Here is a 109,604-nt window from a genome sequence, read left to right on the forward strand (position 1 = left end):
TTAACGGCCCTCCGGGTGACACCGTAACTGTCATGTGGCCCCGGGCAAAAATGAGTTTGACACTCCTGCTTTAGACGACTTACGAGTTCTTGTCTATATTTCAGACCTGCCCGGTCGGTCGGTCCGAGCCAGCCAAACGGCGTCGAGAACGGACTTTACCGGTACCACGTCACACGGAGGTGCCCCACTCCTGACATGCAGCCAAACAAAGAAAAAATAAAAATAAAACGGTGTTGAATACCTTTCGGTCCCATAGATGCAGTGACATGTGCTCCATTTTGTTTTTATTTCACCCATCACCACGCTGTGCAAGTGTGTGTGTCTGTTGTGTTTATTTTATATTTTTCCTTCATTTGGCAGCGTGTCTGTGCAGCGTGTGACGTGAAAATTATGTTCTTGACGGCCATTGGCTGACGCAGACGAGGGACGGACTGGGACCACGCGGGTCGGCTGGAAATACCGCCCAGAAGTTATAGACGGAGAGACGATACCCAGCTCTGGTCAAAACTAGTCATGTTAATTAGAAGAATATATGCAGCTAAAACAAGTGGCCTTCAACTTAACAGTTTAATATAACATACTCATTTATGGCATACTCATTTTTTTTCACTTGCATTACTTTTATTATACTTAAATAGTATGGAAACCATTACTTTTACACTTTTACTTGGGTAGAAAGTTTAAGTTGATACTTCAACTTTTACAGAAATCATCTTAAACCCGCGGTCCGCTGATAGTGTAGTGGTACACACGCCTGAGTTGTGTGCGGGCAGCGTGGGATCAATTCCCGCTCAGTGACAGTGTCTATGTGTGCCCTGCGGCTGGCTGGCGACCGGTTCGGGGTGTGGTCTGCCTTCGCCCATTGACGGCTGGGATAGGCTCCAGCAACTCCCCGCGACCCTATATAGGATAAGCGGTTTGGAAGATGACATGACATGACATCTTAAACCCTATTTGTACTTCTCCTTGAGTAATGATGACTCTGAGTACTTTTGACACCTCTGATAAGTGCTAAATGATAAATCAGCTACACAGATATCTTGTGTTTGTGGAATAGGAGTTAATCCTCCCGTTTTATGGCCATCTCAGGGGGCGGCCATTTTGTCACTTCTGTCCACTGAAAATGACATCCCAGTGTCTGAGGTAACAACCAATCATAGCTCACCTGTTTTCCTAAGCTGTGCCGTGATTGGTCGCCCCCAGAGATGAATTAACTCTTAATCCACAAAAGCAATATGTATCACAATGGCTTGTTTCAACTAGTGAGCCTGCATAGAACATATATATTAGTGCTGTCAAACGATTACATTTTTTAAACTAATTAATCGCAAAAGTTTCCATAATTAATCGTGATTAACCGTATTTTTCTTAACTACAATTTTTTACGAAGCTTGGAACCGTTATTTAATTGAGTTAAATCTTGTGGGAATGTGGGAAAAAAAACAAGTATATTTCAAGACTGTTCTAATAGCTTTCTTTGATCATTGAATAAGATTCTTTTCCAGTAAAATACAACATTTGAATGATAAAACAAAGACGTACAACTATTATGGTATTTGAATTTGGCAGTGCAAAGCCTGCAAATTATTTTGGATTCCTCCAATGAGCCGTCAAGCAACTTTTCAAAGTAAAACTACGCAAAAGTCTATCTTTGCGACAGTGACTCTCCTCTAGGTTTGGCTGCATAGTGAACAGAGGTCAGCTGATACAGGAAGTACATAAAACTGAGTTAATTGTGTTAATTTTCTTTAGTGAGTTATGAAATTGAAATTAATTTCCCCTTTAAGTGAAGCTCATAGAAAAGGGTTGGGGTTTTAGTAGCATAGTAAGTAACAAGAATGGGTAATTATTTTGGTTAACTAATAAGTGTGGTGTTTTAGATATCTTTTTAAAGTATGAGTAATATTCCGAGTTACAAGGGGTTGCTAACGCCTTACATTCCTGCTTCTGCCTGGTCTAAGCATTTGTATACACAAATCAGCTCAGCTGTGCTTTCACTATTCCAACCACACTGATAGGAGCAAAGGGGAGGACCTACATAGCCTAACGTGGAGTCTTTTTTTTCCCCCACTGTGTGCATCCCAAATTTGTGTATGGGAGGGGAAAAGGGAGGGCTTTAATGACAGGGGGAGAGGCGAATGGAAAAAAGGAGAGTGGCTAAAGAGAGAGAGAAAACATCGTTGGTTGTAGCTTGACTTAAGGGTTTCTCTGCCTGGTGAGGCATTCACATCCCAGCGCTCATGTGGTAACGTGCAGCTTTCCTTGGCACCACCTCCAAAGTGGCCTGAACACAGGGTTTGACAAAGAGAGAGAGAGAGAGTGCATTTATGCCTGGGACAGAAAAGGATCTCAGCTAGAGAGGCCAAGTAGCAGGTGAGAAACACAAGAAGAACAACCGAAGAAGTCTGACCTATTAATCAAACACTTGAAACTACACTGACATGGCAGCAATGGAAGCCCTGGAGTGCTCAAGCGGCCAGCTAGAGCCACATTCCCTCACCGAGATCTCAGATGACGAAGTCAACGTCCCTGCCTCGGAAGATGAAGATGATGTCCTCGCGACGGCAAAGAAAGAGCTGTCCGCCTTAGAAACAGAAGGCGAAGCCGCCGAAGACAAGGATGAATCAGGCAAGTCGGACCAGCAGGTGAACGGAGTGCTGGTGCTGTCTTTGCTCGACAAGATCATCGGTGCCGTCGACCAGATCCAGCAGACCCAGAGCGGGCTGGAGTCCAGGCAGCAAGAGATGGAGCGCTCAGTGAGCAACATCCAAGGCGAGCTCACCAAGCTGACCAAGAACCACAGCACCACATCCAACAGCGTCAACAAGATGATGGAGAAAGTGCGCAAGGTGAGCGTCAACGTCAAGACTGTGAGAGCCAACTTGGAGAAGCAAGGAGGGCAAATCAAGAAGCTGGAGACCAACGAGGCCGAGCTGCTGAAGAGACGCAACTTTAAAGTCATGGTCTACCAGGTAGGGGACAGTTGATCTCCATTGTCTCAGTTTTACTGTAAGATTGGTTGGATGGGTGTGGCCATGAACAAAACATGAACTTTGAAACCCTTAATAGTTCATGAAAGTAAAAAACGTGATGCTGGGTAGCTTTACAAATCCAGAGACAAGAAATTGTTTCTTTTGCATGCAAATTGTACGCCTAAATGCTGGTTTTGATAGTGAAGTACTGTACGTGCTCAACTCGTTCTCAACTCTTTTACTCATACTCATACCAGCATTTTTAAACACAGGGAACAGCGCCATAGGACAAGTATTCTTACAAAATAGAGCTAATATAAGCCTAAAGAATGCAGACACAACAATGCAAAGCAACACAGCATTTACAAAACTATTTTGAATATGATGCATACTTCAATTCTGTTAGTACACAACAAAGTTCCCATGGAGTTGCATTTGGTTTTTGATCCCATAATGTTGCTTTACACCTCCCCTGCCCCACCCCTCGTCTACATTGCTTCAGTACTTGGAATCCACTCCAGGTGTCGTCCAGATATTTTTCTTCCATAGCACATGATGGATAGACCTGAAGAATACAAGCCTTCACATGTGAGAATGCTCACTGGTTGTCAAAGTCACACATAATCCGTTTGGGAAGTCAATTCTCTCCCACATTTTCCCCATTTTCAAACAAAAACGGGAAAATACCACAAGTGTGATTGCAGGTTGTGCTTTGGAGTTTGTGTGTGGAGAGAAAAAGGGGAAGGCAAATACAGTACTGTAACTATTTGAAGAGATTTTTTTTTTCCGCTTTGAAGAGAGTTCAGGGGAGCCCTATTTTCTTTTTTTAGCCTGTGAGGCAGCAGTGTGATGTGTAATGGCTTGCAGCTTTTTTGCACAGTGGTGCAAGAACATTCAGAGTTTCCACCCTTGACTCAGACATCATGTCTTGGACCAACCTCTCTCTCTGTTTCTTTCATTCCCCATGCGGCTGCTCAAATGTGAGCTCCGTTTTGGGCAATCCAGACTTACATTTAAATGACATCGATATTTAGCAAATATACTGGAGTCTCTCTTCTTATGTCGGGCACAATAATTAGAGAATGTCAGAATTTCTTCGTAATCACATCAGATCGAGTGAAATGTATACAAAAAAGTTAAGACCGTGGCCGGCTGTCCGTTTATGCTTACAGACAGTTAAGATCGTCGCGTGTGGTTGCCAGCAATGTCATACCTTTTGATTCATTCTCTTCAAAGAACGGACAAGAAAAATCAGGAGAATTCTCTTGTTCAAATTTTTTTGAATAGCTGAACTACCCAAAACTCCAACATATGCCAAACGAGTGAAGTACTGTACGTGCGACAGACAGAGAATGAGAAAATGGCTCAAATGGTGACATGAAGGAACTTCAAAATGTCCTTTCTTCTTTTGACTTTTTTAGTCTTGTAACAAAACTGCCGTTGTTCCCGGAAAACATGATTTTGTAAAACAGATGACTGAGTGTGAAGTCTGGCCAATTTTATGATAATGAGCTCTGACAACGTTTTGCCACAACCAATCGGGCTTGTTATTCCTCTAAAAAAAAAAAAAAACGCTTCTTCAAAGTCACAACTGTAGTGTGTAATGAGGATTGATTGCATACCCGGAAAAACAAAAATGACTGCTTGCGTTGCCGTGGCAACCTGGAGCAGGAGGAGCTTGAACGAGGCCAGCGGCTTTTTACTTGTGGAAGCGGTGCCCAGAATGTGGAAAAGAAAGCCTGTGAAGACAATAAAAGCATTCTCTCTAGTTGAGGTAGCACTTCATACTCTGCCTTTCATACACTTGTCAATTTGTGAGCATGCGGCACTGCAGACCCATGGAAATCATAAAGAAATGGTGATAGGTCTGTTAAAGCATACAGTCTTGAATTTTTTCTGGGTCATGCAGAATAACGCTGGTGTGAATACTTAACCTTTTCAGCTTCTATTCATCCATTTTCTTTAGCGCTAGAAAAGGAAGACACACATTGCCTCTGTCCTTGATGCTCAGTAGAATGGGAAACATAAACCAACAATAATAATAGAAGAAGAACAGAATGTAATGAGCATAAACAGACTCACCTCACAAACAGTATTATCCCTCTACTTGTCACTTCATTCGGCTTGAAGTGAATGGTGAGTACAACACACACACACACACACACACACACACACACACACACACACACACACACATATATATGTATATATATATATATATACAGAGGTCAGCTGCCACAGGAAGTCAATAACATTGAGTTAACTGAGTTAAATTGTTTTTATTGCGTTATAACATTTAATTTAATCTCCATAATTAATGCTTTAACTTTTACAGCCCTATCCAAGCCTTGACCAATCACGTCTGATCTGTTTTCTGAAGCTGGGCCATGATTGGTCATTACCAGAGAACTGAGCAATTGTGATGTCATTTTCAGTTGACAGAAGTGACAAAATGGCCGCCCCCGGAGATGGCTAAAAACAGGTGGATTAAGTCCTATTCCGCAAACGCAGTATTAATCAGAATGCTGTGTTTCAACTAGTGGGCCTGTAGTGAACATATTCTTTAAAAAAATATATGTTTGAGTTGACTTCCGTTTTAACTAAGCAAAGCATTTTCGAAAAAATAAAACTTCATGAAAAACTAACAAACCTGCTTGAAGGTCAACTCAACTTTATTTATATCGCGCTTTAAAACAACCATTGCTGCATACAAAGTGTTGCACACGGAGTAAAAATCAATCATGTACGAGGAGTAAAAATTGATCGTACTAGAACAGTAAAAACAGTAAATTAATAACACAAAACTGATTAAAACTAACTGAATTTATAAAACCAAAAGTCAAAACAAAATAAAATGAAAAAAATAGCTATAATGTAAAATCCCAAACTATTATAACCCTGATGACAACTGAAGCTGTTCTACGTACAGAAAATACCCTACCCTGGCACTCTGCTTCCAATAAAAACACACAGCTACTAAGTGGTGTTTATTGCATGAGACTGCCTGTACAGTCGAGGACACAGCATGAGTGGAGCTTTGTAGTGAAACTCAAATCAACTTTCGTTTATTTATAGAGCACTTCAAAACAACCATTGCTGCATACAAAGTGCTGTATATGGAGTAGAAATCAGTCATACAATAACAAAGACAGTTTGAGTCTCATGCTGAGTCAAAAGTCATAGAATGGAAATATGTTTTAAGATGAGTTTTTAAAATGGACAACATTTAACGGAACTTCACAGCGGCCAACTTTACATTGTCCGCAAATGGAGATGTTCTTGCAGTTCCTTTTAAATATACTTTATGCACGCGTCCATCTCCTGCATGCTCCTTCACCAAGTCCTTCCTCTATGTAGCTTTTTGTAAATTAAGGAAATTGTCCAAATCAAATCCTGCATCTGCACCATATCCATATGCACACACATAAATGTTCATCCATAAAAAAGAAACACTGTCCACTGAGTCGAACAATAACGGACTGCTTTTTAAGGCGAGAGGCAGGAAGAAAGCAAAAACTCAAATTGACCGATTGCTATATAGACAAACACAACAACGGGAACAATTTGTAAAACAAAGACAGGAAGTCAAATCTGCACACAAGATTTACTAATAATAGTAAATCTAATAATTTTTCCATGTGTGTTTCAAAATGTAATAAGTGAACATTTTGCAATGTTTCAAGAGTAAATGGACAGAACAAAGTTATTATTTCCTTTTCTAAACTTTCATTTTGGAGTGGCAGAAGTGTAGAATAAGCAAACGGAGCATGAAATGATGAAAACTGTGTGGCAGGGGTGCCCTAGAGCAGTGTTTTTCAAACTTTTTTGAGTCACGGCACAATTATTACATTGAAAAAATCGCGCGGCACAACACCAGCTGAAATTGTGGGAAAAAAAAATCTTATTTTAACAATGTGTTGTACTGTTGATATATATTAACAAGTGTTATATTGTTTATATAAGCATTTTTTTTAAAATAAACACAAAGAAAAAAGTATTTCATAGTGTTTCATATTGATACTTACTCAGTGTGAAATATGAGCCTGTTTGGATAAACATGCGTCACTAATTCGCTTGTTTCTAAACAAAGACAATTAGCTACCTGCTGCTGCTGCTGCTGCTACCTGCTGGTATGAAAGAGTACTACAAAGTAGTAAAGACAGGATTATGATGCCAGGCGCTAGACTGCACGGGCACACAAATTATATCATTCCCCACGGCACACTTGGTGTGCCGCGGCACACAGTTTGAAAAACACTGATCTAAAACCTAAACTGGAGTTAAATATAAATCATCACCAGCACTCTTTGAAGATACAAGAAGAAAAACATATCAGTACTGTCTGTGAGAATTTTTGAAAAACACTGCCCTAGAGCAGTGATTCTCAACCAGTGTGACGCGGCACATGAAAGTGCCGTGAGAAATCTTCAGGTGTGCCGTGGAAAATTACCCAATGTCAATTATTTTGACAAAAAAATATGTATATATTTTCTAATAACTTTTTGGGAGGTTAACAATCTATGACAACCACGTAACAGGCAAAACAATGAAATGCTCTTCCACTAAATGACTGAAGTTACATAATTTACTTTTTTAAATAGTTTTTGTGAGTCATTTTGCTATGTGGTGTGCTGTGATTTTTTCCCCAATGTTAAAGATGTGCTTTGTCTCAATAAAGGTTGAGAAACATTGCCCTAGAAAAGAAGTGTCCATCTCATTTATAACAAAGGCCACATTGTAGTTTAAGGAGGAAGTCAACCCTAACATATTTGTTTATATATTTTTTTCCAGAATATGTTCTATGCAGGCCCACTAGTTGAGACAAGGCATTCTGATTAAAATTTGTTGAAATGATTTGTTCAAAATGTGTTCAATGTATTGAAATAAAGGGTTTTGGTAACAAGTAAAATGTTGCTATAATGCTATTCAACTCATTCACTGCCATTGACGAATTTATTTGTTTCTATTTCACAGTCCAGCCATTCAATCCCAGGAACTTGTTTGTATTTTTTTCTAATTTTTTCAAACCTTAGTGTAAAAGAGGGTATGAAAATGTCAGGCAGTGAATGAGTTAAATTAAGTGAAGACAAATTTACAAGTGTGGTACAGGTTTTAGTAGCCGCTTTTAGTGGGCCACATAAAATGATGTGATGGCACCTGCGGCATACTTAAAGCGACAGCTACAAAAACCCAGTTAATAGTGGTAAGATGAATACAATTTGGGAATGTTTCAAAAATATCTTTCCATACAAATGATAGAAATAGAAAAAAAATACAATCCATTCAAACAGTCACAATCACAAAACCTACAACACCTTATACTACCAAACCAAACTAAAATGACTCAACCTTTGATGACACGTAATGGAGGCATAGCCAACACGGAAGTGAGGAGAGGGTATTTCTGAAGACAAATCAACTTCATGCATGCTAACATTTCATGTCATCCAGGTGTGAAATTAAATCTAGCACTTCACCATGACAAACAACAATTAACATGATGGTGGCCTCATACAAAAAGGCAATCAAAAATCATAATACACTTGTGGAAGTAATCCTGGAGTTAATCCTTTGCTACCCCCTCAAAGTTTTTTTTCCACAATTGTTGGGTCTTATTTTTGCAGAAAAATTAATGTATTTTGAGAGCACAAATGAACTAGCACCCTTGTCCTGAATTCCTGTTGAATGACGATGTGCCTTGGGGATCAAGCATGCACCTTTGCCCCAAAAATGGCTATGTGCAAGACGGACACTGTCCAATAGAGACTCATAACATCAGATAAGCCGAGTGGACAATAAAGTGCACTGTAAGAATTTGTGACCCGAGATTCCATCTCGCTTCTCGGTGAGGGGTGAAAATGCTCAAGTGTGTTGAGGTCAATGTAAAGGTGCTGAAAGAATTCATCCCCACTGTGAGCTTGGGTGTGTTCTGAGGAGGAGCAAGAGACCATATTTAGACAGCTGATTCATTGCACAGGCAGCCATTGTTCTCTGCATGTGCTAACCTCCTGCCTACTCATCTTCATGTGGAACAATTTTGGTTCCAGCACTGATTCCCCCGTTCCTCCCTCTCAGCACCTCCAGGATAACTCACTCCACATCTTTTCCTCCTCAAGCAGCCACGCCCTAACCCGTCCTACCCACAATCCCACCGTCCTCATTCCAGGTCCTCTCCTCGCATTTAATGACTTGCTTTTTCTAGACTTGTTTTGTTCACTCATATGCTATTCCCTATTCACGCTAAACAGTGCGACATGCTGTAATTCAAGGTCATAATCCTTACATTTTTTTCACATCTCTCCGCTTATCCTGATCAGGGCCTGGATGAGCCCATCCTTGCTGGCTACCCTGGACTGGTTAGTCACAGGGCTATAATGAAAAGGGCATGACGTGGGAATTGAGCACGCGCCAGCTGCGTAAAAATCTGCCATTTTAGAACCAGTGCTTCTGTAAATAACGCTCATTGTCGAATAACAACAATCTCTTTAAATATTGCGTGTCATTCTTTTGGCTCATGACCTTCAAAGGACTGACAGTCCAATATTCACAAACCACAGGTGATATTTAAAAAAAAAAAAAAAAGGGATATTGAAACCCTGTTTAAATACAGATATAGAGCAAGAAGAGGAATAGATAAGACAAAAATATTGTGTAACAGTGTCCAATATACAGCAGAGCTCGGCATTTTACTAAAATTGAGCATCTGTTTTTCGTCAGCCGTCTGCAGCATAGGTACCCTTCCGTCGTCCATCGTTGGCCTTTTTTAGGGGGAGGGGAGGGGTTGACCTGGGAATGGTACCGCTAAAGCCGAGTCCGCTTCTGATTTTAAACGGGCTTCCTTCAGCGATTGCGACTGCAAACTTCAATAGCCTCGATGCAAAAATAGACTTTAAGACGGACTAGAGACGAAAGACAGATTAAATACATGGGCTTCTGACTATGTTTAGTCCGTCTATTTTAAACTTTTTCCCGTCATTCGTCAACCGTCAGAAAAACGGGCGTCCATCATGGGCCGATAGACGGACGAGTCCGTCACATGGATGGAATGCACAGCTCTGGTTTACACTAAACAAATCCCTTTTTTTCCAAAACTAATAAATTTAACATATCATCAGACATTATACATCAATAATCATGCCCAAAGATGCACCTTATAAAATGTTGTTGCTTTCTGTAGGCGTAAAAAGCAGGATTGGCGATGTTTGAGACATTCAATAATGTCTTTCTAATCTCATTAGCAAAAAGCTGGCACTTCCTGCTTTCTCTTCTTTCAAATTTAGTGTTAAACACAGTCGTGTATCGCCACCTAGTGGCCACAAGTGGAATTACATCCAAAAATAAATAACTAAATGACTGGACCAAGAGAACGGTGCTAAAGGGGTATGCACTACTATAGCCTAGCTAGAAATCTGCATTAAGAAGGAAAGTAACCCATTATGCGGTAAGATAAATTGGCAATAAGAGAAACATTCTATTTATCCAATACAGATAAATTGAGAAAAGAGTTAACTGGAAATGTGAAACAATATTTTTCTTCATATCCCTATAGGGGCTCTCAAAAAAGTAACACTTTTTTACCATAGTACCAGCTGGATCTGGTGGGGCACATTGTCCCACTTGCTCCTTACATAAAATCATTAGAAAGCGTTGCAAAAAGTACACAGAGCGTTTTGCTTCATTGGAAAAACACACAGCTCAGGAGTTATAATTCAATATGCATCATGCGCAAACCCCCTCCACTTTCACAGGTCGACCCAGGCCCAAATATGGACATCATCGTCTCAAACGCTCTGGGCTAACTTTACAAGCCAGATTGTGTGAAATGTTCTTTCGACAGAGACCAGTACTTTTTTTTTCCCGCCGGGAGTGTTTGTTCCAAGGTTCGTCAGGTACAAACGTGTGTGACAGCTGGGTGTTGAAGTCAAGTTTGAGGGCAAAATTGAGAACGAGGGTGAGAGGATAAAGAATCAGAGTATGGCGACAACATAAGAGAGAGATGTCTAAAAATAGCGCCTATCACATACTTGTTTGATTGTGAGAAGGAAAGAGCCGTTGGGACTGTGTTCCTGTTTGGTCATGAAGATCTGATGCAGGGCCTTAAGAACTTGTGTTGACATTTACACCACAACAGGATTGTTTATATTAAATGCTTCCTGAGTGCAATGTAGTTGCCTGGACAAAGAAAGTGGAATTGATAAGTTACATGTATAATGCTGACAAAAACATTGATTCATTTTGTTTTAATCACAACCATCTTATCCTACCATTTTCTACACAGCTTGTCCTCATTGAGATAACAACCATTCATTATTATTAGAGTTGGGTCAAATTTGGAATCGCATGCAAGGGTTTGCATTTCCAACTCGATAACTGATCCATACCATTCCACTTTTAAAGTAGAAATCAACCCAAGCGTATTTTTTCAAGAATATGTTCCCAGCAGACCCACAAGTTGAAACAGGGCATTCTGATTAATATTGCGTTTGTGGAATATGAGTTAAGCAGCAAAATCCACCCCTTTTGAGCCATCTCAGGAGGCGACCATTTTGTCACTTCTGTCGACTGAAAATGACATCACAGTCGCTCAGGGCTCGGGTAATGACCAATCATGGCTCAGCTTCAGAAAACAGTTGAGCTGCGGTTGGCCGTTACCTGAGCGCTGAGTAGTTGTGATGTTATTTTCAGTCGACAGAAGAGACAAAATGGCCGCCCCCGGAGATGGCTAAAAACGGGTGGATTAACTCTTATTCCACAAACGCAATAATTATCATAATGCCTTGTGTCAACTAGTGGGCCTGCATAGAACATATTCTTGAAAAAAAAATGAAGTTAACTCTAAGCACCTTTTACCAACCCAACCATAGTGGCACCTAAAAGACTGTAACCTGGCACAGTGGTTGAGTGACAATTCTAATTTTTGTGACAAAATGAATGGAATTGAAAGAAAAGGTCTCCCAAATAATTTGTGACTTTGTCTTGTAAAAACTTGCTACTGACCAACACTGTTACACAACTTACACCATGTCCCGCGTGTGTGACACTCATGTGACGGTAATGCAAGGCAGATCAAAGTCAATTTTGCGCACTATACTATGACAAGCTAATCCTAACCGTGGTGAGAACGTAGAATGAGGTTATCATGTTGGGGTGGGTATCATTCTGTTTGTCAACAGGCTGGACTGTGATTGTCTTGTGTATTGAAACTGTGTCTTACACAAACTGCTTTTTCATCTCTTGACTTTTCCGCACAAGTCAGATGAAGATGACTCATATTCCCAAGATCTGCTTGCTCTAAAACATAATCACATTTTGTGTCCTCATATGATTCCATTGTTCATGTGATTTTAAAAATAAATACTCAAAAATGCCTGCTATTATACTGGACTTAAAAGGACCAAAAAGGTGTTGGGATAAAGTACATTACCATATTGTCCAATTTTTATTTGATTATTAAGAACGAAATAAAGTGTTGTGAGAGCTACAAGACAGACCTTTATAATAATTGTCCCCACTGCTTCTTAATCGAGACTCCCTTTGAAACACTAAAATGTCAGATGACTGTGATCTTGTGAGGACAAACTGGTGTTTGTATTATTGCAAATATTTGAGATAATTTCACAGTCTGACTTAAACTGCTGATTTTGTTTGATATTTTCATGGTTTAAATTGAGTGTATTCCTTCTTTCTTGATTTTAAAACTTGGATCAATGACTGTCTGTGCTTCCTTTTCAAATATTATTCAATATTTGCTCCTCATGAGCTACATTTTCCAAAGCTCTATTGGACATGTGTCTCATCTCATTAGTTTGTGTATGGCGCTCAGTTCTGGTCCAGTTTTATGTTTGGGTGTTGCCACGTTACTGAGTCAGTTTATTTATTTGTTTAAACTTTCCTGGTTGCAAGAGTTTTGGTATGTGTTGTTAATCCTTGCAGGTGCCCATGCAGTGTGTTAGTCATTCCTTCATTTTTGCCAGCCCATTCGTTCATGGCGTCCTCATTTTACCTTTGTTAATTGTGTAATGAACCAGATGAAGGAGCCGTTTCATTTCACTCAAAATAGTAGGACATTGTTATTTTGACAAGAGCAATCAAGTGGCGTTGTTTCAGATTCACTTCAGTGCAAAAGTCATTTCATAAGGATATTAAATAAATGCCTTTGATTTACTGTATATTATTTTATTGGCGTGGTGGTTTTCCACCACAATGGAATAACGCCAATTCCACAGGTACAAGCTAAAAAAATAAATAAATAATTGTCATATTTTTTCAATGTATTTATACAACAAAACAATTGCATTTTGAAGCTTGAAAACAAATATTTAAGACTGGGTCTTGAAGAGTTGCAAAAGGCACTTTATATAGCAGTCTTGCACTGTATGGTCCCATTTCCTCTGCCAATTTACACCCCCTCCCCTACTCGTTTAACTCATTCACTGCCATTGACGTATTTATTTGTATTTACATCGTCCAGCCATTCAATCACAGGATCTTATTTATATTTTTTTTCACATTTTTTCAAACCTTAGGGTAAAAGAGGGTCTGAAAATGTCTGGCGGTGAATGAGGTCAGAATCTCTTTATGGTTATGACATCTGAGGTGTGGACCATGGTCATGCTCTTCCCTCCCAAACTGATGTGGCTTACTACAAGGACTGACACAGACTTATCTTGACTTCAATAAAGTGGTGCTAAAAGATTATAAAGTCTCAATACTGGACTGGTGAAAAATATGCTGCTGCAGGCCCACAGGTTAGGGGGGAGAAAACCGACTGGATGTCACTGAGCTGACTAATTCCCTCTTTTAATTCCTTGCTTCTGTTGGAGACCGAACATTCCTGCTATGTTAAAATGTAGGGTACAAACACAAACAGCAGTTGAGGAAACCACTTTCTTTACCAGCTTTATAAATCTCACCATAAATGCCAAGCTCCTCCATTGTCATTGAAAACATTAACATGAGGTGGCCATGGGAACGGCCACCGTCATGCCACTCCGGGTCCATGTCACTGTTAGTCGAGCGTGGGGAAATGTACACAATATAGGCCAAGTCAGGGCCAGAGGATGGTAGCAGGGCGCTTGTCTCGTCAAAATCAGAATGTTCAAGAATACATATGGAATATGGGCCATTTTTATACGATTTTATCAATAATGGTAAAGAAATAAATTAAATAAATGTTATTGACGATTTAAAATTTTAGGCATTCATAGGAAAGGCAATTGTTATTGACAGAGCAAAAATGGTGGTGGCCCAGAGAAATGCACTGAATTGCATAATGGTAAAGACAAAAGTGCATAAAGAGATAAAACAGCTTCACAAAGGGGAAGTCAGCCAAAGAACTTGCTTTACAATAACATGTTCTCTGCACCTACACTCATCTAAACACGTCATTCTGGTTTATGTTGTGTTTGTGGAATATGAGTCCACCCGTTTTTGTCCATCTTGAGGGGCGGCCATTTTGTCACTTCTGTCGACTGAACATGACATAGCTGTTGCTCAGGGCACAGGCAATCATGGCTCACTTGAGCCATGATTGGTCGTTACCTGAGCCCTGAGCAACTGTGATGATATATATATATATATATATATATATATATATATATATATATATATATATATATATATATATATATATATATATATATATATATATATATATATATATATATATATATATATATAGTGTTACCTGTGGAGATTCATTTAGATTTGAAAACGGATTAGAAAAAATTAACTCAGTTAACTACGTTTTATTTACTTCCAGTAGCAGCTGACCTCTGCTCACTGTGCAGCCAAACTTAGAGGAGAGTCACTGTCACAAAGACGGACTTTTACGTAGTTTTACTTTGAAAATGGATGTATGGAAGTTGCTTGACGGCTCATTGGAAAAATCCAAAATAACTTGCACACTTTGTAAAGCCAAATTCAAATGCCATAGTAGCTGTACGTCTTTGGTGTATCATTCAACAGTTGTATTTTACAGGAAAAGAATCGTTTTCAAGGATGAACGAAAGCTATTAGAGCAGTCTTTGAATCAAAATGTACAGTACTTTAATTTTTTTCCATATTAATTCCAAGATTTTACTCAAGTAAATATCGGTTCCAAGCTTTGTAAAAGATTGCAGTTGAAAAATAAAATGAATCGCAATTAATTATGTCATTTTTTGGCCGATCAGTTAGTTAATTCATTATTACGTACAGGTATAATACATCAATATTTGTTCCTCAAGTTTGTTTGTATACCTTATTGCAAAGTTTTTTTTATGTATCAATGTGAGTGCATTTGCATGTGTGCACAACACATGCATTTGTTTATATTTGTATATCTGTATGTCGGACATGAAAGTACATGATCAAGAAACCAAAGTATGTGGTAAACACAACCTCCAGTGGTAGCTGACAATGGCAAGCTGTGTCTTGCAGAGAAAGCTAAAAGGGGTAAAGAGTGAACACTCCGCAGCTTCCTCACTTAAGCATGTCTGCAACCTTGGAAACAGTTCATGAAATCCTTATTTTGTGTTAGATTCATGGAAGCATAAGAACAAAGTTGCCCTGTTTAAGTCCACATGATAAGTGTACGCAAACGGTGTTGGTCTGAGTCAACACACTGGAGGTCAGAACAATCTTTGAGGCCAATGGCTGTAAAAATACACCACAAGTGGAGAGAAAATTTATCTGTAGCCGTTGGGGTTATCTGGAACTAAAACACACAGAAATATTTGTTATGTTGCCATGGCGGTGATGCTGATCCGTCTCATTCGCACTGATCTAATAGCCGCATTTAGTCTTCTTTTCCTACAAGGTAACCACAGAGGAATTGGAAAACAAATGCAGGTGTGTTGGGGTAAAGAATGAAGGGAATTTGTACAGATGGAAGGAAATGGAAAAAAAGAACAGCAGACAGAAATTTAGAGAAAAAAAACGGTAATAATATAAGGGGGTGGAGTAAGGGGAGGGGAAGAGAGCATGCTACCATGCTCCAGTGCAACACCAGGCCGAGTGACTCATCCCTTGCTCTCCCCCCGCGGGGAGCTGTGGCATGCCATCACTTTATATAGCAATCTTACTCTCTCTGGTCCCATGTCTCTGATTGAAGGGAACTACTGGAAAATAAGGAGAGGAATAGTGAGTTCCCTCCCAAGATTTTTATGCTGCGTGTCACCATCTTTCCCATGGTACTCTCTTGAGAAATGTGGACAAAGCCATGTATGTCCACACACCCTGCAAAGACAATACACAGCGATGTTATCCTGTAATTATACTACATCTACAAAGTCATCCCCAAAAATGCAAAAACGTAGAAAGAATGACAAAAATGTGCGGTCGACAGTATAGCCAGGAAATGGCTCATCGTTGTGTAGTGAGCAAAATAAAATTCCATATGTTCAAAATACAAAGCAAAATGACAACCTTAAAATACAAGTTTGATCCGACTTTAAAGCGGAAGTCAACCCAAACAGATTTTTTTCAAGAATATTTTCCCAGCAGGCCCACAAGTTGAAACATGGCATTCTGGTTAATTTTTGCGTTTGTCGAATATAAGTTAAACAGCAAAATGCATTCGCTTTTAGCAATCTCTGGGGGCGGCCATTTTGTCTTCCGTCGACTGAAAATGACATCACAACTATTCACAACGACCAATCACGGCTGACCTGTTTTCTGAATCTGAGCCGTGATTGGTCATTGTGAGCAGTTGTGATGTCATTTTCAGTCAACAGAAGACAAAATGGCCACCCCCAGAGATTTTCTAAAAACGAGTGGATTAACACTTATTCCACAAACGCAATATTTATCAGAATGCATTGTTTCAACTAATGGGCTTGCATAGAACATATTCTTGAAAAAAAAATGTTTGCATTGACTTCCGCTTTAAGAAACTTTTCATCAAGCCTATAATTCCATGACTACTTGGCAAACTGGATGTCATTGCACATGAGTTCTTTAGTAAAAAAAAAAAAAGAAAAAAAAGAAGAGTTGACTGAATGGTCTGATTTAGTTGGCCAGTATAAAATGGAAATATGGTGTCCCCATTTGCCTCTTGAACCGCATTCAGTTCCCCTTTACATCACCAGTTAAGTCATGACGATTCCGTGTTTTCCTGGTTTTACTGGAAAATCCCTCCTCATGTGTGTGCGTGTGTGTGAGGGAGACTATTTTTTGTGTGTAAGGCGTGTAACGGAATGTGCACTCCTACACTGGACAGAAGTGATGTTGCTCATGCAGGTATACTACACGCACGCACACTCACAAAGACATCTGGCTTTGGCTTAGTAGCAGGGGAGTTTATGGTAGCTGAAGTTTAAACAGGAAAACAGTAACAGAGAGGGGTGTGTTATGGCGGGATTCCTCTACGCAATGCTGATGAGAGGTTGCAGTGTGGGCTCAGGGTAGAAAGCTTCCATAGAGTGCACAAACACACAGTCCCTCACACACAAGTTGTACACAGAAGTCATCAAACAAATGCATGTGAAGACTTTATTTTTTTAAATATATTTTTTAGATTTGTGTCAACTGTATGCAACTTTTTTTTTTTTTTTTTTTTTTTGCCGATCACTTGAAGAATGTAGAGTCGAAAGAGTGCACGACCACATGGCCACATATGGCAGAAGTACAGAACATGCCTGGAAATGATTGTTGCAGCTGAGTTCCTGCACTGATTAAATACCACAATGACTCATTTAGACTCAGTGCCAACATGAAAATATCTATATTGGGACACATAAAATGTGTTTATTCCATGTTGACTGAAAAAGTCAGTAATGCAGTCTCTGACATGAATCTTAATTTAGGGTTATAATAGTTTTTCATGGTAGTTAGTTTTGATTTCTGTCATTTTGGAACCTTCATTTAATTTTGATGGGTTTTTGGAGCGAGTTTAAAAGTTTTGATTTTGTTTTTTCTAAAATGCGTTGTTTTAGTTGAGTTTTTATTAGTTTTAGGGTTCGTTTATACGAGGACACTTGCGGGTAAAAACTCCCAAATATTCTATTCGAAGTGCCTTTTGTTAAGACGGTGACAGCGTTTTTATACATGGCCCAATACTCTGCCCAGATCTGCTGACGTCGTGTACTCGTTTACGTCATGTACATGGGCCAGTACAGTACAATGAATCAGCGTATTTTGTTTGGCAGGACTCCCAGTCAATGCCATTTGGGGTTTGTTGACTTTAGAGTCAAAAATGGCTCATAGAAGCAACTCAACTTGTCAAAATGAAATGTTTATTTTTTGCTAGTAGCTATCATTTTGTTTTTTGACGTAGAAAATCTGTGACGAAGGCAGATTTTATGCATGCGCACGGACATGGCGGAGTGACATCACAGCACCACCTCGCCGCGTGGCATGCATACACAATAGAATTCCACACACTCTTGCGTCACCATATGCACGCATATTTTCTCTGATAAACACTCATCTATACTTGAAATAAAAAGTATACATGAGACGCCACTTTTGTGTCTTCTGTCCGGATCGCCATTATGTAAAAAGCCGTAGTATTAGTTCCTTAATACGGGTTATTACATATCCCGTGTGCAAGATTTTATAAAACCCCACAGTAAGGTCACAGTACTGTGTAATTAAACAAACACTCAACAAAAGATATCCTTTTTTAAAATTATAAGCAGATGAACCACCATCAACAAGTCAAATACATATCAAAATAATTGTAATCAAAACAAAAGACTTCATCAGAATTTGTAGCCTCAATCTGAAAGGCAGTGTTGTGGGGAGTGTTGGATGGATTCTGTCATCACGCAGACACACCGTGAAAGAGAAATGCTGTGTGGTGCTAATCACATCAGCCAGCTGATCTCAGCAACTCACACACAAACTTTGTTGCACACACACTTTCAAACATCTACCGTGGTTGGCCTTTTGGAAGAGCTCGAGTTTTGCTTTACATTAATCATGAAAAACAAACCCAACCGGTTTTACTTTCATAATTTCATTCAGAATCAAGATTATTTCAGAAATATGATTGAGAACATATGGCACACGGCAATATTTTATGGGTGATTTTTGTGTGTAGACCTGTGACACACTTACTGCAATGGAATCGTTTCTTGCCACATATTAATGATAAACGACACCTTGGACAATAGAAATGAGGGAATCGAATTAAAGTTCCACGCCTGTGCAAATACAGGTGCACAATGTACTATCATATAATTAATGTGTTCGCTCCTTATCGGCAGTTATTTACCATGTACAATAGAAATACAACTCGAAATACCAAAAAATGACCACAGCCCACTCAGTCACACACCAGCACATGTACTATATAATTAGGGTCAAAGTTAAAGCGTTATCTATGGAGATTAATTTAAATTTTATAGTGCTTTAAAAAAAAAAATTAACTCACTTACAGTTTTGTTTTTTTAACTTCCTGTGGCATCTGCCCTTTGCTCACTTTGCAGCCAAACTTGGAGGAGAGCAGTTTACCGGCAGGTAAACGAGCTCGTTTGATTAGAAGCACCTGTGGCTAAAGCCAAATTGTGGCAAGGCTTTTACTTTCTGGACCTGAATATCCGGTCGAGTCACTGTCGCAAAGACGGACGGACTTTGACGTAGTCTTACTTGAAAAAATTGCTCGATGGCCCACTGGAGAAATCCCAAATAATTTGTGCACTTTACAAAGCCAAATTCAAATACCATATTAGTTGTACGTTTTTGGTGTATCGTTCAGGAGTTGTATATTATGGGAAAGTAATCGTATTCAATGATCAAAGAAAGCTATTAGAACAGTCTTTGAATCAAAATATAAGTTTATTTTTTCCACATTAATTCCAAGATTTTACTCAAGTCAATATCGGTTCCAAGCTTCGTCAAAAATTGTAGTTGAAAAATACGATTAGCAATTATGGGAAATTTTGCGATTAATTCGTTTGAACACAGCACTAACTATAATATAATAATAATCTGTACATTTATCAATAATTTCAGTCATCTTGTACAATGGATATAAACAAAATGGGACTTAGCTCAGGGCAGTGTGTGTAAAGGCCAGCAAGAAACAAGAGAAGGAAGAGGAATATGTCCATTTAAATGTATTCCACATCTTAATGAGGTTCAATTCAGGGTCTAAATGCCTTGGATAAACTTGACCTTGAAAAAGGAATCCTTGCTTTCCTGACCAGTTGCGTTGAAAGGAAAATGGAAAATATTTGGGTCGCTGAAATTCTTGCATCAGTCATGATGAAAAGTCAGTGGGTTTTCTTCATTGCTTTGAAACACTGTTGTTAGCAACCAATCTCCATAGGGTCAAAATGTGTTTCCACATCAATTTCGGAAATCAAAATCCACATGAAAAGAAATTTCCGTGGTGTCGAAAGCATGCCCAAAAATGCGTGGCGTTGTAGCCTCTAATTGTACAGTAAGTCATATGAGTGATCGTCATTAAATTTCCACTATTTTCGAAGGGAAAAATGCACCAAAATTGTATCAGATTAAATGATCAGAATGTAAGGATTTAAAGTTCCACTTTCTAAAGAAAACAAGGCTACTCCTACATACTCTTGTATGTGATTAAATATGAATCACACAGCTATCTTAAGATACTATTTTATATGCAGAGCTGGAAAAAAAAAAAGACTCAACCTTAAAGGCACGTTTCTCTCCCTTTTCATTCGATACATTCACACCAACATAAGATGTGGTACAATATATTTTGTAACTATAGTAATTTTCCTCAGCTCTGCTAGTTTGAGTGCAAATCATAGAGGGGAATTCTTTCCCGTTTTGCTGGCGCAAAAGAGAACATGCTCTTTCTGCAGCCTTGTCGAGACAATCAAACAAACACACGCTCACACCACCACTGCATACCTCATTTGTCTATTTTCCATGGCTCAGAGTGTGTACCTTCCTGCCTTCGGCACAGCAGCTTCATGGAGAACAATGTCCCATTAAATTAGGAGGTTCAGGAAGTCAACACAACATGGTGAATGCTTGAACTTTCCCACATACTCTGTGCATGCTTCATGATGTATGTGCAGTATGTATCAGCTCTGAAAGCAAATTCATGCAGGTTTGATTCCTTCTCATGCGAACAAACAAGTGAACCTCTGTCAGCTGGCAAAATGAGCTCGCCCTGGCACATAAAGTATGACTCATTTAAAGAGGAAGTCAAGTCACAACACTTTTTTTGCAATGTTTTATATGCCCTAACTAGTCTAAAGACAGCAGTCTGCTTCATATTGCAATTGTGGAATATGAACATATTTTTTTCCAGAATATGTTCTATGCAAGCCCACTAGTCTGAACTTGAAATTCTGATATTGCATTTGTGGAATATGAGAAATCCACCGGTTTTTAGCTAGCTCAGGGGGCGTCCATTTTGTCACTTCAGTCAACTGAAAATGACATCACAGATGGTCAGTGCTCAGATAAGGACCAATCATGGCTCAGCTTCAGAAAACAGGTGAGCCGCGATTGTTCGTTATCTGAGCCCTGAGCAACTTCGATGTCATCTTCAGTCGAAAGAAGTCACAAAATGTCTGCCCCATGAGATAGCTAAAAACAGGTGGATTTTGCTGCTTAACTCATATTCCACAAACACAATATTAATCAGAAAAAAAAATGTTTGTGTTGACTTCCCCTTTAAAGATGAAGTCAATCCAAACATATTTTTCTCCAGAATATGTTCTATGCAAGCCCACTAGTTGAAACAGGGCATTCTGATAAATAATGTGTTTGTGGAATAAGTGTTAATCCACTCATTTTTAGCCATCCCTGGGGGCGGCCATTTTGTCTTCTGTCAAACTGAAAATGACATCACAACTGCTCACAACAGCCAATCACAGGTCAGATTCAGAAAGCATGTCAGCCGTGATTGGTCGTCACGGCTCACCGGATATCTGGTTTTGATCATGTGACGTTCACAAGCTGAGCTCTTAGGCACTGCGATGTCATTTTCAGTTGACAGCAAGTGGCAGTACACGGCCGAATGGATAAAAACAGGTGTATTTTTCATCTTAATTCACAATTGCAATATTAATTTGAATACTGTGCTGAGACTAGTGGGGGTGCATAGAACATGTTATTATGAATGAACATTTTAACTTGACTTTAAGATAATCGGACAGTACAGAGACAAATTGACTAAAGGTAGTGAAAGACATAGCAATATAGCGCATCGCTAATAAATTGAGAGATTTTATGGAAATTAGTACTGGACTTTAATGGTCCGCTTAAAATGACATTTCAGTGAACAATATATTTATATTGTAAGAGAATACTCCCTATTTGTGAGACTAGTTGACTGAGCTTACTTACAGTACAGGTAACAGCACCACATATTGTTTGGCATGCTCTTGGCACCATGGGATTTCCTCTTCATGTGGATTGAGATCTCCAAAATGGATGTGGAAAGACATTTTGACCCTATGGACATTAGTTGCTAACAACATTGGTTCCAGCAATGAATAAGACCCACTGACTTTTCATCAAGACTGTATCACGAATTTCAGTAAGGCAAATATTTTCCATTTTCCTTTCAACACAGCTGGTCAGGAAAGCCAGGATTCCTCTTTCAAGGTCAAGTTTACCCAAGACACTGCAATACAATACCTTCATAAAACCGCCAACAGAAGCCTCAACAGAAAACAATAGAAAGGAGACCCCCTCCACTCTGTGCCCCACCCTCGTTCTCCCTTGCCTCCAACTCCTGGCCTTTGATGCTATCATCTTCCTGCTAAGCAGATTTCCACTTTTCCACCTCTCTGAAGCATCATCCAATTTGTGCTGGGACTTGCTTCATGCGACAGCAGAACAGCATATCTTCCCGTGTCTGTTCTCACTCTGTTGTTTTCCTGTTTTGTTCAACATGCGCAAGTGTTGCCTTTCACGAGAACATCCACCTTCAAGATTGACTATAATGGAAAAAGGAAGTCCACCCACCTCTTAGATGTCTTTTCCATCCCTTCCTTAACAATCTATAGTGCATTGTATTCCAAAGGTGAAGGGTCACACAAGAGGAAAATGCTAGTGGAAAAGTGAGCAAGATGGACGGTTGATTTAATGACCCAAGAAAACGAAGCGATGGCAGAAGGAAAAGAGAAACAAGAGGTGCTCTGAGATTCTTCATCTGCGTGGTCCTTTCTGTGAATTACGATGAAACAGCAAGTGATGATTTTACAGTAGGCAAGCTAAAGACTATGAAAAGCTGTCTTTTCTTATCCAAATAATGTTCAATGGAGAAAGCAAGAAAAACTATCAAAAGAAATTTAATTACCGGTATATTGATTCGTGCCATTACCGGCCATTTTCATGTGACTAGCTTTTGATATAATTCACAAAAAAAGTTGCATAACCACAATCAAGTCAATTTATCTACTCTTACACAAAAAATAGGGCAAAGGAATTAGAAACATACAGTTCAATCTACCAGACTTGTTTATATGTCAATCAAACTGCCTAGAGAGGCTATTTCTATGTAAATCATGGCAAATCTGAAAAAAGACTTGTAGGCACGTTTAGTTTCATGCCACCATGTGTTAGTGCACCTTGCACCATCACCAGCGATCTGTCCGAACATGAATATTGTAAAAAAAAAAAAAAAGAAAGCTAGAGAGAAATGCTGTACTGTATAATTGCAGGCCCTCTTGCTCACCCTTCTTGCAACTTTGCTTGAAACATTTCACAATATGAAACTAATCTTGACGTGGAGGTTGTAATTCATGGCGTTTTTTTCTATTGTTGCATTGTATACAATCTGTGCACTAGTGTGGTACTGCAGCCATCCACAAACGCAATACACAATCATATTTGGCGCAAGCACATAATTTGATCGACACATTCAAAATGTGGTATGCATCTGGAATGGAAAAAAAAATGTAAGGACATTTTTTTAGCACTCTAAATGAGTATATTCTAATGACCTAGGTATGTTATGTCTTTTGTTAGATGTTGCTGTACAGGGCTTGTGAGTGCTTAGATGTCCGAGTTCGATTCACCTTGATTCGAATCGATTATTCAATTAATCCGTTTTAATCAATTTTTGATAGATTTTTGATTAATTGTTTTATCCCTAATTGTTCATAAACATAGTGAAGTGAATCCATTAGCTGTTAAGTCAAAGTCTTTGTTATTATGTTGTGTAAAAAAACTATTGCTTTACCTTTATCCTGGCATGTGTGGACAAGTAACAGGTAATAAGTCACATTATATGTTAATGTGAGCATTTGGGGAATGCTTATAGGTGCAGCTTTACTTTGGAGATGATGCTCTTGCACAACACTTTGGCAAAAGGGATGTTTCCATTGCCTCACGTCTGTCAAGGTTAATGCGCATTTTTCTCTGTAATTTGTCCCTCTGGCATGACTGAGATGAGTAAAACTTGAAGTCTTGTTGCAGTAAGTGAAAGGTTCTGTCAGATGTAATGAAGGACAACATCTCTGTTTGGGCTAGTCTGTAATTCCAGCCCTTTTGCATGACTTTGGTGAGTGATTTATGTGCCTCGCTTCAGTCATCTTGTATTTTCTTGTGATTATTTGAGAGGGAAGAAAACCAAAACAATCAGCCATACATCCATATTACGGCAGTTCAATTACGATTCTTAAAACACAAAGTAGCGGCCAAACCGTAATTATAACCCCCAATGTGAATGTCAGTCAAACCCAAATGTTTTACCGTAGTATTAAATAAACATCTTTTTTTTTTATTTCAAGCTGCACTTACTTTTTATCATGCAACATTACTAGAGTTTAATCTCACAGCGATCAAGTTTAGATGTCGATTCTGTTGCATTCTCCCGACTGTTAGCAATTGCAACGGTTTTGTGAGAATACCAAACCAGCTTCAAACCACAGATGGATTAACACCACAGATTTTCTTTTTGACACACCGTGTCATTTGCAGCGAATGTCACATATTGTCATATTATACAGTATATTAATGACATATTTGTGCCTTTTATCAGCACCACTCAAGTTGTCTTGCTTATCTTCATTACATATCATAAATGCATTATATATACACTCCAGTCTAGTCTAGTCTATGAGTTTATCAGGACCTGACGTGTGTAGATGGTTGATATCATTGCTCATTTTCCTTTAGTTCTACTGCCCCCTAGCTTTAATAAAAGCACGCACGCAGTAAACAAAACTACAGTGTTGCACTCAAAGTCAAAACGAATCTGCAGTATGCAATTACACTTAGGCGGTAAAAGAAAGAAATCCATAAGGTATTTAATTGAACTGTAGATTCTAGTGATGGGACGAGCAACACTGGTGCATCGATCAGCACTGTGCCGAGATCTCAAAAGTGTGAAAACCCGTATTGGTGCGTCTATCGCTTTAACAGAAAAATCATCTGATCAATACAGGAAGTGTGTCGTTTTGCTGTGCCTTGTCAAATTGTGTTTATAAGGAAACAAACTTTATCGATATGTTGTGGGTTTGTTGGATGGAGATTGAACACTTTGGTTAACAAAATCCCATACATAAATTACACGTTATCTCAAAATTTTATTAGATACATTTGTTATATATTACATGCTCATTTGAGCCTTTACACAAACAAGCAGATTTTGAACTCAGCAAACAAATGGAGAAAATACAATATACAAAGATCACATTTTAAGTGCAAAACTAGCAATTGAATAAAGATTTAATATTATTTCACAAACTAATGTTGGGTCAGCAATGCATGCAAGTTTATCCTTTTTTACATAATGCGACCTGCAATGATTTTTGATGTACAGCAGAGGTCAGTGTTGACTGACCAACACAGTATCAATACAGTGTCAACACAGTTCGTGTACTGTGTACAATCCATGAGGTATCATCAACCCATCACTAGTAGATTCAAGAACAATGAGTGGTGACCAGCACTTTAAGAAGGCAACCAAAAAAAAAAAAGTCCTTCACAATAATATGTTGTCACGTGTGACAAGGAGGGGGACCCAAGAGCACTGAGATCATAACTAAGTCCAAACATTTTTATTTAATTTAAAGACAACAAAAACAGTAAACAAGGTACTAGGATATTACTAAACAACAAGTACCAAAACAAACTAAACAAACACTAGGACTTGACAATTGACATCAAACTGACAAGGACTGAAAGAACACAGGGAACTAAATACAGACAAATTGATGAGACAACGAGGAACACCTGGACAAGCCACAAAGGGTTGGCGGGAGCTGATTGGCTAACACCAGGGACTGGGATGACAAGCACAGGTGGACTCAATAATCTAACGAGTCAGACAAACAGACAAAGGAACACAAGGAAAAACATGAAACTTAAGTCAAGAACCAAACTCAACAGACAGACCATGACAATAAGTTATATGCTGAATCACGAATCTCAACTTGATATTCTGACTAATATTGTGTTTGAGGAATATGATATCCACCTGTTTTATCAATTTCAGAGGGCGGCCATTTTGTCCCTTGCTGTTGACTGAAAATGACATCACATTTGCTCAAAGCTCAGGTAACAACTAAGGTGAGCTGTGATTGGTTGCTACCTGAGCCTTGAGCAACTGTGATGTCATTTTCAGTCGACAGCAAGTGACAAAATGGACGCCCTCTGAGAAGAATAAAATGGGTGGATTTTGCTTGTTAACTCATATTCCACAAACACAATTGTAATCAGAATGCCATGATTAAACTAGTGGGGGGATACAACATGTTATTGTAAAGAAAAGTTTTGGGTTGATAAGTGTTATACTTATCCACATTAGATCCTGTGCACTAAATCTCGCACAGTTAATTGAATTCATTCATTCATTCATTCATTATCCATACCGCTTATCCTCACAAGGGTCGCGGGCGTGCTGGAGCCTATCCCAGCTGTTAATTGAATTCATATTGATGTTTTTTTTTTCTCTTCCCCACAGGATGAAGTCAAAGTTCCCTCAAAACTCAATGTTTCTAAGTCCATGCGGGTCTCTGAGTCTGTATCAGGAAGCAGAGGAGGAAGTGTGCTAGAGCTCAAGGAAGCTACGGAGGAGCCTGGAGAGGATGCGGAAGAGGGAGAGAAGGAAAACAAACCTACTATAGACCTTTCCTCGGATGAGGAGGGCGTGGAGATCGAGGATGTCCTTTACGAAACCCGCGCAGAACGTATCAAGCGCAGCAGTCTGCAGCGTGTGCAAACCCTGAAGACCGTCTTCTCCAAGGAGAAGATGGATAAGACGAAGGCAAAGACCAAGGAGAACCTGGAGAGGACCAAGCAGAACTTGGAGAAGACAAAGCAGAAGACAAGAGCAAATCTGGAGAAGACCAAGCAGAAAACCAAAGCGAACATAGAGACTACCAAGCAAAAGGCCAAGGAGAACCTGGAGAAGACCCGACACAACATTGAGAAGAAGATGGGAAAGCTTGGAACACGCATGACTGTCAATCCGGAACGCAAGCAGAAGCTCCAGACATCCCGTGACAAGATGCAGAAAGCCTTCACGCCGGGTCACGTGGTTTACGCCCGCTCCAAGACTGCAGTGTACAAGGTGCCCCCTTTCACCTTCCATGTCAAGAAAGTCCGCGACGGCGCCGTTGAGGTCGTTCAAGGCACCGAGATGGTGGAGGTCTCCCAGAGTGCTGAGCCCTTCAATGAAGTGGACGAAGAGATCGAGGGAGAGGGCGTGGAGGTCGAGATGGAGATGATGAATGGTGAAGGAGATGATGAAGACGAAGAGGAGGAAAGCCATGATGTCCTTGACGATTACGAGGACAAAGACAGAGACAGCGACTAGATAAAGAACAAGGAATTTCCCAAAGTCTCTTACACCAACCTTGAGGTTATTTTGCAAAAACTCGATACAATGTAGGGATTGGACAGATCCATTTTATTTTCCTTCAATTTGATCCAACTGTTCTTAGGTTTTCTTTTGTTCATTCAGGACATCACAACATGCCTCCGTGCCTAGTTAAACCAGGAGAGTTGGCAAATATCAAAAGATTCTGACTAAATTATTTGACAGATAACCCCTATCAGGGTTTGACTATTCTATCACCAATGCCTCTTGGAGCATTATTTTTAGCTGCATGTGGTCAGAATACACAACAGAAAACTCGCTGCCCGTAAACTTCCCTTGAAGCGGAAATCAACCCAAACATATTTTTTTTAAGAATATGTTCCCAACAGGACCACTGGTTGAAACAGGGCATTCTGATTAATATTGCGTTTGTGGAATATGAGTTAAGCAGCAAAATTCACCCGTTTTTAACCATCTGTGGGGGCGGCCATTTTGTCACTTCTGTCGACTGAAAATGACATCACAGTTGCTCATGGATCAGGTAATCCCCAAACACGGCTCAGCTTCAGAAAACAGGTGAGCCGTGATTGGTCTGTGGTTTGTGGAATATGAGTCAAGCAGCAAAATCTAGCCATCTCAGGGGTCGACCATTTTATCACTTCTGTCAACTGAAAATGACATCACAGATGCCCTGAGGGCTCAAATAACAACCAATCATGGCTCAGTTTAAGAAAACAGGTGAGCCGTGATTGGTCGTTACCTGAGCCATGAGCAGTTGTGATGTCATTTTCAGTCGACAGAAGTGATAAAATGGCCGCCCCCAGAGATGGCTGCAAACGGGTGAATTAACTCTTACTTCACAAATGCAATATTTATCAGAATGCCTTGTTTCAACTAGTGGGCTTGCACAGAACATATTCTTGAAAAAAAAATGTTTGGGGTGATTTCCCCTTAACAGGTGGCTTGGGCTAATTCACCTGACACTTTGTTAATGCTTTAACTGGTGTATGTTACTTTTCTTACGTGCTCCTAAATTGTGTATTAGCAGCAAAGTCAAATAGAAAAAAAGTCATCACATCACTCTAAATATAGTTCGGTCAAAGAGGGACCAACCCAACTTGGTGTTATTTATTTAACCCAAAGTTGGGTCAAATGAATAACACACAAAACAAGTCCAATTTTGTACAAAACAAACCCATTTGGGGGGTTTGTTTTATACAAACAAACAAACCCATTTGGGTGTTTGTTTTATACAAAACAACCCAATTCGTGTGTGTGTGTCTATGTGTGTGAGGGTGGGGTCAAATATCCCACAAATGAAAAACCCACATTGTGGGTATTAATTTGACCCAACTTTTGGGTTATTAGTTTAAATAAATAAACCAAAAAGTCTGATCATTTTGGGGTTATTTCTGGCCCAACTGTCTTTGTTTGGTGCTAGATTTATGTCACAATTATGTAAGCCAAATGTTAAATACTGCGTACAAAATCATGTTTTGTGCGTTCGCGTTTCGCGTATCCAAATTGTCCACACTTACGCGCAAAATGTTTTTTCCGCTCGCGACTTCTCTCCGCTACGTGTACAATACGCTGATTCACACTTGCATTACATGCGTGGTAATTATGCCACAATTTTTAACCCATCAGGAGTCGGACAGTAGGGCTTATTTCTGATTTGCTGTTTACTATCCAATCGCATTTTACAGCACTAAGACGTCCGAGAAGCCACAAACACAAACACTCGATACAAGGGTCATTAACGTAATTGTGGCATAAATCTACCACCATATCATTGGAGTGCTTGATTGAAGTAAAGCATTTGTGTAGGCAATGGAGAAGCATTGGGCAGTAAAATAAATACTAATAGAAGTAACCGTGGTCATAATCCTTCTAAAAATGAATGCCTTTATGGCATGTGTTGTCTTGCTTTCCCTTCTCAGTCCCCCATGCTCTAATCTCTTCAAGATTTGCTTACCTTCACATTTAAGAGTTTCTGTTGCAGTGTAGACAATTATGAAGCCTCCAAAGGTGCCACGACAGTATTCTTTAACTCTCAGAATGATGTTTAGTTGTTTACATGATGTACGTGTGTAAATAAACAGAGTGATGTGCAACGCCACAAACAAACATGATGTGGCTAATTGAACGCAAGGTTCAACTCCAAGAGCCCAAAACAAATACAAAATGATCAATACTGGATCTAATGGAACTAACTCAAATTACAGATCCATTGGATTGGGGTTGAAAATACATTTACCAGATAGATACTATTTATGCTGATTCAGAGTAGTAAAGGAAAGTCAGCAAATAATGGATATTTTACCATTAGGTGACAAAAATAATGAGTTTTATATATCGTCGCTGTCCTGTGAAAAACACTTATTTCCAATTTTGGACATTTTTTTAATTTTCACGTTAATGCGATGTCTGTAATGCGGCACACCATTCACGTAAAAATAAGAACATTGAAAAAAAATGGACATAAGTGTTTTTCCCATGACAGCAACGATATTTAACATAACAGCCACACTACAACTAAAGGCTAAATTGAATTCTCTATCTTGTACATAATGTTCCAACATAACCTTTCATATTCCATTTTTAAATCGAATGTACAAAAACTATCCACAGATATTAGCACAGGATTTTTTTCATTACCTGTTGAAAAGCATTATCAATGATGCTTCATGTCGACAGAAATCTGCGATAAATGGCGAAATAATTCGCACGCTCATAAAACTGCTGGGCTCAAACTGACCCAACGCTGGCCCCAAAGGCCAATGAGACAATGCTGGGTTATTTATTCCCATCACATTGGTTTGAAAATTTGACCCAGCACATTGGTTTAAGATTTTGATTCAACAAGGGGTAAAAACTACTCATACTGATGAGTTGAAGCTACTAGGTTACCAGGTTAGCTGTGGTTAAGAATAAAACTACTTTTATTACCATCATTTTCTAAGAAGAAACAGCAGCTTTCCCCTGTCTGACGGCAAACAAGTTCATCAACAGCGCCTCTGGTGTTAGCAGCAATACAGTCCATTCAAAAATCTATTCCACACAAAAAAAACGTAATTATTAACTACCATTCAATCCATTATTAAACCTAATTCCTTCCTTTTTGTTTTCTCAAGATTTAAGACCAGCTAAATTCAATGTCCTAATTTTAGGTTTCACTTACCCATTTCTATGTATCATTTCTAAAATGTCTTTCTCTCTCTGTCACTCTTTTATTTTTTTATAATAATAAACTGAATTGAGGACCAATGCGTTGAACAAGTACCATAACACTGCATAGACTACGTGTAGACTGTTGAGTATGCTTAATTAAGAAACCTGATAGTTAAGAAATTGCAAAAGAAGATGGCGTAACCCTGCAGGCCGCTACTGCCCCCTGATTTTGTTCTGATTTTGTCTGCAGATCATTACAGCCTTCCAAGCATTTCGGTAAAATTGGTTGGTATAAGTACAACAGTGTCCACATTTGTTTGACTAATGTGTATTCTGTTTTTTGATTTGTTCATCACTGCTAATTGTAATTGATAATTGCCTTGCGGGATGGAACTGACTAAGTATTTTAATAATGTATGTTCTGCGATGACTGCATTCCTCTGGCGTGATAAAATAAAAGTCAATTCGCAAGTGATTTCTCCATAGAAGTCAAACATGGGCTAGGGAGGTTGGGATGTGAGCCAAATAGGCTGGTAATACCGTAAACATGTAAAATATATTAAGTGACGAATTCTGCAGTACTTTTATTGTCAAAGCTAATTTCTAGCACAGAAACATGTTTGAATTGTGTTTGTTTTTGTATATAATCACAATGCAGTTCATGAGTAAACATTTTGCATACCAGAGAGCACAATGCACACAGCTGCAGGCACATACCATGCATTTAGAAGTTTCTTGAGCCAAAATTGTCACGCTTGTAATAGAACATGAAATATTCTAGCTTTTTGAATGCACAAATTATCTTAGTGGTTTAATGATAGGCACGTCAAAGTTAATTAACATTGCTGTAATTGATCATATTGTACAATGTTTCATTACTTAACCACTAATGAATTAATAAAAGCTATTTAGTTCAGTGTTGTTTTTGTCTGTGCTTTTTATTTTGTCACACATATTTTATCAGGCCACTGACAATGCTGTTTACTAGCCATGCAAAATTGGATCAATTTTTCAGTTTGTTAGTGTGAATGCTCGTCTATCTCTACATGTGTGTTATTGTGCAAAGCGAAAGTTAATTTGTTAACTTCTGTTGTCTTAAAAGAAGAGAGAAGAAGACGACGACACTAAAGAAGAAGCCCCTGCCGCCAAACAAGAATCAGCAGCAGCAACAAGAGCAGATGTAATGACGCTGACTTTCGCTTTGCATAAAAACAAGGGTTTAAAAATGCATGCATGAATACACCAGGATTTGGCTAAAATGCACCGCAGGATTCTAGTTAAGATAAGACAATTTTAGGATAAAAATTAAAACTTTAAAGTAAGTTATTAGCCAACGTTCCGTCGTAATCGACCGCTGCTGGGCTTGTAGCGGATGTTCCTTTTACAGCCTACAGCTTTGTATTGTACTTTATTTTGCATTTTAAATTTAAATTTGTTGTGTAACAATTTAGAAGGGTGGAAACCATGTCGGGGTTTTCGCAATAGAGGCGTAAACCCCCCCCAAAATAAAAAATAAAAATAAATATAATAAGAAATGTAAAAATAATAGTAAAAAAGTCAACCGCTACTTGGCATATTTTTCAGCTTTCGCGGGTGGTTCTGGTCCCCGTTAGCCGCAATAAACGAGGGATTAACTCTATATATATACAGGAAGTCCTCAATTTACGAACGAGTTCCGTTCCTACACTGGTGATGTAACCTGAATCTCCGCGTATGTCGGATTTCACCGTTAAAGTCGAAATTTCCATCAAAATGCTTGGTATAAAAAAAACAAAAATACACTAAAATAAAAACATAAGATGCTGTACTTAGCATTACTGTTTCGAGGTGGATGAAGAAGAAGGAGAGGAGGGAGAAAAAGGCAAAGATACTGCTGGCGCGCACAGACACGATCGAGACACTGCCCATGCACAACAAGCAAGGAATACTGGTCTTTGTAGTACAGGAAGTGCTTGTATGCGGAAGTGCGTTGGCACGAAACCCGTCATAAATACAGAAGCAGAGGAAAACAAGCTCAGAGACGCAGCACAAAAGCACACTTTTGGAGCGAGGAGGAAACCGGCTGCTTCATTCCCGTGGTGAGTGACATGAATATCAAGTCGAACCGAACCAACCCACCAATCACGGCTGACCTGTTTTCTGAATCGGAGCAGTGATTGGTTGTTGTGAGCATTTGTGATGTCATTTTCAGTTGACAGAAGACAAAATGGCGGCCCCCAAAGATGGTTAAAATGTAGTGGATTAACACTTATTCCACAAACCCAATATTTATCAGAATGCTCTGTTTCAACTAGTGGGCCTGCTGGGAACATATTCTTGAAAAGAATGTGAAGTTAACTTTAAGCACCTTTCACCAACCCACCAATCACGGCTGACCTGTTTTCTGAATCGGAGCCGTGATTGGTCGTTGTGAGCATTTGTGATGTCATTTTCAGTTGACAGAAGACAAAATGGCCGCCCCCAAAGATGGCCAAAATTTAGTGGATTAACACTTATTCCACAAACGCAATATTTATCAGAATGCCCTGTTTCAACTAGTGGGCCTGCTGGGAACATATTCTTGAAAAGAATATGTTTGGGTTGACTTCGACTTTAACTAGAAAAGTTTGTAAGTAGGGACGTGTGTTCCATGTAAATGCCCCAATCCGTTCCAAGCTCCCCAACATTCAGACATAAAGGTTTTTAAAGCATAAAAATGCATCCAAATATGTAAAAAATACGTTACAATTAGATTTTTGCACAATAAATGTGAGTTGTGCATAATGTAATAGAGTAAAGAATAAAAACGATGGTCATTTACCTTTTAATCGCTGTCGTCATCGTTTTTTGCTCTCTTTGGTTCATGTTCTCTCTCGGAAGTGGGGTTTTGCCTGGCGTTTTGTAAAGAATCCTGCGCAGACCAGCTGTGTGGAATTGTCCAGCACATGTTCAACCTGAGCCTGAAGCTGGGCAGGGTCCCCCAGCTATGGAAAACATCCTGCCTGGTCCCGGTGCCAAAGACCCCCCACCCGAAGGAGTTCAACAGCTTCAGACCAGTGGCGCTGACGTCTCACCTGATGAAGACCCTGGAGAGACTGGTCCTTGTCCACCTGCGCCCCCTGGTGAGCTCCTCAATGGACCCACTCCAGTTCCCATATCAGCCTGGCATCAGTGTGGATGATGCCATCATCTACCTCCTCCACACTTCACTCTCCCACCTGGAGAAGGCGGGGAGCACTGTGAGGATCATGTTCTTTGATTTCTCCACTGCTTTCAACACCATCCAGCCCACCCTACTGGGAGACAAGCTGGAGCGGGCGGGGGTGGCCCACCACCTCACCACATGGATCCAGGACTACCTCATAAACCGGCCACAGTATGTGAGGACACAGGACTGTGTGTCTGATGTGCTCCTCTGCAGCACGGGGGCCCCACAGGGAACTGTCTTGGCTCCCCTCCTGTTCACCCTCTACACCTCGGACTTCAACTACAACACCCCTACCTGTCACCTGCAGAAGTTCTCTGACGACTCTGCGATTGTCGGCCTCATCACAGGCGGAGATGATCGGGAGTACAGAGAACTTACTCAGGGTTTTGTGGACTGGTGCCAGCAGAACCGCCTCCTGATCAATGCGGGGAAATCCAAAGAAATGGTGGTGGATTTCGGTAGGCGCCAGCACTCTTCACCTGCACCAGTGAATATCCGGGGAACAGATGTTGAGAGAGTCTCAACTTACAAGTACCTGGGTGTTCATCTGAACAATAAACAACACAGACGCCCTCTATAGGAAGAGTCAGAGCAGACTCTTCCTACTCAGGAGACTGAGGTCTTTTGGGGTTCAGGGGACACTCCTCAGGAACTTTTATGACTCGGTGGTTGCATCGGTCATCTTCCAGGGAGTGGTCACCTGGGCAGGCGGCGTCTCGGCCCGGGACAAGAAGCGGCTGGACAAACTGGTCAGGAGGGCCGGCTCTGTCCTGGGCTGCTCCCTGGACTCTGTGGACTCGGTGGGGGACAGGAGGATGTTGGCCAAGCTGTCATCAATGCTGGGCAACCCGGCCCACCCCCTCCAGGGCACCCTAACAGCACTCCACAGCACCTTCAGTGACATACTGTTACACCCTCGCTGTGCAAAGGAGAGATTCCGCCGTTCCTTCTTGCCTGCTGCTGTCAGACTCTTTAACAAGAACATTGTGTAGTCTCTACAAACTGGCGGACATTAGTGCAATTGTGCAGTCCTGCACCTGAGCTCGTATCGTGCAATACCCAATATTCCCCACTACTGTAATACCGTGCAATACTCAACATTCCCCACTACTGTTAGTCTAGTTTTATTTTTATCCAATGCTGTTCCTTACATTTCACTACAGCACTGCAGCACTGTCACTTACTTAGAGTATTTTTTCCTCTGTACTATGTACAGGCCGAAATGAGTGTTCCTCATACTTTTTATGTAGATGTAGGTTGGTGTGTATATACATGTGTATATACACATGTTACTGCGTATATTTACATAGGTTTGATCCTAAATGTTTGCCGTCAATGTTATACATTAATGGCCACATTATGCCGCCGCCCCTGTGTGACCTATATCTTTGCTGCTGTAACAATGAAAATTTCCCCACTGTGGGATCAATAAAGGCATTCTTATCTTCTTATCTTATCTTATCTTATTTAATAAAGTGGCAACTGTCGATATGGTCGTATTCTTTGGCGAGATCAACCAAACACATCCCTTTTTCATACGTTTCTATTATCTTGCTTTGTTTGTGTGGACAAAAAAAAACAATTTTCTTCTCTTTTTCTTTTCCTCGTTTCTCCATCACTTTCTTGGGGTCCATAGCGAATACTGTAATTCACGTAAAACTATCGGAGGGGCGAATGACGAGGACGCTGCATAGACATACTGTATGTATCACATACATATCTATCTACCTTTCTATCGACACACATAGACACATACGGTAGAGGTCCCTCTTAGCCAATGGGATGCTATGAAAATGCTAGGTAGTAGCCAATGGCAGAGCAGCTATGAGTATGTTGCGTTCAGTAAACTTTGGAGCGGAGAGTAGCAGCCCATACTAGGGCTGCTCGATTATGAAAAAAATATGAATCACAATTATTTTGGTAAATTGAAATCACGATTATTCAAACAACTTTTTTGTTTTGTTTTTAAAGTAATATTTACACATAGTAAACAAAGTTAACGTAATTTGCTACTGATAAATTATACATTTGATATGCTGATTGGGTGAAACTAATTTAAAAATGTTGGCTGTTACATATTAGTCATTTATACAATACTTCTAAATTACAGTAGGCCATATATAAACTGTATTACAATATAACGACTAATAAAATGTTTGTAAATTGCATTTGAAGCAATTTGAAACAAAAATAATTACCAAAATTTGACTTCATATTATAGACTACACAAGAAATTTTACATAAGTCACAGTAATAATGTTTAGCATGGTTTCTATTGTTGTGCTAGTAAAAGTAGTGTATATTTGCATAAGATATGTTATTTAAAATAAATCCCACATGCCGATGGCCAAGTAGAGTCTGTGCCCTAAACATTTGGAAGCCTTGTCCGGCAATACATTTTGTTATCTTTTTGTGTCTCTCTGATGTTGATGGGTAGGTGTTGCTGCGTACAGTGTTTCAACGACTGAGAATTGCGTTGCGAATGACGCCATAATCTGAGTTGGTGTTTTCTTGCTTTGGTGTATCATAACATCATCGTAAACCAAACGATGGTTGAATAGATTCGTCGTGTTGCCGGTGGGTGCAGAGACAACTTGCACTTTATACGTCTTTGCTCGTCGTCTTCCACAGCAAACCCAAAATGTAACCAAATAAGCAATTTCGACTTGCTTTTCTTGTTTACAAGTCGTTCCTGTGGCGGGTCTTGTGCCATTTTTAGGTCTGTTACTCTGTTAAAACGTTGAGTAGGAGCGTGTGCAGTGTGACTTGTGGGGTGCGGGCTGGCTAGCTAGCTAGCTAGCTTGGAGAGGGCGGAGCGGCGGAGTAACTCGTGTGCGCATGCCTCAAAACAACTCAAAATTAGTATTAACAATCGTTTTTTTACGATTATGCCAATTTTGTAATCGCGGAGTTTAATAATCAAAATCGTAATTGAATTTCGATTCATTGCACAGCCCTAGCCCATACTGTATTTTTACCTTTCGTATCCTGAAATTTCTTTCGTAACAAGAGGCAATATTTTCCCGTTGAGGCGTTTAGTAACTTGAAAATTTCGTATGAAGATACGTTCGTAAGTAGGGGTACCACTGTACTGTGTTTTCTTTTTAGAGATCGGGTGCCTCAATTGGGGGGCGGCAGCCCCCTAGGCCCGCCCATGGAGGAGCCTGTTTATATTTACAGTATTTCATGTCTGCTGAGAGTGTTGCCATAAGGCGGGGCTTGTAGCAGAAACTAAAACTCTGGCAGGACCACAACGATTTAAAGATAATTTCTATTATAACATTGAATAATAGCAATCCATAATACAAACTTAAAACATAAATCATTTTTGATGAAGCTAATAGAGAGTTCGTTTGTTTAATTTTGAAAGATAGAAACGGAAGCTGTCCCAAATATTAACACTTGACCCATTGTTCCAGCAACAGCTGGTATCACAGAATGTAGCGCGAACGTCAACAACTGTGACGTTTAAAAGTTGTTTACGTGTGGTACGTCCGCTACTTTTCCATGGCGTTTCTGTGAGTTGTTCTGCAGCCGTTTAAAGGTGAGCTTGATTCACAACCGTACAAATGACATGTGACGGAGGGGAGTTGAAGTTTGAATCGTATGCTGTAACTTGACAACCAAGTTGTCACTGAGCTCGACGATGCTAGCGAAGATGATAGCATACTTTCGCTAGCTAGCACAGTGCATGTCCCACCCAAGTTAAAAAAAGCAAACAAAAGAAACTCAAAATCCCTGTAGTATTAATATAAATACGTATATCAGTTCAACAATATACAGATATCTAATGAAACCTATTCCTTTGTGTCATATGCGTGGCAATCCCTGGGTGTGCATTAACATTCGTTAGCAAGCTAAAACATCCGTTCAACTTAATAGGAAGCAGACCAATAACCAATAAAGATCGTCAGTGTGCACACATTGTGAATTGAATGAAAAATTCAAAATTTGATAACTTATTAGTATGTAAATCCGAGTTGTCCAATCAAATAGAATCTATTACCATTGTTTTGAAAAGTAAAAGCCCCGTGTTCATTTAAACAGCATTATTGAAAACTGTGCTTTTCAGCGTCTGTCGTTACATGCAACCCGAGTTTCAAACCTATATCAAAAATCCTCTCTGATTCGCTGTTCCTACCACGCCTCCCCTCATCTTTTTCCTGTATTGTCCCCACAACCCCACCACCCCACACTTCCACAGGAGCACCATGGCAATGTGGATCCAAGCCCAGCAGCTGCAGGGCGATGCCTTACATCAGATGCAGGCACTCTATGGCCAGCACTTCCCAATTGAGGTGCGGCACTACTTGGCCCAATGGATTGAAAGCCAACTCTGGTAATTTCAATTTCTGTTCCAAACAAAAAATTCCATGCCATAGCTAAATCGATAATAGACCTGTGATACACGTGCAAGGAGGATGCAAGTGGTGCCACATAAAGAGACAAATGAACAAATGATGAGTAAATGAAAATCTTTTCAATTTTTATTCTATGGTCCTTGCTTTATATTGATTGTACGAACCCAATTCTAATGAAGTTGGGACGTTTAGTTAACTAAACAAATAAAAACAAAATACATTAATTTGCAAATCATTTTCAACCTATATTTAATTGAATACATTACAAAGACAAGATATTTGATGTTTAAACTGATCAATTTTATTGTTTTAAGCAAATAGTCATTAAATTAGAATTTTATGGCTGCAACACATTCCCCAAAAGCTGGGACAGGTGGCAAGAAAGACTTAGAAAGTTGAGGAATGCTCATCAAACACCTGTTTGAAATATCCCACGGGTGAACAGGCTAACTGAGAGCTGGTCAGTCCCTCCAGGATTTTGCAGGAATTTTTTTAGGATTGTTGTGGTCTAAAATGCCTGATTTCACAGGCAACTTTCCTAAAAGGCAATTTTCCTAAAAGTTATTTTTTGCTGAAAACCTCATTTGTTTACAATCAAGCAAACTTTTTCTACTAAGTGGATTTTTACAAAAGATGTTTGAATAAGCAACAGATATTTATAAATATGTATATTCTTTATTGGAAAAAGGATATTTAGCTCCTCTTAGCATCTGGAGTTTAAAATTTAAAATTAAAAGCTAATCGAACAAACTGAAACAATTTTTTCCTCCAAAATTGAACAGAAGTGAACCTGATGTGCCCCAAATGTTAGTATACTAACTGTGAACATTATAGCATTTGATTTAACCCTTACCCTGAATTTCAATATTCCTCGACCAATTCAAGGCATTCAAGCTTCAAACCAAGTCATTATAGCAATCGTGTAAACTTTTCTCATTTCGAATTTCACCATGAAACCTTCACAAAGGCGTTCGGACTAACAAGACTCAGCAGGACTATTTGAAATGCTCCCTTGAATTTTCTTCTCATTATTATTATCATTACAAACATCACTATCATTACGATCACTGACAATAAAGACAAAAGACAACGTATTAGTTTTTCTACTTTTCTTGTTATAATGTCAATGACAATGGTTAACATACCGGGCCAATGTTTCAAGAAAAAAAACAATTGCGGGAACCCTTCATACTTGTATGTGCATATCACTGTGCCTGGTAACAGTAAGAAAAAAAGAACCACAATGTGTGTACATGTGCGTGTTTGAGTACATGAAGTCCCACTTAAAATCACCAATTTTCTTGATCAGCGTGAAGACAAGTGGATTCAGGCTTTTTTTTTTTTTTTCAAACAATCTTGCTGGTCTTCTTGCTTTGTGTTCTGTCATTGCTAACTTTGCTTCCCGTCTCTGAATTGATGTTGGTGCAGCATCTAGAAAAACAAAGTAAGACAAAAACAAAATCAGCCTTTCAGCTGACATTCTATGAATATATACAAGTTGAGTGGCAACGAGGTTAACAAGCACGCAGTTTCAGCCCAAAGTGACTGTTAGACAATTAGCTGCACAATTACAGCACCTTTTGTATTTTTTAATATGAAAAGTGCAGAAAGCCACACAACAAAAAATATGCTATTTGGGCATTGTTTTCAAAACATTTTTTTTCCTTTTTTTCCTAGCGTTTGGCTTCTAGTTGGATGATCTCTGTACATATGTAGTTTGAAAACAGTTATTTCTTAGAACATACGTTTGCATTTTGGCAGTGGACATTTGAAATTAAAATTTCTTGAATTTTTATGGCTATTCGTATGCCTTGCAAATGCTAATTTTGTCTCACTGTTATAGCTACAAACCTCACAGAAAAACATTTTGGGCAATGGCTACGAATCAAAACTCTGCCGTGACAAGTTCTTTGCCTGAGAAACAGGGAAGTGGTAATCGGATCACTATGGCTGTGCAGTACGTCATAGTTTTAAAATGCGGTTGAATATTGTTAAAATTTTGTTGCGTATTACAACACGCCGAGAGCTTTAGTTGGTTTATTTCACGTTAATTGTCAGGCAACAAACACGACGCCAAAAAGTAATACAGGCACTGTCAAATAGCAGCCCAAGTGTGTCCCTCTTGCTCCGCACCTAACCGACCACACACGTTTGAAGACAGTCGAGGGAAAAAGTAACGACTCCTACTGAACAACTACTCGCTTCGGGAATTGAGTGCTCAACTCGGCAGAAAAGAACACTGTTTAAGCACACACCATTCACACTAACCAGTTTGATAACACACGGTAAATGATGTCTACCAAATCCTCACCATACATTATCTTTCTCCGGTTTGGCACCGTCATATGTCTGTAGTTGTAAATGTCAGCGTTCCACTCTACAAAAAGCTAATCTACCAATAGCTAAACTATCTTGGTGAGGAGTCTCACCCTGTGGCTGGGGGAACTTCATAAATGTGAAAGCCACGGGGAAAAATACAAATACTTGCTCGGTGTTGTATGACAAGGTTCAAAGGCGCTCAACTTTAATTTCCACACATTAACTAGGTAGAAAAAATATATATACAGGGGTGGAGCCATGAGTGGGCCTGGGTGTGCACAGGCCCACCTGGATTGAGAGACTGCCCACCCAGTGAGATTCATGAAAAAATACATTTTAAAAATATATGTTTTTTTATTTTATTGAATATTAAGAATAGCATGATTGTGGTTGTCTAAGGAAGATCTGAACTTCATATTTTTTGGTTTGTCATTTTATTTGAATATACGATGTGTCGGGACAGGAGGATTGTGCGAAGTGAGAGAAATATTCAGGCCCACCCTGATTTTTCCAGCCCCACCCATTAGCCACGTTCTGACTCCGCCCCTGGTTCAGACAGTCATAAATTCCAGACTTCCAGTGGGCAGGTTATTGGTGGTAGACTTCGAGGCGCCGGTGTCACTGTCCGTTCTGCCTGGTGAAAAGGGTATTTCGCGGACAAGAAAAAATGGCCGCTAGTCTATATTTTTTCCCTCTCTTTTCTGTCATACTTCCCATGATGCAACACAGTTTACAGAAACTGTAAAAGTGCTGTATTTTATTTTTTGTCCCTCACGGCGCACTGTATTTTACAGTAATATACTGCATTAGGGGTGCACATAATTTTTCTCGGTACTCGCATGACTACCAGGAGATTGTCTTTGGTACTCATTAGTCGTCCACCAGATCCCATAAGTCACGGTTCGGATCGGTCATGGATTTTGAGTTACGGATCGGATCGTTTTTTGTATGAGCAAAAAAACAAAAAACAAACAAAAAAAACAAAATAGAACTTTGTCTTCATTTATTTTATAAAACGCTTTTGCCCATAAAAAAAACCCAACTCCTAATGTCTAATATGGCCATTTAGGATTTAAGAAACACAATTTAACGCAATTTTGTAAGTGGTACAGTGTATACACTTCAAGGTATCCTGCCAGACATGTTGAGCTGAATGTCTTCTTACAATTATTAGGCAAACGAGTTGTTACAAATTAAATTAAGACATTTTATTTTTATGTATATATATATTTTTCATAATGAAAAAGACTTGAAGTGCTATTTAAGGCACCTTTCTTAAAACATGGACAGCACAATATAGAAAAATAAGTTTAAAAAAAAAAAAAGTATGCCAAGAGGCAGCTGTTGTACTACCAGCTAATGATAACAGCTGCTAGCCATTAACACCAGACACTTTTGCCGTATCATATAATGACAGCGTAATTAACCAGCGGTTTGTTCGTGTACTAAATTAGCGACTGATTTTGATTTTGAGACAGCGTTCTGTTGGTGTTGGTAGCAAGCATTAAAACTGCTGATACGTCGATCACGGAAGTCAAGTTAGCCGTTACGCTACCACGTGGACCAACTTCAAAGTAAAGGTTCACTAAGGCTATTGCATTGGTATTAATGACGTGAATGTATTATTTGGTAAGCTTTATTTTGAAGTTAGCCTTTGTGTAGGCGGTGTGTTCGTTGAGTATGTTTGCAAAACGCTCTTGTACATGCAACTTATCGTGCCCATCCTGAACCGATGCTTGATCCTTAAGATGATTCGTTCCACTGCACCACTACTGTGTACAGGTACGCAAATGCACGTTGTTACGCAAATGACGGTACGCATCAGTGATTTCTGTTGCCCATGTGCACCTGCGTGCCAGTAATGTGTACCTCTGATTATAAAATAGAGTAGACTACTGTGTGAAATTTATATATTATTATAATTTTTAGTTTTTTCATGTTATGCACTACACTTAATAATAAAATGAGTTGCCTATTGAATAAGTACGAAATTGCAATGGCTATCATGCTCTCTCTAAGCCAATGGAAATGCAACGATTCTTATGACAAAATATTATGTGTGTGAGAAGAATGTCGGTATTCAGTATATATTCTTTCACCTGTTTTTAATGTCAGGCTGCACCATTCTCTTTGGCTCATGGAACTGTACATCTGACTCTTATTACCTCACCTGCCATGAACCTCACCGGCCTTCACTGCATTTAGCCCACTTTGCAGTTTACGTTCTGTTCTTGTTTTGCTGTTATTCCTGTCAACTTACTGTTAGTTTTACCATATTTTACTGAGCAGCCTCAATGTGCCTATACCAAAGGACCGGCCTACTTTCCTTACCTTGGGGACAGTTAGCAGTGGTGACAATAGGTGCACTGTCAAAAATGTGTAATTGCCTCATTATCGTTACAGTACATTGTTTTTAACATCTTTTCATTCCTTCCAGATGCTTTAAAGCGAAAGTCAACCCAAACATATTTTTTTCAAGAATATGTTCCCAGCCCACTAGTTGAAACACGGCACTCTGATTAATTTTGTGTTTGTGGAATATAAGTTAAGCAGCAAAATGCACTCATTTATAGCCATCTTTTGGGGGTGGCCATTTTGTCTTCGGCCTGAAAGTGACATCACAACTGTTCACATCGACCAATCATGGCTGACCTGTTTTCTGAATCTGAGCCGTGATTGGTCGTTGTGAGCAGTTGTGATGTCATTTTCAGTCGACAGAAGACAAAATGGCCACCCCCAGAGATGGCTAAATACGAGTGGATTGACACTTATTCCACAAACGCAATATTTATCAGAATGCCCTGTTTCAACTAGTGGGCTTGCATAGAACATTTTCTTGAAAAAAATATGTTTGGGTTGACCTTCGCTTCAAGGCCTGCCGCACAATGGAAAAATATTGGTCGATTTCCTAACTGCAGGAACTTAGGGATGTATGAAATTGAGTTTCCTGTTTTTTTTTTTCCATCGACTCTTTCTAAGTGTTAATGGAAAAATGTGAGATTTGTGTTAGACGTGTGGTCTGCTGTTAGCTAAAACACGTCAAAAACGATGTGCCATCAAAGGGATTCGGTGGAGTTGGGCAACCCAGCAGAGGAAGCCAAAGCAAAGCGTCTGCTGGACAACCTGGTGGCGGAGCTTCAGAGGAAAGCCCAGCTTCAGGGAGGAGAGGATGGCTTTCTTCTTAAGATCAAGCTGGGACACTATGCAAACCAGCTAAAGGTAAACTAGCAAAACCTATCCACCTGTAGTAATCTTACCAGTAATGGAACAAAACACACATTTTTAAGAGTTTGTTTTTAATGTTTCTGACCATCATCAAACTCCCTACATTATTGTAAACATGTGTTAGTTATTTAAAATAAAATCCCCGTTTGTTGAATTGTCAATGCAGAGCACATATGACCGCTGTCCTTTGGAGCTGGTGCGTTGCATCAAACACATCCTGTGCTCCGAGCAGCGATTGGTTCAAGAAGCATCAAATGTAAGTGTTGAAAGCGAATCGGGAACCTGAAGGAACCCCAGGGCAAAAAAGAAAATTGCAACGAGTCGTTGAAGGAAGTCTAGTGTGCTTCTTGACTACTGTAGAGATGTCTGGTATTCAACAATTTCAATTCCCCATTTAGCAATTTTTTGTGTTCAGGCAAATTGTGTGAGTGGGGGGCAGGCCATCGACAGCCTCTCACAGCGCCATCAACAGATCAATCAGGCCTTTGAGGAGCTCCGATTAGCCACACAGGAGACTGAGAATGAACTGAGAAAGCTGCAGCACAGCCAGGAGTACTTCATCATCCAGTACCAGGAGAACCTGCGCCTCCAGGGTATGCACTCGTTTGCTCCAGCATCCATCTTCATGCTACCTGAGCAAACTGGAGTCTTCTTGTTTCATCGTGTCGAAACATTCTTTGCTCTGCGTACTTGTGAACATGTTTATAACTGGAGCTGTTCGTTTATACAATTTGATTTTTGATCACCGTAAGGTAGGGCTGCTCGATTATGAAAAAAATATTAATCACGATTTCTTTGGTAATAATTGAAATCACGATTATTCAAACGATTATTTATTTTTTGCTACAAAACAAGAACAGAATTCAAAGACAAAATTATTTGAAACACTATAATAATTTAAATTAGTTTTGGACCCAACAACATTTCAGTTCTGGTTAAATAAAAAAACTTCTGGCTCTAAATCTTGCTTCTGTTTTGGTCAGCCCAGCTGAGCAGTCTGAGCTCCCTGCCTCCAGCTGAGCGCACCCAACGGGAAAGCACGCTACAAAGCAAGAGGGCCACTGTAGAGGCCTGGCTCGCCAGAGAGGCCAGCACGTTACAGAAATACAGGCTTGTATGACTATTCAGTATCCACTTCATATTATTTCTTTGCTGGCAAGGTTATTGCTTTAAATGGCAATGCCACTCACTTCACAGCACAGAGCTTGCAAAATATTTTGCTACTTCATTTTTACGTCCCCAACATTGCCATGCATCTTTCACCTTGTCCGAGCATGTTATGTGATTTAACCATTTAAACCTGTGTATTCATAATTTGTCCTTGCTTTGGGAATATTTCCGAATAATGCATAACTATTTCAATTTACGGATGTTTTATGTAATTTCGCCCGAATGTTGTTGTTATCATAAATAACGCACAATATTGTTCTACGGTGGCGATTCTACATGTGTCTCCAGTTCTGGGCCCACAGGGAACCATCATGTTAATACTGCCTGTTTGGATTTTTCAGTTGTCTAGCCATTTTCAATAGTTGCCACATCACTGTCATATGAGTGGGTCCCCTTCTTTCTTGTTTCTCATGACCATAGAGTCCATAGCTCGTGGACTAAATAGTGGAGCTCAGACAGGACAGGAGATGATTAAATAATTAACTGGCAAAGGTCCGAAGGTCAATAACGCACAGTAGAGTCCAAATCTGACAAATAATGTGGGACGCTGGCTCATACACGACAACAGAGGTGGGTAGAGTAGCCAAAAATGTACTCAAGTAAAAGTACTGTTATTTCAGAATAATACGACTCAAGTATAAGTAAAAAGTAGTCATCCAAATAATTAATTGAGTAACAGTAAAAAAGTACTTGGTGAAAAAAACTACTCAAGTACTGAGTAACTAGCAACGTCTCTTTTTTTAATTTTTTTTTTAAACAACCATTCCATGAGACGAAAATACAAAATAATCGTCTTCAGGAAAATTAAAGTCCATCCAATCAATAAAATGAATAACATTTAATTAAAGAATAGATTAAAATAATCTTAAGGTAAATTCAAGTACTTTAATAAACAATAAAATAATAATAGTATAAATAAATTAAGCACAAATAGCACAAAATCTCAGCCCCTGTCCTTTTTTTAAAAAGGCTTCGTAGGCAGAACAAGGTAGCCCATGAACTCGTATAAAGTGTGTGGGTGTGCGTGCGTGTGTTTCAGTCTGTATGTATGTGACAAAACATGCAAAACAAACATTTCACTCAGTGATGTCTATTAAGCTTTAACAGTAGTTGGCTCTCAAGGTTCTTGCAGTGAAGCTGTGATCGTTTAGCAGTAAACAGGAGTCCAGCATGACTGAAAAGTCTCTCACAGGCTGCAGATGCAGACATTTTTCGATCCGTTTCATCCAAAAACAACGCTTTCCCGCAGCTGAAGTTGAATATGATCACGTGACGAGACGTTTGATTGGTGAAACACAGTCACATGGTAGAGCCTGGCGCAGGTCTCTGAGAAAATAAATGCACCTTTCTCTGAGAGAGAGAGAGAGAGAGAGAGACGCGTAGGTACACGGAGGGGATTTAAGTAACGGGTTCAATGTAGCATAATGTAGCGGAGTAAGAGTACAGTTTCTTCTTCACAAATCTACTCAAGTAAAAGTAAAAAGTATAGTGATTTAAAACTACTCCTAGAAGTACAGAATTTCCCAAAACTTACTCAAGTAAATGTAACGGAGCAAATGTAACACGTTACTACCCACCTCTGCGCGACAAACACAACATATTGGGTTGGTACACTTATAACTGACGAAGGGGACGTGGGCTGCAAGAGGTAGCACAATAGCACATTGTAGGAAAAAAAAAAAAAGCACAAGTGGGGGAAGGTGATGAAGTGCAGGATGAGCACATCAGTGGACGGTTGATAATCAGTGGGGAGGAGCATACGTGATGGACAAAGCAAGGCTTTTGTAATGAAAAGAGATGTATATTTTCGCAAGAATTACATAACTGTTTTAATTTTGAGTTCTATACTGTACTCCCAAGTTTGTTATTGTCACTACTTTAGAATACAGTGATTCCTTGTTTATTGTGGGTATTACATTCCCAAAATAAGTAGCGATAGGTGAAATCTGCAAAGTCGGAATTTTTAATTTAATTTTTTTTTTTTACAATTATACGGTACTGTATGTTTTAAGGCTGTAAACTTCACCATTAACATTTCCTCACATTTCTCTTTTTTTAAACACGCTTAAAATTCTAACCTTATAAAAAAATAAGTATACATATTATTATAAATATTGTTCTTCTTCTTCTTATTATTATTATTATTATTATTATTATTATTATTTCAATGGCCTGCTTGATCCATCTTTTGAATTTATTGGTTTCTGATGTTATGACTTTCCCCTTCTCCCAGTCCATAATGTGATTACAGTACAGTATTTCTTTTGCAGTGGTCTGTTATGGCTGGTTTCTTGTTTTCTTGTTCTGCTTTTTGTTTTTGTTTTATCTTTGTTTTATTTATGATTTTTTTTTTTCTGCGTTTCTGGTTGGGATAGGGTTCTCGATGTTGAGGCTTGCCGGAGTTATTGCTTGTTCTTTGCATCTGAGCTTGAATCTCAGTTGGGTATTTTTTGGCGTGCAAGCTTCATTTCTAATCTTTCCCAGCGGCGGAGGGTGACGACACTGTCACGTCTATAGCTTCATTGTAATAGCGTTATTTTAACATTCATCTTGTCTTCTTCTTTAAAATAGGTTTGGAGTTTCTTTTTTTCAGACTTTTTTTTCAGTCAAGAGTAAAACTCTTACCTTGCTGACAATTTCAGCTGTCACTTCAGCCTTCGTCAGAGCTGTCACACTTCCATGTGAGGTGTCTAAAAAAACAGCTGATCAAACACATTCTGTGTGAGGCATGGCGGAGATGTATTCAAATTGGTCTAAAGTACTTTAGCCAATCAGGACACAGAATACAATGCAGGGTTTGCACGCTGTAAAAAAACGAATGCTGAATTGCACTGTAAAAAAAATCTGCGATATAGCGAGTCTGTGAAAGGTGACCTGCGATATAGCGAGGGACCATTATATACTGTATTTGTGTCATCTGCAAACAATATTCGTTTTAATAATTCTGATACATTAAATAGGTAATTTATGTACTAGTTAAACAGCTGGAGACCCAGCACTGACCCCTGGGGGACACCAAGTCAATTCGATAAGTGTTCACCCATTTTTACATAATTGCATTTGTTCTATTAAATAGTTATTTAACCATTACCTAGCTATGAGTCAAAGTCAATGATTTATGGTATCAAATGCTTTTTTGTTTTGGTCAATGAATATTCCAATAGCATGTTTCTTTTTGTTCAGTGTGTTTGTTATTTTTTTCAACTGCTTCAATCAGCCATTGATGTGGTCCTTTTGCTCTGAATTCATACTGGTGCAATGTTTACTAAGCATTCTTCTAAAGGAGAGTTGAAGATCTTTTCAAGATTTTTTTAAACTGTGAATGGCCTATAAATTTGTAAAATTGTGCTTATTATCATTTTTATAGACCGGAATAATTTTTGCTGTTTTAATTTTATTTCGAACACAACCTGTTTTGAATGACAGCTTACAGATGTATGTGAAATGTTTTGAAATATTATTTATCACAGTTTTTATTTATTACATATATATCATAACAGTCTACAGATCATTTGCTTTTACCCTTGCGAACTATGTCGATTATTTCTTGTTCACACATTGCTGTCAAGAACATGGACTGGGGATTACTATGTAGTACATCCCCATATTGAATGGTACTATGATGAATTTTAGTAGCCAACTCCGGGCTGACATTCACCATAAATTTATTGAAACTATTAACAGAGTCAGTCTTATCCAGAGCTGGGCACTGTACCCTTTTTTTGCCGGTCCGTGCTGTGTTCGCGAACTGGGTACCCTTCCGTCCTCATTCCGCCGTCCTTATTCATAAAAATGCTCGTCCTCCGATTATTTCGCGATAAGAATAATTATTGCAAAATAAGTCAATGTTAGGAGGAGAATGAACATCTTCCACTTCCGGGTCATCAGTTTTTTCGGGGTTTTTTTTCCTTGTCAGTGAAATGGATGTCCAATAGAAGGCAGACTATGCCTGTGACAACAATTCTGCAGGGAGGGAATGCACATGAAAAAGAGCACAACAATGTTGTGCACATTAGCAGGCAGTCTTGCTTTTAATTCAATGCCATTGATTTTTTATTTATTTGTCTTTCACAGTCCAACCATTCAATCCCATGAATTTATTTATATATTTTTCTATTTTTTTCAAACATTAGGGTAAATGAGTGTCTAGCAGTGAATGAGTTAAGACATTAAAGCCTAAAGCGCCTGGGTCAACAGCTCCCCAAAGCCTAAGGTCGTTTTAGGAATTGCCCTTGAAAACCTGAACTTTTCCCAGAAATTCAACATCTACAAAATAATTAATATCTCAGCCCCTGTAGCAGACAGAAACATACTTCCAAAAGAATTTGAGACCTTAGACATGTGGCTTGTACACAGGCCTGAGTTTAATCATCTTCACTGTTTCAATTGAACATGTAAAAATAAAGTGTCAGTGCAAGAGAAGCACTATTTTAATGTAAAAAAATCGAGTGGTAATTACCATCCGCTATTTTGTTAAAAGGACCCAACACAACAAGTCAGCCGGTACTTGACCCAGTTAGGGACGATTAGACCATCCACAAAATCGGCGTCCGTCCGGAATGGACGGATGGACTGTTCCATCCCAGGGGCGGAATGCCCACCTTTGGTCTTATCATAATGAAGGCCATACACATTCTCAAAATACTCTGATAGATAAACTTCAATGATCCACGTTTTACTAAAGTAAGTGGTCAGGATATTCCAGGTTCCTTTGATAATAAAATGTATTTTTATTTTCTCATAATACAGTTGCTTGCTAGCTCCGATTTATATCCGTTAACTTGTTCTCATAAACTTTATATCTTTGTCACTTCCTCGGTTTTTACTTTGAAAAACATTTTGTGTATTTCATTTTTTTCTTTGTTGCAAGCATTTTGGATTCCTTTGGTTAGCCAAAGAGATTTAACATATTTTTTTTTATGTTGAAAGGCATTTTGAAGTGGGCAGTGTCTTTCTCTTGCCCCCTGTTTCTTGTACAAGTGTTGTTTCACAGTAGTGTTCTCAGTGTGTCGCTCACGGTGTGTTTGCAGGACTTGTCAGAACAACACCAAAAAACCTTAACCCTTCTGAGGAAACAACAGACTTTGATCCTAGATGAGGAGCTAATCCAGTGGAAGAGGAGGCAGCAGTTAGCTGGAAATGGGGGTCCTCATGAGGGAGGACTTGATATTCTCCAGTCCTGGTATGGATTTAGGATTCCTTAGGTTACTTTTGACTTGCAACAGAAAAACAAGTTCTTTGATATTCGTGTGGATTTCATCCACATGTATATGAGCCATTCTACCGAATTGGTTGAAATGGCTGTCCCACAATGAAAATCAAATTTTAAAAAACAATGAAGTGTTCAGACCTTGCATATTTAGTAATATCTTGTTATGATCTATTTTACCACAAGGCATTAATTGATATACTATTAAACTGAATGTATAAAAAGTCATCTTTTATATGTCACTTCCTATTGGGAGGTGGCGGTCCCAATCTCTAACTCCTAAATTTCAATTCATGAAAAAAAAAATGTAGAAGATTTTTGCCAATTTAAAAAATACTTTACTTTAATAGAACACTTTGGTTGCTTTTAAAAGTATGGTGAAAGATTTACATTGATTTTGTAGATTTTCTTTTCAAATTAGAAGTTTTTATGTAAAAAAAACAAAACAAAACAAACCTGTCCCAACTTTTCATGTCACTACCGAAACGCAAAGAGTATTTGTCTGTAGCAGGGCTTGGTTTTAGCCACATCCCCAGAAATTTCACCAGCAAGAGACATTACTTTCATGTTCATCACTGGGCACATGGCGAGTAATTAGTTGGCAGTATTATTAAGTTATGTGCCCTCCAAAGTCTCAAAATCAGCATGTGGTTTTAAGGACCGTCACTACCGAACACCTCATTTCGGCAATAAAATGAGCACTTTTGATTTTAATGCTAAATGTACTGTTTTCTATCTCTGTACACATGCTCAAAACTGTCTGTGGTAGCCACGTTGTGTCTAGCATTGTTGAGTATTGTCAACAACTATCATAAAACGTCACTACCGAAACGGTCACTACGGAAATGGTTTCGGTAGTGACAACATGATATTTATTTTTGAATAAAGTAAGTTTTAAATAATATAATACATAAATGCATATGTCATACATAGATCTTTCTGATGTTAACAATATTATATTCCATATTTTATTCAATTTTTAAGGGAAAAATAAACCCGAACCGGTCACTACTGAAACATACAGATAGGTTTCGGTTGTGACATAATGGTTTCGGTAGTGACAATATGATGTTTATTTTCGAATAAAGTAAGTTTTAAATAATATAATACATAGATACATAGGTCATACATAGATCTTTCTGATTTAACTATGTTCGATTCCATATTTTATCTTAATTTGAAGGGAAAAATAAAACCGAAAGAGTCACTTCCGAAACATACAGAAAGGTTTCGGTTGTGACATAATGGTTTCGGTCGTGACAATATGATGTTTATTTTTGAATAAAGTTACTTTTAAATAATATAAAACATAGATACATATGTCATAGATATATCCCTCTGATTTTAACATTATTCTATTTAATATTTTATCTTAATTTGAAGGGGAAAAACACCAAAATGCCAAAAAGCCTAGCAGAGAGAGAGTACAGGCAAAGGGTTACAATGACCCAGTGAAATCCAAAGAATATTTAATAAAGGAAAGAGAAAGAAATAAGAGATGGAAGGAAGAAGGAAAGCTGAAGAAGAGCATGGAGGAAAAGACAAGACCACCGGATGTCTCTCAAAAAACAGAGAGAAAGGGAACATACATACAAAAATGTTTCCAATTAAATTTTCATTTGGAAGGTGAAACCACAGTTTTTCAATGATGAAGAGCCCTATGATGGACAGGTGACCGGTCCAGCGTGTACCCTGCTTTAGCCCTAAGTCAGCTGCGATCAACTCGAACCCCCTGCGACCCTGAGTACAGCACAAAGCAGTAGAAAATGGAAAAAAATATGTTTCATTAATTATAATACGTGTTAAAAGTTAAAATAAAGAAAAACTAGTTAAGTGATTAAAATTCTACCCTCACACAAAGTATTACTGTAACAGCAGCAACAATATGGTCACTACTGAAATGTTGCAATCACTACCGAAAAAAAATGATGTTTTAACAAAAAGAAAAAGTATTGAATCATCAACCAACAATTTTTGATAATGATTGTTTAAGGGTATGTTTGTTTTAATTAATGATGACTTTTGAAGTCAATATGATCAACTTTCTACATTTTACAATGAAAAATAGCATACAAAGTTTGATTTCTTTTGGAAAAACTAATATTAAATTCTGGTAAAAATTCATTGTGATTGGTTTTGATGTCAAAACCATATATATTAATTTATAAAAATACTCTGTAGAGGAGGGAATGGAAAAAGATGCGAATCGGCTAGTAGAATTATTTTTATTCTTCTGTAATTGTGTGATTCGGTAGTGACACATTTTAGGGACAGGCAAGATATTAGGGAAAAGCTAGAAAATACTATTTGAAAATTGACTGTGCTTTTACTATATTTGTGCCCCATAGATATGGTGCAACATGAATACAATAAAAATGTCCGCTGATGGTGTAGTGGTACACACGCCTGAGTTGTGTGCGGGCAGCGTGGGATCGATTCCCGCTCAGTGACAGTGTCTATGTGTGCCCTGCGACTGGCTGGCGACCAGTTCGGGGTGTAGTCTGCCTTCGCCCATTGACGGCTGGGATAGGCTCCAGCAACTCCCCGCGACCCTATATAGGATAAGCGGTTTGGAAGATGACATGACATGAATACAATAAAAGTTTTTCTGAAATAAAATACAAATTTCACACATTTTCCAACTCTGAATTTGAACCAATTCAGTAGAATGGCCCATATATGTTGAAGTACCAATAAATGAGACCAGCATCTTATGGCTGTATCCTCTTGTCCGTAGGTGTGAAAAGCTGGCAGATCTGATCTGGACAAATAGGCAGCAGATTCGACGCTGTGAACATCTTACTCAGCAGCTTCCTCTGCCAGGCCCCATGGAAGATCTACTGAGCAAACTCAATGCGGACATCACTGATATCATCTCTGCCTTGGTCACAAGGTGAAAATGACACTGAATCCGTACTAAACTACATGGAAATCTATTGTACTGCTTGAAGACTGGTACACAAGCGCAATGGTTTGATTCCTCGTTATGGCATTAATAAAGGATGTCAGTGCCTCGTCACATTTGAAGTGTGGAAAAGCAGGTTTCTTTCATCCAGGGTTGTAGAGAAAATAGCTGTGTGATATAAACAGATACAGGGTTTTTCCTGCCTCAGATTGAGGCAGAGGTGGTACCAACCTGTCCATGCCCCATGACGTACATGTATTCTGGAAATTCAACTTACTCGCGTTCTTTGACAGGGAACATACTTTTAAGTTAAGAGTTGCAATACGAATGACTATTATCACGTTAAAGTATTCATTTATTAACACTAGAACCACAAAGTGTTACTGCAAAGAGCCACATTATATATATGAGTGCACATAAAATAGACCATCATATGAGCTCACAAAATATGGTAACTTTGCTGTGTATTTGTGCTGGTGTTGCTGTTTTGTTTTTGTTGTTGTTTTTTTGTGGGATTGCCATTTACACTCAACAAAAACTTTAAAACGTGATGTATTGAAATTCATATTTTTGTTATGATTAGATTTTTTTTCTCCTCCCATTTTCAAAGTGAACTTGGTAGGGAACACTACTCAACATTTTTTTTTTCTATCGATCTTATTTGCGTCAAAGTGAATGCGTGAGATGCACGTAGCTGGTACCTCGCTTGCCAAATGTCATCTGTTCAATCGCCGCATTCGGACAAGCCCTTTATCAGACGCGCAACAGCGTGCCCATATTTGGAAGTGCTGACGTACCGGCCGACCAGGAAGTAAAAAGTGAGGCTTTTCCTACTGGTTTACAAAATGTATCTTTCATTGCTACAAAAGAAAGCCCAGTCTTTGCTCGTTTAAAAAAAAAAAAGAAAAATCTAGAGGAAACAAGATGTATCTTTCAGTGTCAACACAGTAAATGCACTTTATTTATCAAGGCTTCCACTATTGTCCTCATGCCGTGACTTGTAAATAAATCAGCCAAAATAGCACTAAATCGCTTGGCAGCCCCTCACCTATTGGAAACGCTTTTTGAAGTGACGATGGTGCCGCCGTAAAGTAGAATGTTTCAATCCGAGGGGATTTGCAGTCGCCGACGACGCCGTCGTGGCAGAGAGCAGAGAACGTTCCATTCTCTGGTGCCGCCCTTAACAATGGCGCGCTGCAAGTTTAAATAATGCTACTTATGAGAGCCGGCCACATAATGCTACGTTCACACCAATCGCGGATGAACGTTCCGCTTTGCTTTATTCGCTGGCATTTGACCGCGAGAAATTTAAAACCTGAATGCCGCAGCTGCTTCATTCCTCAATCAAGGGGCCGACACTGTGCTAAAGCTAATGCAAACAATATTGTCGTCTCTGTGAAGTTCAACAACTGTTTAAAAAAAAAAAAAAAGTAAAAACATACCAGGTATACCAAGCTCCTCGTTCATGATTCTCCAAGTCTGGTCTCTTCTTTTCTTGTCCCGGTACTGGTAGCTGGCCATGTGTAGCTCGGCACGTCCACAAACCGCAACGATAATCGTTTCCTCCATTTTGTACTCTCCACACAAAACTTGCTGAATGTAGAGATCGCTGTGTATGATTAAAAATGAAGGGATTGAGGATTGAAAAAATAAGTGTTAAATTTCAACTCTGCTGCCTAATCAACATTAATACTGATCCAAAATCCAATTATTAATCCAAATCATGTCATAATTCAAATGGCAATTGATGTCGGTCTCATTCCCTTTAGATAACTGACTTCATGTGAATGTCCGCCTCTCTTTAGTACCTTCATCATTGAAAAGCAACCGCCCCAGGTGTTAAGAACCCACACCAAGTTTGCTGCCACTGTGCGACTTTTAGTGGGCGGAAAGCTCAACGTGCACATGAATCCACCGCAAGTCAAGGCTGTCATTGTGAGTGAGCAACAGGCCAAAGCTCTCCTCAAAAATGAAAGCACACACAGGTAAGATGCAACTCCGGGGTCCAGACTTTCTTATGGTTGTATGACTCCAGTGTAAATTCTGTATCATAATCTCATCTTTTTTTAAAATAATGTATGCAAAATGTTATTTATTGGTTTATTTATTTTTTGCTTTATTCACTTTTTTGTTTTTTTCCCCCTCCCGTTCGGTAGTGAAAGCAGCGGTGAAATCCTCAACAACAACTGTGTGATGGAGTATCAGCAGGCCACAGGCACTCTTAGTGCACACTTCAGAAACATGGTAGGATTCCAGTTTAATTAAACACTTGTCATGTTTATAATGAAATGTTATTGAGCAGTTGGTTGCAAAAGAAACAAGTAGAGTGTTTTAGATGGTAAATGGACTGCACTTAGTGCTTTAACTACCTAAACCACATTCAGCAGTTCTATTGTGTTGATGTTTTTATAACACTGCTTTCAGGCCTATAGTCATGGTAAAAACATTTCACAACTCATTCTGGGTTTTGCGATTCACATTGCTTCTGATCAGTTAATAGGAATTTTGCCTGAACAAAGTGCTGAAATTCTAAAGAAGGGTCAGCATAAATGCGATTTATTTTCCAATAAAAGTTAGTGAAACACTAATTTCAAGTCACTGTTTTCAATTGAACCTGTAATTGGGTGAACTGTTGACAGTGTTGGTAACTCTGCTAGGATGGTACAACGATTTTTTTCAGTCCCAACCTGAGCTGAGCCAGTTGCAGGGCACGTAAAGACCAGAGCTGGGCAGTGGGCACTTTTTTGCCGGTCCATCCTCCGTCCGCGACCTGGGTACCCTTCCGGCCTCGTCCCTCCGTCCTTATTCATAAAAATTATCGGCCCCCGACACCGTCCTTTTAAAGCGGTTCCGTCCTTACGTCCTCCCCCTCTGTGAATGTCCGCGGTGTCGTTGCAAAGGTTACAAATACCAGCTGATCATCTGTCATTTTACCTGAACCGTCAATCAGGAGCACACAGCCCGTTGGTATGTAGCCATCTACTAAGAAAGATTGTCATGCCATTTTGCTATTTGTATGCCTTCATTAGCATCTATTGTGTGTCCGTATGTCTGCATCAGTACTGGCAACTGATGAATATTAAATGGGGAGTTTATATATTTGCGATTTGCGGATGCTTGTGCACGGAGGCAGATCAGGGTGCTCACGCGATCGATCGTAAAAAAAGTCACTGATATTTTACATTCGACTACAGTACCAACCGTGGTGTATTGGCTCTTTTGTAAATGCTGCATGAACTGCCAGGGTCGATCCCATCCTCCTCAAAGTTGCTTTGTGCCAGTAAAAACGATACAGAACCCCTCAGGGCATGAAGTCCCGTTCAACTACTGTACTTGTAAGTCAATATTTCATCAAAAGAGTTGTGAAAAAAATTTAGTAAGGTCAATTTCTTGGCCAGTGCTGCTTTAAGTTTTATTCAAATAAAAATAAATGTGTTGTTGAAAGAAGAGATTATGTGTGTAGCGAATATTAGTATTAAATATTATTTTAATAAATGGACGGCGATTCAAGTTAATGCCTGCACTAACTCTCGATCACCGCTATGGGCACCACGCCCGTTTTGGATTGATTCTTTGCACAAAAACGGACGGAAAGGTCCTCGTAATTCAGTCTTAATATATGAAGGAGCCACATTAAAAATATGTAAATCCGATTTACCAGATTAGTGATTGATACGACTGAATACTGAAATTTCTGTATATGACAATGCTTTATTTTCTACAGCTCCTGAAATCCATACGAAGGATACTACAATGTTCAGAAACAGAAATAGAAACATAAAGAAATCCTATGCTAAGTAAGGCAAGTCTAAATAAATGAAGAAAAACAAATATCAAAAGATTAGGAGGTTATGGACATTGGGGACCAGACGATGTGTGTGAGTGTGTGTATGTGTTCTGTATGTGCATGTGTGATGAAAGGTGAGCTGGCCTACCAAGTTAAGGTTAGCTGACTTGTGCAAAGCTCTGTTTGATTCCCAGTTGAATTATGCACCAACTGTATACACTTTAGGAAATTGCAAGCTGCACTTAAGGGTGTTGATCGTCGTTGCTCAAACGCGGAGGGAGAAAACGTCTTGCAGCAGAAGAGTGACAACGTCACAGGAAGCCGGCAAGAGGAAGGAAAAAGTCAAGTCCAAAAGTTAAAGTTCAACCAAAGAAAAATGATTGGAACGGCCACGGAGGTTCTGCGGCTCAGCACGCAGCGTGGTTCGGACCAGGTGGGGCTACCCGTTACGGGCGCTTTTGACACTGATCGTGATAGCTGGCTGGCTTTGCCACGACTCTATACTCACCCCGTTTTGAGGAGGTGGCTCACCTTCTGTGGATGCGGCCGCACGCTGTGCTGGCTAAGCTGGTGATCCCTAGAACCACCGGATCGGGCCTAAACCAAAAGATTGACAGTCACCACGTGCACTGTGCTTGGTCTCGGGCGGTGGGCGACCCGAACAAAAAGAAGAGTAACAAAAAGGAGCAAATGTTCTGACCTGGGACCAGAGCGTGGCTTGTTGTGGAGAGGAGTTAGGAAGCCACGCTTAAGAAAAAAAAGATAGAAAGTTCAAGAGAGGTTCTCAAGGGAGTGAGTTTTCACGAACGGAGTTTCGAGTTGGAGGAATCTTCAAGAGAAGATTTTTCAGAAGAGGTTTTTTTTCGAGAGCAGAAGTTTCAAGAGAGGGAGGGGGAGTTTTGCACGGCCTTTTATTGAGGCCATTCATGTTAAGGAGGTTGGCTGCTTTCTCCCCCCACGTCCGGGCATTGCCTGGAAGAAAAGTATTCCCTAATTTCTGTAGTTGTGAAGTTTTTAGAACTTTGCATAAATCAGCAGAAATGTTGAAATACTTGTTGTTGGGTTTTGAGTTTTATCACTCAAACTATTTCAGGGACGTGCATCTGAAGAGCAGGTTGGTCGCGTCCCCGGGTGATGAAAAAAACCCACGTTTTTTTCTCTTTTTTTTTTTCATCCGCACAAGTGGTCACATCAAACACATCCAAAACTGCAATATAATTCAAACATCATGTGTTGGGTGTTGTTTTCATTTCACATGCAACCTGTGGAGGAATATTGAAAGCGAATACATTGAACGCACATTAACAGTTTTAATTAGTTTCCAACTGCAGGCGCAAGCCAGTCCATATTTGCCACTAGGGGTTGCACGTGCTCTAGTAATGTGCGGTTTGGTGGTTGGATGTACTGTATATTCCATTGACGGCAGCGCCTCTTGGGCGCGTCCTGTGTGTTTGATCTCCCGGGCAGATGCGCCATCTGATTGGAAACAGAGCAGGCGGTCCGACATCTTTATGCCGCTTTTGGCCTTTTTGTGATTTCCTGGTGAGATAGCACTTTGTTACTATCTGTGGTTGTATTGTGCAGACCATGCGTTGGTCTTTCTTGGGCCCTGGAATGTCGCTCAGAGTCGGGGTGGTGGCACTTCAAAAGGGTGTATTCCAGGTCCGGCTGCAAAGAAAAGGGGGTCAACCCCTGTGTTCCCCGCGATCTGGCATCCCATTTTCATTACATGTGCTATACATTTTCAACAGTGCAATGACTTGACAATAGTTATAAATATATATCTTATATATAATAAGTGTTTATAATGTAATTTATTCGCATAACATAATAATAATACATTTTATTTATGTAGCGCTTTTCATATCTCTCAAAGATGCTTCACAACAAAAGTAAGTGAGTAAAATAAAACCTGCTATTAAAACAAAAACAGTTAAAACCAACAGAAAAAGTAAAAAATAGAAAAGATTAAGTGATGTTAAGCATGGCGGAATAGGTGAGTCTTGAGTGTTTTGAAGGATATGAGGTCTGCGCAGTTTCGAATGTTTTGTGGAAGGGAGTTCCAGAGGGTGGGGGCGGCAACAGAGAAAGCTCGGTCCCCCCCAGGTTTTGTACTTAGTCACGGAGATGGCAAGGAGGGGTAGAAGGGGGCCTGGTTGTGAAGGGCTTTGTAGGTGAGTAGGAGGAGTTTAAATTGGATGCGGTGGGGAACGGGGAGCCAGTCGAGGTTTTTAAGGATGGGAGTGATATGATCACGGGAACGGGTGTGAGTGAGAAGGCGGGCGGCAGCATTATGGATGTATTGTAATTTATTGAGGAGTTTGGAGCTTGTGCCGTAGAGGATACTATTACAGTAGTCAAGGCGGGAGGTAATAAAGGCCTGGATGAGGGTCTGAGCGGCAGTGGTGATTTGGGTAATGTGTTGATCAAAAGAAAGATTATTGTCAAAGAGGACACCAAGGTTTCGGCAGTGAGAGGAGGCAGACAGGGTGGAGTTGTCAAGAGTAAGGTTGAAGTTGAAGGCAGTCTGTGTGAGGGAGTTAGGGCCAATTATCAGCAGGTGGGATTTAGAGCAGATGAGGAAAAGAAAGCTTGTTTGCATCCAGGATTTAATATCAGAAAGACAGTTGGACAGAGTGGAGTGGGTAGTAGAGGTGATGGATTTAGTGGAGATGTACAATTGGACGTCATCGGCGTAGCAGTGAAAGCGGAGACCGTGGTGACGGATAATTTGACCGAGGGGGAGAAGGTAGAGGATGAAGAGAAGAGGACCAAGCACAGAACCCTGGGGGACACCATGGCACAAGGGGCAGTGGATGAGGAGCAGTTGTTGATGTGGATGAATTGTTTCCTGTGTGTGAGGTAGGAGTGAAGCCAGGTGGGGACTTTGTCGGTGATGTTGACAGATTGCAGGTGAGAGAGTAGGATGGAGTAGTTGATGGTGTCAAAGGCGGCGGTGAGGTCGAGGAGGATGAGAATGGAGAGTTGGCCGGAGTCAGAGGAGAGGAAGAGGTCGTTGGTGATTTTGAGGAGGGCGATTTCAGTTCTGTGTTGTGTGCGGAATCCAGATTGAAATTGTTCATGACATGGCACAGTGTTGCTTTAAAGAGTTGGTTATTGTCGAGGTGGGCTTTGATTTGGGATGCGATGACACGTTCTATAATTTTGGACAGGAAGGGGAGATTGGAGATGGGTCGGAAGTTGCTCAAGATGTCAGGGTTTTTTGATGATGGGGGTAACAGCAGCAAGTTTGAGTGAGGAGGGAACAGAGGATGAGTTGACGGAGGAGTTAACTATGGTGGTGATGAGGTGGGAAAGCAGTGCTTGACGAGGGATGATGGAATGGCATCCAGTATGGAGGTTGACGATTTCATTGTAGAGATGATTTTGGTGAGCTTGGCAGAGGAGACGGGTGTGAATTTAGAGAGGGGCGGAGTGGTAGGAGGGACAGAGGCAGGTAGGAAGAGAGGGGAGGAGGGAGTGGTGGTTAATTAGGAGTGGAGGATATCGACTTTCGTTTGACAGAAGGATAGGAATGAATTGCATTTTTCAATGTTGAAAGAGGTAGAAATGTTATCACAGGGTTTGAGGAGTTTGTTGACGGTGGAGAAGAGTACCTTTTGGTTATTGGAATCGGTGCGAATGAGGTTAGAGTAGTAGGCGGAACGGGTGGAGTTGAGGGCTGGCTTGTAAAGCTGAAGGTGATCAGTGGAGGCAATGTGATGGACCGTTAAACCTGTATTTTTTGTAAAGTCTTTCAAGCTGGCACCTGCGGGTTTTTAGTATACGGAGTTCCGGGGTGAACCAGGGGGCTGAGTGAGTGAAGGAGACAAATTTGGTTTTGACAGGGGCGATTTGATTCAGACAGGTGGAAAGAGTGCTGTTGTAGTAGTTAGTAAGGACAGTGGGGTCGTGGGGTAGAGGAGGAGGTGAGCTGGACAGGTGGGAAAGGATGCAGGTCGTGAAGTCAAGTGGGGAGATGAATTTAAGGTTTCTGAATAATATAGTGTGCTTTTCCTTGGGGAGAGGGGAGGGTAGGTGGAGGTCCATAGTGATAGCCATGTGGTCAGAAATGTTGAGGTTCGTGCTGGAGAGATTTTGAATGCTGAGACCGGTAGAGCAGACCAAGTCCAGAGTATGGCCATGGTTTTGGGTGGGGAAGTTGACGTGTTGAGTGAAGTTAAGGCAATCCAGAAGGTCCAGGAACTCAGAGGCATGGTTGCAGTTGGTGTCGTCGATGTGGAGGTTGAAGTCGCCGAGAAGCAGAGTGGACGGTGAGATGGGTGTGAGCTGTGTGACGAAATCAGAGAAGTCGGAGAGAAATGCTGGGTTGAACTTGGGGGGACGGTAGATAACAGCAATGACCAGAGGGGAGGGACCACTAAGTTTAAAGGTGATGTGTTCGAATGATTAAGTGGGTGTGGTGGATATGGTGTTAATTTTGAAATCTGTTTTGTGGACTGAGGCCACTCCACCACCTCGGCCAGTGAGGCGAGGCTGGTCGATGTAGGTGTATCCTGTGTGCGGAGAGAGCGGGCCACTGATGAAGCTGCAATTCCCGGTGGAGTTAAGAAGTTGAAAAAGCTTGATAAAGTGAGTTTTGGTCATTTCTGGGTGTCGGCGGGATGCATCAACGGAGCCGGGGAGCCACTGTGTTGTTGCGTTAAAAAAATGTAAGATTTTGGATGGTGGAGTCGGCAAAGATCAGGGTGGTCGGGGAAAAAGGGGGCACGGTAGGAAGACAGGGTTGAGTGGATCTTGAAGTAGGTTTCGGTGGCAGTGAGGTGGATGGAGGAATGCTGGAGGAGAGACCAAGGAGAGTGCGCTGTGTAGCCGGAGTGGGCTGAGGTAGGGAGCGACCATGAGCTATGGAGGAAAAGGAGCGCATATGTTTTTCAGGAGGGAGCCAAGGAGAGGCTTTAGATTTGGACTGTGTGGAGGAAGGTGGAGAAGGTGTATATGTTTCATCAAGAGGAGGAAGATCCCGGGAGTGAGAATATCATAGGTGTTTTTCAGCTGGATGTTGAACGGCTGGGTGTGGGGGAGAGCGGCGCATGTCTCTTCCGCTGTGAGGGACAGTTGACCAGGACTCAGGCTCGTGTGGGGTGGAGCTGGACATGGACCTGGGCTTAACACCCAGCTGCTTCCAGGTGTCGTCTGGATCGGCGAGCGGCGATTGGACTGCAGCAGCCGACGGAGAAGCAAGCTGGGCAGCAGTTGTGTCGGTGGACGATGGAGATTGTGTCCATCTGCAGCTCAGCTTCGCGGATGTAGTGGAGTGTGGAGATTCTCTGCTCAAGCTCAGAGATCCTCTCAGCGAGGCGGGCACAGCTGGCACAGCCGGCGCAGCCGGACGGAGAGGTAGAAAGAGGCATGGGTGGAATGTGGCACGGATAGTGTCTGTCAATGTTAGTACTACTGTGCCGATGATTTGGAACGGGATCTGGGGTAGTTCGTTGCGGTTAGCGAGCTAGCCGGCTGGGCTGGTTAGCGTGCTAGCCAATGGTGCGCTGACGCGGCTAGCGGCTAACTCTGCTAACCGCTAACGCTGGAGCTTGCACCACTTAAGTTCTTAAGGCACAAACTTTTCTCATGCCTTTCTCGAGTTGTGGCGAGGAATTCATTAAAAGATAACTGAATCATTGTGAAATCATTTGTATCTGTTTGTTTCGGTTTATGACCTGTGTTCAATAAACAAAGACAAACATGAGTTGTAACATTTTGTGCTTCTGATGAGCCTTTTCAGAGGGCATAAAATAAAATATCCGAACAGTCTGTCTCTGAACGGATGGGTGGAGACGCCCGGTCCAGGGAGTGCTTCCATTGGTCAGCCCAAACACCTTTTTGTTCTGTGATGGAGCAAGAGAAAGCATGTCACATTCACACAGGTAACGGAGCAATCTCCTCCCCGTACAGAAGCTGCCTCTGCTTTGCCGGGAAAGCGCAGCTACGTCACACAAGTGCCCCATGTGTGTCTCATTAATAAATGCCCCCGTCGCTACAAAAGACAATGCAGAACCTACAAGCATATTTACACAATGGTCAATGTAGATTACGAGTTTTGAGAATGTTCACAAAATTAAAATAGCAAAATATAAAACAAAATATTTACTGGGCTACATATGACACGGCCAGCTACAAGTACCGGGACAAGAAAAAAAGAGACCATGCTTAGAGAAATGTGAGCGAGGAGCTTATTATACCTGGTAAGTTTTTATTTTCTTGATTTTTTTTTTTTTTTTTTTTTTTTTTTACAGCCGTTGAACTTCATTCACCAAGACGGAAATATTTGTTTGCATTAGCTTTAGCACAAATAAAGCTGTGTCACTCACCGGTGTGCTGGCTCTGACGCTGGGTCTCCTCACTTGTCGTACTAGTAGAACCCGCGCTGTATCTCCTGTCGAAAAATCTCCTGCGCAGTTGGGTAACTAGTGCCGCGTTTGAAGTGTTCTGAGTCAATTTTTGTTGTTTGCCCATTTTGTTGAGTGGGTTGATATCAACTTTGGCCGCCTCGCGACCACGTCAAACGCATGAGGGCCGATTAGGGGGCTGGACTAAAATCCACCTCTGCCCTTGCTTAGTCCGCCCCTTTTTAAAAAAGTGTCACCCACCCTCCCCCGCCCCGAAGGAGGCGTCCAGGATGGACCATTCCGTCCCCAGGATGGACTGCCCAGCTCTGATAAAGACAAACAACCTACTGAAGAACAATTTCAAGTCTTTTATTAACCTGACTTTTGAAATGTGGGAGAAATCGAGAAGATACATAATGAACATATCCATTTTTTGTTAATTGTTTTACCAAGTGGTGTGCCGTGTGATTTTTTTCCCATCTGAAATATGTGCATTGACTCAATAAAGGTTGGGAAACGCTGGTCTAGGTTGTACACCGGTTCCAGCCCAGCCATGACCCAAATGAGAACAAGCACTATTTTATTTTATTTTATTTTTCAAATGGATGGTGTATAAATGAGTTGATATTGTTAAAGGCAAAATATACACCAAACGCTGAATGAGCACTGAATAGAAATTACAGCACACGCACTGCTGATGAATGCAGTCAGGGTTGTTTTCGGTTTGAAATGTGACTGCTCACTTTCATTGTTACCTGCACTACAACTACATGTATATGTTAGGATGTTCAATTGTTATTTATCAATCTATTTTTGTGTGTTTAGTCTCTGAAGCGAATCAAGCGTTCGGACCGTCGCGGTGCCGAGTCAGTGACTGAGGAAAAGTTCACAGTTCTGTTTGAATCACAATTCAGCATTGGAGGCAATGAACTGGTCTTCCATGTTAAAGTAAGTGAAATTCAATTCACCCTTTAATTCCTTGGGTTTAACTTGGGTTTAGTGATACTGAATTGGTCTTGTGGATTAAGTTTACAGGTGCATTTTCAATAAATTGGAATATGATAGAAAATGACTTCATTTCAGCAATTTAATCAGAAAAGAATCTCATACAGATTCATTAAACATGGAAATAGCTTTTCAGATGACCAATTCCTACATAATTGCTATATTACAAGTCATGTTATGTAAGATTATAATTGCTTGAAATTTTAGGGGTTTGCTAGCGCTAATCTTTATCATTCTTTCCTTTGCTTTAACCTGCAGACTTTATCACTACCCGTAGTAGTGATAGTTCATGGTAGTCAGGACAACAATGCCACAGCAACAGTACTTTGGGACAATGCCTTCGCTGAACCAGTGAGTTGGATGCTGCAGTCTTATTCCAGTTCCATTTATTTTTTCCAGTTCAATGAGTGTGGAAACTCCTGTCGAAAAATCTCCTTTTTTTTTTTTTTTTTCTTTCATTTGATTACTCTTGTCTCTTCAGGGCCGGGTTCCATTCATTGTACCAGACAAGGTGCTATGGACCCAGCTGTGTGATGCCCTTGATATGAAATACAAGGCAGAGATGCACAGTAGCCGTGGCTTGACTGAGAATAACCTGGTCTTCCTGGCACAGAAAGCTTTCACAAGTACAAGTAACAACCCAGAGGAATATCGCAACATGACAATAACTTGGGCCCAGTTTAACAGGGTGAGGCCAGCATCTCATCACTATAGCAATACATTTCTCACTCTTCAGTAATAAAAGGAAAATGTGCTCCTGAAGCATCGTTTCCACTTCACTACTGCAAAGCAACTCTAAAATCAATTCTTTTGAACAGGAGAGCCTACCTGGACGCAATTTCACCTTTTGGCAGTGGTTTGATGGTGTCATGGAACTTATGAAGAAACATCTCAAGCCTCACTGGAATGATGGGTAATGAATAACGTTGCTGTCCTGTGAAAAACACTTCTGTCCATTTTTTTTTTTCATTTTTCTTATTTTTATGTGAATGGTGTTTCCGCATTACAGCCATAACGTTAAAGTGAACATTTTTAAAAAATTCCAAAATTGGACATATGTGTTTCTTCACACGACAGCGACAATAAGTTTTGTTTGTCTTGTTGCAACAGTCAAGGCGTCATGTTGACTTTATAGACAAACAGTAAAACGTATTAAACAGTTAAGATAACTCACCTGCAATCATAAATTGGCCATGACGTGTCTGTTTCCACCCTGCTTCTCCTGTGGTTCGAGATGTATACAGTAAGTTACTATTCAGAGTAAAATAGATTACATAGTTTTAAAAGAGAAGTCAACCCAAACATATTTTTAAAAGAATATGTTCTATACAAGATCACTAGTTGAAACATGGCATTCTGATTATTATTGAGTTTGTGGAATTTTAGTTAAGCAGCAAAATCACCTGTTTTCTAAAGCTGAGCCATGATTGGTCGTTACCTGAGCCCTGAGCAACTTTGATGTCATTTTCAGTCGACAGACGTGACAAAATGGCCGCCCCCAGTGATGGCTAAAAACAGGTGTATTAACTCTTATTCCACAAATGCAATAATTATCAGAATGCCACGTTTCAACTAGTGGACCTGCATAGAATATATTCTTGAAAAAATATGTTGGATTGACTTCCCTTTAATGTTTGTAGTCATCTCCTCAGCACATAGAAAGTTTTAGTGCATCTCTGGTAGATTCTGTTATTTAGTGAGATGTAAAGTAGAAGCAAAAATACAAATAATAATCAGCATATTCCCATTGCAGGGCCATCCTGGGTTTTGTTAACAAGCAGCAGGCACAGGATATGCTTATGTCCAAACCTAATGGGACATTCCTCCTGCGATTCAGTGACTCTGAAATCGGTGGCATCACCATTGCCTGGGTTGCAGAGAACCCCAACAAAGCAGGTATCAAATAGTGCACATTATACCAGGCTTTTACCAGGCTTCAACATTAACAGTGGCTGGCCACCCTAAATTCACAGACACTAGCCCGACCCGTCTAATACAAGTTTCATAAACAAATACGATAGAATCAACATGGGGCTGCTCGATTAAGCGATTTTGAACCGTAACCGAATTTTCTGGATAAAACGATGTTAAAAACGTTCAAATCGGCACGTCCGATTTTGTTATTTTTTGTGTATCTAAGCCACCGTAATTTCCTCAGCATTTCCGCTTCCTCCGACGAGCGCGCAGTCCGAAACTACGAAAACATTCATGGCTACCGGCGATTCTGCTATTTGCTCAGGCAAGTGAGCGTTTAGCTATTAATAAATCGGGCAAAAATAAATCTGTAGTGTAGTGTGTGCCCCGCATGTACACTACAACCCGTGAGCAAGTAACTCAACGTCTGAAAGGCGTCCCTTTTTTTTTTTCTCCTCTACAACGGTTCTCTCATCCGACCGGACTATGCATCCGTATTTAAGATTGACAGTGCATTGTATTATTGAGTGACAGTTTTGCACTAATCATTGATTTATGTTTAAGTAAGGCCAGGGAGAAAGGTGAAAGGCTAGTCTAACTAGCTGGTTGGCAAAATGACTTGCTGACAAACTGTTTGCTTTACAGACTTGACTGTCGAGACATTCAAAATATTTCATTTTTCATTCTTTTTTATTTTGCAAAGAAATCGTAATCGTAAAATCGGGTTTGAGAGAAAATAATCTGAATTTTCTTAATAGGTAAAATCGAGCAGTCCTAAATCAACATGTTTTTCATTTTGGAATATTTGATATTCAATATGTTGAGTTTTATGTACTTCAATTGTTCGATCATCACTGATCATTTTACCGTACTGGGCTCATGGCCACCACCCAAAAAGGCTTCATCTAAGGCCCTGTTTAATTTATTGGGCAAATTAATTAATATTTAAAACATTTGGTACACTGTCCAGACCCCACTCTGACTATTTCAGTGCCTAATAAAAGGGTAGCCCCTAATAGGGCACTCATTGAAATACTATGAATTAAAAAAAATGAACTTTAGAGTGTTATTGGGGGCCATAACCAGAGTTAGATTAAATCTGAAAATAATAATGATAATAATTATGGCTGTCAAATTAGCGCGTTATTTTCGGCGTTAATCCAACCCCCTTTTGACGTCGTCAATTTTTTTTGATCGCGCGTTTAAGGTTTCCATAGCAACCGGCGGCTGCATTGATAAAGGCTGCTGGTCACCATGATCTATACATGTATATTTTTTTTAAATGCTTTAGAGTAGAGGAGGCGTTACATCTGCTTCAAAATATTGACGATGAGGATGAATTGCTCGGCTGAGTCCCCCTACCCTGGTGATAGTCGTGACATACATTGTTGGTAGCGTAACCCTTAAAAGTTTATCTTCCTTATCTTCGGGGGCCGTGGTATGGCGGGTTACAATATAGGTTTGACTTTATGTATTTCTTCTGGACAGTGTTTTGTTGCGTCTTTATTCAGACGTGAACAGTCTCGCTCCAATTCACCTCTCTCTCCTCCGTTCAGGAAATGCGCCGTACCAAACCAAGTCAAAAAGGAAAAAAATACTTAATCGCAATATAAATAAATATATAGTCACAAAAGAATACTGCAGAATACTAAGTAGAAAATAATATGCCGTTTGCTCCAAAGCAGCTGCATTTTGTAACAGCACGACACAAAGAGAGCCGCACGGGACAATCTCAGCGGTCCACCAACTGTTTCTCATTCATTTATCTGACACAATTTACATTAAAATATACCCACAACAGAATTTTAATCAACAAAATACCTTTATAAGACACTCGAGCAGTGAGTAATAATCTTTTTAGTCGAAGTCATTGCCAGAGCGCAATAAAAGTGACATCTGTACAAATGACTGCTCTCCTAGTTCTAAATCCAAGCGGCGCTTGAGCAACAAGTCGCTCTCAAGAAGAAATAAACATATCTGTCAGAACAACACTAACGTAAATGATTGTGTACGTGGGTGTGTGCATGCGCAGACGCGTGTGTAGGTGTGTGTGTGTTTGAAAGGGCTGAGGGGCTGTTTGCGTGAGTTGAATCCAATGCTTGTTTTTTCAATTGAAGAGGGAAGTCACCCTAAACATTTTTTCTATATAGGCCCCCTAGTTGAAACAAGGCATTCTGATTAATATTGTGTTTGTGGAATATGAGTCAAGCAGCAAAATCCAGCCATCTCAGGGGTCGGCCATTTTATCACTTCTGTCAACTGAAAATGACATCACAGATGCCCTGAGGGCTCAAATAATGACCAATCACGGCTCGGCTTCAGAAAACAGGTCAGCCGTGATTGGTTGTTACCTGAGCCCTGAGTAGTTGTGATGTCATTTTCAGTCGACAGACGTGACAAAATGGCCGCCTCCAGTGACAGCTAAAAACAGGTGGATTAACTCTTATTCCACAAATGCAATAATTATCAGAATGCCTTGTTTCAACTAGTGGGCTTTCATAGAACATATTCTTGAAAGAAATATGTTTGGGTTGACTTCCCTCTGCTAAAGTATTTGCAAAAGAAAATCAATCCTCTTATTCATGTTAAGGGAATTAAAATTCAAGATAATAATGGGACAGAAAAATCAAGGGATTTTTTTACAATAAATACAATGTGTGATTAACTACAAGTTAACTATGAAAAATGCGATTAACTACGATTAAATATTTTAATCGATTGACAGCACTAATAATAATTAATTATATTGATAATTTATTTATTTATAATTCAGATAACAGCCATGTGATCTGTGATGTGGGGTGATCTCTTCTGAATGGTTGAGTGAGGACCACAAGGTTCTTGACCTCACTGAGGTACAAGAGGGTGACCATTTGCAAAGGATGCGGAAATGACCAAAAATAGTCACTTGCCCTATAAAGGGTTAACAAATATACAGGGAGTCCTCATTTCTACGAACGAGTTCCGTTCCTACACTGGCGATGTAACACGAATTTCCACATATGTCGGATTTCACCGTTAAAGTCGAAATTGACATCAAAATACTTTGTATTAAAAAAAACATTAAAATAAAAAGCATAAAATGCTGTACTTAGCATTACTGCTGAGAAGTGGATGGAGAAAGAGGAGAGGAGGGCGAAAAGGGCAAAGACACTTCCGGCGCGCAAACAGACACGATCGAGACACTCTGCGCATGCTCATTACTCAACTGCAAGGGATGCTGGTCTTTGTAGTATCGGAAGTGCTTGTATGCAGAAGTGCATTGTCTGGCGCAAAACCCATTGCAAATACACAAGCAGAGGTAAACCAGCTCAGAGACGCAGCACAAAAGCACACTTTTGGAGTGAGGAGGAAACCGGTTGCTTCATTCCTGTAGTGAGTGAACATGAATGTCAAGTGTTTTATTGACAGTTGAAAGTAACAAGCAGAGTCATGACGTCGTGTGTCGCCGTACACAGTGGGTTATTCAAATGCCACAGCAACTCTGTCCGCTCAATCATGTAAACGGGATATTCTGAATGTTTCAGAAATCTGAATTTTGACTTTAACCCGAGTATCGACTGCATGTAAACGTAGTCACTATGGTGCTGGGGACAAAATGGAGGAGGAGGCACGGGCGTCGTAAAGTCGAAACGTCGTAGCTCGCGTACGCCGTAATACGAGAACTGCCTTTATATGCCAAATTTGTTTTGTTTGTTTTTATTCAGTTCGAATCAAATTGAATTAAAATTGTTCATTACAAGCAAATTTTGGCTCATCTCCATGATACCCAAAATTGTCCTTTAGCTGTTCGGTAAATAAATTGTCATAATTTTGAGTCCCGGTAAGTTCCTTGGGGTCTTGCATATATGAAAATCATTTTTGGTTGTTGCTGTCTACAATTTCTAATGTTCAAAGGGTTACTGTTTTTATATACATATTTCGATTATAAAACTTGGTAGCTGTAGCTCTGATTTATATATATTTTATAATTTATAGTATAAACTGTCTATCTAGTCATGATAATTATGGTCATTATAATTGTGATATGAAATTATACCGTTTCAATGCTACACTATGTGCAGTACCATATTATGATACGATAATTATGATATTGTGGGGAGGATGGAGCTATAAAAAAAAGAAAAAAACTTGCATTACTGAAAAACTCACAATATTGTATTAAGAAAATTAATAAAGCTCATGATATTCAGGGGAATAAAAGCACAATATTGTGGTTTTATGTAACAGCAGTGATAAAGAAATAGGCTGGGCTAGTGATTTTATTGTCATATGTTCCTATTGGCTCAGCAGCGCAAAGTATCATGGTCTATGTAGTTCACAATGCTGTGTTTGGCTGAAGCGGGCGAAAAATCATTTTTTTGGACGCAGCTTTTAATTTAGTAACATGACGACGATGAGGCCATGGCATATTTAAAATCGTTACATCCCTACCAGTTCATCCCTATATAACACACAGAGTCGTACAAGTGGTGATTATAATTGTATGTTGTTTCTTTTGATGAGCAGCTGAAAGGCTGGTATGGAATCTGTTGCCTTACACTTCCAAGGATTTCTCCATTCGTTCGTTGGCTGACCGTATCAGTGATCTGAACCATCTCCTGTTTCTCTACCCCGACCGGCCCAAAGATGAGGTCTTTGCAAAGTACTACACACCACCACTCTGTATGTATCAGCGATGAAGCTTGTGTACATGTTCATTAACACTGTTCTTAATAAACATTTCTGCAAAAGCATGTCTACTTAAAGGAATCCAAAATTCGGAATTGATTGAAATTTGAATACGAGAGATGATCAGAAATGCTGATTTGATTTAATAAATTGGTCCTAATTAATTTTGTCCATCTTGTAGCAAAAGCAGTGGATGGCTACGTAAAACCACAGATCAAACAAGTTGTGCCAGAGTGAGTTATCCTATCGAATGCCAAAATGAATACCAAATAATAATGCGACTGTGACCTGCTTTTTAATCATATATATTTAAGTCTTCGTTTACTTTTGCCAGATTCACCACCCCAAATCCTGAACCCAGCGGAACAACGCCCACATTCATGGACCAGACAGCTTCTCCTTCTGTGGTTAATTCCAACAATTTTGCTGCCTACCACATGTAAGCATGTACCTTTATTTTTATTCTTGTGCACAGTATACAAAAGTATTTTTGTCACAAGGTGATATGGAGGAGAATTTAAACCTAATTGCAGCAACTTTTATTTAAAAAAAAAAAAAATGGAAGAGAGCTACCATCAAAAATGCAAATTAAAAAAAAAACAACTAAACTAGGTAAGAAAATACACAGAATAATGAAGTGGGCACAACTGGGCAGGACCAAAGAGGACAAAGACAGAGCACTGATGAAAGCAGTATTGAGACACACACAAAGACATAACCATGAAAAACACAGAACAAATCAAAATAAATAAAAAAATAAAATAAGATAAAATGGGAACTGTGAAGGTTTTCAGCAAAATCTGATTTTTTTTTTTGTTCTGTTTAAATTTGGATTACTGATGGGTTCAGTCTTGTGATCTTTTTTTGTGTGTCAATTTAACATATTACATTTGGCTCATTCACTGCCAGACATTTTCAAACCCTCTTTTACCCGAACGTTTGAAAAAATTTGAAAATTATATATATGAATAAATTCCTGGGATTGAATGGCTGGACTGTGAAAAGACATGTCAATTCATCAGTGGCAGTGAATGAGTTACTGTCAAGATACATGTAGTAGAAAGGTTTTACTTAAAAGTACAAGGGTTAGGTTTGGCATATTTCTTGCCATATTTAAATTAGCATGGACACATCGCCAAAACAGTCATCACCAACCAACATCCCATCCACCCTCATTTCTGGTAGAGGTTATTATGTTAGTCACAGTTTTAACAGTGAGAACCTTTTCAGAAATAGGCACAGTAACAGGTGAGCAGGCAATTATATACAAACAAAAATTTAATGCTTTATGTATAATATATGTCCCCTTTAGGTCATGCATGACATGTTGACAGCTCATGTCACGTTACACATGATTGTTGGACCTCCAAGTTTATAAAAATGATGAATGAATGTGAGGATGTGAAAACATGCGCCTACATACAGTAAAATCAGTTCCATTGTAGAGAAGCTTAAATGTGGCATGTCTTGCTGTCCTCTCAGGGGGGACACCATGTTGGATGCAGAGGGTGACTTTGACTTGGAGGACACCATGGACGTAGCTCGACATGTGGAGGAGCTACTGCGTAGGCCCATGGCCAACCAGTGGAGCAGCCAGCAGTCCTGAACGGGGACACATCCGATCCACTGCCTCATTCCGGCAGGACCGCAGAAGTGGAATTTGGGAAGATAACGGTCATGTATTCAACAAAGATCCACGAGCCTCACTGCGTCTTGACAACATGTTGTTGCTGTTGAAGAGCACTCACACGGCAGCCTTTTCTCTCTCTAACCTGGAGAGCAGCATCGGTGCCTTTTAACATGCTTTCTTTTTTTTATACTCAGCTGAAACAGGACTACTTTGGCAAACGTCCCACTCACATGTGCCTCACAGGCCCTTATCGGGTCGACAGCCGTTTTAAAGCTCAAGTGCAGTATCACTAAATGGTAAAACTATTCACCTTCTAACAGAGGATATTTGTCAGTATTTTTGTCATTTAAATCGATGAAGTCTACTGTGATTTAAACATGTAAGCGAACAGGATCGCCGGTGGACTGAAGCCTATCCCAGCTGACTTTGCGAAGCAATCGCAGGGCACATAGACAGTCATGCTCAGATTCACACCTCAGGACAATCGTGTGCCTTCAATTAACCGAAGAAGCATAATTTTGAAACGTGGGAGCAAGCTGGAGCGGCTGGAGAAAACGCACACAGGCACGGGGGAGATCAAGCAAACTCCACACAGGAGGGCTCGAGCCCGGACTCAAACTGTGAGGCAAATGTACTAAACACTCATCCCACTGTACAGCTCAGCAAGAGTTCATTTTTTGGGGGATCATTCTCATGCAGAATTGTAAGCGATTACTTTAACTTCAAAGAGGTAAAGTTCATACAGCACATCGTACCGGGGATTTCAATTTCAAATTGCTGTTAAGGAGATTGATTTTACAATTGTACAGGCAATGTGTTGAATTATGTGACATGTACTGTGTATAATGCATACATTTACACCAAGTACTAATACATGTATACATAGACACACATATACTGTACATAAATACATACATACTCTATATTGAAATACAGTACATATAAATACAGTGGCTCTAAAAACTATACACACCCATGTTCAAATGCCCAATTTTATACAGTATATAACCTTGAGAATTTTTTTATGTATTTGTAGATTTTATGATCTAAATTTGTTCTGACTTTCATTGTCTGGAATAAATCACAATGTTGTACTCTTGGTGTAGGCTGTGCCCTCCATTTTGACCCCAATTTAATGTAATATAGCATAAGTGTGTAACCAACAGAGCTTGCATAGGTTTGATCAGTTTAAAGAATAGGATTCAAGAAAAGTGGAAGCTTTTTGTTTTTTTTTGTTTTTTATGTGACGGACTAGGCCCACATGGATAGGCCTGAAGTATTGACGGACTGACTGACCTTCCGTAAGTCAGACGGGATACCCACCTGCATCAACAACCAAGAAGAGTCCATTTGCCACAATTCAACTTTTGTTGAATGTCTGAAAGGGTAAATAAATGCCATTGTAGTTGCATAAAGGCACAATCATAAAAAAAGTTCTCTATATATATATATATATCAGAAGCTGCCTATTGAATTGTATCCACCATCTAGTTTTGCCTTTGGTGCTGGGACCGTTAAATGTAATTGTTTTTAGATGATTTGTAAAAAACAGAAATGTGCATCTGAATACTTTTGTTGTGGGGGGAAAATAACATCTGGGAAAATGCAAATGCGTGATAAAACTGTAATTTTATTCATGAACAATCATACCACCAAGTGTTCAATTTTGCTAAGTACATTTTTTGTCAAAGGGAGGCTATCTTTCTGAATACATTGTGGTTGTCTACAATTGATTAGTTAGGAAATATTTCAGGTTGTTTTTGTTCCGATCAAGCTATCCTTTGGGGATTGGTCAGGGACCATATACCATTCAGCATCGCGCACATTAGTCCTGTAAAGCTCAACAAAGACACAAAACTGAATAGAAACACCAAAAACAGCAATTTCTATGAACCTTATCATTTCTTGTGTACGTTTTGTTACTTTATGGTCTGATTTTTATTTTTTTTTAGTTGGAATGGAATTAAATAACAGTCACGTCTATCGGGTTTTGTAGTCCACTCACTTTACTTTTCGTTGCTGGCTTCTGTACAGTGTTTTGCATGTTTGCAGGCTTCATTTCATTGGAGGTTAAAGAACATGGTGTATTAAAAGTATTTTTGCAAATTGCTTTTAATTTGTGTGTGTATTTGTTACCATAGCGTTACTTAAATGTAGACTTTGATTTAAAAGGTTAATTTTCACCAGGAAGTTCATATGCAACAGCAGACAGCTACAAATATGTTTTCTTTCCTGTAGTTAAAATGTCCATGCACCCATTTTCTATATTGTTGATCCTGTTCAGGCTACTTTTCATTTTAAAAAGAACCTCAAGAAAGCTACCAAAGCGGAACAGTAAGAACTGAACTGTACCATTCTTTATTTTAGTACAAAATTTGCCAAGTAGGCGTCAAGACACGTGAGACAATTTGTACAGGAACAAAACAAAGAATTTCACACTTTCTGTGGCTATGGTAAATCAATTCATTTAAATGTCAAACACATACCCCTAAAGACTAAACAAAAAATTTGATCTGTTTGAATCAACAAAGAAAACCACCTCAGCAATTCTCAGGGGAGAAAAGTCAATTCTTTTTAAATGGCAGATTTACACATAGATTATCCCAATATTGTTAAATAGAAATACTTTTTAAAATACTATACAAAAACAAGAAAGCAATGAGATTTCTAAACCGCTCTGATTTTGAAGGAGAAAGTACCTGTACATTGTTCCATTCAGTGTAATTGCATACAGGAAGTAAAATAATATTATGGAAAAAAAAAAAACAACATTCAAGTTATATTGTTAAAGCGGAAGGCAACCTACCCCCAAAATTTTTTGCAATAAAATGTTCTTATGCGCCTTCACTAGTCTAAACATGGCATTCTGATTAATATTGTGTTTGTGTAATGTGAGATGAGCAGCAATATCCACCTGTTTTTAGCCATCTCAGGGGGCGGTCATTTTGCCACTTTCTGTCAATGGAAAATGACATCCCAGTTGCTCAGGTAACGACCAATCACAGCTCACCTGTTTTCTGATCCTGAGTCATAATCGGTCATTATCTGAGACCTGAGCAACTGGGATGTCGCCCCCTTAGATAGCTAAAAACGGGGGGATTTTACTCCTTAACTCATTCCACAAACGCAACATTAATCAGAAGGCCGTGTTTAGACTAGTGGAGGTCCATAGAACATAGTATTGTGAAGAATTGTTTGGGGTTGACTTCCACTTTAAAGGAGATTTTAAGAAATGTCCATTTTGATTTAGAGAAATACAGTTAAGTCATGGAAAGCATATTTGGCGTTCCTCCTTGTGTCTGAATGGCAGCTTATAGTTTTTATACTTACGAGAAGAATGCTACATACCAGTTTCTAATGACTGGTCTTGAAGGAGGATTCAAAACAAAACGTTTCCAATTTTAAAATGACTAAAAAGCACTGAAACATGCCGCTTTACTTCAGCTACATAAGCCTCATAGTGTGAGATTAGTGGCATTGAGAGTACTGTAGGACGTTGGGGGTTATTCAATTCCTTACTATATATTTTACAGTGTTTTGTGACTTGAAAAAAAAAGAAAAACATGTTTAAAATGCAACTTTGTTTTTGTTACATGGCATACTTTTGGGTCCATTCTTTTGCTACTTTGTTGTATCTGAAGAGAGAGAGGAGAGGGGGGGAAAATTAAGTTCCATATGAATCCAGAACTGTAGACTATGGGTGTGCATACTAACTTGTCTTTGTCATTCTTGTACATCTGTGCTATATCTGGAACTAAAGGGTCATCTGGGTTTGGATCACACAGCAAAGAACATATGGACAATAGCACTGAAAGAGGCAGAAAACACATTAGATGTAGGGTGACAACCATTGCCTGTTTTTTCCTCTAGACCAGGGGTCGGCAACCTTTAACACTCAAAGAGACATTTGAACCGTGTTTCCACGGAAAAGAAAAACACTTGGAGCCGCAAACACTTTTTGATGTCTGAAATGAAGATGTTTGTGTGTATGTCCATATATATCTTTATTAGGGATGTTGCGATCGATCGGGCACCGATAATGATCGGCTGATTTCCGTGAAAAATTACGTGATCTGCATATTCGATCAAAGCAGCAACAATGACGGCTGCTAACGCAGCCCCTGCTGACCAACTCAAACCCATATCACCGCGACAGACAAAAGCTAAGGCAAATAACCAGGAAAATAATTAAATTCATGGGACTTGATGACCAACCATTCTCGGTGGTGGAAGAACCCGGATTCCGCCGTTTGCTCGCCCACTTCGAGCCTCGCTACGTGCTAGATGGATGCAAATACTTCACAGACGTAGCTCCACTAGAGAGTGTATTGTCGCATCGAAAGTTTCCTAAAAGAAGGCCAATTATCCTGTTTAAATTTTACAAGTGTTAAATGGAACTCGGATGTCAGTCCTGTGTCGATGTTGAGTCTAACAAGGGAGTTTTTCGCGCAGTGTAAGTGCCATTATTGCCACAGGGAGACACATTGTAGCTCGCTTGTGGGCAACAGACCCACTATATCATTTTATATTTCACAAAAAGATTAACAGTGACTTTTTTCTCGTTGACAAATGCACAAGATAGTTTGTCTATGCACAAGACAATAAAACAAGTTCCTGGGTCGTTTCAATTTAGGAACTCAGTGAATAGTTTATTCGAGTGAAGCCTGCATGTGACTATTTTTCCTTCACTTTTATCATATTATGGACCATGCAATGTTTAAGTGGAATGTTATTTATTTGACTTTTTGCATAATGAAGTCTGTTGAGACTGCTGATTATTTTGATCTGTAAAAAAAAATGTGTTACTAAAAGCTGTTTTTTCAATTATCTTTGTGACTGAGTAATTGTTGTATTGGGCCAGCAACGGTTTTGTATTTCTTCATGGTTTTGAAAATATACATAGCTTTGTCAAAATTACGGCAATAACATGGCTGTTTTTTTTCAGATAATATTGCATAATAGCAGTCACCATAAATAAATGGAAAAATATGCAGGTATTCCATGTGATCGGAATCGGCTGATCTCACTCATGCATATATATATATATATATATATATATATATATATATATATATATATCTCAGTGCTGTCAAGTGATTAAATTTTTTAATCGTAGTTAATCGCATTTTTTCATAGTTAACTCTTAATCGCATATTTTATTTATTGTAAAAAAAAATCCCTGGATTTTTCTGTCCCATTATTTTCTTGAATTTTAATACCCTTAACATGAATAAGAGGATTGATTTTCTCATGCAAATACTTTATTAAAGCGAAGTCAACCCAAACATATTCTGATAAATATTGCGTTTGTGGAATAAGAGTTAATCCACCTGTTTTTAGTCATCACTGGGGGCGGCCATTTTGTCACGTCTTTCAACTGAAAATTATATCACAGTTGCTCAGGGCTCACGTAACGACCAATCACAGCTCACCTGTTTCTGAAACTGAGCCATGATTGGTCGTTATTTGAGCCCTCAGCGCATCTGTGATGTCATTTTCAGTCGACAGAAGTAATAAAATGGCCGACCCCCGAGATGGTAAAAAATGGATGGATTTTACAACTTAACTCATATTCCACAAACACAATATTAATCAGAATGCCTTGTTTGAACTAGGGGGCCTGCATAGAACATATTGAAAAAAAAAATTGGGTTGACTTTCCGGCGGCACGGTGGTCGACTGGTTAGCACGTCCGCCTCACAGTTCAGAGGTCGTGGGTTCGATCCCGGCTCCGGCCTCCCTGTGTGGAGTTTGCATGTTCTCCCCGTGCCTGCGTGGGATTTCTCCGGGCACTCCGGTTTCCTCCCACATTCCAAAAACATGCATGGTAAGTTGATTGGATACTCTAAATTGCCCCTAGGTGTGATTGTGAGTGCGGATGTTTGTCTCTGTGTGCCCTGCGATTGGCTGGCAACCTGTTCAGGGTGTCCCCCGCCTACTGCCCAAAGACAGCTGGGATAGGCTCCAGCACGCCCCGCGACCCTTGTGAGGAGAAGCGGTACAGATAATGGATGGATGGTTGACTTTCCCTTCAATTGAAAAAACAAGCATTGTGTTCAACTCACGCGAACAGCCCCTCAGCCCTTTTCAAACACACACGTATACACATACACAAACATCTTTAACTTTAACAGCTATATATATATATATATATATATATATATATATATATATATGTATAAATATATATATATGCGTATATACATATGTATATACAAATATATATATACAAATATATATATTATATATATATGTATAAATGTATACATATGTATAAATATACATACATATATACATACATATATACACATATATATATACACATATATACACATATATACATATATCATGTATATCATATATAATATATATACACATATATATACATATATCATATATATACATATATCATATATATCATATATATACATATATCATATATATACATATATCATACATATCATATATATATATCATATATGATATATATATCATATATGTATCATATATATCATATATATCATATATATATATCATATATATCACATATACCATATATATATCATATATACATATATATATATATATATCATATATATATATATCATATATATCATATATACAATATATATCATATATATGATATATATATCATATATATATATATGATATATATATATCATATATATCACATATACCATATATATATCATATATACATATATATATATATATATCATATATATATATCATATATATCATATATACAATATATATCATATATATGATATATATATCATATATATGATATATATGATATATATATATATGATATATATATATCATATATATATATATATATATCATATACATATATATCATATATATGATATATATAATATATATCATATATATGATATATATATCATATATATGATATATATATATATCATATATATATATCATATATATATATGTGTATATATATATATATGTGTATATATATATATATATATATATCATATATATATATATATATATATATGTATATATATATATGTATATATCATATATATATATCATATATATATATGTTATAATATATATATATGATATATATATAATACATATCATATATATATATCATATATATATATGTTATAATATATATATATGATATATATATAATACATATCATATATATATAATATATATGATATATATATATATATATATAATATATGATATATATATATTATATATATAATATATAATATATTATATATATAATATATATATATACATATATATATATAAAAATATAATACGTCACTAGATGACGTTACGTCATAACCGCATGTAAGATGAGTAGATTTGAACCGTGGTTGAATTACGACTATCACAATAAATGTCCACTTTCTGCTTCAAATATAAAGTCAATACTATGACTGGAAAAAAATATCGTATCGCAATGTATCTTGATACTTTTTATGCCGATACCAAGTATTGATACGTTGATGAAGTATTGATACTTTCGATACCTTATGTTATGTTTTCCACGTTCTATAACATACTTTTGGAGCATTTGAGGTCCTTAAAATTGAGCTTTGTCAATGGAGTTTTATTCATTACACTCCTGTGTATCAGGAACAGTTAATGCACTTTGTCAAGTGTGTTTCGTGATACTTGAATAAGTGTCAAAGGGCACTTAAAACTTTGGAAACACATGCCTCAGTTTTTTTAAGATATATTTTTTTATAATATTTGAGTATCGCAATACGTATCGGATAGCAACCCAAGTATCGGGATCCGTATCGGACTGAGACAAAGTGTGTCGTCCCAGCCCTAGTCAATACTCTTACTCAAAACAACTTTGGAGATTCGAGCTGCCGGCTGAGGGCAGCATTGGCCCTCTGCCCACGCGGAGCGCATTTTGGACCTCAATGTCGGATATGTGCGAAAAAATCTAATACGTATCCGATCTAGGACCACGTATGAAAATGGCCCAAAACTTTGACTTAAAAAGACATGGTACACGTTTTTGAGACAAATAACATAAACTTCAATCGGACACTTATAATATATTTTCCTAAGCCACTAGAGACGCAACATAAGGATGAAAGAAAGGTTGCCGACCACTGCTCTAGACACACATTGGTCACAACATGATACAAAAACCATAAACTGCAAGTACCTTTTGACACAGTTAGTGCAGGAGACCACTGCGACCGTAGAATGTCCAAACAAATACTCCCATTGCTGTTGATATTTGGGTGATAAATCTTTGTTGTAAACGCTACCTGGAAAAGTGGAGATCATATTGACAGCTACTATGTCGTCATTGTTGGCAGGGAATTTTAAGATCCACAGCAACTGGAACACTCCCAATTGCTTGTAAATGCACACAAAAAGGACCTTGCACCAAGTGCCAATTTCACTTGCACATTCTCAAATATTTACTCACCCTGCTCATTTTCTGGACGTTATTAAGGATTGGTGGAACTTTAACAATCATCTCCAGGAGCCAAGAACAGGAAACATGTTATTGTGTTGATTATTTGCTTGGTGTTCAATGGCAACATTTACTTAAGCCATTAGAAAGGGCATATGCCACTTATTTATCAATATACAGTACAGTAATGGAGAAATATAGGCCATTGTTGTTGCTTGTGAACATACTACTTACCCCAATGAATCAAGGCTTGAAAAGTAAAATAACAACATTTTTTAAAAATTATTATTAATGCTTCAATTTTAATTGCAATACGAGCCTATGTAGGTCGGTATCACATTCTAGTTGGACGCTTTAGAACCTCTCCCAAATTATGGTGAACCCCTCTTGAAATGTATTATAGATTTTTCCGCAAAATATATTTGCAGTGTTAAAGAGGAAGTCAACCCCCCAAAATTATTTGCAATAATATGTTCTATGCGCCTTCACTAGTCTAAACTGATTAATAATGCATTTGTGGAATATGAGTTAAGCAGCAAAATCAACACATCTTTTGCCATCTCTAGGGGTGGCCATTTTGCCACTTCTGTCGACTGAAAATGACATAACAGTTGTTCAGGTAACGACCAATCACAGCTAACCTGTTTTCTGAATCTGAGGCATGATTGGTCCTCCACCAAGTCTGGCAAGTCCCAAATTGAAGACAAAGACACGATCGTATGCTCGTATGTATGCTACAAGGTGAAGAGTTTATGAAATTAGAGGACTGTTTATCTCAATTTAGCCCCATTTGGGGGAATGCACTGTTTAAACCAGTAAAGATGGACATTGGATTTAAATTATGGACAGAGAAGGGATTAAGTAAACTGGGTGACTGGTTTGCTGAGGGGAAATTAATGACATTTGAAGAGATTAATAGTAAATTTGGAGTTCCAAGAAAACACTTTTTTAAATACTTGCAAATTAGAAGCATTATATCAACAATGCAAAATCATTCTATCGAACTGCTGAAATTTTCATCTTTTGGAGGTCTTAATTACTAAGAATTGCTACAGCAAGGGTATAATTTCAACATTCTATAATTGGTTAGTTTCTGGATCAGATGATAATGCAAATTCTAAACTTGAGTCATGGAGAAAGCATTTGCGTCAACATATCTCTGATGAAGAGTGGCGGTCAAGCTGTAAAAATGCCCAGAGACAATCGGCAAACACCAGTTCAAAACTACTTCAATACAACTGGTTAATGCAGACATATATACGGTAACTCCAGTGAAACTGCATAAGTACAATAAAAATATACATGATACATGCTTCAAGTGTAGGGAAGCCTTAGGGACTATCGCAATGCGATAAGATTAAGAAATTCTGGCAGGATGTATTGAATAAGGTTAGTTTAATGTTGTCCACAACAGTCCTTCTGGATGTTAACGTGGTAATAATGCATGTGGAGAGAATCTCTTATTTTCTTAAAAATAAACTGGATGAATATGACAACATTTGGAAACCATTTAGACAATTCATTGAAAAAGCCGATATTGGACATCTTTTAACTAATACATAGACTTAATCTACACCACAGTTGGTAACCTGATTATTTTATTTTATTTTTATATATGTGTGTGTATTAGGGCTGCCATGATTAGTCGACTAATCACGACGACGTCGACGATCAAAATCGTCGACAATTAATTTTAATCGTCGACGCGTCGTTTATTTATATATTTATTTATTTGGCACATTATTTTTCTTTCGAGACTGCCGCGTCTCGCTCTAATCCGGGTGATGTAAACAGAAGCATTGTGGGTAAAGTAGTGTAAGCCTTACACTGTATATATAAAAAAAAAACGATATAAAAAAAAAATTTTAAAGTAGAGTGAAATTTGTTTACAAGTATTCCTTTTTGTATTTATAGATAGTTTCATGGAATTAGTGCAACTCTTCATAGTGTATAGTTTTGGTTTCATTTTAAAATGCACTAAACAATTGTAGCCAAAACTTTTAAAGCCACAATATTTACTTCAATTTAAGCTGCACCATCATTTATGAACATCTGAGAACTGCTGGTACAAGCTTTAAAGTTCAATCAAAATTGAATGTTGTATCATCTCGTGAATTTGTACATACATAGAATCAACAATCATACAAGAATCAAGCTGTAAACTAATTATGGTTATATATGAGTAGCTGCTTGCTGGTGCGACACGACGCAATTTACATATGATCCGATTAGTCGACTAATCGCGACTACTGTTGGTGATTAGTCGACTACCAAAATAATCGTTTGTGGCAGCCCTAGTGTACATATATGCATGTGTATGTCTGTTTGTGTATGTATATATATATATATATATGTATATGTATATATATATATATATATATATGTATATGTATATATGTATATATATATATATATATATATATATATATATACATACATACACAAACAGACATACACATCTCGTGCATATTGAAAACTGTACAAGTGTATATGTAATTTGTGAATGAATGGTCATGCTTTGTAATCTTTGGTAATTAGGATGCCAAGTACATAAGAGAGTGTTTTGTTTGGGTAGGGTGGGGAAGGAGGGGGTTAAGCGTTGTATAGCGTTTTTGCAATTGTGCTGAAACGTAAGAAATATATTGATTAAAAAAAGAATACCGTGTTTTGACTAGTGGGCCAGCATAGAACATATTCTTGTAAAAAAAAAAAAAAATTGGGGTTGACTTCTTTACGATACTGTGTTCCTCGGTAAAACTGTCAACATTACATTTATGTAATGATCACAAAAGGTAATTTTTAACAACTGTAATATTTTACCATTCTTAACTGTCATAAAAGCGTCAAAAGTACTTAAACATTTTAAAGTGTTGTTTTTTTTGTAGATAGGCTCTACCTTTACCTGGATGACCAATGTGTTAATCATGTTTAAAATATCAGGAAAGTAAATGAAGTTAATATTAAGATGCCCGCTGAACTAATTTCAAGTGCGGTAGGCACACTGCAGTCTGGGGCAATGAAAAACACACGCCCAGAGTTAATGCTTTCAGGTCACTCAAAATTTGCTGACTCGTGTAATGTAATGAATAATGGCAGTTCAAAATCGGACATTTTGTGTGACTTTAGAGGTCATATTTGACAATTTTGGTCAAATATTAAATTGTAATTTGGTAATTTGACATTTAGAGGTTCCCCATTATAGAATTTTTGGAAGCAAGATCGTATCGTTAATTCAAAAGTGTTGTTGATAATTGTTGAAAAAGCTCGATCCCTCTCTCACCTTTGGTGGCTTGAAGGGGTAGTCAGTGGGGAAGTGGATTGTGAGAAAGAAAACTCCTCCTTGGTAAGGACTGTCACCCTGACAAGGTATGTGAGAAATTACACAATTGGATCAACAAAAAAAAAAAATCATCCCTCCTTTCTAACTCATCATTAAGAACTTGTCTTAACCAGCCACAAAATTAGGTACACCTGCAAATCTAATGTCATTGCAACCCCACTTAAAATATATCCCTTCACAATGGTAACAATGCTGTCACGTGGATGAGAGGATTACTTTTATAAGTGATGTCAAAATACACTCCAAAAGAAACATTTTAAAGTTAAAAAGTTACTGTTATCCATGAGGAAAGACTACATGGGAAGTGTGATTTGCCACTGTGTTTGCGTTTGGCTCACGACTAACCATGTCACAGCCTATTTGAGACAGAATTGAAAGCATTAAATAATGGTGTGATACTCACCGGACCCATTATTGTCGCCTGCCAATGAAACACTGGAAACAAAACGGGAGACAAATATAAGATGGAGAAACTTGAAATTGGTTATGCTGGTCTTACTGCAACAAAACAAAAACAAATAATTTTCTAATAAAGAGGAACATCTGATGTTGAATACCTCTGTCATAATTCAGATGTGAACTAAATCTTTCAGAAAAAAAGGACCTCTGAGGTTATACAAAATGTCTGCCATTAACTCAACAAGCATCTAAGAATTAATTTCTACGGATTTTGCTTTTTATTTCAAGAAACCACCACGCCCAAGGTTAGCTTGGGCTTTAGAAGCTTTGCTGGAACTTTGGCAGAAATATCTACGCTACATCAAGAAAATGAAAAAATAAATTAATAGCCCATCCCTTGTTTATTAGCAACTATGTATAAGACTAACAAAGCATACATACGTGATTTATTTTACATAGTGTCTAGATGGGTTCTGTGCTTAAGAAGTAAACATGCGGACTTGTTTGCATAGTTTAATGAAACGACATGTTTAGGTGATAAAGCCATAGATTTGTTTATGTTATCATATCTGATGATTATTATTATCATGTAATCTCATTTATGAGTTACGGACTAAATTTAGGCCGCATTTTTTGGGGGTGGAATTTTGTGTCATGAATGTTTAAAAGACTGCAAGTCAGTGTTTAGTAAGTTAACTTTATTTCTATTTGTCTTCCATAATAATTTGTGGTGACTTTGCCTTTATATAAACTAAGACTAACCTATATGATCAAAACATTTACAGTTTACATTTACATTTATTGTGACAGATTAATGTATTACGTATTATGTCGCAATCACAATATTGAGGAAAACACATTGCAATTAGATTATTTTTCAAAATCCTTCAGCCCTATTTTATTACTGTGCATATTAAAATAGCACAAACCCTCATTTGTCTTCTTCCTTTGAGAAAGTCCAGTTTTATCACAACAATGAACATGTGCCTTTGCCAATGAACTGCTTTAACGTGATTAGTGAACTGTTGTTGTTGTTGACTCACAGTCGTCGCTGACAGGTCCAGCAGAACACTGTGCTGGAGGGTCCCTTTGCAGGTCCTGCAGCTCCTGCTCAACAAAATAGCAATACCGCTTTCAGTCATTCAGTTGATGGTTTACATTGTATCATTTTCATTTTCATTTCATCATGCTGCATATCCAATGACTATGGTTAGTCCTGAACAAAAGACAAAAATTAAAAAGAAATATGAAATAAACAAATATGCCCGCGCTACACTAATTAGTTTTCAACTCAAGTTAATTTTCATTAGTTGTGCCAGGAAATGTGTGAATCTGATATCAGCATCGTTTAAGTTCCTCCTAAGGCACACTTGACGTCACTTACTGATAAATTCAGGTTTTTAAAAAAACACAACAGTTGCCTCATCCAAATTGTAAATAAGAGTTGTAAAACGGGGATAGTAACACCAATTTGTAGTCTATTGCATAGTACTATATAGTAAACGTAAGCTTCCAAAATATAGCTAGTGGTGTTGGTGACAGATACCAGAAGCTTGATTTTCAACTTTCCTGGCAAAAGTGGTCCAACAGGAACACTTGGAGCTATGTGTCAATTGGTCATTAGCTTAGCAAGCTAACCCGAAACTTTGAAGTTGTCATTGACTGCCTCATCTATTCTAGGAGTTGTCAACAATCATATGATTTCTAAAACCGTTACTGAGTTCTGCAGAAGTTGTTTAAATGCGGGGAAAGCGAGGAAACATTAGTAACAGCAACTTTGTCCAATCAACCCCTTCGATGGTTCACTTATCTGCCGCTAGCAAAGCCAGTCAGTTACCTTATTTATTCTCTTCAGTGCCATGTTGACTGGTGTTTCCGAATTTCTACAAACCTCGTGTCACTTTTTTCGTTTCAATTTCGATATAGATGCTACCACGATCAGTAATTACAGTTCATTTCCTTGCCCAGAAGCCGGTTTACGGTTTGTGCATTTATGAGAGCTCTTTTGTTTCCGCCCTCTGTTTACGGTGACAAGACCAAAGAGGACTGTGGGAAATGTAGTTTACAGTGCTCGAACCGGAAAACATCTGGCATTCTTCAGAAAACATTGTCTTGATACATTAGAAACAGAAAAAGAACATTTGCAAGGCTTTTTCGAAAATTTCTTTTACAAAAATTGCTTTAAGTGTTTAAAAACATAAAATAAAGTAAAACAAAATTTGAAGGAAACAATCTAGTTTATATTAATTGTGATGCAGTATTGGCGTTTAAATTGCAATGGTTACATTGTGCAATATGAAAATATCCTATCACGTGAAACTACTGATATTTGCATTTGATATAAGTAAATACATCTGCATCTCATTCCAGGATGTACTCTGCTTCTCAGTAAATCGGCATGTAAACAAAAAAAACATGGCACAGGATTGACAGTCTCCAATACAATATCACATAAATTATATCGATTTACATAAACAGTGTATAAAGTAGGATTATAACGAGATTAAATTATTTTTACAGAGATAGAACCGTAATCAATAAGAAAACAGATACCATTGAAATATACACATGTACAGCATGACCACTTATTCAGGAAAACAACACTTTGTCTTACAGTATTGTTGTCCGGGTGTCGATTTAAAGGCCCTTCCAGTAATATGACCCATAAAACAACATTAACTGGGATGTAAATTGTCTAATATGTTGAACAGTTCAAATTTAAGATAACGTATTTTACAAAATATTTCTAGACCAGTTGGTTGGGCCACTTTTGAATATGTACCAGCACTCTGTCGAAATAGGCACTCTCCCAAATACTTCATACTCAGCAAACATTTCCTTAATATTTAAAAAAAAAAAAAGGGGGGCAAACCAATGGATCAGTGCAGTTCTTATCGTCCATTTAGTTTAATTAATAAATGTAGGTTTCTTTTCAAAAATATTATCAAGTAGACTAGAAAACTTCTTACCAATTCTCATTAAACTAAATCAAAGTGTTTTTTTTTCAGGAACAGGATCTCTCCGGACAATATGCGGATTTACGTATCTGGGCATTCATACCTCGCCAAACATAACGAGCATGCTGAAGAAAAATGTTGATGTTATCTTAAAAAAATGTTAAAAATGATCCCACCAGATGGATGGATCTTCTTGTGTGTTGGATGGGAAGAGTAAATTTGATTAGAATGAATGTGTCGCCACAAATTCTTTACCCTTTACAAATGCTCTCAATCCTATTAACGAAGAAAATTGGTTGAAAAAGGTTGAAAGAGATCTTTCTAAATTCATCTGGACAGGGAAAAAAAGCCCAGACTGAGTTTTAAAAACCCTGCAATTACCCAAAAATAAACAAGGACTGGCTCTTCCTAATATCTTGCATTACAATCAGGCATGTCATTGTAGAATTATTTATGAGTGGGTAAATGCATATTTGAAAGAAAATGATAACCCACTTGAATTCTGGGCATGTACTCCTTATTCCTTGATAAGTCTGAAGATGAAAATCTGTAAAGATCCTGGTCAGTATCAACTGGGGCTGTCATCTCTCAGCAGATTTACAGACAAGAACAAATTTAAGCTATTTTGTATGATTTTGTTTTTGGCACAATGATGTATTTTGTTTAATTGGATCAAGGAAAAGCCACCAACTATTACTCAGTGGTATAAAGAAATATTCAAGGTATTGCCAATGGACATTCTCAGCACAAAATTAAGAGGGAATCAGAATTTATTTAGGGATTTAAGGTGCCTCTTATTGGAGTACTTGCCAGGTGATATTAGTGCTACTCTGCAAAGAGACACCGGCTCACTGAAGTGGAGAGTGGCTTTGGGATAACTGTTCGAATATATATGAGGAATCCTTTCTCCTTGCTATGCTTTTATTATTTTCGATGTGTCTTGGACTGCTCAGTGTTAGTTGTCGTCCGTGCATTTTGTTTCTTTTTGTTTGGTTTTTGTTGTGTATAAAGTAAAATTTCAATAAAAGTTTTTTAAAAATAAAATAAGATAATATGACATGATTAACAGAATCATGTTGTCTTCAGAAAGCCAATGTGTAGCCTACTAGACCACTTGAGAGGTATTCCCATATCTGATGGGAAATATTTAAATGATCCGTTTTTACTGAGTTTTGGGGCAACTCTATGTAATGCCAGATAGAAGCATGCATAAACCTAATTATGTTGTTATGGACAAATGCATACAGTACATTCCCTGTCAACTGTGTTCACTCATTATCTTTGTTTGTGAAATTTCATCCCATTTAGAGTGGATTGCATTTCCAACAGATAAGTATAATTGTCTGGACAATTACAGAGGTGGACTTGTGTGGGATCATGGTAATTGTGAGCAATGGCGTGAGATGAGTCTCAGGATGTTACAACCTTTTATCTTATTTTAACCGCAGAAAGGGATTAGCCTCCACCAAGGCCAAAGCCACTAATTCAATATTAGTTCAATATTAGTAGTAAACACATTGTTCCCAAAAAAAGTACATGTTTTTTCCCCCCTGAAATTCTGAAAATTGTATTTATCTCTGCGGGGCAATTAAGGGAGCAGAGAGGAGCAGTTATTTACACAAGTTTGCAACATAAACAATTAAGGGCATAAATAAGTACAAAGGGTGTGGTGGAACAATTTACACATTCTAGTGATAGCGACAGTTTCTGTATACATTGCACATGAAACGAGAAGGGAGAAGATTGTACTTATGAAGTACTGTTACATGCATTCATAATATACTATCATTTGTACTGTCGAATATACACATTATGTCTTTATATTATCTCACTGGTAGCAAGTAAGTTCTTTGTTATGTGCTTTATCTGTCCACATACATACAACCTTACGTACTAAAAGTACTCGATATATACTGTTATTCTCTATATATTCTCTATAAAATTCATCATTTTAAGTTGAACATCTTGAAATTGTTTGTTTGATTTATCTGTGTATTTTTCGCCAGAACAATATCGGGTTTAGGAAAAAAATATTTATTCGTCAGGTTTTTGCCACTTGTCATGTGTTTTGTCAACGACTGTCGATACAATAAAGTTAGTGAAAAAAAAAACACCACACGGCTGCCGTAAAGCAGCGAATTATTTGCGACAGTATAGAATTGTTGCAACACATTGGATATCGTCAGTTCGTCACCTGAACCGATAGTAATTTCCCGGCTCTATCCCACGCACCTATGCTAAAGGCTGACGAGTGTCACGGTTATTCTTACTGATAAACGGGTAGGCGACCTTCATTTTGAAGGTGGCCGTACGGCATATTTTTCTCATTTTTGATAGTTGAATATACAAAATGGAAGACTTCAGAATCAACAATTGGACCCGGTACGTTTTACTCTACGTTCGTGTAGGCTGCTTTTGATTTTGTTGATGGGAATTACATACCACTCGAAACCTGAATGTGTCGCAACATCAGTCTACATGAGATTCAACAGCGCTAGCTGAAAAGTAGGAACTGAGCTTCGTGAAAATTGCTACATTTTATTGTAAACGGGATAGTATTGCTTCATAAAGGCGTTTAAAATATTACATATTACAATCGGAATGGTGCAATATTATATAACCGTTGATACTATTAATTCACGTCCTACGTGTGTATCACTCGACACCCTTGTGGTTTTATTTTGAAATCTCTCAGCGGAAATCTTGCCTGGTTCACCTGTAATTGACGCTGTCAGGAAGTGGGATGTGGCCAGATTGTATTTATGCTGCTGATCAAGATATGAAAATCATTGAATCAGCGCGCCTCGGGAGCTCTGCTTCACCGCAGGTCACAGCGGGGATAACAGTTTTGCCCCACGACCCTGAACTTGCTGCCGGGAGTCGAAAGCAGCGAACGGAGCCGCTGTGTATTTTCTTTCGTCTGGACTGGGCCACTTCCCTTAAGACTTCACAACCTCACGCCCAAACACTTTATTGCAACTGCATCTAGGGCGTTGGTTACGTCATAAGTATGTGAATCCATACAGTGACTTAAAAATATATATGTATTTTGGTTGCGAACGAAGATTACTGGACCTCGTCGTTCATTCCAAATGTCAGCAAGTCACCATCATCAAGTGATGATGGAGTCCTCTTTAGCTCTTGGTAGACTGGACCTGACTTCCGCTGTTGGGGCCAACATGACCCCGTGCATCTCCCCCGCTGCCTCCACCAAAGAGGTGAGCGGTCACCGGCCAATTGGAACCCAAGGACCGGCTCACCTGAATGGCTGCGTGCCGCTGTCACATCAGGTCGCAGGCCACAAGTATGGAGTGGATAAAGTGGGTAAGTACAGGTGCACCCCTAAATGACTTTCATCCAAATGTGTTGGTATGCATGCAAATTTTCAAAGCTCACAAGCATTATCAGTCACACTGCTTAAAGGCTATACCAGTGACACAAGTTTCGCTTTCCTGTTACAAATATTAAGTTAAGACTCTTTAACAGCAGTAAAAATACACCACTTTCTGGCCAACGTCTTCTCATAATTTCGAAACCACAATAAATATTATATTGAAATTCTAAACAGAAAATAATCTGATTGCCTCCTTTTAGCAAAGTACAGTAATATAATGCACAAATGTAAATGTAGTAAAATACAGCAAATGAGGCTTTGTAATATTATTGCTCTGTGTCATTTTCATAACAGTTGACATGCATAGAAAAAAAAGGTGAGAATAAACACACTCCATATGTTGTTAAAATGCATAGTAAGGAACAAATAAAAAATAGCGTTGGAAGTGAAAATATGAGCTATGATGGCCAGTCAGAGTAGCAGCGTGAAGAAACTGACTAACTCCAAGTCCAAAAATGTGTCTGTGGGCCAACCAATATACTTCAAATTTGGCATAAGTATAGAAAATTACATATAAACATTTCGATTTGAAAAATGGCCCTGCTGACCTGAATTTTTGATGGGAGTTTGTCAACCACAAATTCGGGAAAACTTGAGTCTTATACAGCAGCGAAATTTTAACCCTTCATCAAAGTGTCGTTGAGTGAGATACAGTTACTCTCGGCGCTCTGTCATAAATGCTTGAATGAGCTTCTTTATATACTCTATACACTCTCAGCTGGTAAAACCTTTGTACCATTTTGAATAAAAGCCAATCACAACACACAAATATTACTAATGTAGTTTTAGCATAGCATAGCAAAGCATAATGTCAATATGAGATATGGATAGATATGCACATTATTGTTTTGAGAGAGCGCGAGATGAGTCATGCACAGTAGCTAGCAGAAAGTGATCTTGATTTGTAGGAAATTGCAGACCTAAATATATGAAATGTAAATACTCAACTTCAGTTAATTTTGCATTTATGGGGAAACCTTTTTGGACAAATGTTTTTTTAATATTGTTTTCCTCACCAATAAATTAGACTTTATTTAAAACATTACAGTACAAAAGTGCATTGCTATAAGGTGCTGCCTAGCACAGGGTACTGAATGTGAAAATTTTTACAATTAGAAGTTTAAGTGTCATTTGGTAGAAAATTCGTTTAGGGAGGCAGCCATCTTACTAAGAAATAAAACTGTCTATTTGTAGCTCTTTGTGAGTCGTCAATACAGAGCATGAGGGAAAACTTTCCATAGTTCACATCCAAAACAGAAGGCTGAAACTGTTCCTCCTGCATAACCACATTATTTGGAATTTTTTACTTGAGCCGGTGAATATGGCCTTAAAAAGAGGGCGATTAGTTATTTTAATATCAGTGGATTTTTGCTGATTGTTGTTTTACATATGAAAACATTACAACATAAGACAAAAAGATGCCCATTTTTGCTTATTTTTCTCTCACTTGCAAAGTTGAACAAATTCTAAACTAACAATCAAATGTTCTGCCTGTAATTCATATGTTTATAGTTTTCCACAGCAATGCGCTTTTTTAATGCTTCATGTCAGGACACCATGGTCACTATTGAGTAATTGTTTGTATTTAGTAATTTGGCCCAGTATGGTTCGATAGGTGCACATCATGTCAAGGAAAATGTTCTACCTAATCCAAACATGATCGCTGCATTTGAACAGTAATGTGCCTGGGGACTTGCTTACAGCAGCAACTTTGTGCGTGGGTGGCTGCTACTAAGTAAAGGTTGCTTCAATTATGAATAAATAAAGCACTTATATTTTTATTTTGCTCTTATTTTCAGTTTACTGAACGATGACAGTAGCTCTTTCTTGACTCAATCAATGTCCTCGCCAACAAAGCAGATCAATTATTAAAGCAGTCTCAAACGAAATCTGCTTTCATTGAGAGGGATACCTGCCTGTCTCGTCTCTCTATCTGTCGAAACAAAGCAGCATTGAGTTAAGCAGCATGATGTTATCTTGGTTTATTCCTGGGTTTGGTCCTGAATAATCAATCATTAACACATAGCTCGCATACACTGAAGCAATAGACTCTGCAGGCAATGTTACACTTTGCTGTGTTGAACAAATAGTGGAATCCTGCTCATCCTGTATTGCTGCTGACTGAACATGATAGTGCTCCTCCCATTGCTTGTTTGCCTAGCCCTTCACTTGCATTGACCTCCATTGGCAATGTTAAAAAATGGCAACTAATGTAGGGCCATTGAAAGGTTTCTTGAAGCGGTATATTACAAAGACATTCATGATAGCTTTCATAAACACAGTAGGATTAGAATATACAAAAAAGGTGCTATTATTACGTTTCTATGCAAAGCAGTAGTAGAAGTCAACCCAAACATATTTTTTTCAAGAATATGTTCTATGCAGGCACATTAATTGAAACACAGCATTCTGATTAAACACAGCATTCTGATTAATTAATTGTTTTTAGCCATCTCAGCATTTTGTTACTTCTGTCAATTGAAAATGACATCACAAATACTTAGGGCTAAAATAACAACCAATCATGGCTCAGCTTCAGAAAACGGGTCAGCTGTGATTGGTCGTTACCTGAGCCCTGACTATCATTTTCAGTCGGCAGAAGTGACAAAATGGCCACCCCATGGCTAAAAACGGGTGTATTAACTCTTATTCCACAAATGCAATATTTATCAGAATGCCTTCTTTCAACTAGTGGGGACGCATAGAACATGTTCTTGAAAAAAATATGTTTGGGGCTGAATTCCACTTTAAGATTCGATATATCTTTGATGTGTTCTGATGGAAGCCCAAGTTCATGTGGTTCATTGCCGTACTTCGACACAAGCATTTAATCCCTGAATAGCCCCTGAATGTTTACAACAGTGTTTAAAATCATCGGGCAAAGCCCTGACTCCTTACCTTTGGACTCCTTCAGTCAGATGTCTAACAAAATAACCCTTTTCATATATATATTTTTTTTCTTTTTTTACGTGAAAAAAAAAACACTTTATAATAATATTTTTTAGAAAAAGAAACATTTGAAGATAAATATTTTTCAGTATAGTTATTTTTTTAAAAGCATAAATCATTGATAGGCAGGACAACAGTTATCTGTAACAGTTTCCAAGTTACTCATTTTTCATTTATGGAAAACATAACTGACCTAAACAAAAAAAGCAAACCGGAAAAGAGCTCTCTGACGATGCGGTAGAATATACAAATTATACTTAATCCCAGTTATCCTCCAACAAGATTTACTTGCTAATAGAACCGTAACAAGCAATCACTTCCCTTTAGTAAAACAAACCCCTTGTCACTTTATCTCCATACAGTATATCCTGTCTTTTTTTTTCTTAGCCATAAACACATTCATGATAATAAATCCTAGCCTGATTACACTTCCTGCACGTCCTATGTAAACTTAATCTCCAACATATCCAGAATACGTAAGAATCTGCATTTTTCTTCCCACACAGCCTCCAGCATGACTGCTGAAATGAAAATGCAGTTATAATCGTAGGAGTAATCACAACACATTTTTTCCCCAACAGGAACAAGAGGTTGACTGTTGTACCTGCTTGCATTACTCATTCCCTGTTAACAATAATATTGTATCGAGATTTCTATGCATGTCATTATGGATCAAAAGGAGAAATATGATACTTTGTCAAATCACACAATCCCAGGCTGGCTTCTTCCTCTTCTGCATTCAACTTGATACATTGTAGTGTTTTACAAGCTTGTGAAAAAGACTCAATCAAAGCAAACAATTTGGTATTTTGTGGATTTTAAAACCGGAACTGATAGTTTGGGCTTTAGGTTTGGATACAGATGTTTGGTCAAAGGTCCAGTGAAATCTATGACAGCCAGGAACAAAAAAAAAAACATGCTATATGTATGCGTAGTTATTTGTTCACGGTAGCATGTCTTATGTCAGCAGTATTTCATCTGGTCAGATGACTGTGAGTATTTAGAAGTGTTGTAAGCCACATCCAAATTTGGCTGACAGAATGCGAAGGTGAGCGTTCTCGCTTACTGAAAGGGACGTAGCCGACCTCAGATGTGTTTGTAAATAGGAATCATATGAATTCATTCAAATACCGTTAAATTAAATTGGAATAATTCATGACATCACATAGTCTCTCACGTGCAGCATTTTTACACATGAACATTTATCAGTGTCATGCAAGTGTAAAACAATTTAATTATTTTACAGTCCCTAAATTTCCAGCTTTCCCACAATTCCACATTTTTTTATTGAAATAAGCCAATGGAAATGAACGACATTTCCAAATGAAACTCATCCTTCGATATTTCTCTACAAATTCAATTACTATTAAAACTGTCAAGCTTCAAAATGTTAAGCTCATTAGTGAATTATTATTTGCATTATTATTTTGGTAAGTATTTTTGCCACATATTTCCCATTTTTCATGAGAAAATTTCCAAATTAAAGCAGAAATTGAACAATTTTTACCTCATCCTTCAACATTTTAACTGATACAAACCATTCTAAATTCAAACTGTTGCGCTCATTGAGGACATTTTGGAAAATATTTGTAAAATTCTCAAATTAAGGTAGATATTTTCAGATGTATGTAATCTTCCCACACTTCTCAACTGATTCAAACTTCAAACTGTTCAGCTCATTCAGTACAACTCAGTCAGAACTATTTTTACATTACACAAATTCCCATTTTTTTCAGTATTCAGTATTTTCCAAGACTAAATTCCCAAATGAAGCCAACAAAATTTTAAGATGACCTAATTTGTCCACGTTTATCACCTGATTCAAGCCATTCCAACTTCCAACCATAAAGGTTGAGCTTAGTCAAGACATGTTGAGAACTTCTTAAATTCCAAAAATTCTCACAATTTCAGAATTCCATATTTTACACTAAAATTACTCAATTATGAACTACTTTACATGTCCTCCTCCTTCCACATTTCTCATCCACCTTAGTCCATTCCAACTTCAAATTAAGATGATTCAGAACATTTGCTGTTCATTGTCATGCTACTATGTTGATTTCCAGTCTGTTGATGTATGTTAGCATGCTTACCGATAGCCATTAACATTTAATCAATTCACATTAGAAACAGTTAATAAATACAGGATTAGATATAAAATCTTTGCCAACTGTACTGATACTAGCAGTAATTTACTCAATTTATATTTCTTACATTTTACTTAATTCTACCCCAGCCCTTCTGATTTCACATGCAATTTCTACAAAAATTTCATTCTCAAGTTGTTGTAAAGTAAATGTCACTTTAGCCATATTGTATTGAGCTTTCCTACATTCATAGTTTCCACTTATTTGATTGCCCGTTGATTCTGTGTTTCTCAAAGCGTTTCAAACGTAATGTGGCATTTAGATTTCATTTTCATCTTCATAATTCATCTTAGCAAGGAGGCCTGTTGCTCTTAAAGGACTATATATTTACATATGTTTCGTGTTTCACTAACAAGACTGACAGAAATGGCTTGAGTGTAATTAACTGTGTCAACACTTATAGCCATCAGTGTTCTGAGAACCATACCATTGATTTGTTTGTTGAAGGGATTCTTCAACATCCAGATGGAACAGTCCTGAAGCAACTGCAGCCTCCACCTCGAGGTCCAAGAGAGATGCAGTTTTACAGCATGGTAATACACACGTTTAAAAAAAACAAACAAAAAAAACAAAAACGCATACAACTGTGTAATACATACTATTTGGTTGTATTTGTTTACTAGGTATATGCAGAGGATTGCTGTGACCCATGTCTTCTTGAGCTCCAGTCACATCTCCCAAAATATTATGGCACTTTGTCCTCTCCTGATGCGCCTAATGGTATGGAACTATGTATGCACATCTGCTCATAAGTAGAGGTGACACTATACAATAAAAGATTAAGTTGATCAGTTTAATTGTAATTTAGGGATTAAGAAAAGATTCCATTCAAACAATTTCTTTACTTCACGGCAACAGATGGGAGTGGGATTATTCAGTAGAGGAAAAAAATGTTGCTGTCACTGACCTCCAAAATGGGAGCAAGACGGGAGTGGGAGTCACTTTCACGGGGAGCGGGATGGAACAGGATTTCTTTTTTCTTTATTTATTCATTTATTTTAAACTATGGTAGAGATTTTTTTTCTGGGGAGTGGGATGGGACAGGAGTGAAAATCCACTGCCATGTCACCCTCTACCACATAGTCAACATTGTCTCTGGCTGTTACTGCCTTAGACCTGTACATGAAGCTGGAGGACGTTACTCGACGCTTCGTCAAGCCGTGCATCATGGATGTGAAGCTGGGCCAGCGAAGTTACGATCCATTTGCCTCGCAGGAGAAAAGGGAGCAACAGATCCGAAAATATCCACTGATGGAAGAGATAGGCTTCCTGGTCCTTGGCATGAGGGTGAGTGTGATTTATAAGGTCTCTTTTGAAAAACATTCTATGATTGAAAAAGGTGACCTCATTCTTTAAATATATGAATATACTGTATATTGGTGCCATTTCACAATAAAGTTACCTAATTGATTAATTAGGTTATAAATACTTGCACTGCAAGTGCAAACCTTTAACACACAATTATATTATCTGATTACTGGGTCCACATGGGTGGGAGAATACAGGAAAGACTGATAGTTCATCTTATCTTTTTGAAAGGAAGCAAGTAAAATATTTCAAACGTATCACTTTGTTTCCATTCCCTTCCGTTGTTTGTAGCTTTTTCATTTCCTGCTTGCTTTTAACCCATTAAGGACGGGAGCGGATAACCGGGTTTCTACCACTAGAGCGCTGTTGCGTCATTCTACCTTTAAAGCCGGGAGAGCGGATACGTCTTGATGTGTCTGATATATCAAGATGTATCTTGATATGGATATGTCTTTTTTAAATCCAATTCTCCGTCTCTTAGCCAATTTAATGCATCCGAATATACACTTGATTGTGGCGCGAGACAGTGGAGGATGTCGTGGAATTTTTTTCGAGCCTTAGATGGGCTAATGGCGGACGCTGTCGATCGCCCGCAGCTCTGGTAAGTAACGGCAGTGATATATCGACGACGCCGCACGACCAGTGGAACCATTCAAACGTGATATGATATGGTTCGTAGACAATTACGATATTGACGTCTGTGTAACAGAATAGAGGATAGTAATTACCACTCGATTTCTTCTAAATAAAAATGGTGCTTCTATGACACATTATTTTTACGTCATCGATTGAAACAGTAAATAATAATACATTCTGCCTGTGTGAAAGCCACATGTCTAAGCTCTTTAATTCTTTTGGAATTATGTTTCTGTCTGCTACAGGGGCTGATATATTAATCATTTTGTAAGTGTTGAATTTCTGGGAGAACTTCAGGTTTTCAAGGGTAATTCCAAAGGCGACCTTAGGTTTTGGGGAGCTTTTTGAGACAGGCGCTTTAGTCCTTAATGGGTTAAGGTAACCTCAGTATACAAACCCAGCAAATCTTGTGATAGTTACAATTGTGTAATATGTCTCATTATAAGGTTACAATGAGGGGCCAAGTCTTAGGCAAATTGTATTGGCATATTCAGAAAATATGTCAAATTAAATAGGGCTGCGCGATATTGGAAAAACATGCGATATGCAATATGCTTGTTGAATATAACGTGATCGATATTATTGCGATATTTAACATGTACCTCAGAAATGACATTTTAATTATTTATTGGGCTGTCAAACTTAAAGCGTTAACTATGGAGATTAATTGAAATTTCATAACACACTAAAAAAAATTAACAAAGTTTTATTTACTCCCTGTGGCAGCTGACCTCTGCTCACTTTGCAGCCAAACTTAGAGAGTCACTGTCGCAAAGACGGACTTTTATGTAATTTTACTTAAGTTACTCGACGGCTCATTGGAGAAATCCAAAATAATATACGCACTTTGCTAAGCCAAATTCAAATACCATATTAGTTGTACGTCTCTGGTGTATTGTTCAACAGTTGTATTTTACAGGAAGAGAATTGTATTCAAGGATCAAAAAATGCTATTAGAACAGTCTTCTTTGAATCGAAATATACTTTAATTTTTTTCCCACATTAATTCCAAGATTTGACTCAACTAAATATCTGTCCAAAGCTTCGTAAAAAAATGTAGTTTAAAATATGATTGATTAATCGCGATCAATTATGGAAAATTTTGCGATTAATTAGTTTAAAAAAAGTAATTGCTTTTGACAGCACTAAAATTAAAGAACTACTTTTTTTTCATGCGACAAAATAAGCAAGCTCAATGTATTCTTAGCTAATTAATCGTAATTAGATAAAGTTCAGCTATTGGATGGCCATGCATATTTAAGTTCGCGTCTGACTGGTCAAATTCAGATAAACAATTCTACAAGTAACTTATTACATGTCTTTGCGTTATGCATATTGCATGGGCCAATATCACAATATTGATATTTTTTCGATATATTGGGCAGCCCTAAAATTAAATGCACTTGGTTATTTTGTAGGGATGTCACGATATCCAAATGTCACAATACGATAATATCACGATATTATCTAGAGGTTGACGTTATATAAAAAGCTCACAATACTGTATAAAAACCCACAATATTGTAAAAAAAATAAAAACAATTTAAAAGCACATATTTAAAAAAAAAAGCACAATGCCGGTACTCTGTTTTTGTACTGTATATAACAGCATTCACAAAGAAATAGTCTTAGCCAGTCATGCGCTCCTATTGGCTCGGCAGCGCAAAATATCATGGTTTATGTCGTTCATAATGCTGTGTTCGGCTGAAGCGGGTCGACGAAGATGTTGAAAACATTTTTAAGAAAATGGATCCTATAGCTCAAAAACTTGACATGGCAGAGAAAAATTGAGATCAGTTTTGGATTACAAATACTTATAAGACATAACTCAACAAAAGTTGTGTTCCCCAGTGTAATCCATTTCCGAGTATAAATTGGACATAGGTGTTTTTCACAGGACAACGATGATATACAGTACTCTACACATATAGCGTGTTTAACAATAATACCTAACCTGAGTTATAATTTCATATGGATTTATTCATATGGCAATATTGAAAGGTGGTGCTCACGCCAAATGACTGAATGGTCCGGCGAGGTGAGCAATTTAGTTCACATTTTTACCACAAATTTTGCTATTTCATCCACAGGTCCAGATGAAATATGGACGGGACAGCAAACGAAAACTATACTCAACCATTTAAATTTCCAAAATAATAATGCATTCGTTGGTCATTTCATCAACAGAAGAAAACCGGGAAAAAAAGAAGAGGACCTTGAAACAAAAATATCACATATTGTATTGCAATATTGAGGGGGAAGAAAAACGACCCTCGCGAGGACAAGCGGTCCAGAAAATGGATGGATAGTATTTTCCAAAATCGATCAGTGCTACAACAATATAGCTTTCTGTCATACAATATAAATGTAGAAAATAACCTATGTTTCTATTAAGACATTCATGGCTTGATTTACTAAAGCTTTATTTAGGCACAAGCAAAATAGATTGCTAAGCTGTTGTGGAAGCTGATCTACTATTGGAGCATACTCAGGATTGTGTCTATCAAATTCAGTAAATTGCCGTGCAGTTCATTTTGTACGCCTTGGGAGGAGCGTATCCAAATAGAGGCAGTGTGATTTAGAAAACCTAAGATGAATTGCGATGGCTGGTTTCGCGTCTTTCATTAGAGCTTCTAGAAGACAGGTGCACAATTTTTTTTTTTCAGATTGTCCAGTTCAGTTGCTTTTGGCTTCATCGCTTGGTGTGTAGTGGGCCTGAGTTAATTATGCTTCCAGGGTACATTTTTTTTTTTTTGTCTCATGTCTTTCCACTTAACACCACATGATTCTTCCTTTCCAGAAAGGCACAAAAAGCTCAGGAAAAATCCCTCACACACGCCCAGAGTAATGCTTTCATGTCATCCTGAAGTCGTGTGGGATACTGTTTTGTGAGACTTTTTCACTCACAGCATTTCAAACTATTTGTGCAACATGAGAGTAATCAAATCCAAAATCCACTCTATGGCTTAGCATTGCAGGTTGTTTTGTATATGTTATGTGTGAGTATGCATCAATACTAATGCTGACTTCAGCCACATAGCTCACATAAATTCAGTTGATTTTCCTGCTTTTTAATCCTTAGATGTGTGCACGTAGTTACAGTATTTAACCACTAGGTGCCGTCAACGCCACATCTCATTGTATCCCTTGACAGGAAGAAAGCTTTTGGATTCCATTTGAAACATTTGACAACGTTTGATGCCCTTTGTGGAATCATAATAGTATTAATTTAAATATTTAGCACAGTATATATTAAATAAATAGATGTGTATGAAGATAGTTATTTTTTCTTGCAGGTTTACAAGCTGTGCAGCAACACTGTTGACATGTTTGACCAGCATTATGGAAGGGGACTGTTGAAGGACACCATTAAAGATGGTATGTTTGTGTTTTATAAGTAATTTGTATTGTGAAATTACTGCTAAAATACCCCACCCATATTTTAATGATATTTCATAATTCTCAATGTTACACCTATGAGTTCCATTTAGCATTTTACGCAATTTCACCAGTGAAAACTAAAGAACCATCAAATGTTCCCATCCCCACAATTTTCAGAGCATTTGTCACTTGCAACGTAGTCACACACAACCCAAACAAAGCAAAAGGAGACTATTATAAAAGTAGCGCAAAACATAATTGTTAGCATTGTTGTAGGAAAAAGACTTGAGGTCATATGTTCCACTACAGTATCAACTGGACTAGGAACACAGTTAAAGATGGAGTATGTCGTTAGCAAGTTTTTAATGTAGCATCATTTCAAAGCTCAAAGAAACACCCCCAGCTCACTAAGGCACGTGCACGACGGAATGCAAAAGCCGCTACATTGCTAGCATGACTAATACTGCATTCCAGAAAAGTCTGATTTATCCCACTCGGATTGTACCATTTGCTACCTCAAAACGGTCTTGGCGAATATATATATATATATATATATATATATATATATATATATATATATATATATATATATATATATATATATATATAACAAAGATGGCTGATCGCGCTGTTTTTTTTTTTTTCCTCAAAACATTTTGACCTTAAGCAAACCTTAAAGTGGAAGTCGACCCAGAAATGTTCCTTCCAAGAAAATGTTCTATGTCTAAACACGACATTCTGAATAATATTGCGTTTCTGGAATATGAGTTAAGCAGCAAAATCCACTCGCTTTTAGCCATCACAGAGGGCGGCCATTTTGGCACTTCTGTCAACTGAAAATGACATCACAGGGCTCAGGTAACAACCAATCATAGCTCAGGCTTCAGAAAACAGGTGAGCCGTGATTGGTCGTTACCTGAGCCCTGAGCCACTGTGATGTCATTTTCAGTCGACAGAAGTGACAGGATGGCTGCCCCTTGAGATGGCTGAAAATGGCTGGAATTTGCTGCTCAACTCATATTCCACAAAAGAAATATTAAGGACTGTTTGGACTAGTGGGGATGCGTAGAACATATTATTGTAAAGGAAAATGTTGGGGTTGATTTCCTCTTTGAAATGATGTCTTTTCACAGTCCAGCCATTCAAACCCAGGAACATATTTATATATTTTTCAAACATTAGGGTAAAAAAAGGGTCTGAAAATGTCTGGTACTGAATGAGTTAATTATTTAACCTCAAATCAATTTATCATTTTTTGTCCAGGCGTGCTTCTTGAGTTTGTTTTAAAAAAGATCATTCTGGTCAACTACAATTCAAACACAATTTCAGAGTTTTATTAAGGCCTTTTTGTTTTCTCTTCTTCAGGCTTGGCTAAATTCTTTCACAACGGTGTTTGTCTGAGGAAGGATGCCGTGGTAGCCAGCATTCGCCGAGTGCAAAATATCCTCCGCTGGTTTGAGTCTCAGCGTCAGCTGGTCTTCTACGCCAGCTCTCTTCTCTTTGTCTATGAGGGCCTCCCCTCCTCGAGCACCTTCGCCCTCATCGGCACCCCCACTAACAGCCCGGCTGCTGTCGCCAAGTGTTGGGATGGCAAGGATGAAAAGATACAGGAAGTCGGAGAAAAGAATGAAAAGATGGCAGAGTACAACAACAACAACAACATTCAGTTGGCGGTGACCTATGATTGCTCCCGAGACTCGATTTACAGCAATCACAGGAAAGGCGGCCTCCATCTTTCCGCAAAGACTCAACCTCAAGGCATCAGCGGAGACGATGGCACTCTGGGGACAACGCCACGCCAACCGGTTTCTGTCGAGAAATTGCCACAGCAAGACAACTCGACGTGGTTGTCCCGGCAACCGCCAAACGGAAATGGAAACAAATCCCAACTTGAAGGGAAGGGCGAGCGCAGCGAGAGAGCGAAGAGCGGCGGGAGAGAAGAGGATATCGAGCAAGGTGGAGGCGAGGCAACCGCGTTGAACGAAGGCAACGCACAGGTGGAGGTCAAGATGATCGACTTTGCCCACGTTTTCCCCAGCGAGAGCCACGATCACGGCTACATTTATGGCCTCAAGCACCTCCTGACCGTATTGAACCAGATCCTCTCTGATGACGCTTAGACTCATCCTCGCTTTTCTGACTTGCTCGAAAGTCAACCACTGCCTCCGCCTACCTGAATCTTGGAACCACCATCCTCATCTCACCTGATTCCGGTGTGTGCGTGTGCGCGCATGTGTGCGTTTGATATTTTTCCGGGTGGAAGTCACAGAGGCTGACAGTTACATGCACTAAGAAATCCCTTGAAGGCATTAGGACCCTGTGCATCAGTCGTTGAGTACGCTGACTCATGTTTTACACAAGCTCCAAAATGTGACCCTACTTTACTGAAATGCACTGGATTTGACAAGTCTATTTTTATATTGAGGCCACTGAGAGAGAAAAAAAAAACAACAGTTAGGTTTGTGTCGTATATCAGAACATCTCAAATCCTGAGTGAGCCAGAGATTTTTCTGTATTGTTTTTACCATAGTAACTATTTGATACTATTTATAGAAGTTTTACGTTTTAGATTTGTGCTTAATTGTGTGGATGCTGAGAGACATGATTTCACTGCCATAATGCATTGAATTTTTTTTGTTTTCATTTTGCTTTTTAACCGTGCTTAATAGCAGTGGCACTAACTTTCTGATCAGTGAGCTGGTATTTTTCCTTGAACTTAAAAAGTATTGCTTCCCCAAACACTTTTTTTGACAAAGGCCAAACCAGAAACTGAAAAATGCTGTCAACTGTCACGTGCTGACATTATTGGTTAAAAAAAAGAGAAACGAACAATACAGTTTTTGTTTTGAATATATATTTTTGTTTAAATCCCAATACACTCTTAGATTCTATTCGAATATGGAAGGAACAGTCTGTTGTGAACCAATCAAATGACAGAAACATACATTCTTGCTTGAAGATTTGAATATTAATCGTCATTTTAGCTTTCTGTTGTTTTTTTCTTTTGGCAGGATAACATCTCTCAGCATTCACATTCAGTTTTGGAGGAAATTTCTATTTTTTAAACAGTTAATCAAATGAGTAAAAAGAGAAGTCTCTTTCCAAATAATATTTCAGCATAATTGACTACGCATTATCGTGTTTGAAGATAATACTCGCCTTTGTATAGTGATCCATAATTTCCATTTACCCCGTTATTTCCATCCGATGACATTGGATGTTACCGGAGCAATACTGTTGGCATGTTCAATTTTGAAAATCAATTTTGAGTGAATACAAGAAAGAAATTTGATTAACATTGACATACAACACAACTTCTCTATTGTAACTGGATGTTCTTCATTTAGGTTTAAAGTACAGTTTTAACAACTCTCCCACTTTAGCAAACCGCCAACTGGAACTTGAGTTGCTTGAATCTCATCATGAATTTGAAATGCAAATACAACTTTTTCAAGCTTAAACTGACACTTTACTGCCATGCAATTTCTTGCCATTCTAAAACGGGCTGTCGTTTTGTGATTTTTGTCGAATCCAATTTCAACAGGGACGTAACTCAGGTAATGAACACCAAGAATACATTCAGTAGTTTCCACGTCGCCATTTTCCTCTCCTCGTGCTCTCGCCACATGGTGGCAGTAGATGGTCAGTGTTGAAAATCACGTCATCCGCTTTTGACTCGTCACTTTTCTTTTGATAACATGGCTGGCTGTCGAACACTCCCATCTTCAATTGGAGTCCATGTTGTGGTTCGAATATTCGCTACCTTGCACTCCCACTTTATTCTCGATAATAGAAAGCAAAACTCGTCTGTGAGCGTAGTGCCACTGACGCAACATTTATGACTTCTGTCATTTTTGTTGTTGTCTTAAAGCGGTCCAATTGAGGCGCCGGACCCAGTCCTGGTCGATGGCGTCTGGCAAGATCGCAACTTCATGGTCAAGTTTTAAGATTGTAGTAAAGAAAGATAACTTCTCAATGGGACATGAATGGAGACGGCAATGAATGGGCTTTTGTTATTTTAGGTTTCTTTTTTTGGGGCATTCTGTAAATGGTTGCAAAGGGGTCCTTTTAACGTTGTCATGTCGACCGAAGTGATGACTCATATTTCGAGTTATATACTTGCAATGAGTGACGGATGAATGATGTGCCCCAAAGCAGCCCTGATCAAGACCAAACGATTAGAGGGAACCGGTGAGGTAATGTGAAAACGGCCACCAAAACACCTTTCAAACTAATTCATTTAAGTTCTTAAACTTTGCTGGTGGAGTGGCATCTCGTTGGGCCTCTCACCAAGCAGTATAATGCATTTTTAAATGGAAATATAAGGGTATGAACTGTGCTTTTAAATTGCTGCTGATCATTCTTTACATTATGACTGGCTCCCGATTGTGATTCAACATTGTAGGCTGCTTCAAATGTTTGTTTGAGACTTAGTGTACCACTTTATGCACAGGCCTTGTACAGTTTATATACTGTAGCTTGACGATGAAAAATGGAAACATTTTAATTGATTTGTAATTTAACATAATTAAGTGCATTGTGCTTCTAATTTGATCCTAAATGCAAATAGACTGATTAACTGTTGTTTGTTCCTTTTGTTTTGATCAGTCACATTTTTGGAGTCCTAATTGATGGTAACTATTATTTTCATGTAACTGCCTTATGTCAATGACGTCATTTTGTCTTTTGTGTTTTGGACATTGTTTGTTCATTCCGGCAGCTTTATCAGTCACTTGATTTTACTTTGCAACCTAACAAAGATCATATCATATCCATTTTTACACAAGGAAGCATTAATAAATTAATTTGTTTAATGACAGTAATGCAACTTGTAACCAGTGTGTAAAGTCTGATAATCAGGCTTTGGTACTAAAGCAGGCACTTTTTCCATGATGACAAATTGTTTACACAACATTACTTAAAAAAACATTTACATCTGAATACGCATTTGCAGAATTCACATTGTTTTGTGCTTTAAAAAACACAAAAACATGCTGTACAACATGCTTGTTTTAATCACCCAACAGCTCAACCGAAGTCTAAAAACAAAATTGCTGCTGATTCTTTTCTTAGCCGAGCCAATAAGTAGTGATTAAAAATAACATTTAAAAAAATACAGTATATACAAAATAAAAACAAAAAAATGTGTGAAATGTAATCTGAAAAATGACATTTTACAAAATGGCTCCTGTTAATTCCTAAGGAAAATGTAGAACTTGTATACGTGTGATGTATTAACTTGCTTGGTTGTCCTCTATTCATGAAGCCACTCCCAGCCTTATGTTTATTGCATAGCTATCTGTTGAGCGCTAGATTTCAGAAAGGAAATGGAATTTTCGGCATACACTTAAGTGCCAAATACCAAATGCAAACCAACACCTGCTTATGTGACTTTATGACCAAGATTTTATACTACAGTGCGAAATGGCTGACAATGGCACAGTAAATAAATATACATACAGTAAATTGGGCTATAATGCTCTTATTTGTTTACATTATACCTGCTTTCCTCATGGCCAGCATTAAACAAGAATTCAATTTATTTCATTTCTGCATACTGGATTTTTCTTTCATGTAGTCAGATACAGTGCTGTGAGAAAACATTTGCCCCCTTCCTGATCTCTAAGAGTTCTCCTTTTCTAATGTCTGACAAAGACTGGTGAATAACAAAATTCATTGTTTCATTAATCACAGCAAGTTGTTCAGGTCCTGAAGTATGAAAGCAGCCCCAGACCACCATGTTTTGACTGTCAAATGCTGTGCTACTTTTATGCCTGATGAATGGGCTGCAGACCTTTGTGTGTTGTCAATCTAGAGATTATATCTCTATAAATCTTGGGGCTCAGAAGGATTTTTCTTGGAAAATATGAGACAAGCCTTTGTGTTTTTTGTTGTGAGCTGTGAATTTCGCCCAGGAACTCTGCCATTTTGCACAGTGTCTTTCTAATAGTCGAGTCAGGAACATTAACCCTAACTGGCTCTGGCTGAGGTTTGCCGGAGCCTCAAATCCTTGGAAATGGCTTCCTAGCCTTTTCCAGACCGATAGATTTTAGTCACTTTGTTTCTAAGTGTTTTTAAAACTGAAATTAATTTCTTTGCATTTCGGCATGACGCATTTCTTTTTGAGATCTTGTAGCCTAAGTGATTTCTTAATTCAACAAAGCTGTAGCCAGTGAACTCATCTTTCCAAAAAACGGCGAATTACAGTTAAGTCATGATTTGACAAGAAGGGGGCCAATACTGTACTTTTTTCATAGCACTGTATCCCATAAACAAGGATAAATAAGGTGAAGGTGTTTCTTTGTCAATCAACTGCCCACATGTTTTGCATGTTTGTTTGTTTTTCTGCCATTCATTCTTTTATATGACTGTACAACTTTACAGTCTTATTATATTAAGGCAAGATTTATTGTATCACTTCTATTATTTGACACTACTGTATTCCCATTCACTTAAGGTATTGGTATTACTAGTTAAGTCATGTTTCAAAGCAGATAAAATACATGAAAGCAAGGCATGTTTTAATTGTAATACTCAGATTTTGATGACAAAATGGTATGTAAAAAAAATTATCAAGGCAATGCTGAATCACATACTTTAGTGGTTTATCATGGCGGTTCAACATGGGCACCGCTTATGCTGGATTCAAAGTCGCTCCTTCGCACAAAAGTAAATAAGCTTTAAAGTTGAAATAAATAATGGGCTCTACTTTGACAATTGCAATTACGCCCATTATATTTTAAATGAATTGAAAGAGCAATTTGTGTAAATGCGCCACTTCCAAGTCTACTTTGGTATCTGTGTGAATGTTTAGCGTGTATGTGCACAGTTAAAGCTAAAAGGGAGTCCGTTTTAAAAAAACAAATCAAATGAAAAGATCACAATCAAAATCCTTTGCAATCATTTTGTTTCTGATATTTATAAATCCATCTGCTGCGTGATGTCTTTGTTCTGGCTCCCAAGTTATGATCCAAGTGTCCTCATGTGATGACTGATCCTTCAGGTATAACTGTCCAATCTGGGTTGCTGATTTTGGAATCCCACTCAAATCATGTAAAATCGGAACAGTTGTGACCAGGTGTCGGCAGGCAGGATTTTTATTTTGAGAACAGTAACCGGTTGAAGGTCGAGCTCTTACAGTGATCAAAGCTCGGCTGTCTGCGTGAAAATGATGTTCCAACAAAGAATTGAACATGCTCTTGTGTGCAAAATACATTTTAATTTGAATATAATGGAATTCATGCATTGTAAAATTGACTCATGCGAATGATCAGTGGAGAGGAAGCTGTAAAACTAATTATTTTTAACAATAAAATTACATTAAAATTACATTTACTTTGTTCTTCCCTTTCTTGCAATGGTTCTTTGTTTGTTTTTATTGGCTGTTGTTCTATATCACAGGTCCGACGCAAGGCAAGATCTGGCCCGCGAAATCATTTTATGTGGCCCGGCAAAACGTGTGTTGACATGTTTCTTTCAAATTATCTTTTTTTTTACACTACATATGAGATATTGCAAGCATTTGTTCCCAATTTCTCCTTTAAAATAAATTGAAAAATAGCAGAGCTTTATTGTCCCCGATGTCCGTCCTGCATATTCAATGTACCCACGTGGTCCCGGCCCATCCTTCGCCGGCAACAGCCAATCGGCGTCGATTACATATTCTTTACGTCACACGCAGGTGCCGCACGAGCAGACACGCCGCCAAACAAAGAAAAAATATCAAACAAAAACAACTGACACACGCACAGCGTTGTCATCGGTGAAATAAAAAGAACATGGGACATGTCGTTGCGTTTGTGGGACCGCAAGATACATCACACCCTTTTATAGTTTTTGTTTCCTTACTCGATCGCGTGTCAGGTGTGCGGCACCTGCATGTGACAGTGTTTCGGTAAAGTCAGTTCTCGACGCCGATTGGCTGACTCTGACCGTGGGACGGGGCGGAGCCATGTGTGGGCCTGTGGCCCATCCAGATTGACAGACTGCCCAGCCAATGAGATTCATGAAAAAAATATATACTTTAAAAATGTTTGTAATTTATGATGAAATGAAATTTTTAAATGAGTTTT

General features: G+C 38.6%; 4 protein-coding genes across 6 annotated transcripts; 3 read left to right on the forward strand and 1 right to left on the reverse strand.

Moving 5' to 3' along the window:
- The first annotated feature begins 2,174 nt into the window (after window positions 1-2,174).
- On the forward strand, window positions 2,175-31,753 carry LOC147129605 (caveolae-associated protein 1-like). The gene is made up of 2 exons (XM_086016120.1): window positions 2,175-2,972; window positions 26,809-31,753. Exons 1-2 carry the CDS (start codon window positions 2,442-2,444, stop codon window positions 27,661-27,663), a joined length of 1,386 nt encoding a protein of 461 aa, XP_085872246.1. The 5' UTR covers window positions 2,175-2,441; the 3' UTR covers window positions 27,664-31,753.
- A 5,653-nt stretch (window positions 31,754-37,406) lies between these two features.
- LOC147129606 (signal transducer and activator of transcription 5B-like) lies at window positions 37,407-74,679 on the forward strand. Its single transcript, XM_086017725.1, has 19 exons — window positions 37,407-37,568; window positions 38,229-38,363; window positions 43,767-43,923; window positions 44,096-44,185; window positions 44,345-44,522; window positions 44,913-45,043; window positions 50,130-50,281; window positions 53,046-53,201; window positions 55,019-55,198; window positions 55,370-55,457; window positions 64,176-64,298; window positions 64,614-64,706; window positions 64,837-65,043; window positions 65,174-65,268; window positions 66,109-66,251; window positions 70,779-70,934; window positions 71,122-71,173; window positions 71,275-71,379; window positions 72,423-74,679. The coding sequence occupies exons 2-19, from the start codon at window positions 38,236-38,238 to the stop codon at window positions 72,544-72,546; spliced, it is 2,358 nt and encodes a 785-aa protein (XP_085873851.1). The 5' UTR covers window positions 37,407-37,568; window positions 38,229-38,235; the 3' UTR covers window positions 72,547-74,679.
- A 233-nt stretch (window positions 74,680-74,912) lies between these two features.
- Window positions 74,913-86,784, reverse strand: LOC147129607 (ubiquitin-conjugating enzyme E2 D3-like). Its single transcript, XM_086017726.1, has 7 exons — window positions 86,598-86,784; window positions 85,804-85,867; window positions 84,765-84,796; window positions 84,302-84,379; window positions 80,764-80,869; window positions 76,285-76,378; window positions 74,913-76,205 (listed from the first exon to the last, which is right to left on the reverse strand). The coding sequence occupies exons 1-7, from the start codon at window positions 86,619-86,621 to the stop codon at window positions 76,160-76,162; spliced, it is 444 nt and encodes a 147-aa protein (XP_085873852.1). The 5' UTR covers window positions 86,622-86,784; the 3' UTR covers window positions 74,913-76,159.
- Window positions 86,785-89,876: 3,092 nt separating this feature from the next.
- ipmkb (inositol polyphosphate multikinase b) lies at window positions 89,877-108,861 on the forward strand. 3 transcript variants are annotated; one of them, XM_086016176.1, is made up of 7 exons: window positions 89,877-90,099; window positions 90,413-91,041; window positions 96,655-96,740; window positions 96,831-96,927; window positions 97,322-97,494; window positions 101,448-101,529; window positions 102,898-108,861. In XM_086016176.1, the coding sequence occupies exons 2-7, from the start codon at window positions 90,810-90,812 to the stop codon at window positions 103,650-103,652; spliced, it is 1,425 nt and encodes a 474-aa protein (XP_085872302.1). In that variant the 5' UTR covers window positions 89,877-90,099; window positions 90,413-90,809; the 3' UTR covers window positions 103,653-108,861. The 3 variants fall into 3 exon arrangements, with proteins under 3 accessions (XP_085872302.1, XP_085872304.1, XP_085872301.1); XM_086016178.1 differs by having other exon boundaries at window positions 90,856-91,041; XM_086016175.1 differs by having other exon boundaries at window positions 89,877-91,041.
- The last annotated feature ends 743 nt before the right edge of the window (window positions 108,862-109,604 follow it).

This window comes from Filicampus tigris, chromosome 19 (assembly GCF_054856515.1).
Source record: "Filicampus tigris isolate MCC_2025a chromosome 19, RoL_Ftig_1.0, whole genome shotgun sequence".
Taxonomy (NCBI): Eukaryota; Metazoa; Chordata; class Actinopteri; order Syngnathiformes; family Syngnathidae; genus Filicampus; species Filicampus tigris.

What these genes read in the sequence shown, in the direction of transcription:
- LOC147129605 (XM_086016120.1), top strand. Translation starts at nt 2,442, where the DNA reads ATGGCAGCAATGGAAGCCCTGGAGTGCTCAAGCGGCCAGCTAGAGCCA. An exon ending in TTAAAGTCATGGTCTACCAG is followed by an intron (nt 2,973 to 26,808) that starts GTAGGGGACAGT and finishes TCTTCCCCACAG; the next exon opens with GATGAAGTCAAAGTTCCCTC.
- LOC147129606 (XM_086017725.1), top strand. Translation starts at nt 38,236, where the DNA reads ATGGCAATGTGGATCCAAGCCCAGCAGCTGCAGGGCGATGCCTTACAT. An exon ending in CTTGATATTCTCCAGTCCTG is followed by an intron (nt 50,282 to 53,045) that starts GTATGGATTTAG and finishes TCTTGTCCGTAG; the next exon opens with GTGTGAAAAGCTGGCAGATC. An exon ending in AAGCCTCACTGGAATGATGG is followed by an intron (nt 65,269 to 66,108) that starts GTAATGAATAAC and finishes TTCCCATTGCAG; the next exon opens with GGCCATCCTGGGTTTTGTTA.
- LOC147129607 (XM_086017726.1), bottom strand. Translation starts at nt 86,621, where the DNA reads ATGGCACTGAAGAGAATAAATAAG. An exon ending in CACTGAAGAGAATAAATAAG is followed by an intron (nt 85,868 to 86,597) that starts GTAACTGACTGG and finishes TTTGTTGAGCAG; the next exon opens with GAGCTGCAGGACCTGCAAAG. An exon ending in ACCCCTTCAAGCCACCAAAG is followed by an intron (nt 80,870 to 84,301) that starts GTGAGAGAGGGA and finishes CCACTTTTCCAG; the next exon opens with GTAGCGTTTACAACAAAGAT.
- ipmkb (XM_086016175.1), top strand. Translation starts at nt 90,810, where the DNA reads ATGTCAGCAAGTCACCATCATCAAGTGATGATGGAGTCCTCTTTAGCT. An exon ending in CTCTCCTGATGCGCCTAATG is followed by an intron (nt 96,928 to 97,321) that starts GTATGGAACTAT and finishes TTACTGCCTTAG; the next exon opens with ACCTGTACATGAAGCTGGAG. An exon ending in TCCTGGTCCTTGGCATGAGG is followed by an intron (nt 97,495 to 101,447) that starts GTGAGTGTGATT and finishes TTTTTCTTGCAG; the next exon opens with GTTTACAAGCTGTGCAGCAA.